The 144,179-nt window shown below is 45.9% G+C and overlaps 1 protein-coding gene across 1 annotated transcript; it reads left to right on the forward strand.

Annotated features, from left to right (window-relative positions):
- Positions 1 to 55,755: 55,755 nt before the first annotated feature.
- RNF151 (ring finger protein 151) lies at positions 55,756 to 91,685 on the forward strand. The gene is made up of 4 exons (XM_069646474.1): positions 55,756 to 56,385; positions 71,636 to 71,781; positions 85,344 to 85,440; positions 89,931 to 91,685. The coding sequence occupies exons 1-4, from the start codon at positions 55,756 to 55,758 to the stop codon at positions 90,351 to 90,353; spliced, it is 1,296 nt and encodes a 431-aa protein (XP_069502575.1). The 3' UTR covers positions 90,354 to 91,685.
- The last annotated feature ends 52,494 nt before the right edge of the window (positions 91,686 to 144,179 follow it).

Below are 144,179 nucleotides of genomic sequence, written 5' to 3' on the forward strand. Positions count from 1 at the left end.
GACTCCTGTCGTGCCTCCACCCTTGACAGACGAGCCTCAAAGGTGTCGGTGGTAGCCGGAGTGCTGGTGGCCGGGGTGGTGGTGGCCGGGGTGGTGGTAGCCGGGGTGGTGGTAGCCGGGGTGGTGGTAGCCTGGATGGTAGATGGCGCTTACGTGGGGCCCACATCCAGGGTGCTGTCCTCCTCAAAGAGGCACATGTCAGAATCTCCGAGGTCGGAGTCGTGGAGGCAGGGATCGTCACTGCTGTCGGCCTCCATATGGGGTGGGGAGGTAGTCAGGGGGCTTGGAGTGGGTGTAGTGGACACGACTGTGACACTCTCGGTGTCCACATTTGCATCTGCAACGTCCGCAGTGGTTGGTGGTGCAGGAACAGAACCCCCTCCCACTGTTTTGGGTGGCTGCTGCTGGTCTTGATGTGTGTGGCCCACACTGGCAGCAGGTGTTTTTTGCTGGGTTTCAACCCGGTCTGGCACACTGCGTGTTGGTCTGGCCTGTTTCTCTGGCTGGGGGGTGGTGGTGGCGGTGGCCCCTGTCCCATGGCGTGATGTTGATGCCCTTGCGCCCCTCTCCTGACTGGCATCTTCCTCATCGGTGCCTGGGGGTTAGAAGAGATGCAGGTCATCAGTGATGGTGTCACATGCCAGCGACATACTATTGCACTGTGATATATTCATACATTCATGCATCCATTTATTACAGGGGTGTGGCAATTGGTGTTCTGAAGGGGCATGTAGGCCATCAATGCATGGCAGGTGGCATGCCATTGATATGGGGTCTGTGTGTTGAGTTACATGGGCACGGTCATGTTATGTTGCCTGTGTGTTGGGATTGGGATTGGCACTCAGCATGCATTTGTGTGTCGCAGGGTGTGGCACGCATTATTGACTGGATATGTTGATGTGGGTCTGGGACATGCATTGGCTTGCCTAGTCTCACTTCCACGTCACTTGTGCTACGTCATGGTTGCCCCTACAGGGATGTGCAGGGTCGCTCACCTCCTTCTGGGGATGATGCAGCGCCCATCTCCATCTCTCCGAATCCCTCTATTGACTCGGGATCAATGAATGAGTTGGCAGTCTCCTCCCAGGGCCGCCCTCCTGTTGACTGCCAGGATGTTCCTCTCCCTCAAGCGGAGGTCGTCCCACCTCTTTCTGCAGTCACGCACAATGCGTGGGGTGGTCCCCACGGCCGACACCCTCTGGGCAACCTCCTGCCAGATTTGATTTTTTCTTCATCTGGGCAGCATGCTTCATGTCATTTGACTTGATTATGTCTGCATGCTGGGCCAGAGTGTCTGCCAGCATGTTGAGCTCAGCGTCAGAGAAATGCTGTTTTCGCTTCCGGGTGGGTCATCTTCTGGGTAGCCTTGGACATCCTCAGGGTTTTCTGACGCAGCACGACACGAAAAGACTGGTGGTTGGGGAGGATGGCAATGATTGTGTTTTTAAAGATGGCCGCCGGCCCATTTCCCGTTCCTGCACGATGACGTAATTTCTGGGTCCGGTTTTGCGAATCCGGTATTAGCTTGGTGGTATTACCGGACCGGTATTTAGGGGTTGCTCTGAGGCGGTGCCGGTATCGGCGGGTCCCGTGATGCCGCTATCGGGGGGTTGGAGGGCCTTTAGCGGCATGCCGGTATTACCATTACTGGCATGGGGGTTTTGTCTGCTTGCGCACTCGTAATCACCCGCTATTAGCGGGTTCATACGAGCACGGACCCGCTCTTACCGGCATGCCGGTAATGAACCCATTTTTACTGGGCTACTCGTGATGAGGCCCAGTGACCCTGTCTGCTCTGATGATAGTATAGTAGTGTGGGGGGCTAATTCAAGGGCCTGCAGCTGGGAATAACCAGGTTTCTGATATGGACACGAAGTCTAGTTGGTTGGTAGTGATGAAATCTGCAATGTCGAGAGCAGCATTGATAAGGGCGCCTTTGATGTCTGGAGTGTTTGAAGAAGGAGGATAACATTTGTCAGACTGAGTTGGATGTATTAGGTATGGTTAACCCAGTGAAATTGGCAAATGATGCTCAGAAGCACATCCATCATAAGGCACCTGCCAAAATTGCTTTAGTTGAAGAGCAAACTCAATCATCCATATTCGGGGCTCATATCTCAGTGGAGGACTCACATCAGACAGCTTATTGTGGTGACAATAAAACTAAAGGGACATTGAGTTAAGGTCACAAATTATTAAAGCACAGATGCCCCTTATACTGGATAACTCCCTAAGAAAATGTGTGTCTGGCCGGAGAAATTGTGTTATCTCTAAAGTCATTACGCGAGCAGGGCCTGCATCCTCCAAGGAAGCCCTGAGGAAAGAGGTTATGGCGTGGCTTAGGCTAAGGACTGACCCGGGGTTGCAGAATCTGCAGATTTTAAGGTTCTTCGAAGAATCAAGATCAACCAATGATGCTCAGATGTTGGCATAGACTGCATATTGGTCGGCTGTAGTCTCTGCAAACTTCCATTGTTTTTAGCAAAGTGTAACAACTTCATTAATGTGCCTACAGAAATGAAGTTGATCGTGAATTAATTCTTTTGCATAAGGGTATTACTGATATTATGGACTGCCCTTTGTTTAAGTTCTTTTTATCCTGTGCCTGTATGATTGTAGTTCTTGATGTAGATAGTTCCTGATTTGTAGGCCAGGTCTTTTTTAGGTACTTAGCCTTTCTTTCTTGTGTCTTGCCTATGCTCTAGTCTTTACATTCTTGGATCATTTTTCTTTCTGTTTTGTCTGTTTGTCTGCCACCATATGCCTGCGGGCCAATTGGTGCACAATATAAATATAATAAAGTAAAGTAAAGATGCAAGTGTAAACATTGATCAGTGGGCTTTTGAGCCAAGTAGTCAAGAGAAAGTAAAATAAATACAGAACATAGTATATGAGTTACAGCTGTAATGACACTTCGAGTCAATAATATCAGAAGAGGTATGTGAAAAAAGGGTAAAATGACAGTAGAGTATAAATAATGAACTGCCCTATATGCATACGTGGAAAAGGTGTTTGAGTTAGTCATGCACATGTGTACAGTCAAACAGCACGTGTACACTTACTTGCCACTCATTCAGCTTTGTGGTATACAAATTGTACAGCTTGTACCAGTGGAATGATGGTAGCAAACTAAGCAAAATTCTGACTTTTGACTTGCAGTAACACTTTTCCACCAGGCGCATCAACTGACTGTAGGCCCCTTAAATCACTTTATAAGTATATATTATGCATCTTTTAATTTCCAGATTAAATTCAAAAGAAATTAGGAAGGTGTTGTTGAAATGTAATTTAAATGGGGGTTGGCTAATCGTATTGAGAAAAACCCATGGATGTTCCACTACCTACTCCTCTGGGAATTTCTATACAGGTGGCCAGGGGAAGGCCATCGCTTTTGGATCCCGACCCTGGGGGTGGACAAGCGAGGGAGGATCACCTGGGTAGAGGGTCCTTAAGGATTGGGGAATGGACACCCGAGGGAGAGACATGGTATCCCGTCTTTTCCGACATTGACCTGCCCAACATCCCCTTAACCTTTATGGGCTATTGTCAGCCCGAGTCTATTATCCCCATTGACTTTCCTTTGGGTACTAAGAAGAAGAAGAGGCAACTACGAGCAATGCAGATTTCCTGTTGTAGGTACCACTCTGGTACTGTGATGAAGAAGAGCAGTCAGGTATGGCACACTAATAGGCCTGAAAAGGTCAGGCAATTGGAGATAATTTGTTTCACCTGCTACACATTGTGAATGAACAAGAGTATAAAAGCTGAAAGTCAGAAGTGTCAAGGAGAGAGAGGCACAAGGAGTACGAGTGATACAGCTGGAGCACTGTTGAGAGGGAAGAAGCCGAGACGCTGAGATGCTGCCGAGAGTTCCAGGAGTTCTGCGGAATGGAACAAACAGGACCGGGAGCCCTGTGTGAGGGAAATCAGAGAGCAGACATCGCAGAGAAGCCGAGGCGGAGGCGGAGCCAGAGTCCAGCGTCCCTGAAAATAAGCAGTCAGTGAACTGGCAAGTTGCTTTTCCCAAGCAGAAGGGAAGCCGCTCAGGGCAGTACAGTAAACTGGTAATGCTCTGGAAGGGCTTTTTGGACACTGGGTGCTCCGAAGGGCTGTTAATCCTGTATGAAGTGTAACTTAGCATTACTGAATACCAAACTTTGTGAAGAGGACAGGTGAGCCTGTGTAAAGTGAATCTTAAACTTATTGAATACCGAAATTTATGAAGAGGGCAGGTGAGCCTACATAAAGTGAAACCTACTATTAGTGAATAACGAGCTTTGTGAAAGTGCTACTGTTGAATATCGAATCATGGAGAAGAGGCTAGTGAGGCCGTACTAAGTGTAACCTACCATTTTTGAATAATGAACTTTGTGAAAGGGGCTGATGAGCCTGTATGAAGTGAAATACATTAATTCAGAATAACGAACTTTGTGAAAGGGGCTGGTGAGTCCATCTCAAGTGAAACTAAGCTAACACCAAGCTGCACGTATATGGAGTGTTGAATCAAGCTATTGAATAATGACCTTGGGGGAAACGTATGAACTGTGTGATCTGTCAACTGCGCCTAGACCAGAGAGTTTCCTAGTGTACACATTTTCAACCTCCAAATTTAAAGCATAAGGAAAGCATGTGGTTGCTGGTTGCGTGATCTGTGATAGGTGGACCGTGTGGTCTGAAACTGTGCCTAGACCAGAAGCCACTGAAAATTGCAAAGCTGCAAAGAGAGGTGAATCCTCGGAGAAGATCACAGAAGGAAAGGTCAAGTGGACCAGATATTTTGTTGTTGTGAAACAGAAGAAAAGAAGCCGATACAGGACAATTGATCTCGGGGAAGAGAATGCCAGAATTACAGTGTTGTGTGAACTTTATTGCCTTCATCTTGGGGAAGGGAATCCCAAGACTACAGTGAACTGTATTAGTCTTCACCTTGAGGACACAAACCCTAGGATACTAGTGTAGTGTGAACTTTATTGCCTTCATCTTGGGGAAGGGAGTCCCAAGACTACAGTGAGCTGTATTAGTCTTCCTCTTGGGGACGCGATCCCCAGGATACTACTGTAGTGTGAACTTTATTGCCTTCATCTTGGGGAAGGGAATCCCAAGACATCAGTGAACTTTACTTGCCTTCATCTTGGGGAAGGGAACCCCTGAATTACAGTGTTGTGTGAACCGTAATGCCTTCATCTTGGGGAAGGGAATCCCAAGACTATATGGATGTATGAACTGTATTACCTTTTTGGAACTTGGGGAAGGAAGCTGTAGAGGTAGCTCCAGAGAGCAGATATTGTTTACTTTTTGAACACTTTCTTAATGTTGACATTTCCTACACATTGGGCCTCATTCCGAGTCTGCCAGTGCGGAAATAAGTGTGCTGGTAGCCATGTACGGGCACCCTTTCTGGACGGCCAGACTACAACTCTGCTTTCCTGGGCCTATGCGCACAGTAGGTCTGACAGGGCAACGGACAATGGTGCCAGGCAACAGTGCCGGTGCTTCCATGTCCCCACTCTCATGGAGTCCTATGGGGATCCATGGGAATGGAGGCTAACATTTTCCACCGCCTGATATCCCGGGCCGCCAGGACTTTTAATGTCCCGGTGGCACCAGGATATAAGGCGGCGGAAACAGTGTTTCAGTCTGGGGGCAACCTGCCAGTAGCACCGACGGGTTACTGCCAGACTTGTAATGAGGCCCATGGTTAGCTTATAGAAGTGAGGACAGAATAGGTTTTGACACAAACAGATCCTTGTTTTGGACTTATAAGACATGAACTTTCCTTAGTTTCGTTTAGGCAGAGAAATCCCACCGTAGCATAGGGTTGGTTAGGCGTTCCACCATCTTGATCAGTAAAATAAAGGTTTTTGAACTATATCTCTTGTGTCTGTGTCATCTCTTGATTCCATGGCTGTCTCACAGTATTAATAAATACTTTTAATTAATTATTAAAAGGGAGTTTGGAGTTCATAAGTGCTGGAAATAAGAAGAGCGGCATACATATAATGGTCTACATTTAATGAATATCTTTAAAATGATCACTTTGTTTGTTAGCAATATGAGTGTACTTGGATCCATTACTTGCCCTACCTTGAAGTCAAATGAGGGCATACAATGTTTTCATTGTGCATAGTAACAAATCAAGGAGTTGGCAGTATAGGAGATCAGAGTACTAGGTGCAATAACAATTTTAATGATGATACCACCAAATAGTCAGGTTGTAACTTTCTGACAGAGCAATTATTAATTGACTGACATGGAAAATAAAGAGTGAGATGAAGTAGCTATGAAAGCTAGTCCTTGAAAATTACAGCTTGTAAACCATGTGATGTGAAAAACTGTTTTCTCTTCCATGGAAAGGCATTCATTACCTTGATCAGTCAACAAACTAAATCCATCGAAAAGTTGCTGCATAAAACGTTACAACATATCTCTTTGGGATAAGGAGTTCTTTGTTTTAAAACAATCATATTGTACATTTCAAATATTCATATTCAGTAAATAATTGACCAGGCAACACATCCACGATGTAGCAAGCAACCGTGTTGTAAGTTGGTTATTTATTCTTGATAATTGTTATGACATATTATGTGTTTGGTTGATTCAAAACCACAATTCCACATAATTATTTGCAAACAAAAGTTAAATACATTTTTAGAAAAAAGGGGGATGTGAACTTTATAAACTAATTTAAAAAATCAAATAATTCGACATGTATTACAAAGGGCAGGATATTAATGTTTTCCTTTCCGACCAACAGGTCAATCTACCCAATCTGTCAGTGTCGTGGAACACATATTCTGTCATGACCCACAGAACGCGCCCCTTCTGGACTTCCTGGTCCTTATCGCGACAGGGCTTGTATTCATTGTTTCTTCCAACGTGGCCGTATCACATGACACGCCTCGCACCAGCCTTCACGGTGGACGTTGTACGTCCCATAAATGTGCCACGCCCTCGCGGCCCCACACGTCTCAATGCTATTGCGAAGTAGCGACCAGACGTGTGCTCCGTAGCTCGCGGTATTGTACCCTTTGCTTCTTCCAGCTTACCCCATCCTAGTCCCTTTCCTTACTTTCTTGGTTCCTGGACTCGTGCGCTTGTTGCGCACCCTGTTACTTTCCCGGACTCCTGGATTCCGGCATCCCCGAACCTTGACCGCACACTGGAGTCGGAAGAGACTCGTGCAGCTTTATTCAAGACTCGATCAGTTCGCAAGAAGGCATCGACCAAGAAATCCAGCAAAGATCGAACTCAGGTGAGAAGGGGGGAACTCCTTGACAGTTTGAGACGCCACCCGACCAAACTCGATATGGACATGGAAGCGGCTGTCCAGGATTTGATGCGTGGCATGCAAGAGCTATCAACCGAGGTGCAGAATCTAAAGGCGGAAAACGCTGCTCTCAAACAATTAGTTCTATCCCGTGATTCTGCCATAAAAGAAAGTGAATTGCTGGGCGGCATAGTGGACAAATACGATGGCTCAGCAAAAACCCTTTGTGGATTTCTGGATTCATGTTTTGTCCACTTTACTTTTAAGCCCTATTACCAGGGGTGGACTGAGAACTAAAAGAGGCCCTGGAAATAATTACTGGGGACCAAAAGAGGCCCTGGAAATAATGTTCAAAGTGGCCCCATATGACACATTTTCAAGAAGCTTAATGCTTTTTCTATGAGAAAATTTGGAAATACCACACAAAAGAGGCCCAGGGTGCACAGGCCCACCGGGAAATCTCCAGAGTTCCCTTTAGGCCAGTCCACCCCTGCCTATTACTTTTCAACTGCCAGGGCTAAGGTGGGGTCCATAATTTCCCACCTTTCAGGAAATGCCTTGACCTGGGCTACGGCCCTCGTTAATTCCGGCGATACTCTTCTGGATGATTATGATGGCTTCATACAAGCCCTTAAGACCATGTTTGACTGTCCAGAGCAGGTCTATAGTGCCCAGGAACGCCTGTTAGACTTCCAGCAAGGATCCCAGGATATGCTCACCTATGTTACCCGATTCAAGCAATTAGTCAAGGAAGCTGATTGGTCCCCGGAGGCTAGTTTTACCCTTTTCAGGAGATGACTGAATGAGGAGATTAAGGATGAGTTGGCCAGAGTGGCTCGCCCAAACTCATTTCAGGCACTAATGGACCTTGCCTTGAAAATAGATTTCCGTATCCAGGAAAGGAAGGCAGAGAAGAAGAAATCCAGAGCTAATCCTCTGAAGCTGTCTTTCGAGAATACCACCAAGACGGACACAAACCCAGGCTCAGTCTCTGAACCTGAACCCATGCAGATAGGAGCCTTCTGTGGACCTATATCCCCGCAAGAAAGAATGAGAAGGATTCATACGGGGTTGTGCATGTATTGTGCCTCAGACAAACACTTGGTTAGGGAGTGTCCTCTAGTCCCTCCTCGGCGTTCGGGAAACGCCAGCTCCCGATCCTAGATGGAGCAGAGCTTCGGGAGAGAGATGTTTGCTCCACATCAATTCCATCCTTGAACTCTCCTGGAAAAAACAATTTGGTGATACTACAGGCCTTCCTGTCGCCCTCCAAGATTAAGACCTATCCCATTCTGGCCTTGGTGGACTGCGGAGCTATGGGAATCTTCATTGATCAAGACTGGGTTGTTAGTCATCATATTCCGTACGAGACACGAAGCACCATGCAGCCGGTGGAAGCAATCGACTGAAGACCCCTCTCTTCAGTACCCATAAGCTTGCAGACAAAAGAGATCCAACTTTCCATAAACCATCACCAAGAGCGGATTACATTCGACATCATTACGTCAGCCCATTACCCCATGGTATTGGGTATGCCCTGGTTACAAAAGCACAATCCGTATATCAATTGGACAGCAGGATCACTATTCCTGGGCTCAGAGTTTTGTATGTCCCACTGTCCATCCCTGGATCCCTCCTCGACACCTCCTAAAGAACCACTAAGAGACCAGAAAACACCACTCATGGTTTCCAATATCATACAAGTCCCAGAGGCCTATCAAGGATATGCTGATGTATTTTCAACTGCCATAGTCCAGGCCTTACCCCCTCACAGACCTGAAGACTGTGCCATAGATACAGATCCCTCAGCAGTGATTCCCTTCGGCAGAATGTTCATTCTTTCTGAACCTGAGAAAAAGGCCCTCCGAGAATACCTGGACACCAATCTTGAAAACGGCACCATAAGACCCTCAAAATACCCAGCAGGTGCTTCGTTGTTCTTCGTTCCCAAGAAGGACACCAAGGAACTCAGACCTTGCCTCGACTATCGTGGCTTAAATCAATGCACCCTCAAAGATCAGTACCCACTGCCCCTGATCTCGGATATCCTGGAAGCTGTGAGAGGCGCCGTAATATTCACGAAGTTGGATCTCCGGGGTGCCTACCATTTAATCCGTGTCCTGGAAGGAGATGAATGGAAAACAGCCTTTAGAACACCCTTTGGTCACTATGAATATCTAGTCATGCCCTTTGGACCAGCTAATGCCCCCGCAGTTTTTCAACGTTTTATGGATAGGGTGTTTTCTGACATGTTATTCCTCTTCGTCATTGTCTATCTGGATGACATATTGATCTTTTCCAAGGATCCTCTAAAGCATGAAGAACATGTAAAGGCAGTATTACAACAACTCCGTGAACACAAACATTTAGCCAAACCCGAACAATGCTTGTTTCACGTTACTTCTGTTCACTACCTAGGATTCATCCTTAGCCCAGAAGGAATTGGTATGGACCCTTCAAAGGTAAAAGCCATACTGGCTTGGCCCGCTCCCACATCTGTGAAACAAGTTCAATCCTTCCTGGGGCTTGCCAACTTCTACCGGAAGTTCATTTCTACCTTTTCCGAGATCGTCCAGCCGATCGTTGCTCTCTTGAAGAAAGACACCCCCTTTATCTGGTCTACACCGCAAGATAAAGCATTCCAACGATTGAAGACAGAGTTCACGCATGCCCCTATCCTGGCCCAACCCGACATAAATCGCCCATTCCTAGTGGAAACGGATGCCTCTAACTACGCCATAGGAGCGGTCTTGAAACAGGTAGTTGAGGATAAACTGGAACACCCCATTGCCTACCTCTCACGAACCCTGACTCCCAGTGAGACACACTATTCCATCCTGGAAAAGGAACTGTTAGCCATCCATCAAGCCTTCACTGAATGGCGACATCTACTTCTGGGTGCTAGATATCCAGTTCAGGTCCGCACGGACCTTCGGAATCTTCAAATTCTACAGTCGTTGGAGTGCAGGAACAGTCGTCAGGCGCGTTGGGCCTACTTCTTTGCCCAGTACCAATTCCAAATCACTCATGTTCCCGGATCACAAAACATGATTGCTGACGCCTTATCTCGATTTCCTGACTATGTAACCACTGAAGACAAGGCCTATCCTAAGAGGTTTCCCCACACGATCTTTGTAGCTCAAGCAGTCAACCTCCTGGAAGAAATCCGAGTGCAAACCCAGTCCTCTGACCTCTGGAAGGATATTTCAAGGAAGAATCCATGGAACCTAAGAGTTAAGGGAGGATATTTATTCAAGGACAATGCACTGGTCATTCCTACACAGAGATTACAACAAAGAATGATAAACCTCTGCCATGATACCCTTCACTCCGGACATCGAGGCATAACTAACACCCTCCGTCTTATACAAAGACAGTTTTGATGGCCTGGAATGAAGACCGACGTACAATAGTACATCAAAGCTTGTGCTGTCTGCAGTCAAAACAAACATGATAACAAGAGACCGGCGGGTCTTCTACTGCAACCACCGCTACCAACAAGACCATGGGAATTCATTGCTACAGACTTCATTGTGGAATTATCCCGAATATGTGATTCCAGGTATAAACGGGGTCAGCTTCAATATCTGGTTGAATGGAAAGGATATCCTCCTAGTGAAAGAACCTGGGAGCTACTTTCTAATCTCAAGGCCCCTCGACTACTCAGAAGATATCACCTTATACACCCGGGCAAACCTGGTGGAACAGGTTTTCGGACGAGGCATGCTGTCATGACCCACAGAACACGCCCCTTCTGGACTTCCTGGTCCTTATCGCAACGGGGCTTGTATTCATTGTTTCTTCCAACGTGGCCGTATCACATGACACGCCTCACACCAGCCTTCACAACGGACGTTGTACATCCCATAAATGTGCCACGCCCCCGCGGCCCCGCGCGTCTCAATGCTATTGCGAAGTAGCGACCAGACGTGTGCTCCGTAGCTCGCGGTATTGTATCCTTTGCTTCTTCCAGCTTACCCCATCCTAGTCCCTTTCCTTCCTTTCTTGGTTCCTGGACTCGTGCGCTTGTTGCGCACCCTGTTACTTTCCTGGACTCCTGGATTCCTGCATCCCGGAACCTTGAACGCACGCTGGAGTCGGAAGAGACTCGTGCAGCTTTATTCAAGACTCGATCAGTTCGCAAGAAGGCATCGATCATGAAATCCAGCAAAGATCGAACTCAGGTGAGAAGGGGGGAACTCCTTGACTTATTGCTCCATGTGGTATTTATAACCAGCATGCACATCTGTTGCTCCTTAATGATATGGCAAGACACAGCAGGGCAGCTGTGCCCACTAGATTGCCTGACTATCAAAAGCAACCCACCGATGGAATTTCTGTAGAAAAAATATTTGGTTATGGCTTTATCGAGCATTCAAAAAATAAATACAAGAACAGGAAAGGAATGATGCCTCTACAAAGACATGAATGTAAATAGTTTAATCATTGCTCTTGGATTGAGAAATTTGGCATAACAACTTCGAATTCCGTATCGCTTTTGAAGGGAAATATATAGGAGGATGAATATTGAAATGGTGTGGAAATGATTGCTTATACAACTAAGGAAAATTAATTATATAATTGGACATGTGTTCTTTTGTTTCTGATTATTTTTCTGTACTCTGACCTGGTGGACAGATGTATAGGAGACCACCCTATGATTTTGACAAGGATAACTCTGGGTGCTATAGCCAAACCAGTTCAAGGTAGCAAGCGAGCGGTCAAGGTTAAGTCTCACTCAGGAAGGTTGAGCTTAAGGTGTCTACAATGAGTCCATAAGGCAAGTAGAAAACTAGTTATAAAAATAACATTTATTATATGACCAAACACACACAATGTAAAATGACTAGAAGCAGTTAGTTACTATCACACAAACAAATATAAAACACATATATGCATCCACATGGACAGTCTAAACATTTCAGAAATACCCACAATTCCTGAAAGGAAAGGTAAGTAAATCATATACCACTGTCAGGTCCCAGGAGTCACAAAACCCTAACTTCAAAAGCACAGCCCTATGTTGAACGGGGCCTTAGGCCCAAAGGTTCAGCAAAGTTCCAAGGAAGTTTGTGAAGCGGGAAGAAACTAAGGTAGAGGTCCTGGGTACCTGGGAATTGTTCTAAGAGTTAGAAGATACTCTGTTGCTGTCTGCAAAACTGTTCCCGACTTTCAGAATACTTGCCAGAGCAAGCAATGACAACGTCAAAATATTGTAAATGTTGTAAATGTTACTAAACTTCTAAATGGGAGAGATAGGGGCCAGGTAAGTACCACTGTAGCTCACTGCCCAAACTCTAATTCTTCGTAGGACTTGGCAGGTTATAGAAAGAGGATCCAAGGTCATGGTTCCCTTCCATCAGCTCTGGTCCTCGATGCCTAGAGGTTACAGGTTCAAGCACTTCTCTGGTCAGTGACTACTGCTGGTGCCAGATCTTCCGAATGCAGAAGAACTCAATGCAGGGCACTTCTCAGCACTGGACTGGATGCAGGAAAGCTGTTACGGACAACGGGCACCGCTGCACAGTGACACAGGTAGACACAATTGTTGCAGTCAGACTTTGCCTCCTATCTCAGGACCCCTCGACGCAGGAACCAACCATAACATTTGGTAGGGACGAGTCCAGTGGCACAAGCTGTTGATTTCACAAGTTCCGAGCCTCAACACGGAATGGTGACGTCTGCATCGCGGTAGCCCAAACTCAGAGCTTGACAGCCACTCGGGGTCCCAGGGGCACTTCCGATGGCTCTTCTTCGCTGGATACCGTGATGATGTTGAGGATTATTATTCCCGCCGCCGCAAGGATTGAAGCTCCTTTGCAAGACATCTGGAGATCACTAACCAGGCAGGGCTTTCCCAGGAGAGCAGCAGAATTTGGTCAACGGGCCTTCTTCCAATGGGTCTCTGGCCTCCTCACTCGTCTGGCGGCTGAACATGGTACTTGGCTCCTTCAGGAAAATCCAGGATCTATCTGGGCTATTGCTGTAGGACTCCTCTTCTTATCCAAAGTCAGTTGAGTGCTCTGACTCGGCCCTCAAATGGCAATATCTGCCACACTCATGCACACCAGCGGTGCAAACATGCACACCAGACATTCAGGCACCAGTGTGTGGATTGGGACCAGACAGTTCCAGCCCACTTCCTGGGAACACACACATGGCTTTGCACTAGCCCGTGAAAACCAAGGCTTTCTCGAGCAAGTGCATGACCTTAAAGGGAATTTCCTGACCTGGCAGGGCATGAAGAAGGTCACAGAACAAGATGGCCAAAGGAACAAAAACCTTGTGGCACGGCCATGTTGGGACACTAGACACAGTTAGAAGTCAAACGCGGTAAACGCGGTAGGGCTAGAGAAATATATTGCAAAAATAGTAAAAATGCAACTGCTGCCATCAGCTTGTCTTTTATGCACATCAAAGCTAACCAATAATCCTCTGGGTGTTAGCCTAGTGTCATATAAAAATAACCCCATTGCACTGCATTGTAAGATGCATTGCAAAATGATACAAAGGTACCCAAACAAACAACTTGTGTCCAACTAAGGGCAACACAGTTTCCCAGTACTTACAGCCTTAAGAACTAGTCAGTTTCCCCATGACAAATAGGCAAAAGTGAGTAGAGTGAAGCTGAGGGCTTCACTTCACTGGAAAAAGTCAGGTCAGATTAAAAATAAAAGCAAAGAGTTTGGGGCTCCATAGAAATGGAGGGAAAGTTGCCTAAAGGAGAAATCTTTCTTAACCCTTTCCCCCCAGACCTGAGACAGGGGGAACTAATCCACCCCTGGATGGGTAGTCTATTTCAGTCGGTTATACCTGTTGGACAGCCCATCAACAATGTTTTTTTGGGTTCTGGCCTATGCTCAGGAGTGAAGTGAAAGTCTTGAAGACTCATGGACCACCTGATCCACCTTGGATTTTCTCCCTTAATGTCTATCAGCCACTTCAAGGGTTTAGGGTGAGCATACACTGTGAAGTGTGTCCCATGGAGGTAGGACCTCAGCCTCCTAAGGCACCAAACAAGGGAAAACATGTATTTTCCACGTTGGGCCACCTGAGCTCTCTAGCCCGAAACTGATAGCTGATAAAAAAAACACAGGTTGTTTCATGCCTTTGTCATCATGCTGAGACAATTGTCCTACTAGCCCAGTGTCATAGGCATCTGCCTGCACTGTGAAAGGTATTTCCAATGGTATCAGGTAATAATATCCCCAACAAAAATATAGCCGTAAATATGGCCGTTTGGTTCGCCATAGGCAATATTTTTATTGGGGATATTATGTAGGAGCGGGGGTTGCTGGGGTGTCCCCCGCACATTGAAAAGTGATGCGGGGGTTGCGGGGGTGTCCCCCGCAGGGTCCATTGTGAATTTCGCCGCAAAAATATGGCGATAATTTTGTATGCCGATATTTTTGTGGCGAAATGATCACATGGAACCTTTCCAATCTGCCAGGTTTTGGCAGTGGGAGTCACCCAGTTCTGCACCACTTGTACTTCACTGGTAAAAGGCTGAGGTTTGCCATCCACATCACCGATTTCTTTATGTGCAAGGTCCAGTTCAATCTATTCTGGCACTTGGTTGCTTTCCTAGACAGGTGGGCCTGATGAAGGTCTTGAAACACCATCTCCTGAGATTTTCCAAGCTCTTTCCAAGTGGGATAAGACAGTGCTATATCATCCAAATATATACTGCAGGTATCCTTTCTCCCATGCAGAACAAGGTCAGGTCTCCTTTATCTGCAGGTTGTTTCAGTTGCTCATAACTGAACCCATGACAAATAGAGGGCTCCATCACCCAAGGCCCTAATATTGTGCTGATATCAAACAAAGTGTTAGTACCAATTTGTTGTTTGTCTGACACCACAAAGCACCAATGTTTTGTCAGTCCTCCAATTCCATTGGCACAGTCTGGCTCATGCCAATCTGTTGAGCCTGGAATTATGGGAAACAAGGAGGAGACTTGCCTCAGCAACATTTTTCCTTCACCTTGCTGTTGTAGGGTCAGTTAAATGGACATTGGACTACCCTCAATTAAGCTATGAGAAGGACTGTTCTGACACAGGGCAACGGAAGATACAGATTTCTCTGCCACCTCGCTGTCATGAACCGTCGTCTACGTCCTTTCTGGACCTCCAGGTCCCTGACTCGCAGGGGATTGCATGCAGTTATCCTTCCAACATGGCCGCCCGGAACAGAATGCTCCGGATCAGTCTATGCGTTCCACGCTGCTCATCCTACAAAAGAGACACGCCCCGCGGCTCTGCGCGTCTCAACCGTACCGCTACCTGTAGTCGGTCATGCTTAGCCAGAGTTTGATCGGGGCTCTCGCTTGATTCCTTGTTCCCAGTCCCTTGAATTCCCTCCTGTTCCCTTTCCTCCCCAATCTCCAGGAAAACGTTCCGCGCTCGATTCACGGTCCTCCGTGCCTCCGAGCGTACCTTAATTACTTCCTGGAATTACCCTGGACTTTTGGAACTCTCTTGGAAACTGAACCGCTACTCTCACGCTGGACGCTGAAGATCGGCGTTCGGGTCTATACAAATCCCGGACCGTAAAGAAGAAGAAATCCCAGAAGGTTGCAAGTACACAACAGCAACAGGTGAGAAGGGGAGAGACTTGTGACAGATTTAGACGCCATAAAAACGATACAGATTCAGAGATGGAAGCCGCCGTTTAAGACATTATGTGAGGCATGCAGGAATTAACAACGGAGGTACAGAACCTCAAGGCAGAGAATGCAGCATTAAAGCAGCTAGTTCTATCACGTGATTCTGCAATCAAAGAAAATGTAATATTGGGTGGGATAGTGGACAAGTATGACGGTTCTTCCAAGACTCTCCGCGCCTTCCTTGATTCGTGTTTGGTTCACTTCACTTTCAAGCCCTACTACTTCTCCACTCCTAGAGCAAAGGTGGGTTTTATGATCTCACACCTAACTGGAAATGCATTGACTTGGGCAACCCCCCTAGTCAATACAAGCGACGCTCTCCTGGATGACTATGATGGCTTTGTGAGAGCCCTTAAGGAAATGTTTGATCGCCCAGAGCAGGTGTATAGTGCTCAAGAGAGACTACTCGAGTATCAACAAGGGTCCCAGGATATGCTCACCTATGTTACTCGTTTCAAACAACTTGTGAAAGAAGCAGACTGGTCTCCAGAAGCTAGTTTTATACTCTTCCGAAGGGGGCTGAACGAAGAAATAAAAGATGAGCTTGCTGGGGTGGTCCGCCCAAGCTCCTTCCAGGCTCTTATGGATCTATCCTTACAGATAGATTTCCGAATCCAAGAAAGAAGAGCAGAGAAGATGAAGTCTAAGGCAAGTATCCAAAAGACCATCACAGAAAATGCCCCTAGAGCAGAGTCTACTGTTCCTTCTACCCCGGACCCAGAACCTATGCAACTAGGAGCCTTTCGTGGACCCATTACCCCTCAGGAAAGGATGCGACGAATCCATACTGATCTATGCATGTATTGCGCCTCCGATAAACATCTTGTGAGAGAATGTCCCATTGCTCCTCCACGGCGTTCAGGAAATGCCAGCTCCCGATCCTAGATGGAGCACAGTGTCGGGAGAGAGATGTTTGCTCCACATCAATTCCATCCTTGAACTCTCCTGGACAAAATAACCTTGTGGTTCTTCAGGCCCTACTATCGCCTTCCAAGACAGAATCCTACTCCATCCTGGCATTAGTTGACTGCGGAGCTACGGGCGTATTTCTAGATTAAGATTGGGTCACTGCTCATAACATTCCACATGAAAGCCGAGTTACAATGCAACCAGTAGAGGCAATTGATGGAAGGCCTCTTTCCTCAGGACCCATTACCCTTCAGACTAAAGAGATTCTACTTTCTATTAATCACCATCAAGAGAGAATCAAATTTGACCTCATTAAATCAGCCCATTATCCGATGGTTCTTGGAATGCCCTGGCTGCAGAGGCACAAACCTTACATCAACTGAGCAGCCGGCTCACTGTTTCTTGGATCTGAATATTGTATGGCTCACTACCTATCCCTGGATACCTTACCAAAGCCTTCTAGAGACTTTCAAGAGAACCAACAAAGTCCAGTCACCGTTTCTAACATCATCCAGATTCCCAGGGCCTACCAAGCCTTTTCTGATGTTTTTTCGACCGCGATAGTCCAAGCTCTCCCTCCTCACAGGCCAGAGGATTGTGCCATCGATACCGAACCCACAGCTGTGATTCCTTTCTGCAGAATATTTATATTATCTGAACCTGAAAAGAAGGCTCTCAGAGAATACCTGGGTACTAACCTGGAAAATGGCACCATACACCCGTCCAAATCTCCAGCGGGTGCTTCATTGTTCTTCGTTCCAAAGAAAGATACCAAAGAACTCAGACCATGTCTGGACTACCGTGGTCTAAATCAGTGCACTCTCAAGGACCGTTATCCTCTACCCCTCATCTCGGATATCCTGTCAGAGGTGCAGTAATCTTCACAAAAGTAGACCTAAGGGGTGCTTACCATCTCATTCGTATAAAGGAAGGTGACGAATGGAAACAGCCTTTAGAACTCCCTTCAGCCATTTCGAATATCTGGTCATGCCCTTTGGACTTGCTAATGCCCCAGCAGTTTTTCAATGTTTCATGGATAGGGTGTTCTCGGACATGCTGTTCCTCTTCGTTATCGTCTACCTGGATGACATCTTGATCTACTCCAAGGACCTTCTAAGGCATGAAGAGCATGTTAAGGCAGTCTTACAACGATTACGTAAACCCAAACTCCTAGCTAAACCCGAGAAATGCCTATTTCACGTCACTTCTGTTCATTACCTAGGATTTGTCCTTAGTCCAGAAGGAATTGGAATGGATCCTTCAAAGGTAAAGGCCATACTATCTTGGCCGGCTCCCACAACCGTGAAACAGATTCAATCTTTCCTGGGACTTGCCATTTTTTACCGAAAGTTCATACCGTCCTTCTCTGAAATTGTTCAACCGATCATTGCTCTCTTGAAGAAAGATGCTCCATTTCTCTGGTCTACAGATCAAGACAAGGCATTCCAATGATTAAAGACAGAGTTTACTCAAGCCGATATTAACCGGCCATTCCTAGTGGAGACGGATGCATCCAATTACGCCATAGGAGCAGTACTAAAACAGGAATTTGAGGACAAATTGGAGCACCCCATTGCTTACCTTTCACGAACCCTGACGCCCAGTGAGACTCATTATTCCGTCTTGGAAAAGGAACTGCTAGCCATCCGCCAAGCCTTCACAGAATGGCGACATCTACTCCTGGGAGCTAGGCATCCAGTCCAGGTCTGTACGGACCATCAAAATCTTCAAGTTCTACAATCTTTGGAGTGTAGGAACAGTCGTCAGGCCCGTTGGGCCTTCTTCTTTGCCCAGTACCAGTTCCACATCCATCATGTCTGGATCACAAAACATAATTGCCGATGCCCTTTCCAGATGTCCTGACTATGAAAACTCTGAGGATCGGACCTTTCCAAAGATGTTTCCTCACACGATCTTTGTTGCCCAAGCACTCACCCTCATGGAGAATATCCAAGGCCAAACTCGACTTTCAGACCTCTGGAAGGAGCACAAGAGAAATAACAGATGGAATCTCACAGCTAAGGACGAGTATATATTCAAAGATAATCGCTTAGTCATTCCCACTCCTGGACTGAGACAAAGGATCACAAGTCTATGACATGATACCTTACATTCGGGACATTGTGGATAACCAACACTCTCCATCTAGTACATAGACAGTTTTGGTGGCCAAAGATGAAGGATGATATTAGGATCCATGTCCAAACATGCGCAGTTTGCAATCAGAACAAACACGATAATAAGAAACCAGCCGGACTCCTACTCCAACCAGCAATACCAACAAGACCCTGGGAATTCATCGCCACTGATTTTATCGTGGAATTACCACCCTCTAGAGGCTAAACAACAATCATGGTCACTATTGATTTATTTACTCATATGGCTCATTTTACACCTTTATCCAAACTACCTTCCTCATCAGACCTTGACGGAATTTTCCTGGAACACATATTACGACTTCATGGGTTGCCTTCCAAGATCATTTCAGACCGAGGACCTCAGTACATATCTCAGTTTTGGAAGTAAGTATGTCGTATTATGGGAATCCAACATGCCTTATCCTCTGGCTACCATCCACAAACCAATGGAGCCACGGAGCGTGTGAACCAGATTCTCGAACAATATCTACGATGTTTTGCCACCAAAGTTCAGGACGATTGGTCACTCCTAATACCTATGGCTGAATTTGCCTATAACAATCAGATCATTCAGCTATCAAGACCAGTCCCTTCTTCTGTAGCCAAGGATTCCATCCATCTGTTCTATCCTCCGTACTCCCACATCCTACTCCGGACCTGCAGTAGACTCCTGGATCGAAAACCTCATCACAGTACATAAGGAGGTTAAGGAATACCTAGAACGGGCCCGAGAAGATGTCAAACGTTATGCTGACTCTAAAAGAAGACCTGGACCTTCCTATTCAGTAGGAGATAAGGTTTGGTTATCCTCGAAGCTCCTTCCTCGACACCTGCGCCCCAATAAACTGGCTCCCAGATACTACGGTCCCTTTTCCATACAAGAAATCATCAACCCAGTGGCCTTTCGACTTCGGTACCTGAATCTTGGAAAAGAATCCATCCAGTCTTTCACACTTCTCTGTTAAAAACATACATTCAGTCATCCCGAACAGCTCCTAGATCTACCCCTGTTATTGTAAATGATCAACTGGGATACAAGGTTTCCAGGATTTGTGACTCAAGATATCGACGTGGTCAACTACAATATCTGGTTGAGTGGAAAGGGTACCCTTTCAGTGAGCGTACCTGGGAACCCGTGTCAAACACGAATGCTCCCAGATTGGTTTGACGATTTCATCTGATCCATCCGGGCAAACCCGGAGGAGCTGGTTTCCAGAGGAGGCATACTGTCATGAACCGTCGTCTACATCCTTTCTGGACCTCCTGGTCCCTGACTCGCAGGGGATTGCATGCAGTTATCCTTCCAACATGGCCTCCCGGAACAGAATGCTCCAGACCAGTCTATGCGTTTCACGCTGCTCATCCTACAAAAGAGACACGCCCCCCGCGGATCTGCGCGTCTCAACGCTACCGCTACCTGTAGTCGGACGTGCTTAGCCGGAGTTCGATCGGGGCTCTCGCTTGATTCCTTGTTCCCAGTCCCTTGAATTCCCTCCTGTTCCCTTTCCTCCCCAATCTCCTGGAAAACCTTCCGTGCTCGATTCACGATCCTCCGTGCCTCCGAGCGTACCTTAATTACTTCCTGGAATTACCCTGGACTTTTGGAACGCTCCTGGAAACTGAACCGCTACTCTCACGCTGGACGCCGAAGATCAGCGTTCGGGTCTATACAAATCCCGGACCGTAAAGAAGAAGAAATCCCAGAAGGTCGCAAGTACACAACAGAAACAGGTGAGAAGGGGAGAGACTGGTGACACTCGCTCTACTTCAGAGCAGGGCACCACTTTCGTCCCTAAGGACAAAATCCTTCCCACTATTCAGTGGTATCTCTATGGGAGCCCTCCTGGGTCTACCACAGCCCGCTGAGCAGTTTACCTTGTCAAGTTCAACAACTTGACAAGGCCCAGACCACTCACTTGTGACCAGGGTTTTTTAACAGAGGTTTGACATAAGAAGGTCCCACTGCCTTCTTTGAGGCTCACTGAGGGCTCCAATCAAACTTAGGAGGGATGTACAAAGTTTCCCATTCTGACCATTTTCCTGTGGTGGACCATTGAGGGATACTTCACAGGTCACTTCACCTTCCTTTCACTGGGTCTGACCCACTGAGTACATTAGAGGAGGTACCTCTGTTACTGAAACTCGATAAGGTGTCAATGACTGACTTGGCAGTCATTCTCTGTGGGTTGGCACTATGAAACATGGTGTTGTGATTAGCAACCACCAATTTGTCACTGTCCTGTCGCCTAAGGCTGTGCACCAACTTTAGGAACTAACCAAGTTAGACCTTATGTCTGTCAGTGATGGACCCACTCCTAAAAGTGAATCCTGGAGATTTGGATTTCCTGTCTCACTTCTGTCAGGCTGCTGAGAGACAGTGAACACCTTACAGTGGTTTTCTTCTGGGACCCCCATCATGGGCTAGCAAGAATGCAAGTAAGACCACTCTTGTGGTATCCTGGCACTAGGATGAACCATAAGGGGAATGCCCTGCATCAACTGTAAAAGGAAAGGCCCTACATCCTGAGAAACCACCAACTTCACATGTTTTACTCTGGTGGGCTCTGTGGGCTTCCTTCCAGTAACCCACCTTCCTTTTGGAACCTTTACTTCTCTGGAGGTTCCCCCTACCACTGGAAGCAGACTGTTCTCAAAAGGCCATAATAAGATTGTTTTCTTTTCTGGTGGCCCACATTCCTCTCTCCCCTAGGAACTCCCTCCACTACATGCAAGCTTTGGTAGCTCAGGAGTCCTATAGGATCCAAGATTTCCTGGCAGTTCCTCCTCCAAACCTGGTCCAGAGACTTGACCAACTACCTCAACCGAAGTTGAGGGTAGGGCTGGGGGGAATATTTTCTTTCCCTCTGCCTCTTGTTCTGACTCCTTTGGCTATGGGTTTCCCTTAGACTTGACTATGGCAGCCTGTTTCTGAGACCTAGGGCTCTGGGAGTCTGGGGAGTGTCTATCAGGACCTAAGTTCTGAAGACGGATCTCTTCCAGAACTCTTCTAGGAACTTTTCGCCTAACATTTACAGTTACCCTGAACATCTCACTACTCACAGCTCTGTTACTGGAACATTGAGAGAGGGCCTCACAGTCAACTGAGTATGTCCCAAAGGATCTCTGGCAGGAACCTGTGGGTTTACCACAAGGGAAATTACTCCAGGGGGACTGGGCCCAGTGTTCCTAACAGTAGAGGTACTTACACCGGCTACTGGAACACCTGCTACTTGAACACTATCCTTAGTGGACAAATGGCTATGGGACAGGACTGGAATGGAAGCAGATGCTTCAGCACTACTAGGTTCCAAGGAATCAAGACTGCCTTCAAATCCTTCACCTGTGGGGAAGTAATCTCTAAGGGAAGGACATCCCTGCAAACTCCTCTTCCTCATCCTGAGGAAAGACCAGGCGTGCAGAGTGGATCCCCAAGATCTTACCCTTACATTAAGGATCCCCCTTCATATGGTGACTGGCTCCACAAGTAAAACAAGATCCACTGGACCTTGTCACATAGGGAGGCTTAGAGAAACCACATGTATGCTTGGGACGATTAGTCCCACTATCCTTACCCGACTTTCATGACTTCCCCTTTTTAAAACTTTTGTGGGCCTTTTGAGATGAAGAGTTACCCCCACCCTCTTTCTTCTTCTGCTTCTTTCCCCATGCTGCTTACTAGACGTAGGCTTGTCCTTATGGGGCACTTTATGAGAAACTCATAAGTCAGCAGCCATGGCTAACTTCTTAGGATCTATCTCCTTAGAATCAGCCAAATGCTGCTTAAGCTTTGGGGGACAAGAGGCTAAATTATGCTCAAGCATGACCAAGTGAATGATCCCTCAAAGGTGGTTACCCAATATCCCTCTACCCAGCCACACAAGCTTCTCAAGGAATCCTGCAATAAAAGTTACATAAGTCATTTGATCATTTTTCTTGTACTGTCTAAACCTCTTCAGGTATTGGGCAGTAGTCTTTCCAAACTTTAAGATAAGAGTCTCTCTTTAATTTTGCAGAATCTTTTCTAACAGTCTTTGACATTTACATAAAGGTAGTTCAGCCAGAATGAGGTAGTCGACTGATCAACCATGCCATCTTGTCAGCATTACAAACTTATTGCATTTCACAGGCATACCCAAATGTTATAAGCCAATCTATAATATCATTCTTCTCATCACACTGACTGCGCAGATCTGTGGGGAACCTTGGATGTGAAGAGGACCCAGAAAAATGTCCAGACCCTCTGGAATATTCTGTTGGGGCCTGCAGCCTGGCAAGCTTCAACCCCCTCAAACTCAAGCTTCTTCAAGTTGAACTCAAGCTCTTTCTCCTTCAGCCTGAGCTTCTCATTCTTCAGCTCAAAAACGGCCCCAGCCTCTCATGTGGTCACAGATACATTCTCGGAAGAGTCATCCTCCTTCCTTTCTACAATGGCAGTGGTGGGCAATGCATTACTGCTGCTGGGCACTGCCCCAGCATCACTACTAGTACCATTCGTAAAAAGAGGAACGCCCTTATTCATTTCAAAATCTAGCATTTTAGTTATTAGTTCAGCTTTAGTGCCATAGGCTGAGAGGCCTCTGTCACCACATTGCTTTTTCAATTGCTCAACCTTGTAAGTGGTAAAAGCAGTAAAGGTGATTGTTTCCATGATGTAGAATACAGTAGTGACTTTGTCAATACCAGACAATCTACCCTTAAAAATACACAAGAAGTAGAAAAACCTAACTTTGATAAAGTAAACTACATGTCCCAGAATCCTATAGGGACTGAGATGAAGAAGAGGGCTGAAGAAGCATGTGGATGTAGATGACATGCGATTAGACTGAACAGCCTTTGCAAGGGTCAGGCAATTGATATTAATGGCTTACACCTGAAACCAGTTGCCCCACCTTTCAGCATAAAAGGCTGCAGCAGGAGAGGAAAGGAGGAATGAACAGGAGCTGGAAGGCTGGCAGTAGTAGCAGTGGTAGAAGAGCACAAGGCTGGTTCATGAGGAAGTGTGATCACAGACAGGATGCCAGAGTGTGGATACAGCAGATTTCAAGTTCTGAGCAGGTTGTTAGTGCGTCCCCCAGCAGCTTTGCTGGATTTTTGGTGTTTGCTTTTTTCTCCTGCTAAGTGTGAGACTCTTTTCCTCCCACTCCTAGACATGATTTGAGGTATATCTTTGACTTTTAGTGTGCTTATGGGCTATGGGGTTTTTTTTTTACTCCATAGGGTATCATCTGTTTTTGTGTATGTGTTACACAGCACCCTCAGTGCAGTAACACAGGGGTGTCATAGTGACCCCCAAACATAGACTCCATACCCTGGGACTGACTACTGTCTCCCAAGGCATGTAAAGTCACCATTGACTTTACTAGTCCAAAATTGTGAACAGAACCAGTACAAACCATCATATTGTGGAAGTACTGGAAGGGGTTAATTCGATTGCCCCTGGGTCTGCTTTCAAGGGGGCACTGTCCAGTCCCCCTTGTCGAGTTTCTGGCTGCTGGCAGTAGTTACTACGCAACATATTCCACCGGAATATTTCCTATGGGATTTTCCCATTGATTTTAAACGCACCACTTTTTGGTGCAATGTTAAAGATACCGCTGATTTATTTATTTAATATTAAATCCCCGGTTGGGTCTTTTTGCCAGAACTCTTTTCTAAAATGGCGTTCGTGTCTGTCTCTGTAACTCCAACCAAGGTCGGGCCCTTTGTTCCACTTTTTGGCGGGCTTCTCCACAGAAGCCCTCCAACTGGTGCCACTCTATCTGGGTTCCACAGGATGTGTGGGTGGGGGAATTGGCACCCTGGACTGCGTTGCCTTAGCAACCCAAGTCGCACTCTGTTCTGATTGGCCCAGTGGTGAGCCGCCCGGCTCACCACCTAGCATGTTTGAGTGACCGCTAGGCTGTTGAATGGGGGTTTTTCTGCATAAAAGCAGGGCTTTTGGGACTGGAACTTCAGAAGTCACCACAGGACCTAAGAAATCCGAAGAGGGGAGAAGCTGAGCCATCTGCAACGACGACACCACCGGTGGAGCCCTGCTGCAACGACCTCACCACTTTCCCGACGACAAGAGAAGATCTTCTGCTGAAAGAGTCTTCTTCCTCTGAGCTGGTGTGATCAACCAGTTCGCCATTTCGCCTTCCAGGATGTCTCTTGGTCGAACCGCCCGTGGCAAGCACCCCGGCGGCCGGATAGCCAAGCTGCACCACTGTGACCACGAATACCAGGAACTCACCTTTTCACCGACGAACTCTGCGGCTGGTTTCTTCCCTGGGTAGTGCAACGATTCCAAGTTTCCTCCTCAACAAGATCCTCTCTTCCCCTGGTCAAAACCATGAACTGCACCCGCTGCCAGGAACAACTGCCACCGCTGGAGCTTCCTCACTCTTTAAGGTACTGTGTTCTACCTGGCCTCCCTTTCTTCGGTTTGCCCAAGGTGACCCTTAAATCCTTGGCTTTCCAACTGGGTTGGCCCCCAGACCTTCGAACTTTGTCTTTTGAACCACCCCAACCTCTTTTGAACATTTCTACAAAGACTTGAATGCATTGCTAAACCGTGTGATCTTGGGCACATTTCGCTTTGCTCCATTCAAAGTGGCCCTGGCCTATGAACTTTGGCTCTACATAATGCCGTGCCTTCAGTAACTTGATTTTGTCTCTTAAAAGTGTTGGGAACTGTTTTATTTTTATGACCTGCCTTTTTCTCTCCCTTTAACCTAATTATTGGAGTGCCCTCTGAGTTGCGCGCTCACCTCTGTTTTGACAAAAAGTGGTGTCTTAACTAAGACTTGTCTAGTAATTGCTAAGGGAGGTGTAAATATGTTTCTGATTGTGTTGGAACTTGCTTTTGATTAATAGTGCTAGTGTATTTTCTAAAGTGTGTGTTAAATAAATAATTATATACTTTTGATAAAAAGCTCTGGTCAGTGTTTGCTTGTTCTACTGTGTTTTTGGACCTATTGTGTATCCTCTGTATACTGCCTAACTCTTCTTGAGAGAAGTCTGACTGCTCAGCCACAGCTAACAGGTAAATCTGGGTGGTACAGACTGCTACCAATTGGGTTTACTGCTTACTCCTGTAGTCTTAGTCTTCTTGCAGTGGTCCCCAAGGGAACTGCACAGGATTCTGCCTAACACAGGTCCTGTGTTCTCAAACCCTGCACTACTGTGGCTGCACAGAGAAAGACGTGCTGAGAGTGGAGGTTTTCCCACATGCACCTAGTGGCTGTTATTGCCGAGCCGTGAGAGGGACAGAGGAGTGAAGGAGACTCCCAATTGGCATGGCCGGACCTGACACACCCGTGCTGCAGAAGGTTGTGGGTCCAAATTGTGCTCAAAACCGTTGTAGAAGTGTAAGAAGTCGAGAAGGTCAAGCAGCCTGCAACCGCAGTGTTCCTGGGGCCGGTGAGTGAAGCTCAGCGTTCAGATTCACTCAGAAAACCTTGCCAGTAACTGTTACCAGCTGGATGTCGTTGTGAAAAGGATTGCTAACAAAAGAAATGTATCATGCGCACTAATAGTGAAAGCCGTAGTGTTCGTGTAAGAAGAAAAGCATCTCATTTTACATTGTTGAACTATTACTGTTGCCAGAGTGGTTGCGTTTCCCTTATAAACGAGGGAACGCCTGCTAAAACATTCCAAAATCCCTAACGTTGACTTTCACAATTGTTACAAGTACATACAGCTTCAATGGAAGGTCGCGGTTGGCCAATTGTGATTCCTGACAGGGGTTAGAAAGCATCTCTGTGATATTACGTGGCAATACATTCACTTGCAGACTTTTAAGGTTGAATATCTACTTTAAAAAGTGGTTGCAAATGCCTAAATCTGTTTTTCCTTTGAAGACTGAACCCTGCAGTATTAAGAACAATTATTCTGTAAAGCCAGATGTTGTTGTACTAACGAGAAGAACACGCATTACCCAAGCCAAGAGGAAAACCCTTTTTATAATGAAGCAAGTCCTGTTGAGATCTATCCATCTGATCTGCGAAGTTGTTAAAAGGCCAGTGTCTTCTGATACAAGTGTCACATTGTTACCCAAAGTTGGAAGTATGACAATACGGCTTCAGGGTAACTACTGGAACTACGAAGGTGTGAATAAAGCCGGGGAAGGGAGCTGGGTGCTTGTAAAGAAGATTGAGCAAATAATATATAATGCTAAGGCTGCTGAAGTTGAAATTCAGTCTTCAGGCAGAGGCAAGTTATACTTGTGGCAGTAAGGCAGACAGAGAGGCGAAGAGGCTGCTCTTTCTTGGAGCATAGAGTTCAAGAAGAGTGCCTTGCCTACGGTGTCCAGCCAAAGGATCGAAAATAAAGGATCGAATGCCCTTTTGTTCGAATACAAAAGGACCGAAAAAAAGGGTTGAATGTTTTTTTATTTATTTATTTACATATTGTTTAAGTGTAGTATGCATAAAAGATTTTTATAAAAAGAAAACAGGGAATTGGGGGTGAAGCCCCCCATTAAAAATAAAAAAAAGAATTAGACACTTTTTTCGGTCCTTTTGGAGTCGAAAAAAAGGCATTCAAGCCTTTTGTTTTCCATCCTTTGACCTACAACCCTTGCCTACCTGTAGAGGTTAAAGTGTCTTGTCTTTATATGCCTAATAATCTTGAAGTATAAAGTTGAAGCAGAAATACAAGGAGAAGTTGGTAAGCTATTCTTTGAACCGTGGAAAAACAATCTTGGGAAGAGTATATCCAGGATTACCATTGGTGCTAATTTCTTGGCCGGAATTGGAAGGGGATCTTTTCAACTGAAATCTGAAGACCTGTTACCAGTAGATTTATGTTTGATTAATTTCTTTTACTTGAAATTTACAAGAACTGGTTTAAGACTTTTCCTTCCCTTTTATCCTGTTGAAGAACCTCTAAGAACTGGTTCAAGACTTTCCTTTTCATTTCAATATTTGGGAAGTTGACTTGGACAACTCTGGGGAAGGAATTTACCCCGGGCAGGTGAAGGTCATTCAAAATACAGGTTATTTGTTTTTCACTCTTTTATGTTGTTTATGATTTCCTTTGAATATTTTGTTGTTTAGTGTGAGGGCCAGTTTGTTTATGTTAGGAGTTATTCCTATAGCCTTTAGATTAGGCAGGGAATTCCCTGATAGAGTAGGACTAGCAAGGATTTATTTGAAACATTTTTCTTTAATAAAATGTTTAATTTTGAGAAAAACACAAGCCGTTGTCCGCCTCGCATCACTGACCCCTCACAGTAGCAAAGGTAAAGCAAACATGATGAGTGTTATTACGTGTATAGACTGGCCTACACTGGTGGCTCCAATCTAGCCATATATTATTACTGTGCATGGCATTTCGTACTGTGCATTAATGGGAAAGAAAACATGATTCATTACGTGGCTTTACAGGCCAACATTGGTGGCGCCAGTCTGTATATACCTTCTTACTGGAGATGGCATTTTATTACTGGGCATCAAGGGTAAAGAAAAAATGGTAAGTGTTATTAAGTGGCTGGACTGGCCTATATTGATATAGCAAGCCTAGATATACATTCTTTTGAACACCTTTATTTAAATCGGTTGCAACATGGAGAATCATTACATGCATAAAGCATCTGGTAGTAATATAGTATGACATTTGGCGGAAAAAGTGCAACCCTCACCACTCCACACCCACACTCCCCAACTCCCCCTAAAACCGCACAAAGCCATAGTTGTAGTGGAGAGTTTGAGGCACTTGTAAAAACAGTCTCGACATCTGTGATTTATCAGTTAGCGCCAGAAAGTCGGAATCATAGTCTAATATAGGGGACCAGATGTCAGAGAACTTATGTAGTCTGCTCTCCTTGGCACCGTATTTTTTTCTGCCACTAGGATGTCTCAAATTCTGATCCACCACAGGGCTGCTATCAGGCCCTCGGGAGATTTCCAGGCGCGTGCTATTGTAATCTTAGCAGCTAGCAGGAGTTGGGTAGTCAGTTTAGCTGTCTTCCCAGATCTGGGATATACTCCCGGACTCGGCATGCCCAGTAGTAGTACCTCAGGCCGAAATGGGAGCCTAACATGGGTGATGTTAATGGAGGTAATTATTTTTTCCCAAAAGATACCCACGAGGAGGCAGTCCCACCACATGTGGAAGTATGTGCCTTGTGCTCCACAGCTATGCCAGCATGTCGGGTCCAGGGCATTTTGCATATGGTGTAAGCGTGTGGGGGGAAGATACCAACGGAGTAAAAGCTTGAGGACACACTCCCTGTTCTTCACACACGAAGAGGAAGAGGAAGAGCAGCTCCTCATCCAGATGTCTAACCACATTTGGTCATCTATCGGTTGTCCAAGGTCCCTCTCCCACTGGGACATGTATTTGGGTGGGGAGGCAAGCAGGTCATCTTGTAAAAGTTTATACATTTTAGATATATTACCTCCCCAGGGACCCTTCCTGTACAGTGAGTTTGATCATCCCAGGGTTACGTGTAGCCCCTAGCTTAACAAAAGGATGCATGATCCAATGACGAAGTTGAGCATATGTAAATCTTTCCGATTTAGACAGTTGAAACTCCTTTTTACAGTTTTCGAATATACAGGGCTGGCCATTGTCAAACAACTGCGACACAGCAATCAGACCCCCCGAATCTAGTGCCCAAAGTGTCCCGGCTGTAAGCCCGGAGTAAAGGAGGGGTTATGGAAAACAGGGGTGAGAGGGCCTATACCCTTTGGGATCCCTTTAAAACGTAAAGCCCAATCCCACGTTTTATGGTTATTTTCGTAGAAGAGAGCAGCAACGGCCAAGACTTGGGTGCTGAGTGAGGGATGTGTGGTAGAGAATGGAGTGGAAGAGGGACCCTGGACTGCTCAATGTAAACCCAATTCGGTTTGGCGGGAGAGGGTTGCCAAAAAGAGAGTTGTTTTAGCCGAGCCGCTGTGTAGTATTTACGTACCCCACCAGATAATCGAAACACCTTCCGTTACAGACTGGAGAGGGGACTTTGGTATTTCCACTGGTAAGGCTGTGCAGAATTATAGGAACTGTGGAAGGAGATTCATTTTACAGGCCGTAATTCACCCCATTAGTGGGATTTCTTGGGATTACCAACTTTCCAGATCGGCTTCTAATTCTCTAAAGAGGGAAAGAAAATTGGCTGTGTAAAGCTTTTCCATGGAGGCTGCGATATGAATCCCAAAGTATTGTATAGACTTTTTATGCCATTTAATTGGTCAAATCGGTTGTAAAGAGAGAATGTCATTAGTGGTTAGTCCTACCTCTAAGGTGGCTGATTTCGCATAGTTAATTTTAAAACCAGCCCTTTGTCCAAAAGATTGTAATTCCAAGAGAGATTCTTGTATGGAAATCCGAGCGTTGGTCAGGGTAAGTAGCACGTCATCAGCGTAGAGGGATATCTTATGCTGCCTAGGGCCAATTGCTACACCCTCAATGGAGGGTTTGTTCCATATCCTCTGGGCTAGGGGCTCCATTATGAGAGTGAATAGTAACAGGGAAAAGGGGCAACCTTGCCTGATACCGCAGGGGAGTGGGATAGGCACCAAGTGTCCGTGAATGACCCGCGAAAAAGGTCTTGGTGGCGCTATAGTTGGCTAAGACCATTTTGCAAAACATGGGCCCGAACCGGAATGCCTCAAGAGTAGCTTGCTTGAAGGCTCAATCAACCTTATCAAATCCCTTAGTTTCATCTAAGGCTAAAAGCGCCAGCTTGCACTTCCGTAGATTGGCTACATCTACCAGGTCCAAGGCCCGACAGATACTATCTCTTCTCGTTCTTCCCAGAATATATCCCATTTGATCTGGGCCAATGATTTGGGGAAGAATTCGGGACAATCAATTGGCCAGGACTTTGAAATAGATGTTTGCATGTATGTTGAGCAATGAGATCGGCCTATATCCGGCACAATCTCTATGGTCTTTTCCTGGTTTTAACAGTAAGATTGTCAAGGAGATTTGCATGGAAGGGATTGTAGAGGCGGTTTGTCGAAAAGAGTTAAACAGAGCTGTGAGCCGGGACACAAGTTGGGCACAGAAGATTTTATAGAATTTGACAGTGAATTTGACCCCATCAGGGTCAGGGGCTCTGGACTTCAATGATTTAATTGCATGGTCTACCTCTCCCAAGGTTATTGGGGCTTCCAGAGCTTCGCACTCTGTTCCAGAAAGGTGTGGGAGGGAGGCTTCTGTATTGGTTCAGTTCGGCCAGGTTTCGGGGTGGAGCTGACATGGTTTCGGTCAGATGGGAGACCGCTAACTGGAGTTTTAAATCTTCTGCGTATTGTACCTTACCTAGTGGGTCACGCAGGCCTGCTATGAAGTTGTGCTACTTAGAATTCGCCAGTTTCCTGACCAAACATTTGTTAGCTTTGTTACCCTTGGTGTAGTATCCCTGTTTTGTGGTTAAAAGAGGTTGGGCTGTTTCGTCAGCATATAAGGCTTCCAGTTTGTTACGGGCCAACTGTAGGGACTGATGATTCTTATGGGACCATCCCTTTTTGAGTTTCTCTTCTGCCGTAGCCAGTTCCCCCTGTAATTGAGACCGCCTTTCCCATTTGCACTTTCGATAACCTGCTGCATGCGCTATAAATTCCCCCCTAATGACTGCTTTCATAGCCTCCCAAGTGGTTGCCAGTGATGTAAGGTTGGCCAGGTTCTCTAAGAAGTAGTTTTGCGTTGCTTTTGCTATTGCATCTCTCAGTGCCATATCATTTAGAATTGGGTCATATAGGCAACTTAAAGGTCTGTGGGGGACGGGGGGTGCTGGGCCACATATCTTCGGACTTTCAGGCATGGGGTGGTCAGACAAGATCTTGGGCTCAATAGTCACCTGGTCTACAGATGACATTAGCTGCAGGGTAGCCAAGTGGTGGTCAATCCAGGAGGAGGTGCGAGCAATGTACATAAGAAAAGAAGGAAAAGTCCCTGACGCTAGGTTGCAGCCCTCTTCACATATCCACCACCCAGAGGGACCTGAAGAAGTGGAGTAAGCCCAGGGCGATCTTGAAGTCTCTCGATGAGGGCGCATGAGATTTGTCCAGCGAGGGGTCAGGGACTCCAGTGAAATCCCCTACATTGAAATCCCCCTCAATTATTACTTGGCCTTCCACAAAGGAGAGGAGGACGTCTTCCAGGTCTAGTAAAAATGTTTCCTGTCCATTATTGGGAGCATATAACGAGATTATCGTGTAGAGTTGTCCATATAGCAAACCTTTGACCCCTGAATAGCGACCCTCCTGGTCAAACAGGGTGTCCAGTTCCTTGAACGCAGTTTTCTTTGAGAAGAGAATAGCTGCCCCCCCTTTTTTCGATCCGCTGGAGGCATGAAATTGTTTCAGGAAGATTCTGTTTCAAAGACGAGCCACATCCGGAGGGACCAAGTGGGTTTGCTGTACATATATCATTGAGCCCTCAAGTCTCTCAAGTGCAGCAGCCTTGATTTGCGTTTCATCAGTGAATTTAAGCCCTTAACATTAAGCGTAATGAAGTTGAGTTTCTGGTGGGGCCGAGGCACCGGCTGGGGATTCAAGTCAGCCCAGGAGGAGGGAGAAGTTAACAGGGTCCCATGCACCATGTGAATGTATATGAGCTCGAACTCCCTGCGGCAACCGGGTTTTGTAGTAATAAAACCAAACAAACAATAACTGTAAAATCAACCAAGAACTGGGCAAGAAGCCTCAAAGGCCTTCGAGTGTCATCACACTCCTAGCTGGGCATGGGTCGTGTGAAGCCCGGAAACTGGAACATTTTGCATACCTTTGGAGGCAGATAAATTGTGTGCTGGTGGAAGAAGATCTCCCTCTGCGGGCCACAGAAGATGATTCAAGAGTGTTGCAGTGGCCCTGCAGGTTTCTGCCATTTAACCACTGTCCCCATGTGTTACGTCTCGGCTTAGAGGGGCCAGATCTCAGCGGCAAGCGGATTTTGGCTGGAGAGACGCCATTCTTCTCCTGGGGGGGTCCACCTAGGATCTCTTCTGCCTCTTCCAGAGAGCTGATGCTGCGTTCCGTACCTTCAAAGGTGAATTGCAGGGACGAGGGAAACAGCCACTGGTACCTAATCTTCTGATCTTGCAAAAATAATGTCACTGGTTTCAGTGACTGCCTTTTACGGAACAGTTGAGGTGTCTAGATCTTTAAAGATTTGGAGAGAGGCTCCTTGAAATGTCAAGTCCCCTTGTGTGCAACCTGCCGCTAGGATTTCCTGCTTAACAGTAAAGAAATGAACCTGCGTGATTACATCTGGAGGGGCATCTGGCGCTGGGCCCCTGCGAATGCGCAACATGTGGGTGCGATCCAAAAGGAGCATTGACTTGTCGAGATGCAGCAGGAGCATTTGAAATAGATCCCACGTGTAGTTAGCCAGTGCATGATCCGAGACTGAAGAGGGCAGCCCTTTAACACGCAAGTTGTTTCTACGGGTCCTATTCTCCATGTCTTGTTGCTTGTGTTCCATCGCTTCGCTCTTCCCCTCCAGAAGCTGGATCCGGTGTTGCAACTCTGCTATTGTCGTGTAGTAGCCCATTGACTGATCTTCGACCTCCCCCAGCCTCTGCTCGGTCTCCAGTACCCTTTGATCCAGAGGGCCCATCTTTGTCAAAATTTCAGTCATCCAGTTACGGAATTCCATCTTTATGTCTGTCATAGAGGCTTGAATATCATATTTAATGGCCAAATAGGCTGATGGGCATTCTGAGGACTGAGCGTGAGCCTTCTTCCCTTTATCTGGTGGTTGCAACATGGCTGCTATGTCAGTATTTTTCTGAGGTTTATGAGGTTTGGACATGGCTGTTGGATTATCAGTCCTCGAGAGTAACTGATTGACCCGGAGTGTAGATTCCATCCACTTGGAAGCATTTAGGTATCCCCAGCTTCTGCGTGAGTGGCTTGAAGCACTTCAAGGCTTTAATGCCTTAGAGCCTGCACTCCCTCAATAGAGATCACCTCAATACAGGGGACCGTGCAAAGTTAACGTGCACCGGAGAGCTCCCCAGGACTGTAAACATCCTGCACCAGCTGACAGCTGAACCCACGTGCAATAAAGAGGGGCCGGGAGCTTATCTCTGCATTTCACTGCCGCGCAGTACCTCCCTTCTCCACCATACCTCTTGCAGCTGTTGCATGCGTGCGGTGATGCTCCTGGATACCCGTCTCCTCCTAGGCTACTGCCTGACATCTGTGGCGGGGATTGTGCTGCTCCAGGCCGCTGCTGGTTTGAGCCTCATGCGGTGGCTGTTGCTGGCCAAGGTCTCCCTAGCTCTTGGTGGACCTCCGGGGCTCTGTCCTCTTCTCCGCCGGTTACTGGAGACCTCCGTGGAGCCAGAGAGGGATCACACTGCAGGGGGCTGGCTCCGTGATCAGACGGCACCATCTTGAGGACCTCTGCCACGGCCGTGACGCAGCTCAGCTTTTAATATATCGCTCCACAGGGCAGGAGCGAACGCTGCTTCGGGTCCTGGAGAGCACCCAGCATTCACCCCTGGAGTCCCACTGCGATGGGGAGTCTTTATGCCTCTCAGCCATCAACCAATATATCGGGCTTGGGCTTCACACGGAGGCCATCAAGGAAGCGTCTACATGGCCAGCGCTGCTGACCACGCCCCTTCATTCTTATTGTAACATGGGAATTTTTTACTGGCTGGAAAAGCCAATAGGAGTACATTCTTCTGGTTAATACTGGCATATATCGGTGCAGCCTGCATGGACATGCATGGGCAAAGTGTGGTGACTTGATCCTGGTGTCATGAGCCTGGCCTGATGTCATGGCATGGAATGTTGTGTGACTGGAGTGTTCAGGTCTGGGGGTTTCTAAGGTGGACAGGTGGTCCAGGCTGTTTTAGGAAGAGCTGACTAAAACGTGTGGGGGAAACAGTGTTTGCTGTACTTACCATCTAACTGGGTGTTGTGTCATATGTAACTATTCCTCATGCTTGGAGGACCAGGGGCAATACAGCAGCACGATTATTGCACTTACCTGAAGCTTGTATCTTACCTGTGGCGAGGACATTACTACCTTTTGGCGACGAGTTGGCTTCAAGGACTCCTGGGGGGAGCAGCAGGAGCAGAGATTGCCCCTCTGTGGTGGTCACCCCGCACCCAGAACGGAAACGGTAAAAGCAGTAAACACATTACTTTAAATACTTTTTCCACGGAGAACCCCCCTGAATACCCCTTGGTTGGTTCTGGCTCTCTCGACTTAGCTCAGTCGTTCACGCACATTCAAAGGAAACATTTACGCCCCTTTGTTTAAAAAAAAGAAATCCCCAGCTGTCACTGATGCCAACATCAAGCCATTTACCCACTTCTCTAGTCTAGAATGGATTTGAAAAGATAACTGCAGAAGAATCTTCTCAGGTGACAGTCTCATATTTTGGAGCTGCTATCAATAGAATTCATTCCATCAAGCAAGGTTTCATACTGGGTCTTGCTCTCCTCGTTTAGGATCTGATATGACACTTGAAGCTCATCTGTCAGCAGGAGTATCAGGGATTGGGGCCTGCAGCCCTTGACTTACCTGATTGGCTCCACTATGTGTTCAACATTTCTTACAGAGGCTTTAGGGTCTTCCTCGGCAACAAAACATGTCTAGAAGTGTGATATGTGAAAATGCACCTCAGTCTGGTTGATTCAGTTGCCCAAGGACTGCCAACTGCCCCATCACACATTTATCTAAGATTTTCCCCAATATGGCTAATCCGTAGGTTATGCTGGAAACATGGTTGTGGATTGGGTGAGGTTTGCCTGTTCCATCTTCTGGTCGGCTGGATACTTCTGGTCAGATCCTCTGCCATCTCTGGTCCCAGAACGATCAGTCTTTTTTGGGTGGCAAAGGAGTTCCTCCGGATGATTGACATCTGAACTGGGCCCACTGCTACTGGAGATTGAAGTCTCTTCACTATTGCAGACTGCTTTCAGAGCCCGCATGTGCATGGGTTCTGAGGGACCAGGAAACCTGTGGAAGGGAAATGGGTATTTTTACCACAATATTGCTTGTGCATAAATTGGAACCTTGGAAGTTTAATCCACTGAGCCAGTATTGGCGCAGGCGATGGTGGAGGAAGAAAATAAAGTAACACATTGGAGGGCTCTTGGTACAAAGGGAGGAGTTAATAAGGCAAACAGTGGGAACCTCTTTCGTGGTTCCACCTTCTGCTATTTTCATGTTGAGTGGCCTCTAGCCTGGTCACTCATGCCACTTCAAAAACCACCTGTCATGAAGCACTGAGGGGATTCTCAGAGGATGAGACACCAATACCAATTGGTAGACATGGGGTATCCACCAAAGGTTTATTATAATGAAAGAGAAGGACTTAAGAAAACATAATTGTGTACTTGTTAGACATTTCCTAATGTCCCTCATACTTCCAACCCTTAAGGATCTCTCCCTTCAGGCTCTATGCTGGGAACCTGTCTTTTGTGGCTCAAGGGCAGTTCTGAATTATGTCAGAATAGCATTCTTTTGGGACAAGGACAAAAGGAAAATACTTTTCCAGAAATTGTCCATGAAGCAAGTTCTGTTCTCCAAATAAAGCTGTTCGGGTAACGCAAAGTCTCTTGCGTAGAAACAAACCAAAATTTAGATAAGGTTTTTCTCTAATAAACAAAAGAGTCTTTTCAAAGTCACTCTGGGTATTTTACTGGGGTCACTGCAGTCTCTGGGTTTTGTTCAAACTTACGAAGACAAAGGGATTCCTTATTCATTCTTTCCTCGCTGGTGGTCAGGAATTTCTTGCAATACCATTAATGGGCCTTCAGGACCGTTGGACCAGCATTGGGTAATAGTTTGAACATATCACAAGCCCTTGGACCACCGCAGATGGAATTGTGTTGATCTGGGCATTCCAGGACCGAATAAGGCAGGGTTGGAGGGTTTGGGCACTGCTGTCTGGTCGTTGGTAAACTATTTTCACCCAGGATTCTACATATGTGGGTCCTCTATACCACCCTGAATGTCCGCCTTGCCACCTAGACCTAGCTCTGTGCCTAAGGAAACTATCTGAACCTTCCTTCAGATCACTGATTCATCCCTGGCTCTTCAAACACCTCCATGTTGCTTGTCATGAAATTGACCTCGTCCCATTACATTTAGGCTTGAGGTGTGAATGTTCTTTCTAGCTTCTTGACAACTCTTGTCTTTTTTTGTTGACACCTCCTGAAGTCTTAATCCCACCTCCTGTTCCTTGGCTCCCCCTTTAACCACCAACTTCTCCTCAGTTAGTACTCCCTTCTCCTGATCAGCTGCTTCTGCTTTTACCACCACCTCTTCCTCAAGCCTTACTCCCTCCTCCTGCTCCTATTTTCATCACTTACTACCTCCTCTGTTCCACCAACCTCTCCTTCCTCCAACTATCACAAAATGTGCTCCTACTCTTTCTCCAAAGTCCTATATCACTGTGCGTTTGGGGCTCCTTGTATACACCACTTTATCCTCACCCCTCCCCCACCCCCAGCGGGGCTGTGCTGGGCGTTCTGCAAGGGGTTGCACCTGTGTGTGATTTGATTAACTGGTGCAGGATTAACTGCTTTTAAATATGAATTTTAAGACAGGTGTCTCTATTCGAGGAGTGGAGGGTTTGAGCATGCTCCAGAGGTCTGCTTAAGAAATGGTATTTCAGCATTTGGTTTAAACAGAGCAACAATTGTACATCAATGAACCTTTCCTCAAAACTGGAAGCCCTTCACCTAAAGCAACTAGCCTAAGGATTGACAGACTTGGCAGCTGACATGTGGGTGGGGAATATTTGCAATGAGGATTTCAAAATGGCAGCCTTGCTGTTATATCTTGCCAACCCACTATTAATCCCAGCCTAAGAAAGCATGGACAAATCTTGATCCAGGTAACTTTAATGCAGCCATGAAGAGGTCATGGCCACCCACGGCTTCATGGTTCATGAAAGTCCAAGAGAATTGACTGTTCTCGATAAAATCAAGGTCTTTTTTGCATTGTCCAAGCTGGTAACCTGATGCCCTTCTAATCGTTATACAAATACCAAGTGCCAGATGGCACCAACTGCATTGACTGACCTAAGGAACCAAGCCTGAAAGTGAAGATTGTCTCAATGAAAAACTGTAACACTACATAGCAGAGATACTTACATCAAACAAACCCCACTATGCTATGGGTATAGAGCATGCTTCTTGCTCATAAAAGAATGGGTTCAGTCTCTTCAAAGAAATCAGAAACTCAATCACCAGTAGCAACACTGATACACTTTTGAAAGTGCTTTTTGACTCCATCAATGCCCATTTTATTAACAAAGTCAAACAAATTCTCAGAGAACCAGCCACTTTCAGGTAACAATTTACAGATCGTTCAACCACCCAAACGTGACACTGTTAGACCTTTCTTGGCAAGCACCGTCTCAGCCACACTTCAATTTTCACTGAAAACAAGGCATGGTACCTAGAATTTTTATAACTTTAACCAACTCTTCCTATAGATTGTGCAGCAAATGCAAAGGGCATGCAAACTACCACCCTGTAACTAACATGCCATACCCAGCTAACCTTCAGATTCTTGTCTAGTACCAACTCCTCGAGCATATTGAAACAAGCAACACCCTGCTCCAAGCTCAGGTAGGGTGTTGGGATGCATGCTCAGGTCCCCTGCCCACTCCATCCCCCAGCAGTTCAGACTGAAAGCAGTACGCTAAGAGTGCACCCACCTAATGGCATGAGGTGGTTTGGGAGGGGGAGATGTATAATATGGACAATAGGATATAGACACTTGTAGAAAGTGTTGAGTTGTAGACAGTAGACATCCCATGCGGCGAAAGTATACCGAACCGCCACCATTTTCGAAGTTGGGACCAGCAAGGCCAGGATCCAGTGCTAGAGAATAATAGATGTAAGGCATAGCTCTCAACTCACACGCTTTTGGCGGGTGTCACCCGCCTTGAAAAGGGCAGACTCACCCGCCAAGCCTCCTGCACGTCCATTCATTCCAATGGGCGTTTCACCCACCAAAAACAAAATCGGGTGATTTCACCCGCCTATAAGACAAACATGGTTGAGAGCTATGTGTAAGCCTCAGCAAGAATACTCACCTCCATTCCTTCTCCCATCCCGGCGATAGCCTAGAAGGTCATTCTATCAATTAAGACAAAGCCCTTTCTTGTCTCACACTGCAGGCCCATGTAATCTGAAAGGAATGTGCACAGCGAAGCACGGGTAGGGTTGCGCCTGTTTTTGAAGGTCGATCTCACGAGAGGCAGGGCAGAGGCCTGGAGCTGCCAAAACATGTATCCCAGATTTAGATCACCAATGTCCCCAAACACCCAGCCATTCTATTTGAACTACCAGAGGACCACTATCCAAACTCCTAAGTCCCTCAACTGTCGATTGATTAGTGTGTTTGTAAAGGGCTGTGCAGGGAGGGGACAGACCCCAAGGGGGGAGCACAAACAGAATGCCCTGTGATTTGTACTGCGAGTTGTGTGGGGTGAAGATAACGCATTTAAGCCAACGGCAGGGAGGCATGGTGGGGGCGCCAGAGTGTCGAAGATCAAACAAAGCTCCTTGCACTTCTGAGAACTATCTTGATCTCGAGAGTATCCACTGAGCTCATGCCTAATTACCAGGTGCACATCACAAGGTCGAAACGTAAAAAGAACATTATTTTCATCTAATGAACCAATTATGTTGCTAGGGTGTGAACTTAACGAGGGCAAAGACCACGTGGAAGAAGATTGTCACCAGCAACTGCAGCCAATCATCTTTTGGTCAACAAGGGTCCGACATTATGAATACAGAGGTCCCACCAATGACAATGATGAGATGATACCATATACTGTTTGAGTCATGAGTGAGGTTGTTGTTCCTTAAAATGCTTTGGCCCTCATTATGACCCTGGCGCTAAGTGTTTAACGGCGCCGTAAAATATTGCGAATGTATGTATGAATGAGTAAGCCTGATGGAGTAGATTGAATGAAGTGTGAGCCACTACAGACAATTGTCAAATAATTTTTTATGTATTGGTCTGTTTATCACAACTGAATATTGTGTACGAAAATAAATATATTTTTGGGAAATGTGTTGAATTGCTGCCTGCCATCCTCCTGTTCTCGATCCATTGTTTTGCTTATATGCATTGTTTACCTGGGGGATCAAGACCATACTAGGTACCCTTTATATTTTTTGATTGTTGTTAAACAGTTGTATGATGGTCATTAAAACAGAAGGTTGAGTTTTCACCTTTGGCATTGACAGGTGCGCAGGCGGACCGACAAACTGAATTGTCTAGGATCAAGCAAATATATGAGGTTCTTCCACTGCGGTATGAAATTGAAGGTAGCTAAGCAGTTTACATTTGTGCTGTAATAAACACAGCTTTTAGTCTACACTTAAGTGCTACTAACTAGCACCCCTGTTGGTTATTTTTGGACCCAATAAACAGAATTCGTGATTTTGGACTGCAGTGTCAGATCTATTGAAAATTGAAGAATATCATGGAACATACTGCTGTGCTTGCACGACATGTGGATTATAATTGGAATGTCTTATCTAAACTGATGTTCCACATTTTATTGAGTAAAAAGTGTTGTTCCCTGAAGAATGTCCTCATTTAGTGTACAGAGACAAGAAACATGTTGGATTGGATATATAAGTAGTTAATTGGAGTGTGTGAAAAGAGTCACATGCATACGAATCGGGACCAACTCAGAAGCATGTTTTACTGAGGTTGAAAAGTATATCTCACAGTGCTGTGTTACTGTTGTTTTCGAATAACTACACTGGGGTGTTTAGTTTATGTTTGGTGTGTGTCTGGTTTTACGTAACACTGTCAAAAATGTGCAATGTTCATATAACAGAAATTGTTTTTGTAGGTCACATAAGGAAATACCTTTGTAAGTAGCACATATACTGAGAAATGCAGGAATGGGAATTGATGTAATTGGTGTACATTTTCATTAATTTTCCCAAACGTATTTTTTTATTTTGAATGTATTTAGTACTATACAGTACAACATATAGTCAACTTTAAATACTATTCACCACATCTCTTTAAAAATAAAACAAAGAAATGTTCCTTCACATTCAAGATCATATCAAAAATTAATAATCCTTAAAATTGTCTCAATAAAAATCCATAATTTCGTCAAATAAAAGATACATGCATCATTATTTCCAGACATGAAACTTTCCCACATGTCATTCCCAATGTGTTGTTCATATTTGCCCCAGGCCAGCATATCCCTGCTCCTAATTTCTATGAGAGCTTTACAATCCAGCATTAGGTGTTTGGCAGTCTCAATAAAATTGTCACTGCACAATCGACACATTCTTGCCCCCTCAAGATCCCAGAACGTGCTTTCCAAATTTCATGGTTCTGTACAGCATTCCATGTAATTCTTATGCATGTATTTTCCAAGCGTTGTATTTACTACTGCAGGGGTATAGACGAATTACACATCATATGCAGGATCAAGAAAAATGGTAAGAAATTCTTTATAAAAAATCTGTGTTGAATAAAATAATGTTGAACCATTTTGGAGTCTGGGTCAAGGGGAAGAATCCGGGTATCCCGCTCATATAAACACCGTCATTGACATGTGATCATGGACTCTTCCAATTATTAAATAAATAACCTCAGTAGTCCTCATGAAAGCAAACTCAGCAGGTTGAATCCATATATCCCCAATGCCTGATGGACGCTTCCTCACTCCTAAAGTCTTTTTCATAGGCCCATGTCTGTTTTGAATGCCCTATATTACAATATTATAAACCTCAATAATTCTCAATGTGTTTACCGCTGAATGATGAAAAGCACAACCAGGCATGCCTGACAGGTGACTAACTCTGCTGGGCTAACATGCGATCTTAAATTTCCGCACTTCACTTGAACTTGACTCATTTGATCAACTTCAGAAGGAATAAGAGCTGGGCCCTTCTTCCCCCTGATTCCAACCTGAGACCAGGAGGTTAGACACAGATCTCTGCAGTGGTTGCATCATTTTACTCAAGTATCCTATTGCATTGTGCTGTCCTACTCGGATAACATTCACAGATGCAGTCCATTTCCTCTTGATAACCCCTCCACTCATCCTCATTCGAAAACCCCCTTTCTCCCGATCGTTCTATCCTTTCCTGAAACCTTTTACATTATTTTGGTTGTTTTTCCTCTAGAATCAGCCGAACCTCTACCAAACGTCCTTGAACATGTTTGCCTCTTAAAGGCAATTTTAGGGCAGGATCTATAAAACTGTACATGAACCGTAGAAACCTACTTGAATCTAACTAGGAGGTTTTTGGGGGTCCACGATTCAATTTCAAGAATGGTCACCCAGGCGCACTCACAAGGAAGCTGTTAACACAATGAAACCATGTAAAAGAACCTCTTTTGGCAAATATACTCTCCAAAATGAGATTGTGACAATAGAAAATGAACATTTATGCACTCTGAAGAACCATTACAAGGAGCTTACACAATTTATTGGTAATTCAAGCACTAACAGGTTGTGCACAGTAGGTAATCCCATTTTTTTTCCAAAACGGCAATCCCGTTCTCACCTGTCCATCCAGGCAAGTGGAGCAGTAAATGATGCACATCAAATCAGACTAAATCCCAGCCAATAGCACAGGAGACCTCCCACTGATGCAAATGTTTTATAAATATCAGTCACAGCATCCTCATTGAAAGACTATAGGAATTTGAGTAGGCCCAAAGAGTACATTAGATCACTCCCTCGCTGACCGAACAGAGACCACCTTCTACCCCCATTTAATCGAACACATACACACCAACATGTCAGGAGACCTACTTGCATCCAGCTTCTTCCCCTTCCTTGTTATTATTTCCATGGCACCGCCCTTGAAATTTAGCAGGGGACATGACCTCACAAGGTGCAACCACGCCCATATACAAATTGCCTTCCAGCTACAAAGGGGTCACTCACTGCTAAGATCAGCTGACCACGTGTAGAGAAACCCCTCAACGTTCTCACCAGAAAAAATACAACCCAATAAGGAAAAAGGCCCAGCACACCTCTTGCAAGGAGAACAAGCTTTATTCTCATAAAAACAAGTACGTAATGGCATAAGCAGCCAGTGGAGTAACTTTGCTGACAATGTTAGGGGGGACATGAGAAGTGAAAGAAAAGGGCAGGTTGGAGGAAGGACGGATGGTGGCTCTGAGAACACTAAACTACTATACCACAAGAGTCCATTGCCAACGCTCTTATAACTTTCATAAGACTGATGGCATATCTTTAAAATTAAATTCTAAAGACACTCCAGTCTTCTGAAACATATAACACTACAGTTGGTCTTTAGAATTTACTGCCTTGACAACAGTGAAAAAGCCTCTACCTAAAGAGGGCCTGCAAGCATGCACAAGGGGGCTGATGTTTGATTATTGCCACCAGGGCACCGACTCAAACAAACATATAGCCATAATGAAAAATGGATGCCTGCAAGATTTTAAAACTTCACATTAGGTTGCTTATTCTGATTTCAGTAATAACTTGCAACAGTCTGACCCATTAAAATTCAGGTATGTTTCCTGTGTTTAAATGACCTCAAGCAGTAGCGTACCGAGCGGGAGGTCAGACCGGGACATTTGTCAGTGGGGTGCCACTCCCGTTCGGCACCTGAAAGAGGGTGCCCAACAGAAAAGGTGTCCGACTGGTAGAGCAATGTGTGCCAAGCAATTCCTGCTCAGCACGCTTATGTCCTGGCAACAGGACACCTTACCCTTTCAGAACGGTACAGGTGTCCCACTGCCAGGACACTGTTCCAAGAGCTCCAGTAAGCAGAAGGTCCTCACGTTGCTCTGTGTCAACAGACCATTACACTGTGAGCCATTAGGCACTGATGGGAGGGAGGGGGCGACTATTAGCAGGGACTTTTGTCCCTTTAGAAATGTGAATGGGGGAGGGAGTGATCAGAAGTGAGAAGGATGAATAATGTTGCATGTTTTATGAAATAATTACTATGGCTTTAAAACTCAAGGGGGATTTGGTAGGCTTGTGTTAATCTGCATGATGCTATTGTGACTTTGCATTCAAGATGGGGAGAATAAAACTAAAGCCATACTTTCATTCCTGAACATATTTCTCTAACAATGTATATAGTGTAGAATTAGTTTACTGTGAAATGACAGCTTATTATGTAATGTGGTTTGCTTCCTAGGCATTGCCAGAAATAACTGTTTAAGCACATGAAATGTAAAGCAAAACTTTAATAAATATCTGTATCAACTAAACCTGGTAAGATGTGCACAGTTGCTTAAATCGGTTTCACCATTTAACCAAAGTGTGTGATCCTGGGCAATTCATTTAATCACATGGGGGGTCATTCCGAGTTGGGCGGTAAGAGTTTCTGCGCACCGTTAAGGATGCCGGTGCTGGTAAACCCTTAACGCCCTATTCCGAGGTCCCTTAGCGGGTCCCAGCAGGAACGGCTAGTCTGACCACCCGTTCTCTGCGGGTCCCGTTAAGCGACCTTGGAGCTAATAACAGGCCCGCAATTTGCAGTACTGTTATTAGAGCCTTCCCCATTCCCATTGAGCCCTATTAGGGAAAACATTGCACCCTCTATCTGTGGCCTAATGTGCACCTGGTAATGCAGACATGGGCGCGGAAGCTACATTCAAGGTCACACTATCTTACAAACCCCAGCTCGATCCCAGGCGTGCCTGCACCATTCCAGTTCTTCCCACCCAGACTTAAATTTGTTACTTTCCCTCCCAGGCACCTCGCAGCACAAATCACAGGGGCCTAGGGCCTTCTGCTATGATCTTTTGGATAGATTAACAATCTAACAGCTTTATGGTTGGTGTTCTGGGACTGACTTGTACTCTGGAATATTGGGGTCTTGGGACAAGGGCATCTGGACACTATAACTCAGAATTTGGGCTGAGGTAGATCAGAGGCTCGTGCCCTCCTTCTCGTGGGATAGCTGCTTATACAGAGCTCCCAGCCCCCTCATGGCCTTGTAGGGCGCATTCCTTGTGAGTTACATGGGCTGTTAGAATGAGACAATGGAACTCATTATGGGGTTGCCGGTAAAACCTGCCAGAGGCGGCTGGTTACCGGCAACACTGTAACACCCTTACTGCCACCGGATATCCCGGTGCCACTGGGATATTACAAGTGGTGGCGATAACGGTTATTCCCCATTTCCATGGAGTCCAACAGAACTCCATGAAAATGGGAACACTGAAGTACCGGCACCGTTGCTAACGGTGCCGGTGCTTCAGTGAGGGACATGCCGGTAGGTGCCTGTGAAGACGGCAGGTCAAGCCTGCTGTTAAGATGGATTTCTGGACTCTGTCCTGGAGGTTAAGAAGGCCAGCCTAGTTTCTTGGAACAGGGTAACCTCTGGACGAGCCAGACCAATCAGGGTAGCGATCGCGGCGGTCAAGACTAGGGGCCTCATTACGACCCAGGCGGAGGACCCTGGTGCTACTAGCACCATGGTCCATGCCGGTGTCCGCCATGGCGTAATGGGGAATTACCACCCCATTCCGAGGTTGGCAGGGCGGTAATTCCCCATGCTGCCATGGCCCTTCCCCATTCCCATTTTTGCCCCATAGGGCTCAATGGGAATGGTAAAGCCAGCCGTTAAGGTCGGGCACCGCAAAGGGACCTCGTAATTAGGCGCTAATAGGTTAACGGCGCTGCAGCCTTTTTCGGCGCCGTTAACCCATTAGCGCCTGGGTCGTAATGAGGCCCTAGGTCTCAAGAGGGGTGAGGGTGACTGAAAGCCCGCAATGAGCACACAAAGCAAGGACACTTACAAATTACTCCAAGCAGGTGTTATATTAAAAATATAAACACATTTATTACAAGGCCTTTGTAACATTGACCGTAGCGAGAAATCACAATAAAACTCAAGTAAACCAACACATACCAAACCAATACAAAATATATACAAATACAAACGAGTCTAACGAGTTAGACGCACAAAATGTGTAGACCACCTAGATGGGGAGGAAAACAGGCAGTGCGAATAATAATTAGACCCAGTCCGCCTTCAGAGGCACCTAACTAAAAGGAGGTCCAAGCCCTACGAAGAGTGGAGCCTTGTGCTCAAAAGTACCTGCACACGCTGGTGCCAACGGGCAAAATGGGGAGTCTCTTCGAGGGAATCAGGCAGTTTAGTTCGGTGAACAAATGAAGATGAACAGAGCTCCGTGACTCAAGCGCAGCCTCCACTGCGGGCAGAAGCAGAGCGCGAGTACGGAAAGGCGTGCTGTTAGACACAGCGTGGAAAAGCTATGGGCTCCTGCAGGAGGGCGACCAGTTCCTAGCGATGCTACTCACCGGTCCCCGATGCAAGCAGACCCAGGCTTCTCCGCGTCAGTTTCAGTGCTGGCAGGTTCAGAAACGAGCAGGGGACGTCTCGCCGTCGGGTAGATTCCTCAGCAGCAGAAGTTGAGTTGGGGACGTCCCAAATGCAGTGAACCCGCACAGTTTGTTACCACAGCAGGGCAACGGAGCGGCCGTGTGTATTTCAGCCAAATGTACACTACTCACTTCAGACCTGGGAATGCCAAGTGTACGAATCGTGTGAGAGTGACAAGGACTCGTAATACAACACAACCTGACGGCGGTTACAGAGTGTCACGTCTTCCGCACAACCAAGTGCACCCCCTACAGGTACACGTCTACACCCACCTTCAGCCTCCATTCATCCCATCACCCGACACACACACCCAGGCACACGAACATCTTTACGTTCTCTCGCCCCTAGTAGAGCACGTTATGACATACCTGGCGTGTATCGCCCCTCCCGTCATTGGCAACTAAATTGGAGAATCCCGCTTGGTCACAACACCCGACGCCTTCCACGGAGACATGCGCGTCACGGATCACGTGACGTTCCATCACGCATCAGCGCTTCCGTGTTATGCATCACATGACTTCTGCTATTGGTTAAATGCGTTCAGAAACATGGAAGCGTTGCTTCACAGCTGTTTTCCTCCAGGTTTGTGTGACGCTTTATTTTTCATTGTGAATTTGGATTTCCCTCACGACCACGTTTCGTCTTACGGACTGTCTTTGCCTACGCCCTGAATCTGCTTTGGAACTTTGAACATTTGTTGCCAGACCACGGAATCGTCTCACGGACTGTCTTTGCCTACGCCCCGAATCTGCTTTGGAACCTTGAACATTTGTTGCCAGACCACGGAATTGTCTTTTGTATACTCTACGGATTACGTTTTGTTTTGGAACTCTGGCCATCGGCCCTACGCTAGGTGTTTACCTGTCTGTGCCCCTGACATCAAGCTATCCCGGTGGCTCACTTGGGCCAAACCCCCACTAGGAGAAGCTAGCCCGTATCATTGCCCGGGGTCCAGTCCTTCTCCCATCTCTGGGTGACCCTTCAGTGCTCATAGGTAAGCAGTGCTTAGATACCTATTCCTGTATTCTTGTGTTATTACATTTCTGCCCTGTACATAAACATTTTTGCCTTACAGCATTCAAGGGGTTCTTCTGGCTGTTCCCGAATCCAGGCCCGACAGACTACCACACCTGTGGCCTCAAAGATTGCACAGGTAGTGTTTCTGGTATTGCCTGTGTGGTACTTGGGGACGGAGGTATTCATACTCTGCACGACCAGCAAGTCCGTAACACAGAGCAAGACTCCTGGGTAGGCTGTTCAGTCTGCTGGATGGCCTAGAGACACTTCCGAAGGCTTACGTGCAGGAGATGGTGAAGGTGCCGAGAATAGTTGTTCCCACTATTCCAAGGGTCAAAGTACCAGTACAGGCCTTCTCGTTCGATCAGAGGTAGAAAGGGTTTCACCAAGCGACAGCAGTGCAGAGGAGCAGTCCTTCAGCGGGTCACCACCGATTCCTCGGTTCAGCCTCGTGGTTGCAGGATACTTGGCTCCTGTATTCCTTCATTTGTGAGAACTCAGGAGATCGACCTGGTAGTGGTGTTTCCAGCCCCCTCTTATCCACGCTTCCCTTCGCGCCAAAACGGAGGGGACCCAATGGGAGATCTGCTCACAAAACACTCACATCATACGTGGACCTATCACGGACCACGGAGGTCCCAGGCATTCACACCACCCTAGACTCTCTGGCACCCAGGATGTGTATTGGGACCAGACATCCCAGCCCACATCCTGGAGGCACACACAAGGCCTGTAGAAGCCCGCGAAAGCATCTGTGTTTCGCGGGAAAGTACATGCCCAAATAAGGAAGGCCCCGGGTCGGCGCAGCCTGGGGAAGGTGAAGGGGACAAGACGGTCAGCGGACAGGACAACGAGCCTCGTGGTCTGGCCATTTTGGGAGCCAAGCCACCATTTTGGGCTAAACGCGAGAAACGCGCTTAAACGCCAAAAGGAGCTCAAAAACACAAAGAAACGATCGCTGCCACTAGTCCCGTCCGTGATTCACTTGCACCGTTCGTTAACAATCCCAAGAGAGTATCTAGGGCCTGTAGTAGACTAGAGATCCAAGAGAGCAGTAACTTAGCTTACAGTGCCCTCTTGTGTCACGTTGCGCGAAAGCTGCAACATGATAAAAGAACTACGGAAAACAACGTTTCCCGGTACTGACTGTCTTAAGGGCATGTCAGTTTCCCCGTAAGAATGGAGCGAAAGCCCAGAGGAGTGCGGCAGAAGGCTGCACTTCTCTGGCAAAGTCTAGATCCTGGTGAAAACAACAGCAAAAAGTTTAGGGGTTGCCACATGGAAGGAAAATTACCCACAATTACGAAATCCTTCCTAACACCTGCCAGGGTATCCGTGGCCCCTACCGGCAGTCTCAGAGTATGACGGTCTGGAAAGGGTGCCGGTACGTTGCTACCGGCATGCTTATTTCCAGACCATCATACTCAGAATGAGGCCCAATGAGAGGTTTATTAAACCCTGTGGATTTGTACTTACTCACTGCTGCCTAGGCTGCAACCAGCTCCTCCGTTCTCACATGCATTTCTATGTTATGCGCTTCGGCCTACTGCCCTGGCTGCAGCGCAATGCCAGGCCTCAATTTCAAGATGACTGCTGATCTCCTAAGATGGTCTTCCATTTCATAGTACAATATACTCCCAGTTAAATAATTATCTACTACAGCGCAGCTTCTATTGACACCCCCCTCCATTCTGCAATGTTCCCGAGCCCCTAGACCGCACTTTTAGGCCTCTGCCGCATTCAGAACCTCTTGGGGACCTGTGATGATCGTCCCCACTTAACCAACTGTAAGAGGATTCAATTCAACACTACAGCTAAGTCAATGCCTAGTCTGGGATACTGAATGGAAACCCTTATTGATATATCTTTATGTCCAGTTCATGCGTTCTGGATGACTACCCCTATATAACCCCCCTCTCTTGGAATCCCCCTGACCCCACTGAGCCAAGAAGTAGTTCTGTTTTGCAAGTTAAAAGGTTTATTGGAGAATTGAAACAATATATATATATATATATATATATATATATATATATATATATATATATATATATATATATATCACACTTTATGATAAATTAATACTTGGATATCACACTTAATCTGAGCAGTAATCAATAATGGATAGTCTGGCACTAGCACACTTGTGAATAGGAACAGAAGAATAAGGTGGTAGAGAATGCTTTATATAAGTTCAGATGGATGTAATGTTGAATGAAAATGCAATACAGAAAATACTCAATATGATTTCAACAAAACAATGTAATCACTTTTCTCTGGCAATCCTCTCCCCCCTTTATGCAATGCAAGGAAATGGAAGGAAAGCACACAGTTCTCAGAAATGCAATCAAATGTAATTCAGTTCACCCCAGCAAGCTTAGACTACAGAAGTTTGAAACACAGGCCCAAAATGCTTTTATATGTGATAGCGATATATTGGAAAATGTGCTAAAATGATTCTAATTCCCTCTGGAGGTTCAGGTTGAGGATTAGTTGGTTTAAATTAGTTCAGGCTTAATTTAGCAATGTTCTAGGAATGATTGGCAGGTTAAACGAATTTTTGGCAAATGAAAGCAAGGAAGCTGCTGTTTTCACACGTGGAGAAATTTGCAAATCGCGGCAAATTCGCGAGTACATTTTTCGCGATTCCGGCAAAAGTATAGGGAGTAGGAATGCGGTTATAGGTTCGTTGAAAAGCCAAGATTCGCAGCTTTCAGAGGAAAGTTACTGCAAGTCTCTAAGACAAACGGTCACGGAGATATGAGCGATAAGGTAAAGGTCGTTTTTCAGATTTGAAATTTTAAAAGTTCAAAGTGACAAGTTACAGCTAGTAACTAGAAATGACAGGTGACAGCTTTGCAAATGACAGGTGACAGTTAGGAGACAGTTCTGGTTAGATAAAAATAGATTGAATTATATTATTTTAACTAAGAGATTGGTTCTGCACAGTTCTGCTAGGTACTCACAATATATTTTTTAAATAAATGGGCCTCGCCACGGATCTGGTCAGGTTTTCTTCACTCGCCACGGACGGTCTCTGCGCACAGCGTCTGGGTCAGCTCTCTGGATCTGCGAACAGCGGTCTGGGTCAGCTCTGCTCTGCCTCTGGTTCTGGATACTGCTCTGCTTTCTCTGGGTACAGCACTGCTTCTGGATCTTTCTGCACAGCTTTCTCGGGACCCAGCGCTGATCTGCACGGCTCCTGGATGCTGAGGCCCACTGAGAAGAGTTCTCAGTTTGTGGGTTTAGGCCCTTGCTTTGAGTTCTGAATCAAGTTCTTTGGAGTTTTAAAGTCTAAGTGTTGAATCTAGTATCTTCTGGATGTGGTGTGGTCCGGCAGAGCGCGTTGCAGCAAATGGAATTGAATGTCCCTATCTGTCCTGACTGTCTGCTTTTATGTGTTTTGAAAGTGGGTGTGTGTGCAGCATCACTAGCCAGCCCCTCTCTCAACTGCCCATTGGCCCAATTCTCCCCTCTCCCATGATTGGGGAAGGAACTGTGAGTCAGAGTGATGCTGTAGGTTTTATGGGTCAGAGAATCCTCCCCTGGTCAGTTTGCCCACAAAATCTATATTTGATCAAAATGCACACTTCCTAGATACACAGTGGTTTGAAATTACATGCACCCATCATGCATTTACTGATGGTAGCCCCTGTTCAAACTCTGCTCTTCCTGGGGGCTTGCATTCAGAAATGGCAATATTTTGTCCTTTTTAGTGGTTTTGCAACATCAGATTTTTCTCCACATTTGTACACATGTACACGGCCTGTCCATACATACTCCAGTAAATTAACATGTCTCTAGCTTAAACACAGAGTCTGTAGTATACATAAATAGCAGGGTGTTTCCCCAGAACATCACACAAATTGGAGTTTGGGCTTGAATTGAAGGTACATTTTTTAAATTAAGGCTCTCAAAGTTATACATTTCTGTCATTTGATTACAAAGAGTTATCAGTGTTTCTGTAAAATATATATTTTGCTTTCAATTCAGTTCTCAGAGTGTTGGAGTCCGCCTCCAAGACTTGGGTGGGTCAGTCACATGTGTCTTCTGGCAGGCAGGCCTTTGTTGACAGGAAACAGTCAAAATCAACATATCCTATTCAATTGCAAGAGCCTATTGTGTGGTCTCCAGGAGGCTCCCAGCCAGTCTGCCTTCTATCAATCAAGAGGTCATGTGAGATTCTAACTCCTGGTGTGAATCTCTGGAGGTGAGAGGGTTTCCCAGGCTTCAGGCCTCTGGGAACAGCAGGTGGCTAATTTTTAATTAAAATGCAGCCTTTGAAGTCAACTGAGTCAAATCCCTTTGTCAGCAACTGCACTCAGTTCTCCTGTCAGAGTTTAGACCGCTAGCGCCGCCTTGAGGATTTTGTTGGTACTGCATGCAATTTTGGGATCTTTCTTGGATTAATGCATTCTAAACAGGAATGGTTCTTACATGGCAGTAAATAATCCTTGCTTAACATTGTTTTGATGGGGCTCCTTACAGTAAGATGGTTATGTGGAACCCCACAAAAGGGTTGAATCTTTAAAGTGGTCCAATGAGTCACAATTTCAGCAACTTTTTGACATCAGTAACAGTGGATTTTGTTAACAAAGATCTTTCTTTACACTGGTGGGTGGCAAGTTAGGTAACCATTTTGGTGTGCGCACAAACTGCGTGGTTCTCCTGGATTCTGGCGCACTTGTGGGCTTTTTGGCCATCTTGGATTTTCTAAGCCCACAGCACCAAATGTTGCAGCATGATAGCTCAAACGTGGGTCAGGACACCCAACACAACACACGCAAGGTATATAATTTATGTCAACTCTCGAACAGGCTCACCACAAGCAAAAGAAATATTCCAATATGACCTGCCAAAGCAATAAGCATTGTAATGATTCCATGACCAAAAGAGATGGGAGCAAGCCGACCCAAATGGTAAAGTAGCCTCTGCTAGAGCTGAAGTCACAAATCAAACCTCTGGCTAGGAAATACCTCTTCAACCTGTGATCCATCAGGTGAATCATAAGTTACATTACTTTTGACAGACCAGTGCTGAGAGGAAAGTGTCGCAAGGGGGATAGGGGGGAATGGCGTCATGGGGGTCAAGGGAGGAAGAGGGGTGCTTTTTAGAAGGTATTAAGTGAAATGGTCTTTTTCATTTTTCTGATTTAGAAAGACTGCTCTGCTAATGCTCAGAGAAGGCGGGTTTCTGGTAAATCCTTGTTGAGGGAAGGGGCTGGGGAGAAGGAGTGTGTCTGCATGTGTGTGTTTGTGTGCATTTGTATGTGGGGCGGGGAAAAGGTGTGTAGAAGGAGTGTGTCTGCATTTGTGTGTTTGTGTGCATTTGTATGTGGGGCGGGAAAAGGTGTGTAGCTGAGTGAGTATTTATATGTGAGGTGGGGTTGGGGGAGGGCAGAGGTTGAATGGGGGTTTGGGGGTGAAACCCCAGATTTCAATGGGCAGGGGGAGGAATTGATGTATTTTGATTAGTAAAGGCCGCCCAAAATCGGCTGAAAATGTTTTTCTTTTTTTTATTGTGAAAAAGACACATGACATGATCCAAACGAAAATCATACTATACCGACCTAAAAGGATGCTAAGATCCTGCAACGGTCTTAATGATGGTGCCAAATTACAAAAGGAAGTGTGAAAGAGTCATCTCAATAGCAGTCTTAACGACTATACAGTGCAACTCAATGCCCAAAGGAATCTACGCATTAAGGGGCTGATTAATGGAATTTCGTGCAGAAATTGCGCAAGGGCCGCATGCCAAGAAGGACACTGCGCGAGCCTGTGCACAGAAAGAAAAATGCATGCAACGCGCATTCATGGAATTGTCTGCGCAAAGTAAACATATTTGCAAGTCACGGCTGGAATTCCCCCGACATGCCCAGGAAACTGCCAGATTTGCTACCTTTGAGCCCTCCCGTGGGCACGAATACACGCACCCTTCAAGCAAGGTTGCGTGGGGTCCCCCGTAACTGTATCCGGCACCCCGACAACATGCGTATGAACATTTGTAACTCTGCAATAACTTGGGAAATGTGCGTGCGAACCCACATAAAACATTCCTGTACCCTGCTACACAGCTTACGTGCACCCTTACATTACATCGGAATCCCAATTGAGTACATGCATCCCGAAATCTGACATGCAATCCCACCTGCGAGCTGAAAATCATATGCGCAAGTGTACTTAGGTCAGCCTTTGGGTGGCAAATCCTATGAAGGACTTGCATGGGCATTTCCCAGCCAACACGTTGCGCAATCGATTTCATTAATGCGTCTCTTGCCGCGCAATAGTGGGCGTGCCAGGGACTGCCTGCAGGCTGTCCCTCGGAATGCCCACTTCTTCGCAAGTTAGTCCCCATTTTTGGTGTTCTGCCCCCCTTCCCAGCCCTCTGCGCAGGCCACGCCCGCCCTTTTCTCAGAGTCTTGCGCAAGGCCGACAGCTCGCACAGGCGTGCCAGGCCAGCTCAAAATCCACGCAAGTCCAGGGAAAGTGCTGCACATTCGATTCCATGAATCTACAACAGAGTTGCGTGCACAGATTGGGTGCAAGTAGCCTATTTTCTGTGCAATATATTCCATGAATCGGCCCCTAAAGTACCACCTCAACGCCTGGAAAGTGCTTAAAAATAGGCTCTTCGAGACCTTTAGAAAACCTACTACTCAATCAGATCTCAATGAGGGCCCATGAAGGCAGCAAAGCCACAAGTGGCCCCAGAGATTGTCTTGATTAGCCCTCCTGCGGCCCTTCTTATGGTTCTGATGTGACTATTTACAAGACATCAAGAGGTAACTTTAAGTCTTGTACCCTAACCAGCAGCCTCTTCCTCTACACTGGCACCCTGTATTGACCCCGTATGTCTAGCTGCCACCATCCGTGTCACACTACTCTATATTTGAGGTGTCGCAAGAATCGACTCACCCTCCTTGACCTTCTCCCCACACTTGTACCAACATGCTGACTTCCTCCTGTGACAAGGTCACTGGTGTGACCACCTTGCTAAGGGGATGGGGGCCTCTGGGTGCCAGTGAGAGCCACTAGATCCGTGATGACACTTGGAGGTGGAAAATGGGGAAGTCCTCAGAGCTCCACCACCCCTTCATGGAGGAGACCCCATGTGTTAATTGAGACCAGTGATAAAACTAACACCTACCAAATATACCCTACTTACCCTATCCCTCTAGAGCGAGGGTCACAGGGGTCTCCAACCCATCGATCATGAGCCACTGGTAGCTCGCCAGAGGCTTCCCAGTTGCTCGCTCAGAACCTATAGTAAAAGGATGTGAAGCAAGCAAGTGCTGTGGCCAATCAACAGTGACGCGTCTACAACAAACACAAGAAGTGCTGTGATTTGCCACGGCATGTCACATCCAAAAAACACACCCCCTGTTCGCTTACACAAAAGCTTAGAGCCGCTAAAAGCCTCTTTGATTGTAGAAGGAAACTTGAAACCTTCCCTTTTTAACTAATTTCTCACAGGCGGCGCAATATGTTCCTGAACAGCGCTTAGATGTTCATGGCCGTAGCCACTCTATAAATACACATAGATTGACAGACCGAGAGAGGCTCCGCTGACTATAACGTACTCCTTCCATTAGAGTTTGTGCAGTGGTTTTATCCAGGAATCTTCATGTACATACTCTTTTGCTGGATATAGAACGAAGCGTTTTTTCCCCATCTTGGTCACTTTTTTCCCTGTTGTCCCAGGTCCAGCAGTGGAAAGGCTGAGGGACCTGGAAGGGTTTTTTACTTTCGCTGAAAGGGGAGGTCTGCGTAGCACTGAGAATGGGAGAATCTTCCCGCCCGGAAACCTGACTTTTAAGAAGATTCTAGCCTTCCTCCTCCTGCTCCTCCTTCGAAATAGGGACACGCTCTGTGAATATCGACGTGTGTGGGGTCTCCTCCCCCATGCTAGCCTCTCAGCAAGGTCACAGGAGGGGATTTGGCATATCTTCAGCTCCGGTCTGCGGCACAACTGCTGCTACTCTGTAATATAATTATTGGTCAAACTAGTTAGATATGTAACTACAATATAAACCTGCAGCGCCCAAAGGAGGACCCACGATGAATTCACTGTTTAGCTGAGCATATATTGGTGCCATTGAGTGCATGTGATAACTCCATCTGTGAGGGAGGAAGGCCACAGACTGCCTCATTGATTTGCCTACATGAAAAGAAGGTGACTATGAACATGGGTTTAAAACTTTGAGAAGTCTCAAGATTTATGTGCGAATCAAGCTTGTACCAGCCAGAAATGTGGGCTGAGAGATAATTCCGCATTGCACAGGCGGTAAACCCTCTGAGCTGGATTATCACATTACCCTCCAAAAGCAGCGTGCACCCAACCAATCACACAGGTGGAAATCTTTGGCATCAAGGCTCCAGTGTCCTTTAAAAATACATACAATGGGACAATCTTCCCGCCCGGAAACCTCACTTTTAAGAAGATACCTTTGACACTTTGGAAATGAGAGCAAGAAGCAATTTCAGCCGAAATGTTAAAAATTCTACTTTGGACCTTTTTGAAATGAAAATGAAGAAGAATTTAAGATCAATCAAATTTAAGGACATGAAAAATCAAAATCTTCGAAAACATCAGCACAAAATTGTAAAAGAACTATCGGATGACAGAACGATTAAAATCAAGCCGGCGGACAAGGGAGGTGTGATAGTCATAATGAACTCGAACCTATACAAACAGGGCTGTCTATCCCTACTGGAAGACTTATACACCTATATGACTCTTGACCATGACCCAACTAAAGAAACTCAATTAATGATCGAAGAGGTAGTGAAGAAAGCTGCAGAGGAAGGTTGGATAACAGACAAGACTAAAGAATTTCTAATTAATAAAAATCCAATCCTACCAGTATTCTACGGGCTACCAAAGGTCCATAAAAATCTCACAAATACTCCATTTAGGCCAATTGTAGCGGCCACAGAGAGTGTCTATGAAGCTCTTTCAAGATACTTGGACAGATTACTCCAACCTATTGTCCAATCAACTTCCACTTATCTAAGAGATAATACTAATTTCCTGAACATTCTGAGCACAATCGACCAAATTGAAGAAGATTGGATTCTGTTCACATTGGACGTACAATCACTTTACAATTCTATACCACATGAGGAAGGGTTGGAAGCTCTTGAATGGTTACTACTAAGAACATTTCCCATCAAACAAAATATTTGCTATTGAACTGGCAAAAATTATACTTTGCAATAATTCAATATTATTTACAGACATCCGGTACTTCTATGGGGTCAGCAATGGACCCAGCCTATGCTAACACCTTTATGTTTCATTTTGAAACACAGCACATATTAGAGAACCCCACATGGTCAAAGCAATTCGCCATGTGGAGGCATTATATAGATGACATTTTTGCAATTTGGAAAGGTACTAAACAAGAGCTAGAAGGTTTTTTAGAATATCTGAACCATTGTAACAATCATATCAGGTTCACTCTAGAAATAGGAAATAGGAACCCCTGCGGTGAATTTTCTAGATGTGAAGATTTATCCAGAGTATGGGAAATTACAAACAACCATCTTCAGGAAACCCACGGATGTTAACAACAGCTTATTTTTCACAAGTCATCATCCACATCACTTAAAAAAGAACCTACCACTAAGTCAGCTTCAAAGGATCAAACAAATTATATCTAAGGAGGAGATATACAAGGAAGCGGAGAATGAGCAAATTTCACGATTTGAAGAGAGAAGATTCCCACAATCGATCCTAGCACAGGCCAAAGAACAATTTCAATTGAAGAAAAGAACCGAACTTCTTATTCAACAGCAAAAACAAGACAAGGACAATCCTCCATTAATCTACTTATCCCAATACTCCACAAACAGCGCACAAATCAAAAGGATACAGCAGAAAAATTGGAAAGTCACAAGGTTGGACCCGCAACTTTGTACTCTCTTTCCAAAACCACCACTAATGGCATACAACAGAGGGAAAAATCTACGGGACTCACTAGTGAAAGCAAAAAGAATAAGTACAGTGGAACAACGATTTCTGTCAAAGCCTAAGAAGAGAACATTCCCATATCTAAATTGTAATCAATGCAATAATGTACAGAAAGGCTCACTTATTAGACTGTCAGACTTCCTGGTCCTTGTCACGGCGGGGCTTGCATTCATTGTTTCTCCCAACGTGGCTGTATCACGTAACACGCCTCGCACCAGCCTTCACGGCGGACGTAGTACGTTCCATAAATATGCCACGCCCCCGCAGCCCCGCGCGTCTCAAAGCTATTGCGAAGTAGCGACCAGACGTATGCTCCGTAGCTCGCTGTATTGTTTCCCTTGCTTCTTCCACTCTAACCCAATTCTAGTCTCTTTCCTTCCTTTCTTGATTCCTGTACTCGTGTGCTAGTTGCGCACCCTGTTATTTCCTGGATTCCTGGATCCCTGCATCCTGGTACTTGAACGCATGCTGGAGTCGGAAGAGACTCGTGCAGCCTTATTCAAGACTCGAGCAGTACGCAAGAAGGCATCGATCAAGAAATCCAGCAAAGATCGAACTCAGATGAGAAGGGGGGAACTCCTTGACATAGACATCCATACACAGGTCAGAAAATCAATCTACAACACTATGCTACATGTGAAAGTAAATGTGTGATATATGGGTTGATCTGCCCATGTGGCAAATACTATGTTGGCCAAACAATAAGGAGAGTGAAAGATCGCATTTCAGAGCATAAATCCAATATTAGGACTGGAAATATGAAATCGCCAGTCACGAGACATTTCAGAGATCAACACCATACAATCTCGCAACTAAAGTTTGTGATTTTGGAGTCAATAACACGACCAGCAAGATGAGGTAATTTACAACAGATATTATCTCGCAGAGAGGAATGAATGAAGAATTCTCCTTGAGTGTATTTCTATAAAAAGGAGAGATAGGAATCTACATCACTGTACCAAAGCAGATTATGTTAACAAATATGTATAAACTGTGCCAAGACAACATGGAAATAAATTTAATATCAGCAAAGTATTATAAATTGAACAGATGTTAGACATCAACAATTGTGTTAATCACATCACAGCACAAATGTAAATGATGCTGTCAAATGATGGAAAAATAATCTATGTTTAATTTTGCACAAAATAACATGAGGTGAGCTACTACTCAGTGACTGCTCAATGGCATCAGCCTTCCGTACCAATCACTTATTTGCGACACAAATTCATCACATGAAGAGATACTGTAAGTATAGATAGTCCACGGGTCGGACTTCATACTATATAAACAGCGATCATACAATACATGTTTGTCCAGCAAGGAACACACTGGCCAGTTAATCTATGGTAATTCGGAATAGGGAGCTTTAGAATTACAATTCCCACAAACCCAATACCTCACGGGATCAGGCTTTAGAAGTACAAACCCTCATGTAAAACTGCAACCTTAGTTCCACTACGTGTTTATTAACATCATTTCCATTCTAAAAATATCTTTTTAGACTAAACACAAGCAATGGGTCACAGAATGGGAACTCCAATTCCCACAATTCCATGATACCATGTGACTGATGTCACATGATTATAAATGGATACGTTGCTGAGCAACCGTTTTCATTTAGTGAAATCAGGAAGAGAGAGAAAAACACTCACGGTCAGCACGTCTACACGCATAGGTAACAGTTATGTTTTATTTTTTTTGAGCTATATCATAACGGATTGAACACATTTTTAAGACAGCACCCTAACACATATCTTCACTGATTTAAACAGAAGCCTCGCAGCCAACACAGATAAGCATGCACGTCGATCGCGACTTGCTGTGAACCCCTGAATGGCGAGCCTTTTCGCCATCTTTTTGCCATTTTTATAAGTTGTACTAAAACTTGCATGGAATTATGGACTTATCAACACCTAAATATTACAACATAGTGTAATAAAGTCTCTTATTAGTCACAAGAGACACACAGACCTGCTGTGGAGACTGATGTTGATCCAGGTATGCTTTATTGGTACAGTATATACAGTTCCAGTTACTCTCAAGTATATACAGTAGTATGGGTGACAGGACATGGACAGGTGTAGGTAGATACAGTATACATGAAGGAGAAGACCCACCGGCCATCCACTCACTCCAGCTCAGGCCCCCAACTGACTCACTCAGAACATTCATACACTGATGCACTCAACATTCTCCTGAGCTGCATCATACATCACATTCTATTGGCAATCACTCCAGGCCAGTGACAATATACAAGACTATATATAACATCTCCCTTTCATACCAGATTCAACCACAACATAACATCTCCCTTTCATACCGGAAGTACCCACGCGTGACATCTCCCTTTCATATCAGATTCATACACACAAACATCATCCTTTCATACAGGATGTAGAAAAAGTCAGCCAAACACACATCACCCGCCCACTCAGAAATCTAAACACAACCACGATCTCACACAGATAAACTACATGTAACAGATGGGGTGCTCCTGGCAGCACCGGAAGTCTTCAACTTAAAACTATTACTATAAGAAACAATGGTGAATGCTTAACAGTAACTAATGCAAAAGTGTGCACTATATATATACAGAATGTACATTTGCTGGCAATAAAAAAAAATTCTCTTTTTTTTTTAGGCACAACCCTTGTTCAGTCAGTTGGCCAAACTCTTTATGGTGCAACCCTTATTCAGTCAGCTGCCCAAACTCTTTCATGACGCAACCCTTATGCAGTCGGTTGGCCACTTAAGCATCTCACATTAGAGCGTACGCATATAACATATACCTCAAAAAAGAGTATACATACCGCCACATTTTTCTTTGTGGCTCTGGTGGAAATTTAAAATTCTCACCTGGCTTCAAATATCTCCAAAACTATTTCATTAGTACACATTAACAGTAATACCCATTAATTAGTACACCTTAACAGCACTACCCTGCACCGCGACCATGAACTACAACACGTGTGTCATGGCCGGGATGGAACACATAACAGTGGGCCACAACATCACACAAACTGAGCAAGACAATGGCCCAAAGTCAATTGCAGGGTATCCAATGTAACTAATGTTTTGTTCAACAACTCTCCAAAGGGTAAATCAGACCCTTAACACCATAACCATAACATACATTATTCAGTATATAAACATTTCTTGATGATGGTGGAAATTTCAGAAAATAAAAAAAAAATGTTATTACTTTGTTCTTAAAAAAAAAATTAAATTCGTTTTTCATTTATATTGATAAGTGTTGCAAAAGTCCATGGTGGCTTTTCCTCATTCATTAAGAAAAAAAATCAAAATAAAGAAAAAATGTAAATTGTCACGTTTGCATTATTGCCAAACATAATTCAATCCAAAATAATGATGCCAAGAGAAGGGGTTTCTCGTAGCTTATTTCACAAGTATGCTGCTTGCTCACGTTGTTCCATTGATGTATATAATAATAAAGAAAATGTCTTGCAAAATGTTCCTTTCAGTGTCCCAACTAAAGCTTCCTTAAAGTACGCACACGGCAGCAAGTGTTTTCTCCATCAATCCATTTAACATGAAGAAACGAAACTGACACGTATCACTTCCTTTCATTGTTCGTTCCTCATTCCATGGATCACCATCACCCACTGAATGTTAACACACGTCATCATTCAATAGAAGGGCTGGAGGAGAACAGACCTCGCTGGGCCTCTGATGTACTGTATAACACGGAGCATTTTTGGAAATTCAGGCAGGATCTTTGATAAAATCAAACTCCAAACTTTATCCATGTTCATTCCACATGGGAGACATTGTTTAATACACAAAAAAAACTTGGCACAACAAAAATGTCTTTCATTACGGGTTGCACACTGCCTTTATGTATTCATTTTCACAGTTAATATTCTGAGTGCATGGAGCTCTGGCGCCACCCGGTTGTTTGCAGAATGTACAGGGTGGTCAATGAAACTGTAAAATGCTCCCATGAAGTTATTGCATTTCATTGACACACACACTGCCCCCAGCTCCTACGCTGAGAGTTATCTTTTTACTTATTAATTTGAACGGGGCTCAAAAAGTTCAGGGAAGACCTGATGGAATGTTCAGTTGTGATGTCACAATGGACCAAGATAGTGAGTGATTAGTCCCGGAAAGTCAGAGTAGCCATTGAGAGAATGGAGACTGCTAATGCTGTGTGTGTGTTGCTGGGCAACAGCTAGCAGCTTTTCGAAATGATGCAGGGTTCTGCTCAGGGCAGCAGTGAGGGTTTTACACAAAAAAAATGCCAATAAAAGGAAAGCGTACCTTTCATTTTGTCCGTTTTACACATAAAATGCCAAATGAAAGGAAAGTGTAAGTTTCACTTCGTCCTCCCCCCTCCTCTGACCTGATAGATGGACAGCTCCTGCTGTCTGAAGCACTTTTGGAGTAGGGCGTCTGGGGAAATGTTTTTGGTTGCTGGGGACCTCCCTCCCAGAGTCCAGTGGCACATTATACATTTTCAACCCTGGAGCTGGCAGGATGTTTATTTTTGAGTCTATGGGGGAACGGTGGGTCACTCTTAGGCTGCTTCCCCCCCACAGCTCTCCTTACTGTACATTTTTGTAGCTGCAGCTCCTCAGTTGCACTCTGTCCTTTTAAGTTGTATTTGTCCATATTCCTGGGTTCTTTAACTCTCGTCGCCAATGTAATAAAGTCTCTTATTAGTCACAAGAGACACAGAGACCAGCTGTGGAGACTGATGTTGTTCCAGGTATGCTTTATTGGTACAATATGTACAGTTCCAGTTACTCTCAGGTATTTACAGTAGTCTGGATGACAGGACAAGGACAGGGATAGGTAGTACAGTACACATGAAGGAGAAGACCCACCGGCCATCCACTCACTCCAGCTCAGGCCCCCAACTCTCTCACTCAGAACATTCATACACTGATGCACTCAACATTCTCCTGGCTGCATCATACATCACATTCTATTGGCAATCACTGCAGGCCAGTGACAAAGTACAAGACTATACATAACATCTCCCTTTCTTACCAGATTCAACCACAACATAACATCTCCCTTTCTTACCAGATTCAACCACAACATAACATCTCCCTTTCTTACCAGATTCAACCACAACATAACACATAGATACCTTTTTAGGTAATCGTTTTTCAAGCCTACAAGCCGTCACACATCTGAGATCCTTTTGGATATTTGAATTACAACAACGCGCAGGTATGGGTGGTGCTCATGTGACATACAATCATTACAACAACTATTTGACTTAAAACATCACTAACACATATATCAATACTACTTGCAGAGTATCATCAAAGAATGAACAATTACGCTATGAGATGACGTTTCCATCATTTCACAACGGAATGATCACTTCAACACACAAAGAAAGACATGTGGGACAAATGTCACTTGAAAGACAATGTTCTTTTTGAAACAAAGATGTATTGAAAATATAATTTGTTGAACTGTTTGGAATTCATTTGTGCTTCTGAAGAAGAGAGAAAAACTCTCGAAATGCTTAGAACTCTTAATAGAATGGATTAATTGGACTTTTTGATTTGGAATTTGATTTGGAAATGTTACTGTTAATTTCCATGCTTAATATGATTATCGAGTGAATGGAACTCATGTAAATACAAATATTCTTTTTCTGTTGAAATCAGATAGATACAATTGCTAAATATTTTGAATGAATTGGTGAGACTGAATTTTTTTGAACAAGTTTATTGAACAATCTTTCTTTGAACAGTTGCGACAGTCAAAAATACCTACTTCTAAACCAGAATAGTGATAAACAGTTGAAATTGGTTCAATATTGTTTGGAAAATTACTTTTCCACTACCAAATGGTGTGCAGGGAACGGGAGTTCCTATCACCAATAGGAACTCTGTTTTGTTCATAGTTTTGTTGACTTTTTGATACCAGAGTCATTTGTTTTCTCCCCGGCACCCTTTAAGATTTGAATGAGATTTTACGAGCCATACGAGCTCTAAATCATCAAAATTTATATTGACTAACTTTTACATAAGAAAGGGTGTGCCCTTTCTCTTTTGTGGTTTTCTTACAGACATACAATGGAGCATATATGTGGACACATGTTTATTTATTTGCATTTATAAAGCGCACTGGCAGCCCAGGGGCATCTCACGCATGCACATGACATGTCTGAAAACAAAGCACTAACACTATGCACCCATGCCCTGCTTAAAGGAAACGGAGCACTTGTGGAATTAATGTCCCAGATTGTCAGCCTGTTTGCTTCTGCTCTATATATTGCAATCCTGAGTCCGTGTCCAGGGCATCACGCGCAGCCTCGGCCACAGAGTAACACGACGCTATGGTGAAAATGACGTCAGGAGACGTTTGTGCTACCTTTAATAATAATGGTTTGCGTCAAAGACTCCACATCTGCTACAGAGTAACACAAAGCTGTGGTGGAAATGATAATGATTTTGTATGTATATAGCGCTTACGCCTAAGCGCTGTACATATAACATATTTACATACATTTCATCCCAACCGAAGTTGGTACTCATTTGTTTTGTATTGTGCTTGTCACTTATGTAGCACCTTTTACCTTTATTATAGTCTCAAAGCGCTGTTAGTGGGAACACCCCTGGAGGACCAAAGTCCAGAGTGTTGGAGGTCATGGAGTAAGATTAGAATGCGTGGGTGCATTTGGCAAATAAGGCTTAGCAGGGTTGACCAGGCTCCGGTAGAGAGCAACCCATGAGGTCAGGCATGTGAATGGGTGCTGAAAGGAGTCCGGAGAGGAATGAGTGGTAGGGACGCGTTACGTTCAGCGTGCCCGAATTTGTCATAGGTCTGCACTGCATTCCAATGTCAGAGGTGTTGAGGCGTACTCTGGTGTAGTTAGGCGGAGACTTATGTGAACAGCACAACCAGATTTTGGTATAGTCCTTGCTGTAGTCGAGTGACGACAGCCGTGCCTGCGGCCAATGTCCACCAGGTTGGTGCTTTATACATACCCAGCAGAATTAGGTGGTGAATGGTTGTGCGCCTGGTCAGGAGGATGGCTTCTTCTGTCGATTTATCGGAGGGGTAAAAGGCTGGGTTGGCCTTGACGGGATTTTAACGTGCAACCGGCAGATGACACACAGATCGCAGCAGCGAGCGCCGAACCCACTGAGCTATCTTACTAGCTAATGACATAACGAACCCTTTTGCTACATTGTAACAATAATGCATTGTGCCAATGACATCACACGTACACTCTGCTACATTTTAAGAAAGAGCTCCTGTGAAACTAACAACGGGGCGGTCTGTGCTTTGTAACGCTGTGGCCTTTTGTTGTTGACGCCCTGCTGGTCCACTCCCTCCCTGTTCGTGAACAGTCTGTGCCGCTTTGTAGCATTGTGCCTAATGCTCGTGAGAACTGTCCAGTTCTGCACGAGGCAGCCTGAAAGCTCCCCTGGACCCTTCTTTTTCACTCACACATTTGGGGGCGAGTGGGAGGTTGTTACTGAGTCACACTTTACCTGTGCGCTCAGTGACCCAAATCACACGCCTGGGCCTTTGCCCGCCTCGTGCCTCTCTGACTATTATTATAAAGATCAAACAAATGCATAGCGACATGAACCCTCCATTACACACTCGACATGACGGATCTAACAATGGAGGCGCATGCAGCGCACAGGAAGCGGGGCAGTGATTGGCTGGGGTCTGGGTGACGGGCATGGCGCATGGCTTCCATTCAGCGGCCTGCGGTGCCTCTGGATCACGGCCTGCGCCCACCCGGTCACTCGCAGCTTGAACCAAGAAGAGAAGGATGGTAAGCCCCGTCCCAGCGGCCCCTGGGTGTGTGCTGTGTACCCGGACCTGTGCCCAGCGGGTGTTTGGGAGTATTTGGCTTGAGGATTGTTCATGGGTGCGCTGTTTGAAATGTCGGCACCGCCAAAAAGCGGTCTGACTGCCAAAGAGTGCAAAGCAACTCGGTGGGCTCAGTGCCTGCTGCAGCGATATGTTTAGTCCCAAGTCCAGCCGCAACTTGTATCCTTCCGAGTTTGATACACTCGGTAATATGGAATTATGAGCTAGCAGAGCTTGCAATGAGCAGGTATTCTGCACCTGTCACCAGCAAAGTGGCCCCACGGCACCAGAGCGAGTCGCAAACATGTGGCGTCGCGTGCCTGCACCAGCCAGCAATGGAGCAGACTGCGACCAGCGGATAAAAGGAAGGAGCGTGGTTATAAAAGGCAAAGGGGAAGGGGGGGGGGAATGCAAAGACATATGGGACGGCATAATGCTCCTGGGGGTGGGGAGATGGGCGTGTGGTAGTTGGGGTGCGGTAATTGTGGTGCATGAGTCGTCCTGTTCGTAGATCAGAAAGAGGCGGCTAAACACTGCTCGCAGGCTCGAGCAGGATTCATGAGAGCCCTGCCTACTAGTGGAGTGGCCCCAGAGAGAGCTGGCGAATGCTCGTGTGAGGCGCTCAAGAGGCGCTCACGCCTGCCTTGAAGTATGGAGGGAGACCTTTCATCGCCTCCAGCGGCAACGTGTACATTCTAACGAAACGTTTATCGAATTTGAAATAAAAAAAACATGTTTGGAGTGGATTCACCGGCCCAACCCCCTCACCCCCCACCCCCTCGCCCCTTCTTTACCTATTCCTTACCACCAACCCCTTTTCGCCCCCCCACCTCCCCCCTCCCCCCCTCCCCGAAATGAACGTTTTAGTTATAATACACACTTTGAAATGCCTGGCGTTGCAATTGCAGGTGATGAAAGGACGTCGTCCCCACAATATTGAGGGTACGAAAGAAGAACCCTTTAACTGAAAGAAGATTGCAATTGTGGGGCAAGTATTTTCACCGATTCGCCCATCCTTGAACTCATTTGTCCATCCCTACATGATTATTCAATAAACCATTAATCGGAATCATACTTAGAATTTCATAAAATCTCCCATTTTCGTATGCCCTTAAAAGTTCATTCATTCATCAGTCTTAAGAATCATTTTCATTCACGTCTCCAGCACCGAACTCTTACACATCCATCAGTCCTTATGATCATTCCATCACACATGCGCCCTGCCCCACTCTCAGTCATCTGTCTTCACACTGGCAGTCACTCACCCACCCCTCCTGCCCTCTCTCGCCATCTTCTGTTTGCGTGGCTCTTGTCTTATACCCCCAGCTGCCTAACTGCACCTATACAACAGGCAAACATTTTGACTTTGTCGATGCTTGTCTAATGTTTAATGTCATTTCAGGGGGTGCTATGGGCATTATAGAAATGTAAGGCATAATTCAGCTAATTGTAATTTTCTTTATTTTTTTATTTTTATTTATTTATTAATAATGTGTTACAGTTTATATTTAAACTTTACACATATTGATAAATTACAAAATAAAATAAAAACAGTAGGCTAAACAAAAAACTCACGCATATTTCTACGTATCAACCTAATTCAAATTTGATTTAAACTTAATATTCCTAGCCAAATTAGAGATTAATATAGCTTTCTGCTTACACAGTAATTAATATCCTCCACAAAGATCACTATCATAATATCAATTACATTCAGATAAAAATGTTCAGCAGTCTTACTGTTTCCAGCCAGACATTAAAGGTAGCAATTTGCATCTGCTGACTTTGAGTGTTAATAAGGCGTTGCCAAAATGCAGATTCCCGTATAAATACAATGTCATGCACAAGTTTACTATAACATACTGAATAGATATCAGTCATATTTGCACAATTAGTTAATGAATGGTTTGCGGTTTCTTTGAGTCCTCTGTCCTTGCATAGGCCACGATATCTCTCTGTGTAAGATAAACAGGCATATACACTTCTGTTAGTCAATAACGGCCAATTGTCCATCCTTAACAAAAGTACAAATCGCCTAAGTCTCTTTATTTTTTTATGTAATGCATATGGCTAAAACAATAAAGCCTTTTGCATACAAATCATCACACCAATTCCAACACAATAAAAAAATAATTAAAATCTTTTCACAAATCATCAGCAGCACTCCGACCCTGAACCATTCAAAGCCTCAACCGACCAGTGTCACGTTAGATAACAAGAGAATAGGTAGTACCAACCCAGGTCCACACCTGAAGAAAAGGCTCAGACACACCGATCACTCCATACAATACTCTCTATGATACAGCTGGATCCGCGCAGCACCACCAAAGCGAGACGGCCCATAAGGAACCAGCAACAACCCCACCCACAGGGATACGGCTCAAACGGAACCCGAAGTACCTGAATCAGGATACAGACCCCACTAACCCAACCCTCAATTTTCTGCATACTCAACCCACACAAAAGTCACACAACCATTTCTCTCCCAGCAATCCGCACGCACTTTACCACACCGCATCAACAACACATAAACAGCACCTACAGCACAGGAGGTCTCGCCCGATCCGATACTTGCACCAAAGCCCAGCACTAGGTGTATACCGAGGTGAAGCTGCCAACAGCACAGCACTCCTCCCTCTCTCCTACTCCCCTCCTCCTGACTAAGCTTACCCACCCCTGGTGCGCTGTATAAGTACCTTTAACACAACATAAAATAACATTAAAATTTAATTATTAAAATCCTCATCCAACAATACAACACAACAAATTCAAGTTATCATTCGCTAGGCGGTGCATGTACACGTTGCATTATTGCGTTTTGGCAGTGTGCACTAACAGCATACCTTGTATTCGCTCCCAGACATGCATTGCAGCTGCAGTCATCACCAGCGACCGTGCCGCCACAATCATAGACTAAATCTGACCTGTTACAATGCTGCCTGGCCGTGTACAGAAGCGCGCAAAGCCCGTGATGCAAAGATCAGATACCCTCTCGCATGCTGTCAAAATGTGCCTACTAGTTTCTATGTGTTTGGCATACAAACAACACAATCTTTTTTCTCGTGGGATTTTCTATAGGCACCGGTGTGGTCTTATACCGGCAGGATATTTAGGGCCTGATTCACAAAACATTTTCCTATGGCATTGCGCCATTATAAAACACTTCCATGAATCAGGCCCAAAATCGCAGATACATACTAAAGCGGCTCAGTGTGTAAAGAGAATGCCTTAATCAGGTAACTACACGGCTTATGGTATTTACAGCATTGTTTAACATACTCCTCATTATGCCGCTTGTTCTCTAATATACCAATAGATTTCACACGCCCCACGCCTCTACCAGGGGCAGACGAATATTCTCCACATTGTTCAAGATGTGCTTTAGGACACATACAGTAATTAATGTACGTGTCCTTTGAACATAGAACTTGTATCAGGAATATCCACTGGGACACTAGCTTGATTTATTTTCAGAAGTAACTTACTGCAGGTAATTTCCTAGTAGTATATAGAGAGGTGGTACCTAGTTCCATTCACAGTGCAGCCACAGGAGCGGTCATAGGTGAGCTCAGAAGTGACCCAAGTATTTTTCCTTCTAGTTCATCTATCTAACCAGTCCAAGTGATTTCCAGGAACAGTTTCTAACCCGTATGGTATGTATGGTACAATAGCTTTGGTGTATACTTCCAAAGGTCCCGCTACTGGCTATCCACCAACCCGCTTGATAAATCCCCTCAACACCAGCCATCGATACATAGCTTTAACATAATAATAATAATAATTTATTTTAAAAAATGGAACAATTTATTTTATTTTGAACTATATACAAAGCGCTATTCATTACATAAACATATACATTCAATACATTCATATACATAAAACAATATATTAATTTCTTCCTCCACCCCCAGTTCTCAGAGTTCCCATTAGTATCCTATTAGCTGATATAAAGTAAGAAATCTGCCCTAAATCTTTTCAAACAGTGTAATCTCTTTTTCTCTGCGGTAGAGAACTCTTTCAATCTCTGCTAGTTTAGGCATCTCTGATAGCCACAATGCAATGTCAACAGACTCTGCTGACTTCCACCCTTTAAAACTAGTTTTTTTGCCTATCATTGCGCTTCTGAAAATCCCTTTTTTTTGATTTGTAGTTAGTTCTTCTAACATCAAATCACTACCCATTATCAGAGATTTGAATAATAATAATGTATCATGTATATAGCGCTATGTACCCTCAGGCATCTGAGCCTTATTAGCCGTGGTGAGTAGTGCGCATTTACAGACCTCAGAAAGACATGGCGAGTGGTGCGCATTTACAGACCTCAGAAAGACATGGTGAGTGATGCGCATTTACAGAACTCAGAAAGATTAGTTTGGCGCTGCCGGGATTCGAACCTGCACCCGCAGGTTCTGCACAGATGTCAAAGCAAGCTCGCTGTGCTATCTGACCAGTTACATAGACATAGTATTGTGAGGGTGTAGGAGCACTATAAAAGGGTAGCCCAAGGTAGACATAGGTATTAACCTGCTCCAGCTTTGTATCCTTCATATACCAGCAATTCCTAGTAGTATGTCGACCTTTGCTCCGTATATGCATAACCTTGGTCTTTGCAAGATTGATCTTCAAACGTTTCTCGTCCACAAACTGGGCAAGGTTGTCAATGGCTCTTTGAAGACCAGGAGGGGTGCGGTCAAGTAGAACCGTGTCGTCCGCAAAAGTGATCCAGGGTACCCCTCTAATTGTACTGTCACAGTGGGTTTCAGGAGACGTTTTGACCAATCAGAGAAGAGGGAGATCCTCATGTTTCAGATAGACCCCTGCAGGACCGGCTTCACAGTAGCGCAGGCTGAATAGGCACGTGGGAAGGAGAGAGAGAGACGAATGCCAGCAATACATGCAGGCACTGAGGGCCCAAGGGCCATTGGTTGCCACTGGTGTATTAGAAATGTTAAAGATGTGGGAAGTATACGTTGCAAAATGTAGCTCAGTGGGTTTATGCATCTGCTGTAAAAAAAAAAACGAATTCTTACCTACATGCCACATGCTCGAGTTTTGGCGGGTACTCGCAGCATTTCATTGTTACAATGCTAACACTTTAGAATGGGTGAGTTGGGTAATGTTATTTACAGCGCCCCAAAGCAACAGAAGTAAGCGCTATAAAAACACATGACGATTAATGTGTCCTTACTAGGGCATCAGTAGAGAACGCTATTCAAGACAATGGTTGAAGAGTTACTTAATTGACGTCTCTTGAAATGTAATGTGTTTATTTCCTCAACTGTTGCCCCATCCCATGTTTTTCTCTCCGCCAATGGAGTCCCTCACAAACCCCTCTTTCCATCTACAACAATGCCACGGGGTTCTGCTGTCGCTCGTCATACCTGGCAATGCATGAGCAGGGCCGAGAGAGACCCTGCCCACCACACGGGGTTTTCCAGTCCAGGGAGTTTCCAGAAAGGTGGCAGGTCGAGCCCCGAGTGCATGTGACTCGCCGCGGCCAGCTGAGTGCAGCACACGTGCTCTGGCGCTGCTGTGGGCACAGCTGACCAGCCGCCGCTTAACAGGCCGAGTGCCAGCGTAGAGTGGCAAATGCAGTGGCCTGTGCCACGGGGGTGTCCAAACAGTGGCAAGAGAGGGCGGTAGAGGGGCGCATGGGGAGACACAGGAGGCAAGATGACAGGCCTCTGCCTAAACTTAAGAGTGACCCCTCATTTGGGAAAGAGAGTGCTAGAAATGCGTGCCGCACCTATCACGTCCATGCTTGCGCTGGTGGGGTCCTGAGGGAGGTAGCGGCTGAGGAGTGCGTCTGAAGTGTTTCCTAGATAGTAGTGGGTGGGGGATGGAGAAGCGGAGGCGCCTCTCCACTAAGGTGCAGCTACACGCGCGTAGGGCAGATCAGTTGAGTGCGGGGCGTGCACCCAACAGTCGCTCCTTAGCAATGATGGATGAGCATGGGCGGTCGTTAAGGGGTGGAGGGGGGGCAGATAGTCCAGGTCTTCTGATTGTAGCTGCTCCAGACAGAAGCTCAGGGGTATAACCAAAAGGCTAGCTAGCCCCGTCTCCCAACATCTAGTCCGGCCCTAGCAACACCCCCGGAGGGGAGAGTGTTGGAAGTGGAGGACTGTGCCCGTGTGCCCCCCACAGTTGAGGGCAAAGCAGGAGAAGAGAAAAGGTTTATCTGAGAGGCCACACCATGCAGTGGGGTTGAGGTGCTCCTAACACAGTGGCCAAGGGGGAAGAAGTAGAGTGAATGGGTAGAGGTGAGGCAAGTGGGTCGAACCCACCAGCTGCAAGGACATATCCTCGACTCCCTGCTATCGGGAGGATAGCTCAGTGGCAACGCGCTGGCCTGGGAAGCAAAATGACACAGAGCGACACAGGTTCGATCCGCGGGTCTGCACTTAGAAATCTCTGGGTGTTAAGTGTGTTATAAATAACCTATCATATCATTATTTCAGACCCAATAGCCCCCCATTCTTGCAGGGGACTCCTAAAGAGCAAGTGGTGCTCGCAGAGTTAACGCACTGTGTGTCTTTTGGCCTTTCTGCAGAGTGGCGGTTACGATGTCGACCTTTTCACGGTGCCCCCAGACCACGAGCTGCTGTGCCCCATCTGCCACGGCGTCCTGCGGTGCCCGGTCATGATCTCCTGCAACCACATCTTCTGCAAGAAGTGCATCCTGCAGTGGCTGAAGAGGTAGGTGGCCGCGGCGGTGGGGCGCTGATCCGCCACTCTTCAGCTGTCTTGTGGCCTCATTCCTGCAGCTCTGCATTAGAAGAAACAAGCATTGTCAAAGCCAACGGTTCTGGTTGTCGTGCATGCATGGGATAGAGATTTGATAGGCACTGCCAAAATGGTACGAGGATAAGATAAGAGGGCAACAGCTGCAAAATGATGCCAGTCCCTGGGCACATGGTGCCAATTCCTAGGAAATGGCTAACACCTTTACACAGTCCAAAAGTGTTGGCTTTGTCAATGTTTGTTTCTGACAGGACTTTAGTGAAAGGAACACATTTGAGGACACACATATTGTTTCTTAATCACGTCTTTGAAGACTTACTTGGTTAAGACTTTTTTTAATTACACCATGAGCTAATTTACAGTGGAAGACTGCTAAAAAAATAACAAATAACACTGGAAGGCTCATTACAGTACAGTTTCATGTTACTGCATGATAGAGTTAGCCTCTGAATTGGGGTGAAAGATTCATTGGCCAAAAGAAGTTCATTGGCCAGCCATGAGCCCCACTCATGACCGGCTTTCAAAACTGTCATCAAGCCCCTCCCACCCCCAATTTGTAGACTGGCTCCACCCCTGCACATCCCATCTCCCTCCCACCTTTACTCCAATGCAATACTTTTTGCTTATAGGGGTTACCTCAGCACACCTAATAGCCAAAAATATGTAAAAATAAAACTGCCCCGGCGCGGTTTTCTACCAGGGGTCTCTTACAACTTTGACTTCGACTCAACAATGAACACATCACAGGCACCGCTGAAGCCCTCATCCTCACTCGTTCAACTACTGCAACCCTCTCCCTGTTGGATCAATTGAAGAGCCCTTTCTGCCCTCCATCCTGGGGGGAAAGGCTGCAGGCACACCGATAGGCAGCACTTAGCAAGGGGAATGTCAACCCTAAGCAATCTACTGCACCACCAGCGACCCACATACTCACCCAGCCCGCCCTCCACCCTTGGACAGCATCGCCCCTTCTGAGCCAGAGCTGAGCTCACCACTCCATGGGCAAATGCTGCCTACACCACTGGGAACATAACGACTCACGGGGCTCTCTCCGCACCATTGGGACAACGTCTCCACAGGCATTTGCCTACTCGCACTCGCGACCCCAGAGGCATCCAAGACAATCCCAACAGTTTCATCTGCCAGCAAGGTCTTAAGATACGTAGTGGTGAGATCCTGGATGGTGTGCTGGTGTTGCCGGAATAGTGACTCTGTGGAGGTTTCCTCGTGAATGGAAACTCCTTCCGCTCACCCTAGCACCTCCATAGGAGTCACTACTCCCCGACCCTCACTTCACACTGCTCAGCCACCCAGGATTCTAGGAGCAGCCTGATACCTCATCAAACACCTCACTGGACCCCCAATTCCCTGACTGACCTTGTGCCCCTTAACTGCCGCTAGCAGCCTCCTCATCCACCCTCGGTAACCTCTGGCCCGATACAATGAAAATATAAGACAACTTAAAGCACCCACTCTTTGGAAGCATTCTACCTGAAAAGCAGGAGTGTCAAACATGAGGCCTGTATTTATTTATTTATTCAAATTTGTAGAGCGCGCAGCAGCACAAGGGCATCGTGGCGCTTGTTACAGACAGAAAGCTTAGTTACTTACATAGTACAGATGAGAACCAGTTAAGTTACATAGATACATTTTAGCATAAAATGTTTTGTACTGGTGGGGAAAACATAATGCGGTTTAGATAAACAGTGTCATTTAAATTTATTTACGGAAGGCAAGGAGAGAGTTTTCCGCTCTTATCTCTGGGGGTAGGGTGTTCCATAGCTTGGCAGCTATGCATGGAAAGCCCGGCCCCCCGGCTTTAGCTGTGTTTATGCGTGGGATGTGAAGTAGGTTGGCGTAGTATGACCTAGTAGGACGTGCTGATGTGGATTTGGTTATGGTTTCTGCCAGGTAGGGGGTGCTGTGAGGTTAAGACCAGGCCCCTGAAGCCCCTTGCTAAGACCCTCCACACACATTGCATGTTACAGAATCATGCACTCTTACCAGAGGAGCTCAACGATACGGCTCCCCGGCTGCAGAGGCTTCCGTTTCAGTAACATGAGAGAAAGGAAGAGACGCCAGTGGCTCAGAGCATCCGGGGTGCCAGAATGGGTGATTAAAGCAGGGTAAGCAGCACAACGACGAGCGAGAATGTAGCAACAAAATAAACATATTGTAGTAAAGTCACCTTCCCATTATACAACGGTTTCCTTTTAAGCACAATCCAAATGGTATCTCTGTCTTCACACACTCCGCAAAAACCTGGCACCACATATATAAAAATAGCAATTATTCTGCTCTTAACAAGATAGATATAAATACGATATAAAACATCACTGATCCCTGGGATGTGTAAGGAGATATCTATTGGGCAATAATGCAGGTTATTCCCGTCCGTCCCACACCAATCAAAGCACCACACCAATATAACTTTTTCTATAATTCAACCTAGCCTTGTCTGTGAACCATACAACACCACTTCCTTTCCTCTCCTTCCCCCAGAAGCTCACTGTCTCCAGAGCCCTGGTTCTCTCTAGGCTGGACTATTGTAAAAGCCTCCACAATAATCTGCCTTCCTCTACTCTACGCCCTCTTCAACTTATCCAGAACAGGACTGCAAGACTTATCCTTGGCCTCAAGCCCAGGGATCGTATCTCTCCAGGACTGAAATCCCTGCACTGGCTCTCAGTGGCTGCGAGGATTAAGTTCAAAACCCTCTGCATTGTCCACAAGGCTTTCTGGGGCCTGGGGCCGCATTACCTTCAACTCTCTCTTCCCAAAAATCTTCCTTCTCGAGCTCTTCGCTCATCTGCCTCCAACTCCCTCAGGGTCAGTCGCTTCTCCAAGCAACGAGTTGGTGGTAGATCTCTCTCTTCAGCAGGGGCCTCCCTCTGGAACAGCCTTCCTGCCTTTCTGAAACTTGAGGAGAACCGTCTCCAGTTCCAGAAGCACCTCAGAACCCTCCTGTTTGCATCTGCTTTCTCTCCTTCTCTCCCCTGCTGAACTCCTTGTTGAAACTGCACTGGTTTACCTGGCCACCCCTTTCTGTTCTTGGGCCCAGGCCCTGCCAGCTGCACACCTGCACTGCCTCCCTGACAACCCCATGGACTGTTTTCTGCATCCCTACAGTCCCCCTACCAGCACTTATGTCTGCACTTACCCCGCACTTGCCACCAGCTGGCCGTTTTTATTATCTATTTATTCTACTATCCTTGTACTGCACTTTCCCCTCTGCCCTTCCCCACGCACTTTCACTCTCCCTCCTTCCCTGCACTTGCGCAATTTGAATGACACCTGGCCTAGTAAGATCGTTGTCTGTCCTCCCTTGTTCCCCCTCCCTTGCCTTGTTGCGCCTTGAAACACTTGTGTATAGGCGTGTTATAAATGCCATATCATATCATATCATATCATATCTCTATAAGCCCTCACACCTGTACAATAGATTAGCCTAGAACCGAGCTGCTGGGTAGAAAGAATATACATTTATTATTAATTAAAATGTCAAATTAAATTGGCACAAGACACACCATCTCACTATGTGGCCAAAATGCTCTTCTTCCCTAACATTTACTTTTCACCCAAATTGAAACACTAGTTGGTTTAGGATAACATGGATCACAAACCCTTATTATTTTTTTTTAAGTTAAGCAATTTTTATTAAGCTTTGTGAAGGATAAATACTGAATATAATAATCAACAGTTAACCATTATAAGGCTTGCCAATCAATAATCCAAGATAAAAAATGTTTGTTGAGTTAACAATTAAAAGGCACAACGTAGTGTATCAAGGTTACAATAAATTCAGAAATCCACTAAAAGTTAATTTGCAAAACTCTAACATCAGAATTCATTGAAGCAATAGATGAGACATATAAACATAACAGGACTAAAGGAACACAAAAGAAGAACAAAACAGACAGGACAATACAAGACACAAGAGGAGAAGGAAGAGCAAATGAAACTAAAACACAAGCACCACATTAAAAATTATCTACTGAGGAGGCATTCAAATATTTGATCAGTGGACTCCACTTTTGATTATATTCATGTACATCAATTAGAGAAGTGACACAACCCTTTTCTATTCTGTTAATCTAGCATATACAATTCACCAAATAACATATAAGTGATCAAAACATTTCCAGTTAGAAGATATTAAATTAAAACCAATGAAGACTAGTAGGTGAAGTAACAGGGTAGAGGAAATGTTACTTAAATCAGAGTAAGCATGTGATCCGACAATTAGACTGTCAAGATTCAGTTGAGCTGTAAAATGAAAAAAATGTTGCAGTATTATCCAAATTCTTTCCAAGTAGAAAATAGGGTTTAGAATCAGCAGTACATTGATTACAAGACCAGCATAAGGTTGCCAAGTTGGAAGCAAATCTAGAAATACGTTTAGGAGTAAGGTAGGCTCTTCTTAAAATACAAAAGGCAGTCTGAGTTAGATTTGTGGCTTTAGATATTTTAAATACTTTTTAATCATGCCCTTTTCCATATGGCAGCAGAGAAAGATCATTAGTCCATCCATTTTTGATGTGTTGATTAGTAATTGAGATGTTGGAATCAGAATTCATTGCCTCGTACTTTTCTATCAGTGATCTTCCTTTCAGCTGATAGTCGAAATGTGGAGATGTGGGATTGTTCAGATTGGATCGATAGGGTGTTGTTGATGGCCATAAAACAAATAATGAAGGTGTGGAAATCTAGAAAAAAGCCACATTGTGAGAACTGGGTGTCGGATATGCAGACACTTTCTTGGTATGAAAAGACTCAGGCTATTCGACAATATCGAGAAACTGAGTATGAGGAAAGATGGGGGTCATTTGGTGATTTTTTTGGATAAGGTGTAGGTTTTTGTTTATTCTTTAATGATTTTGATGTTGGGGGTTGTAGGGATGTATGTTTCGTTTTGTTGTAGTTTTTTATGTTGTCATGTCTAGCTATGGGATGTGGGGGTGGAAATGCTTTTTGATTTCTTTTTGAAATGCTGTTAATTTAGTAGTTATATACATTCTGTTGAAATGGTGTATATGAAATTATCTTTATCTTGTTGCCATTCTGATGTTACTCAGCTGTACTGTTTTTTGTTTGTTGTATAATTATTAAAGTTGAAAATAAAATGTATAAATCATTGCACCCTTAGTGGAGATACTTACAAGAAGATTCTGAAATTGCATGCAGGGGGTCTGTTAAGATTTGGAAATGACAATGTCATTACTTTAGCAACTTCTGTGTACACAGCCGAGTCTGAATCATCCAGGTTGAAGAAACAGGCTAGAGTATGAAAGGGGATTATAGTATTGCAAGACAATACATGATGAATACAAGAGATACCCTTACTATAACATCTGCTAATTGTTTTTCATCCACTTTGAAAGGCAGGCTCTTGTTAAACGGATCACAAACTCTTTAACCCCACAACATGCACAGTCAAAATACTTTGCAGGAGGTTTACTTTTAATAACATTTAGCACCTTGAAACATGGCAAGAGCATAAGCTTGGCCCTTTACTTAATAGGAAGTTTCATTTAAATAATATGCAACACTTTTCTATTTGCAAAAACAATTTCACACATGCAGTGTTTTGTATTTTTAATTTGCCTGTACACTAGGAAATGCTAGCAGTGTGGAGCACAACAGCCATTTAAAACAAAACACTTTTTATATATAGAATCCTTCTTCCTTCACTAGAGTGCAATGAAGAATCTCTCTTCTATCAGGAGTCACTTTCTCACTTTCTCACTCTCTGTAGAGTGTGCTTTTCAAATCAGGACCTTAATTTTGCAAGACACTTTTCTGCCACATCACAAAAACCATATATTCTGTTTACATTCAGCACCCCTATGCTTTAAGGCAGGGTCTGTGAAATGGTGAACAGTTGTGAATTTAATTTACTATGCCGGCATTTTTGAGGTTGGCTATCAGAAATAGGAGTACTTAATTACTTCACAGACCATATTTTTAGTCAAAATGGAAGCAATGTTGTTGAGTTTGAATTTCAATAAAATCACCTTGTGTTAGTTGGCTATATTTATATATATAATTTATTATTTAGTACAACTACTAAAGGATCTACTTTGTCGGCCCACCCAATCAATAATTGTAAAACTATAAAAAAAAGCAGATATCCACAAGACATGGTTTGGTTGGAGAAATTTAGTTACATAAAATACCTCTGGGTTTCATCTCATAGGGAAAAGTCCTAAAGGTTTGTGGATACTCAGTGCAAGCATCTGGACTGGGTTAGAGGCCTCTCCAGGCTCAGTCAAGAATGTCCAAGAACTCCCCTTTTGATTTGGCCTCTTCTTGTATTGATCCCAGCCATAGCTTGGTCCTTCGCAGGCCTCCTCCTGCAATTCTGGTCAGCAGTTTCAAATCAGATGATGTCAGGCAACACTCCTTGATTCCGATTGTGTAACATCTTATAAACCCATAATAACAACCCAATTATTAAAATGAGGATGTGCTAGCTTATTGGCTCTTAATTAGCACTGACCCATTACTCTCCAGCCCCTTTTCTTTTGATTGGTCCCTTCATTTATCCACCCAAATTCAGGGAAGGATCAGTCCAAACCCTTGAATTTCCATATCCACACATTTTAGTTTTGCACTTAAAAAACTACAAAATTACACCTTTCTCCAATTTCGAAAATAAACCTAACAATGCATACACATATTTGACTTCTTCTTATGATGGAGGGATTTTCCTGATTTATTAAAAAATGATAACAGTTATCAACCTGACATTTCCTATACAGATATCTAATTTAATAAGCTATCGTCTGCCCAAATCTCTGCTTTGAGACATTTCCTGGGAAGCCATCATCACGTTCATTTCAGCTTTGCCTGCAATGAATCCATTAACATTCTTTTTGCCAGGGCTAATGGATCATCTGTTTATAATCTCTGAGAGCAGAAAGAAAATCTCCACTTCATGGGTCATTTTCTGTAGCCCATCCCTTGTCAGTTAGGTCCTGGGCTACACCATAAATCAAATTTAAATACATGCATTTTTACGAGTTCAACCCATTAAATAAATGTTCTGTTTTTCACAGGGATCACTTGTTGACCTCAGAAAAACCCTTAGTCTGACACATACTGCACCCATGTTCTTGGCTCTGTGAAACTCAAGGGAACTTCCTTCAGATAAAGAGCAGATGTAGGGCTTGACCTTTAGGTTTGCAGTGACGGAAGGTGATGAAAATGTCTTATGGGCTCACCCAGTGTTTCTGTAGGAACACCTGTGGGCTAATCACAGCTCTTCATTCAGTTCCTATACACAGAAAAATAATGAGGCTTTTACAGTCTATTTTTTTCTACATGGGACTTGTAGCAATGCCTTCAAATCCAAAATATATTTTGTTTTTCTTCTTCATTCTCGCAGTTTCTTTTAAAACAGTTTTGACAAGCCACCCTCTTCTTTAATATATGCATACAATGTACTTCTGTAGTGTAGTTTCATTTTTCATGTTTTTTGTTTCAACTGCAGAAGTGCCTACATTTCCATGGTCTCTTTCTTTTGCGAAAAGCACAGCTTGGGTCCTCAGTCACTTATATTCAAAAGTAGGCCTTTAGATTTGGGCTTTAGCAATCACATGCAGGGCCCATTGGGTACTCTTTATTTTCAATGAAATTTGCATTTTGATGTGTGGAAGTTACAAGTGAAATATTGCCCTTTTGTCTGTCAGCCCCCCCCCCACCCACGTGTTTTTCAATGACCAAAAGGATTTCTACACTCTTAGGTCCAACGTGGCTAGAGGCAGTTATGCAGCTCATTTGATCCTATGGCTAACTGTAAACCCCACAGATATTCTATTGTCAGAAAGCCATGCATGAAACCTGTTCAATATTTAAAACAAATATGAATCTTCCAACACTATTGAGCTACCAGTGCAACTTCCCTCAGGAATCTACCTCAATGTCAGTGTGCAGTGGATTACTGCACCCCTGCGTCAAAGAAACTGCATGAAAAATGCATAATATAAAGTTACCTCACAAAATTAAATCAAAGCCACCATCTGAGATACCGCTCCCCCAAACCCTTTGATATTTTAAACTGCTGGATTCTTTTGGCATGTTATTTAGCAAATGGTATTTTCCCCCAGTGTGGTAGTAGCAGTTGCAACAGATGCCGCAGCTGTGATGGTGTGGCAGAAATATATATTTATGTAGTCTGCATCAGGGGGAGCTGGTGACATTTTTGATCAGAGGGGTATGTACATTTCCCATGAACATGCAGGAGTGATCAAGCCTATACATGCATGTGAGGGGGTATGTGTGTAAGTCCTTGTATGGGTGAGAGCGCCGTGTGAAGGGTGCATATGGGTGTGAACACGTATGTAGTTGAGAGTGCAATGTGAATATTCTGAGTGCGTGTAGGAATGAGTGAGAAAGAATCTGTATGGGTGCGTGGCCACGTGCCTGAATGGGTATGAACACGTGTGTGCATGAGAGGCTGGGGCAGCATTGGTGCAGCAGCATGGATGTTTTCTTACAGTTGCATATTTTTTTTAGCTCAAATCCAACTTGATGAATGTTAGTATGTGTAGGAGGGAATGGGGTGGATGGAGAGGACATTACTTTGGGGCAGGCAGCATGGATGGACGTGTTCTTACTGTGGCATGGAACTCTTTACTGCTGTTAAGGGCAAAGCCAACTCCTTCTGCTTTGAGCATACCTCCGTCCAACCCCTCACTCCCCCCACCTACTAACCTCCTCATTGCCTGCCCACTGGGCATAATAAAGCACTTTTTCTCCAATCTTCACTTCTTACTTAAATCGCTGCCAGCTTATGTCCCTGCCATCATAAATGATGACCGTAACCTCCCCAATAAGGAAATGGCCCAACAACTCCACTTTAACTCCGCTCGGGAACAGTTCACTACTTCCAGCAAACACCCAAGGCAATTCTCTCAGTCTCCTATCCCTGTCTTCCACATTGTTCTCCTCTGGTCACACAACTGACCCCTTGACCTCATACTGTTATGATGTTACTTAATGCATAATTATGAGATGGCTTGGAACTCTATGAGAGCTTGTGGAATGTTTGCCTATGCGCTTCGCTCAAGGATTCCAATGCTGTCAGTTGAACCTGGGTGATGGGACCCGGTGGTCTTTCTCTGCTTAAGATCTCATGTAACTTAAAATAAAGATCTTACATGTAACCTAAGAAGTCTATGAAGCCGCTTCATAACACATACCAATCTGAATTACTTCACACTCTCTACCACCCACCCCCCAATTCTCCCTTCCCTCATATATCCCTCAGGTTAAATTCAAGCCTGACTCAAGGGCACCTACCTTGACCATGTCAGAATCTCGCTCTCTATCTCTCTCTCCCCACTTGCTCACTCCACTGAACTTGACTAAATTCAACTCTGTACAGTGTACCCCCTTCACTGGTCATTATCCTGCCTGCTCCATACCCTCTTTCTGCCAGCACCTTCAACATGGATGAACCCCCCCCAGACCCTCTATTCCAGCTGCTGAGAAAAAGAATGCATCGCTGGCTACATAATTGACACAAAGACTGATACCCCACTCTTCTCACTGCCTACAATGACTCTCTACTCATTCTGACTGCAGCCCTTGACAAAGTCAAATGCTCCTATTGCCCTAATCTTCTTTCCTCTCTCTGCTCGCACCATTGCAAACTATCCACGATCTTCCAGGCCACAATGTCCCCACCGCCTCTATGACACTCTGTGCCCTCCTCTTTCTCTGACTCCTGCTTTGTCTCCTACTTCAGTGAAACATCAAAATATTGGACACTGTGTCCACGTTGCTATCTCTCCACACGCTCCCTCATTCTTCCTCACCATTATTCCCCACCCTCTCCTCTCTATATCACTTCATCTTCGCCTCCATTACTGAATATTTACATATCCATGACTCCTGCACCCCAGTTGACTCCTTTGCACTATAAATATTTAGGGAAATTGAACCTGCCACCTCCACTCAACTCTCCACCTAATTCATCCTATCTCATTCAACTGGTATCTTCCCAGCCTTTTAGAACACATCCACAGTCATACCTCTCCCAAAGAAGCCAACTGTTCACTCCAACAACAACCATTCTACAAAGTGGTCTCTCTCTCCTTTCCTGCCACTTGAGAGGGGTGTCTTCAAAGGCATTGTCAACTATCTGAGCTACATGCACTTTCTGACCCCCTTTAATCTGGATTCTGGTTCAAACACTCCACCTGCACTTATCCACGTCACCAATTCTCTTGCCACTGCCCTCCACTTGCGCCATCCACCCGTTCCCATTCTCCTAGGCCTTTTGCTGCCTTTGACACTGTGGATTATCATGCCCTCCTGGGCTTCAGGGACCCATACTTGACTGGGCGCCCTCCTATCTCTCTGAACACTCCTTCTCCATCTCTTCGGACTCCAGTAGCTCTTCCCAAAATCCCTTTCCTGAGGGTGTCTGTCAAGGATCTGTCCTGGACCCACTTCTCTTTTCCCTATGTACACCCACTTTTGGCATACTCATTTCAACCTTTGACTTTCACTATCACCTTTGTGCTGATGAAACTCAAATATTCACCCCTGCAGGCTCTGAGTGCATAACCAACTCGCTAATCACAATCTTCCACTGAAGGGCTCTACGCTGTCGCATGCCAAAGTCGTCAAAGACAGAAGTCCTCTTTCTCCCTGCCTCGGTTGGCAAGCCAACTCTCCCCTCTTCAATCTCATTCCCCGTCTGAGCTCCTCACCCCCCTCACTCCTGGCTCGCAACCTTGGTGTTCTGTTTCACAGCGATCTGGAACTCTATACCAATTCATCACAGCAACTGCAAACTGCAGCCAGACTCAACCTTTTAAATATTAGAAAACCTGCCCACACCTCACGTGCCATTCAACCCTTTCATCTACTGTTTTGGTCCCCTCGAAAATGTCTAAAACGTTGTGACACGCACGATTTTCAACCTACTCACATTCTCCCCTACCTTTCCTGACTGTTACAACACTGAATGGTTCTCCATGCAAAATCGCGGTCTCTTTAAATTTCTGCTACACTTCTGTAAATCCATTTATGATCTTGCCGCCCACTACCTCGCTGAATGTATCCCACCGTACTTCCCCTCTCAAACTCTCCGCTCCATGACTCTTCACAACCTATCAGTCCACCGCCCCATGTGCCTCCTACTGCTTTTTCTCTTTTTCCATACTTGCCCCACTTTACTGGAATGCTTTCCCCTTAACCGTCAAAGCCATATTTTAGTGTAACTCTTCAACCGGGCTCAAACTCCACCAACTGGCAATGGAAGGAGCCCCCTCAAACTCTTGCAACCCAAATCCAAACTAATTGCCCAGTCCACCTGTCCTGCATTCTGTCCACAGACTACGTCATTTATAAATATATAACACTGGCCTCTGGCTTTCAATGTTAGACATGCTGTAATGTCCTCCAGTGCCTGACCCTGTTTTCTATTCCTATGCTTATCCCTTGCCACCTGGCGTATGCCAGTCAATCCGACAATGCTCTTAAGTATAGGTATCTTATCCTAAGATTATTCGTAAATAAATACAAATACAAAAATCCTAATGGGCAAACTACCTCCCAAGGCACTGTTAATGATGTTTCATCGATTGAGAACTGTGCCACTGAGCATTCCTGTCCACAGAATTTCATAATGATAATGATGTGTTATTTATGTAGCACCTTAATCCAAAGCGATTTACATAGCACATATATTTACATACAATATCACCCAATCGAAGTTGGTACTCATTTATCGACCTCAGAAGGATGAGTTGGCCATGCCGGGATTCGAACCTGCAAATCATGCTCAGGTCACAGCAGCGAGCACTCAACCCGCTGAGCTATCTTACAAGCATAAGAATCTATCTCTGTTTCTCCCCACTTTATCTGTTGGAACCGGAATGTTTCTAGTGAATCTTAGAATGTTGGATGGATTCTGGATTCGGTCGCTAACTAGCTCTAGCGTGAGGGACCTGCCTCAAAGGAAGACCTGGTCCTTTGGGCCCTGCAGGGGTCACTTGCTTGAAGGATACAGTGAATTGTGCTGTAGAACTTTGACAAAGCTCTGGGTGGAATGAAACCCGTATGTTGGTGCCTCGATGAGATAATGCCACCCCAATTATTCATAATGAAAGCCTGGCATGATGCTGGAACCTGGAACATGAAAGTAAAATTAAACAACACCATGTTGGCACTTAAACTACAAGTGCACATGATATTTGTATGTGGGTGGAAGTTGTTGGAAGTCACCTCTCTCCTTATTCCTCCCCACTTGTATTTGGCAAGCAGTGTGTGGTCTCCATACAAGGGAGATAAAAAGGATACATTTCATGAGCATTACTTAATTGAAAACATCTTTGGGCGTTTTAAATGAGCAATACTTCCAATCCATATCCTAAGGCCCATCCAAATGAAGGGGTTCTTGCCTTCGCATTTACAGGCTAAGCTCAATGCAATTATTGCATTTTGTGATCGGCAATGAGTAACTGGCACTCTTGGTAATTGAAGGGATTGCATGAGAATGCAGAGCAGCATTCCAGGAGTGGCAATACAGCAAAAATGCAGCTTCGGTGGTAAATTCCAGAACAGACACATGGCAATAATGTCATTAACTCCTGGAATTACATTCCTACTGTGTTAGTTTTCCTCGAAAATACATTCCCTTTACTGTGCACCACCATTTCAGACCTCAGTATCTCATTTTTGTAGCTTTTAATTGTTTTATTAGTAATGATGACTTGGTATAAAGATAATAGCAAGTAGGCATTAAAATATCAAAGGAGCAACTACTGTCACCCTGTGGCATTGATAGGGCAATTAAGAGTGGTCAGCATATGTTTCGGACAAAGTTTATGTCTGTCTAATTGGCCTTCTTCAGGATATGCGTGTTTGCAAACTTCACAGAGTTTAAGAAGCTTCCAAATGTTGTTCGATGCTGTCCTCATGGGCATTGTGAGTGGTTTTGCAGGGTGGGGAGAGAGGGAGGCAGCACATATGCTAACTCCAATGTTCCTGCTACAGGCACAGAACAATAGGTCAACAAATGATACTTGCTGTCATTGCAGTGTTCTTCTTTTGTCAGTAAACAAGATATATTACGTTCCCTTGTACAAATGTCCCGTGTGTATTTCCAAAAAAGCCTGCCCTGCACAATGAAGACTTGGTTTGGGCTCTTCATGTGTTCAGTATTACTGCTCCTGCTTAATCCCAAAAATACATCCTTCACAATACACATCTTGAATAATAGGTAGGGTACAGTTTGGCCCCTTCGCTTCCCAGACGCCTCACACCTCAATAGCATATCCCTGTGTAATCTCTATTAATACAAGGTGGTCTCGTCCAGATTCCAGTAGGGGATCATAGCCCTCCCCTTCTACTGTTTAGGAAAATATTCTGCTAAATTCTTGACACCACTGTAACAATTTACCTCATGAAGTCCTGAATGTTAACCACGTGGCACACGTTAGCTCTCAGCTACATGTAATGTTGGTCCTTATCCATGTCTCACCACCCTGCCTTCCATCCAGGCACCACACCTGCCCCTGCTGCAGGCATGAAGTCCGAGGGAAGTTACTGGTCCTCGTGCACCGGCTCAACAAACGAATTAACCGCCTGGAAATCAAGGTAAGGAGATACCGCTTCCCTTTGCCTCTGGGTCAGACATTTTCGGGACAGTGGGACATTTGAGCGAATGGTGGAACGCTAACTCTTCTGTCTGGTTCCCCGAAGCATCAGCTTGCAGGCCAACCACCATTATTTGAGCAGGGCCTAATAGAGGCAAGCATTCATTCCACCTGTTAATTCTCAAATATTTGTAATCGCTTATTGGGTTACTACAAGGCCACCCACTGGAACGCTTAGACACTAGGAGTGAGATCAGTGCAGTGAGATAAGGCTACTTATTGACATACGAGGCGTAAATGTTAAAATAAGCTCTTCTTGAGAGACGTGAAAAGAGTGAGTTGCTGGTCTCCTGTGGAGGTTGAGAACACCCCATCATTCCCCGTTTGTGAGATGGAAAATGGACCACCTTTTCAGAATGGACAAAATGAGAATCACTTGTCAGCATTTTTATCTTTCTGAGAAATTAAACGAGAAGGGAATACCCCTAGCCAGAGTTTCAACATTCTAACATAGATAACATAAGGGTCAATTGGCCGTCTTTCGTCCTTCACAGATGTATTCATTGTCGGCCAATGGTGAGCCTTCCACCCTTCAAAGTGGGAATAATGGAAACGGGCTGTCCACCGTTTGAAGTATCCTAAATGATAAGCGCTCCTGAGCCAGCAAATCACCAAGCGAAATAGCTTGCGATAACTGAGTGAGTTGAGCCTTTTGACAGAGAATTTGGCCCGACTAGACATTACCTTGAGTGAGGGACTAGCCATTAGCTTGAGTGAGGGACTAGCCATTAGCTTGAGTGAGGGATAGCCATTAGCTTGAGTGAGTGTTAAGGCGGTGGGGTTGTCACACAGCCCTTCCATCTGTGCAGGAAGCTACATTAACACTCAGGGCGGGCTGTTCAGCCAATCAGGTTGCTTGGATCACCAGCCAAATCCTAGGGTCCAGGGCTGCATTCCAAAGAGCCAGTTGGCTCCCCTGTCTTGCTTCACCCCCACAGCCGTCACCTGGAATTGTTGCTGTCACGCAGTGGCTGTGATGGAAATGGAAAAGGGACTTGGTCTTTTTGCCCTTTTCCACAGTACCCATCTTGTCTGTAGGATTTCTGGAATAAAAAATATCTGAGGCTAGCTGCAAAAATCCATTAGTGACAAAAAACCGGTTAGCACCCCAGGCATTATCACGAGGTGCCAATGGCAATAATGCATTGGTAGACCGCACTGGGTGGTAACAGCCCGCCACCCTGAATGAAGGAACATGTGTCGCTCGTAAGCACAACCCGTTCCTTCTTACTGCCCAAGAAAAGTGAAGGCTGCCACTAACACACAGTCAGTGCTTGCAGTTAGTCATCTTTTTTGAGGTCTTCCTACCCTCGACTTGGTGTCTCAGGGTTTCCCTAAATAGGCCGGTGAACATCCATTCTCACTAGCACACAGAGTCACCATTGAGCTCATTTAGACAAACCAGATTGCTCTTAATGCAGCTAATGATATCTTTATTGACCCCATTCCAGAAATTCTGCCTTAATCAGCATCAGAACAGCTAACATTGTAAATATACTGTATTTTCTTTTACCACAATAAGACAATAGGCATACTTTATATTTTATGTTATATGGCATTTGTATAGCGCCTACTGCCATTGGTATGACCTAGAAGCGCTGTGAGGATGAACGCCCTTAGGAAGACCATAGTCAGAGATGTTAGAGCTGAAGAAAGGATTTCTAAAATGGGTGTGTGTATTTTTAGCCAGCACAAAAGTGGATAGGGAGTGTGAAGGCCCCAAGCAGAAGCCCATAGTTATCAGGTGACAGAATGGGTGCCATGACAAATTGTCAAGGGAGTAGGAGAGTCGGCTCAGATTATGTGAATGGCTAGTCTGAATTTTGCGTGGGGCTCAGCTGTATTCTGTTGGAGGTGGTGATGCGTGCTTGCAGGCGGTATACTGTTAAGTTCCGTTGTTATGGCATGTTTGACGTTCTAGTGAAGAAAGACTGCCATATACTTGGAAATGGTCTTGCAGAGCTTATCATAAAGGCCTGAGATGCCTTCAATTGAGGGGTGCTATGTCCCTCCTTCTTGACACCTCAGGTGCCCCAGCATTCCCATCAGACGGTGAGTAATTGTTCACCAAGGAGGTGGGCTAAGTCTGCTAGGATGTCGAAGGAAAGTCAGGTTTTGAGAGCCTTCCTGAAGGTGACATGATCTTCTATTTGACAGATGGTTAATGGGATTGAGTTACAGAGGGTGGGTGCTTGGCCTGAGAAAGAGGAGCCCCCTATTCCTGTTGATTTTGTCACTGGGATGACAAGGAGAAGTGCTGAGCCTGATCTGTGGTTTCTGTTAGGCCTGTAGCATGTAAGTTTATGCTGCAGGTGTTCCGGTCTTATGTTATGGAATGCTCGGTGGGTGATGCACATTGCCTTGAAGGTGGATCGTCGCCTGATCGGAAGCCAGCGAAGGACACAGACGACGGGTAAGATGTTTTCTCTAGGGCCTAGGACTAGAAGGAGCCTTGCAGCTCTGTTTTGTACCCACTGGAGTTTTCTTAGCTGTCAAGGGGAGTCCCTAGGTATAGGGTGTTAGCATAGTCTAAGCGTGAAAGGATGATAGCAACGATCGTAGAGACTCTGTGTGAGAAGGTCAGGTAGGGAAAAAGGTTGCAGAGAATGAAAATGTGTAGGTATCAGCTTTTTGTCGCAGAGTTAATACGATGTGATAGGGTCAGGACTGCGTGCATAATGCATCCCAGATTTTGTACTGTGTTGGAGGTGGTGGGCGGCGGATCTAGAGAGAGCGGCCACGGGGTGGGTTGAGGCAAGTGGGAGGCCTTCTCACAGAGCATGATCTCAGTTTTGCCTGGGTTGCATAGGAGGTGGTTGGCCGTAATCCAGTGCTTGATTTCTGAGAGACATGTTGCGAGATCGGGGGAGGTGGAGGTTCCCTTTGTATCCCATTGGGATTTTGAAGATGATTTCGGTGTCGTCTGCTTAATTATAGCATGAAAGACCATGGGAATTAATGAGTGCGGGAAGGTGGCTTAGGTAGAGGTTAAAGATCAGTGAGGAGAGAGAGGCACCCTACAGCACTCATTGGGCGACTGGACGGGGAGTCGAAGAGAAAGGAGACAAGTGTACAATTTGGGATCGGTTGGAGAGGAAGGAGGGTATCCACTTCAGTGCTGTGTCCCTGATGCTAAGAGAGTGAAGTCTGTCTGTAAGGGTGGAGTGGTCAATGGTGTCGAAGGCTGCCAAGAGGTCGAGTAGGATTAGGGCAGCGCAGCCTTCTGAGTCTGAGTGTCTTTTAAGATCATCCCAAATGGAGACTAGGCAGGATTATGTTCCTCGTAGGGGCCTGAAGCCGGATTGGGCGGAGTTGAGGATCTGGTTGGATTCTGTTAAATGGCAGTTTTGAGTGCTCGGTCAGTTAGTTTAGCTATAAATCGGTTGTTCGAGATGGGTCTGTAATTGGACGCAACAAGGGGGTCTAGTGAGGGCTTTTTGAGCAGGGGCTTGATGTAAGCGGTTTTGAATTCTACTTGGAATGTGCCAGAAATGAGAGATGTGTTTACGATGGATCTCGCGAAGTCACTGGCGCAGGTAGATGTCAGGATTTCTTTTAGTAAATCAGGGGGTTTCCAGGGGATCCTGAGGTGTGGCTATGTGTTAGTAGCTTGAGAAATTCAGTGTGGGCGAGTGGAGAGAAAGATGAGAAGAGCGGGAGGATGGAAGGCGGTGCTGATGTCCCGATTGAGGTCACGGGGAAGGGGGGGCTGAGCGATGGTATTTTAGTGACAATCGAGTTGTTTCTAAGGCATGTTGTTCAGGTGGTCTGAGAGGGAGTAACAGAGGGTTTGGGTCTCGATGGGAGTGGAGGAGGTGCATGCTGGGGCATTGAATTCAGAGATAAACTTGTGGAGTTCCCTTGTGGGGTTAGGAGCATTGGTGATTATATTCCATGAATAGGATTTTTTGGCCTTGCATATAAATCTAAGCAAGAGTCCTTGTTACTTAAGAGAGGCCCCTGCAATCTGCTCCACTCCAAATGTTTTGAACTAGGACTCCTATGATACCTCAACATTGACTTTGCTCACTGGGGCTGATGGGCGTTGTAGTCCAAAACGCAACTAGAGCCAAAGGTTGCAGACCCCTGGCTTACGATATTCATCTGCAATATATTACTCAAGGTGAGCTTAGGGGCAGACATTTTCCAGCAAAAATGATGACCCCCTCCCTCTATCTTCATGCCTTACAAATAGATGGGATTGGTCCTCCTTAATTGTCACACCTGATGGAACTGGAATTCATTGTTTGCGTTTTTTGGGACTTCACTTTGAATATTTGTTCCAAGTCTGCCATAATCAATGCATTCACTTGCTCTCACATTTTAAAAAAATGTTGGTGGTTTTTAGAAAATTTACAAACAACATGATTTTCATTTTGTGAATCTTGCCCCGTCGGTGTTTACAAAGTTGACCGTTTCTACCCCCTGCAGTGCCAGTATGAGCAGCACGGCTGCTCCCTGAGGTTCCCAGTGGCCCGGCTGGATGAGCACTCATCATCGTGCGGCTTTGCATTGCTGAAGTGCCCCAACGAGGACTGCCCTGAGGAGATCTTGCGCATGCACATGGAGGCCCACCTAGCCAGATGCCGGCACTGGAAGCAGCTGTGCCACATGGGCTGCGGCACACCGCTGACCGTCTACAACCGCGAGCAGCACAACTGCTATATGGAGCTGAAGGAGGAATGGGAGCGCAAAACCCAGGAGACCAGGAGGATGGTCGCCAGGCTGAAGCAGAAGTCCAGGAGAATACAGAGCATGTCAGCCCAAATACGCCAGCAGATCCTGCTCATCTGTGAAAGTCTGGACATTCCGGAAGGCACCACTGAGAGTAGCGCGACCGAAGGCTCCGTGTAGGCCAGATCTAGAGATCTGAGCAGTCAGGTTACACGATATGGGGTGAGAAAGAACAGCCCTGGAAGGGATAGAGCCTTCTAAGACAAAGGGACACCAATGGGACAACCAAGAAGGAAAAAAAAGAGGACAGAGATAATAGATTTGATGGCACCACTAAAGGAGAACGCTCATTCCAAATTCCAGTCTGGAGCTTATGGAATCTACCCTGCAACGAGTGTGCCTTGCATCCTTAGTAGATCTTTCAAGGATGGAGTATCATATGACAACATATCCACATAGCATGTTTTCACTCATGGAATTTTTCATTTACAACCTAATGTTTTTTCTGCACAATGTCATCTGGGTTTCCTTCAACGAAACTAAGTGAGTTAGAGAACCATAAAACAAATGGTTTGTTAAGGGACAGTGGGCCTGATTCATGGATGGTTTTCCTATGGGATTGCACCATTATAATACGCTTCTGTGAATCGGGCCCAATGACTGTATTTACATAGGCCTTGCGTGTGTGGACAGCAAAGACACACAGACTCTCTGTATTACTATTAAAAGGCTGCTTTATTTTGAGGCATGTTTGTTTTATAGTTTACATCATTATTGGATCCACTGCCTTACATTTCGTTCCTTTTCATCCCCCTCCTCTAAACAAATACTTCCCCCTCTCCCATGTTTCCCAGCTGGTGCGCTCTCTTTAATCAACTCAAGCCTCCCAACTCCTCTGAATACATTCCACCAGGGCTGCCATTCCTCACAATGACCCTGCCTCGGTAAAGGTTATTTTGCCCTCCGGCGCCCCAAAAAGGTCCTAGTGCCTTAGAGGGAGTGATGGGATGCTGGGTATCCTTTTCAAGATCTGGCAGAAAGAGTCTTGGGCTGACTCCAGTTGGTGACTTCATGCATCCCGAGGTGGGTGCCACCGGCAGCCGCGTCAACCTCATATCACCATATCTTGCCTCTCCACACTCTCCAAAGACCCTGCAGCATGGATCAAGTGCCTCCCCTGCTGCAGCCCCCCTCTGGGCAGACATAAAGCAAGGGCACTCAGACGTATCATTTGATTCGAGGGCCTGTTATTTTGGAGCACGTTCCTTTTACAGTTCACACTGTTCTTCCCTCCATCGCCTTACACGCGAAACTGCCTTTTCAGGGTATGAGAACATTAGCTTCTATGGATGCCTTCCTGTCACAGACTCCTCATCTCTTGAAGCACCCCAACTGGCGACTAGTCATCTAGAATCTTTGATAGCCATCAGGAGGCCCAGCACAACTCAGTGTTGATTCTGCCCCTCGCCAATGGCGCATTCATTGGTGAATGCATATACACCCTTTTAGCTCAGTCCCCTTTTTCCGGAAGTCAGGAGCCTAGTTTTTATTTCTTTCAGAACAGCCAAATGCCTGTCCTAGACGCCATCAACGCTAATGTAGGTGCCAGGCCCATGCACAGGAGCTGAAACATTGCACACTGTGCCCAACAAGGCAGTGTCACAGTGGGTCACCAAGTTCTTCATGTCCTTGAGTAAATATGGTTAGGGCATGGGCTGCTTGACACAGAGACATATTTCTTCGCCTAGAGAACCCAAGGGGACTCCAGTTTCCGAACGTTGTTTGGTGAAGAAGAAGCAGAGATCCCGATCCCATAAGAGCTCTCCTTTTTTCCCTCCACAGCTCCTCTTCTTCTGTCTGTTCCCACCACAGTTCTAGGGCTTCTGCTTACTGTTGTCTTGAGGAATCCTCACCACTGACCAGGAAGGCAAAAGGCCAGCATTCTCCACTGCAATTCCTTCTCCCGAGGAGCGGGAAGCTTTTACGGCTACCATGCTTAAGGCTGTAAAGCAGACCTCGCCTTCGTTGTTTATTGAATCACCATCCCAGTCAGTTGCTCCTTTGTTGGACCGTGGAGGCTAATATCAGTCTTGCCTCTGCAGACCTCTGGGTTCATTCCCAAGCTCCACCTAGTGGCTCCTAGTCTCTGAGCCATTTCTGTGGCTTATGACAGAAGCATTTTCGGCACTGGCTCCATTGGCGACAGCTCTATTGGCACCAATGGAAACCTTGGCTTTTCCCTCAGGCCCATCATCATGTATCTCCCTCTGGTGAGCCAAGAGCCCATTTTTTCCCCCGCTGACTGGATCATCTCGCTAGCAAGGTTTGATTCCTACATTGTGGAGGGGGGTAAGACAATGGACATGTCTCACAGAAGCCTTCCTCCTGACCTCCTGTTTCAAGGACAAACGCGAAAAAGAATTGCCCTGCACCCGGAGACAGTCACGTTTTGTCGAACCACATTACACCAGAGAGTGTGGTTGTTTTGGGCTTTATTGCAGTGCCAAACCCACATCACTCCCCATCGCACCCCGTGATAGGGAATCAAAGAAAATTGAAGGGCACGGCAGAAAAGGCCTTGCATCTTGGATTATTCATTTGAGGACCATCAACGCTTCTTCCACCATAGTGAGATACTACCACTTGCTGTGGGATGCAACAAGTGTAGCAGAACCACATTTACCCCCTGACCCTGCCGTTCCCCTTTCGGCAACACCTGGTGCGTGCGAAGGGCAGCAATACATGTGCTCAGGATTGAGCTAGAGTCAGCCAACTGTCTGGCATGTTCCTCGGGAACAGAGGCAATGGTGCAGCACTGTTCTTGGATAAGGACATCTGGATTCACTCAGGACATCTACTCCAGTCTTGATGGCACACGCCTATCTGATAGCAAAGCAGATGAAACATCAAAGTTTCCATTGTGATAGCAGAGCCTGTAGGGCTGCCCATGTCCTCTGCTGCTTCTTGGTAAATGTCTTCTGCCTCAAGGGGTTGATACTGGTTCAGAGGCAGATCTTTACTGAACAGGGTCAGCAGTAGTTGCAGCCGCAGCTTTAAGGGGAACAATCTCAGGTGTTGGAAAGCATCCTGCTTCCATGCCCTCCACCACTGCCCTCATAATCCTCCTGGATGTCTCCTTAAGCCACCCTTCACCTGGCTATTGGGCTGGCTCCACCTTCTACCAGAAACTAATAGTGTTTCTTTGGCTCTGCTTTTTTGGTTTAAGGGGTGTGCCTGTTTAGCAGTCAATAGTTTCCAGTTTGTTATGCCTTGTAATGGCGCAAACGTTATTGTGGTTTGTTAGTCATGAAATTAGGTTTATTGGGACATTTGAGACTAAACTTGACATACAGCCAACACCCTTTGACTTTACCAATGCTTGTTTCATTGCTTGAAAAACAGAGTAATGTCAATTTCGGATATATCATGACTGAACACCAGTGTTCCCAGGGTACGCAGGTCATCTAAATAAGGAATCCGCCACTGGTACAGCTTGTCTTAAGCCAGGGGTCAGTTTCACCATATGGATATCAGCGATGGCATTCTGTGACTTCATCGGCTACCTATGGCTGTTCTAAGCAATCATGGGTGCTTGACAAGCCTTTTATATGACTAAGGACATGGGTGACATTACACTTTCTTTCTGTGTTGTTGGCTGGTAAAAAGACAGCATTTGGAATATATACATGTTTTCACGCAAAAGGGATATATCTATATTGGATGCAGTTTACCTTATGAGGAGATAGAAACGAAGCCTTATTTTTCAAGAAGCCACGATGGGAAGGCCATGTCGTCAGGAAAAGCTTTCTTGTAAGGTTTACATTCCCTTTGACGCTGTATAATGCTGTAAATGCAATTCAATATCGTTAGTTTGACTTTTTTTAGACACATTTTGGATGGACTCCTTTTCAGTTGAGCAACGTTTATTGAGAAATGATGCTCCTATAAGAAGAGCATTAGAACTCAATGGACTTTCAGAAACATCATCTTGCTATAAAACAGTGCAAAGCTCACAGTCAAGACGGTGTAATTGTAAATGTTGATCTGCGATTTCTTTAACATTTTCTAAAAACATGTCTATGTACACCATTGCCACAAGCCTTAAAAGGATTTTCAATAAAGTTTTCAAAGATACGCCCTCTCTCTCTCTCTCTCTCTCTCTCTCTCTCTCTCTCTCTCTCTTCTCTCTCTCTCTCTCTCTCTCTCTCTCTCTCTCTCTCTCTCTCTCTCTCTCTCTCTCTCTCTCTCTCTCTCTCTCTCTCTCTCTCTCTCTCTCTCTCTCTCTCTCTCTCTCTCTCTCTCTCTCTCTCTCTCTCTCTCTCTCTCTTCTCTCTCTCTCTCTCTCTCTCTCTCTCTCTCTCTCTCTCTCTCTCTCTCTCTCTCTCTCTCTCTCTCTCTCTCTCTCTCTCTCTCTCTCTCTCTCTCTCTCTTTCCCCCCCCCCCTCTCTCTCGCTGGAGTTGGTTGCATGGGCTTTCCCTGCTGATGGGATATTTCATTGTGAGCCCCAGGTAGCACAGACAACACACTTGCCACGTCAGAAGGAGGTGTGACTCGTATTGGTTCACAGGAGGGGTTGGATGAACGCCTAAAAGGAGACAACTCTTCTGTGGACCAGAGCTACTTCTTCCCTTCTGCTCACCTCGGATTCCCCACTTCCACTTGGGGCGCGGCAAAGCAATTGTTATGTTATGTGAATATGCTCTGTTAAATGACCACTGTAGTAATGTCAGAGCACCTAGGCTTTTCAGTGGAGTGATGTACTGTGCGCCAGACGAAAGAAAAGGAGTGAGGGTGCTTACAGTTTGGGGTCTGTACAAAACAAAAAGCAAATTAATAAATAATCTTGAAGAGTTTAGCACCCCCATCTCAAGTTCAGTTCCTTGTTATACAAAACACAGTTCCGGGGTTATAGCCACCTGCGGGTCTAGTTAGCACCCCAGCACGCTTCCTTTGCCACTCCACCAATGGTTTCTTGGTTCAAAGGTCATCTTCTGGGCTCCACCCCTGCACTCTTGCGGTGCAGACTTCACGTAACCCTACCAGGCAAGAACCACAGACTTCCCCCTTGCCTTGGAGATACCCACAATATTTACTAGTAGGAATCCCCACACCTTTATTGGGTGCTTTTCAGACTAAAGTTATTTTCACCCACCAGCCAAGGGTCACCTTCCTGTTCTTAAGTCCATCACATGGTGAGTTGTTCTCCTTCTTGTGCAGCACGATATAGCCCCCAGGAGGCTTTGCAATCTGCCTCTCCTTTTGTCCTCTGGCTCCAGCCCACAGTTTGCTTCCAATGAGCTTCAAAGGCTGAGTTGCCTGACTGAGCAGATGGATCTCCTCCTCCACTCTTGCTTTCACTCTTCTCGTACTAGCTCACTAGATCTTCCTCGTACCTCCCATACCATCTGTCTCTTTCTGCCTGCTTTTATAATACTTTCTAGGTGTTAATCCGTCCTATGAGGCCCGGAATTGAATGGCTTATTTCACCAACATGCCCTGTGTTCTACTAATTTCGCTAATTGATCTCACGTGTTCTGACTCTCCTCTGTTATTGCATTCAATGACTGTGTCATGATCACGGACAAGGACTTAAAAACGGTGGCTGACATCTTGAAGTCAGGCATGTCCGCCATGGCATCTGCATGGCCCCACAATACATCTTCCTGCCTTCCTTTGACTCCTGAGTCTGGGCGTTCTCCCAGTGTATTGTGGTTCACTGTATACCCGGCTTCTCATCTGCCCAGGATCTACGATCTGTGTTGCAGTTTCATTGAGAGTGGCGCCACAAGTCGTCTGCCTGCTTCACAGTAGTGATGAAGCGGATACCAGCCCACAAACAGCTTGCAGGGCTTGCTGTCAGCACCTATTGAGCTCATTGCAGTCCGGTTTCCGAAACCGTCAATCTTTGTGTTTGGTACCCTCACTCTAATCTCCTACAAAGCAGGCTGGGGCAGACGGTCTGGTGAAACCACCATATACCACCTCCAGGCGCTGCTTGTATCTATGGGATTTATAAAGTGTAAACCGCACTGGGAAGCAACGCAGTGCTGTACCTAGGGGATGCACCAATGGGGTTACAGGTTGGATGTTGGGGTAGAAGAGGCAGCTGGAATGGGTAGGGAGAAATGGGGTGGGGGGTGCACTAATGCTAGTGGTGCTCATTTACAGAGGAACAAACACATGCGGTTCAGTGCAGAACCAGGCAACCAAGTTATACCTTTTCTTATGAGAATGTCTGGGTAGAATGGAATGCATGCACCGTGTTTGGCCTAGCAAGATGAGGCAACACCCAGGAGAGGGTTCTGGAGAAGAGTAACCTCTGAAAAACAGTCAGAGTCAAACGTATTTGTACAGGGACGATGAGAGGATTCAGTTCCTTGTTTTAACTTCAAGGAACACCTTGGTACCACAAATGGTGCAATCATAGAATAGCGGATAGCTGGAACAGTCTGGGCACAAAATATAGACATTTTAAGGTGTGATCTTTTCCTCCCCAGAAACACTACGAGGCTGATTCATGGAATTTATACCGTGGTGCAAAGTGTATTTTTGCAGTGTACTGTGCAAAAAATGCCATGAATCAGGCTTTTAGCCTAGTGTTACTGCTAATGAAAAGGCATTGTTAGTTGTAATTGGTTGTTTATAATGCGCTTCATACCCAGAGGTTTCTAAGCACGTAGTCGGGGATTATACCTGTGTTGCTCTGCTCTGCATCGTCTTGCTTCTAAGACGAGCGCATTGCCCTTGAGCTATCCTCCCAAGACATATTTTGCACTGTTGTTCCATGTTTCCAGTGAGTGTATGCATTTCAAGGTGCAGGTCTTCAGGGGAGAACACTAGTCTGCAGATCCTTTTTTTGTATTGCTTCCGATGGAGCTAGATTGTGGTTAGCTAAAGATAATGGCATTTCATGTCTGGATAAAGGTCATGCGGCTTTGGCCAATCTGGTGACAGAAACTCTAATGGAGCATCCATTTTGTCAGCTTATTGCATAAATGACAACGCTCCACACTTAGCGTAGTTTGTGAAAAAGGCAATAAGAAATACAAACTGAATGGAGAAGGAAGCTATCAAAGCCACTGTCGAAAGATCACTGCAGGACCTTCATTCAACATTCAAGGCAAAATGCTGTTACCTTTTTAGACAGAGGAAGGTAAGCTATGAGCTGATCAGATAGCACAGTGAGCTAAGCGCTCGCCACTGATGTCCGTATGCAGCCTGCTGTGGCGGGTTCGAATCCTGGCCGCATAAACTCAGCCTTTCATCCTTCCAACGTCGATAAAATGAGCACCACTCTGTGGGATAATAAAGTCTCCTGTTATTTGAGCACTCCAAGACCTATGGGTGTGCAGCGCAATATAAGAAATACATTATTATTATTATTAGTTATGTTCATCCCTGGGGAGTGTCTAAGACTGAGGGGATCAGCCAAGGACCAAACACTCCTTATAAGGGTGTTAGCAAAAGATACGTGTTTGGCCAAACCACAGGCATGGTTAGAGTAACGATATCCACAGGCGGATAAGTCGCTGTAAAAAAGCATGGGGGATCAACAACAACACGTGGTCGGTGTGAACTAAACCTTCCTGATCTTGGTTTGGAGTAACTCGCAGTTGTTCAAGGATTGGAGCACATGGCACCCGTCCTGGCAGCTGCTGGCTTGCATTGGCCCTCCTGGGTAGTCGTCACTGGCAAGGCATTCTTTTCGTAGCCGCCTGTCCCTGGTTGATGTTCAGGCTGTCATCATCACAGCTCCCCAACAAGGGCTAATGCAGACGCTGAGGCTGCGCAGCCTTCGTGGCTTAGCATCTGTAGCAGTGCCCTCTGGACTCTACACCAATCTGCTTTATAGTCATTGGTCAGTGCGCTGGGTCACCAGCTTGTGGAATAGCGCTCATGGCTCTCCTCTATAGGTCTCTCTTGGCATACTGGTTTTGCCACCTGCCTCTTAACACTCTTTTAGCATTCGGCCATGGGGCCTCATCCAATCCAGTTCTCTGCCTGCACCTCTCTGTCCCCATCCGTTTCCATCCATTGCTTGTTTCTGGTCTTGTTTCTGCGTAAGAAGATATATTTGGGCACTAACTTGTTTGTTTTCTAGCTTCAAAATAGCATAAGACGAATGTTATTTTGTTAGTTCATTGTTAATGTGTGCAGAACGTTGCTGGTGAGTATCAACATTTAAAACATGTTTGAGTTCCACAGCATGTACCAATATGCACAGCACACTTTAGGCCACAACCACCATTTATGCCACGCCCTCTCGCTTTGTCACCCCGCTTAAAGTACCGTTTGTAGCGGATCTATGTGATCACTGCGACCACATGTAATTGCGACGGCCGAAAATACCGACTTAAAAAAAAATGTAATCCCCCGCTCCCCCATATTTCTATCCTATCCCATTACCCCCCACAAATATATGTGGAGTAAAGGGGGTGTTTAAAAAAAAAAAAGTTGGCATTTTCGGCCGTCGCAATTCCCAGGTCGACATTTTTGTACCATTCCTTTGTAGCCAATCACATGAAGGTGTGGGTACGGTGGATTAGCTGGCACTTCAGAAAAACCCGGAGAAGAGCCTGGAAACCCAAAGCCTAGAGACTAGGCAGGTCGGCACATATGTAAACACTGAGCACATTACTACACATAGCTCTCAACTCACACGCTTTTGGCGGGTGTCACCCGCCTTCTAAACAGCTGACTCACCCACCAAGCCTCCTGCATGCCCATTCATTTCAATGGGCCTCTCACCCGCCAAAAATACAATCGGGTGTTTTCACCCGCCTTTGTGACACAAATGGTTGAGAGCTATGACTACACACAAAATAAAGAGGGATCACTCCCGCCACTAAATGTCTGAACTCCAACACACACATGCACATTTAACACCCACCTCCTAGTCCAAGGTTTCCATTTCACGCATGTGGAAGACAAATCTCCACACGCACACACACACGCCACAGTCAAACAGTAAACCACCTTCTTCAAACTCACAGAGCTCCTCTAACCCCCACACACACAGTGGTGAAGTGAAACTTCCTCAGTCTCAGTTTCATAAATGTGGAGGTGGCCCTGGAGGTGGGATATGGCTGAGTTACGGCTCCAAGGTAGTGGGAAACAAGCACCCACAATCTCAAATGCTTTTAGGTCCAGAAATAGGGCATTTTGTACTCCACCTCCCATAAAGCACCCTTTCCAAGGATAGAAAACACTGACTGGATTCTGGTCAGCAAAAAAAATAAAATACAATTGGAAAAAGAGAGTGAGACGGGTAGTATTTAACACCCAAAAGACACTGGGCCTCATTACAAATCAGTCGGTCAGGAAATAATGGTGGCGATAAACCCGCCGCCACCGTTGTTTCCGGACCGCCTGATCCCGACTCCTGCAGGCAGGAGGTGATGTTCCCGCCAGGTTTGACCTGGCGGGTTTAACACCGCCCGCCTGCAGGCGGACGAGGAAACACCGGCAGCATTACAAGATGCTGCCGGTGTTTCCATGATCCCCATTCCCATTGAGTACTATAGGACCCATTGGGAATGGGGATTAACACCATTCCGCCTCCTTGATTCCCGGGAAACCAGGGTTGTAATGCCCCGGTAATTCCGGGAATCACAGAGGCGGAATGGTAATACGAGTACGGCGGTAACCAGGCTGTTTTACTGCCTCGGTTACCGCCGGACTCGTAATGAGGCCCACTGTCAGCATAGCCTGCCCTTGGGTTGGAGTAATGCGACTCCAGTTCCTGAATTCCGGAATCTGTCCCAGGATTTTGTATTGCCCCACAAGCAAACATCCAGGCACATGCCAAAGGGCAGAGAGACCCAGGAGGATCAGCTGGAAGGCTGCAGAGTCCAGGTAAACCAAAGAAGCAGGAACACCAAGTAAAGCACAGCATCCAACCAGCACCTCCTGCAGAGCCACCAACTTGGTTCCAACTGCATCCAAGATGGCCACCAGCCCCTTTAAGCCCTATAATAGCATAGAGATAGAGAACAGGCTGGTTTCCAAGTCTTCTAATGGGAGTAAATGAGACAGGAAGAGAGCAATAAGAGAGAATAAGCTCCATGGACCAGCAGCCCAATAGACAATCAAATTTCAATGACTCAGCAGGTTTTAGAAAAGGGCCAATCAGGAAAGAGGCAGCCCGGGGTTGGGACTATAAAAGGTGAGGGAAATCATAGGAGAGTGCGCTGGGGCAGCTGTTAGTGTTGATGCCACTTCCAGGTGGATCCAGATGAGTGTACTGAATGGGGAGGCATTGAGAAAAACCGGGGTGGCTGACAGCCTGCCTGTGGGACACGTATTGATCCTACAGGAGGATTACTCAGGGTTTGGAGGTGGGACATTGGCCTAGAAAAAGGTTCTGCTTAAAAAGAACTGTAGACAATTGAAAGGGTATTGAAGATAGATCTTCTTCGGATTGGGAATGGCACATTTGAGATTTTTGAATCCAACAGGTATGCAGTTTTGGAGCATGAGGAGTTGAGAGTCCTCAAATGGGGGAGTGGTGCCAGAAGTGAAGGATGCATAGGGAAAAGCAGTGGGCGACTCAATTTGCAGTTGTAGAGTTACAGAGTTGGAAGAACGAGACCTAGGTTCTCCTGGACAAAATTATTTGTGGTGGTTGTGGAAAGTTCAGCGGAAGATATGAATTTCAAACCCTAGTGTCTGATTGAAATAGCAGAATCTGTCCAGCTGCAGGTTAGCAATCCTTGGTACGTATGTAATGTTGGAGGTGGTAGACTGTTGATTTCCTTTAAAACTGTGGATCAAAATGCTCAACCACTACAGTGTCAGAAAGTAATGCTCCTGCTAGATTAAATCATGTATCCATTCTGTACACATTTCTCATGAGCAACACATCTAAACATTATCTGAGGCAAATTTACAAAACCCAAGGACATAATCAATATCTATTTCAAAAATACAAAACACAAACTACAAAGATAATATTTTCATCATTATACAAAGTGCAAACACGACATTAACGACGTGAAAGTGCATTTCTTATTACATTGAGTAATACATACCAAACACATCTTCAGGAATGTATCTACACATTCTCCATCTGCTAACAGCAGCGACTATAAATGTATGTGCAGAAAAACGAAAGAACTAATATTATCTTGTTTCATTTTTCTCAACAAATAGTAACATATCCCCTATTTTTAAGTGGACCTCAAATGGGTACTAATCATGAATCCATTGTTAATTCATAAGCTTTTCAAAAAGTAAAATCATTATTATTAATTCATGGACTTTTCAAAGGTCGCTGTTTAACCACATTTTGGCGTAAGAAAATGTAAACCGCCTTCTTCAAGACCTCTCCGATTTAATAGTAATGGAAGACATTATTCTTTTCCAGTCCTCCATCAAACAAAATCACAAAACTCTTTACCTGTTGTCCCAAAAAAATCAAGAAGGTGTATATATATATATATATCATTCTTTATAACTATTTTTCCCATTCTTTTCTTTTAATGCCTCATTTTTTACACTCACCCTATGATGTCTTGGAGAGACAAAATATCCAGTTGTATATCAAACTGAATGTCTCTATGATAGTCTACATGATTTATTTCATTATTTTCAAAGATTTTGTTCTATCGGAAACAAAAAACAAATGAGTTTTCATATACCAATGTGATATATGATATGATATGATATGGCATTTGTAACGCGCCTATACACAGGTGTTTCAAGGCGCGACGAGGCAGGGAGGGGAGGAACAAGGGGAGACAGACAACGATCCTACTAGGCCAGGTGTCATTCAGATCGCGCAAGTGCAGGGGTGGGGGAGGGGGAAAAGTGCAAGGGGAAGGGGAGGGGGGGAAGTGCAGTACAAGGTAAGTGGCGTAAAGTAATAAATAAATAGGGCCAGCTGGTGGCAAGTGCAAGGTAAGTGCAGAACAAGTGCTGGAAAAGGGGGGGGCTGTAGGGATACAGAGACAGTCCCGCAGTGCAGAGGGGTTCCAGGGCATCAGTGCAAGTGGAGAGTGGCTGGGCTCAGGACCGAGGCCGTTAAGAGTTGTCCAGTTGCAGAATCAGTGCAGTTTCAGTGAAGAATATTAGCTGTTCAGCAGGGGAGAGGGAGAGAGAAAGCAGAAGCAAAGAGGAAGGTTTTGAGGTGCTTCCGGAACCGGAGATGGTTCTCCTCAAGTTTCAGGGAGGCAGGAAGGCTGTTCCAGAGGGAGGCCCCTGCCGCGGAGAGAGATCTACCCCCAGCTCGTTGCTTCGAGAAGCGGCTGACCCTGAGGGAGTTGGAGGCGGATGAGCGAAGGGCTCGGGAAGGAAGATATTTGGGAAGAGAGAGTTGAAGGTATTTAGGACCCAGGCCCCAGAAGGCCTTGTGGACAATGCAGAGGGTTTTGAACTTTATCCTCGCAGCCACTGGGAGCCAGTGTAGAGATTTCAGTCCTGGAGAGATACGGTCCCTGGGCTTGAGGCCAAGGACAAGTCTCGCAGTTCTGTTCTGGATGAGTTGCAGAGGACGGAGAGTGGAGGCAGGCAGATTAAGATAGAGGCTGTTACAGTAATCCAGCTTCGAGAGAACCAGGGCTTGGGAGACAGTGAGCTTCTGGGGGAAGGAGAGGAAGGGAAGAATACCTCTGAGGAGGTGCAGCTGGTAGTGTGACTTCTTAGCGACGTCAGAAATATGAGGAGAGAAGGAGAGTGTGGAGTCGAAGATGACCCCAAGGTTTTTTGCATTGCAGGTAGGAGCAGGGAGGGGGCCAAGGGAGGCAGGCCAGAGAGCTGCAGGGAAGGAGGGAGTGGGTGTACCGATGAGTAGAATCTCAGTCTTACTGGCATTAAGGCAGAGGTCATTGGCGGCACACCATTCCTGGATAGCAGACAGACAGTCAGAGATGAGGGAAGGAGAGGGGGAGGCTGAGGGTAGCCTGAAAATGAGCTGGGTATCGTCCGCATAGCACTGGAAATTAGGGCAGAGAGCGGCGATGCGGTGGGCAAGGAGTGCCAGATACTGGTTGAACAGCCAGGGAGAGAGATTAGATCCCTGGGGGACACCACAGGTGGAGAAAAAGATGTCGGAGAGGAAGGACCCCAGTTGGACCTGGGAGGGTCGATTTGAAAGGAAAGAGGTCAGCCACACCAGAGCCTGACCAGTGATACCCAGGTTTTCACGGAGACGGTTGAGCAGGATGGCATGGTTGACAGTGTCAAAGGCAGAGGAGAGATCGAGCATAATGAGAACACACGGAGTGTTGGAATCGAGGTTCAAGAGCAGGTCTTCACAGATGTTCAGGAGAGCAGTTTCCGTGCTTCTGGCAGCTCTGAAACCAGATTGAAGGTCATGAAGACTACCAACAGATTCAGCATGGAGGTTAAGCTGGGAGATGGCCAGTTTCTCCAGGAGCTTGCCCGGGAAGGGAGTGATGGAGATAGGGCGATAGTTAGCCGGGCAGGAGGGGTCGGAAGAGGGTTTCTTGAGAAGAGGGTGCACAAGGGAGTGCTTGAGGGGGGAAGGGAAGACTCCAGAGGCGAAGGAGTGGTTGCAAAAGTCAGCCAGGGCAGGAGCCAGGGAGTCGATGTGGTCCTTGATAGTTTTGGAGGAACAGGGGTGAACCTGTTTAGACGAGACTTTCATAGATCGGACTTGTCTGGAAACCTCGTCAGCAGAGAAAAGTGGAAAGGCAGAGAAAGAGGGAGGAGGGGTGACTGCAGAAGGGCCAGAGGAAGAGCCGGGAAGGGAGGGAGGGAGGTGAAAGGAGGAGAGCGAGGACAGGATGTCCTGAGTTTTAGAGATGAAGTGATGTTATTATCATGGCTGTACTAATTAAGATGACTTCCTTCATATAAAATAGCTGTTTGCCTTTTAGTAAGTCATCTCATCTTTTCTTTAGTCATGTTCATCTTAAACTTGAATAATGTTGGGATGCATGTCCAACTCCCCTACCCCCCCCCCCCCCCAAAACTTTAGGTTGAGGAAAATGTACTAAGAACACAAAGAAACAAAGAGGCCTGGCTGTAAGTGCCAGGGGGTAAGCAATAGGCTACATAGAGATAGTGAGCGGGGTAAGTGTATAGTGGATTATATGTCTTGAGAAGGCCCATGGGAGGGGGGTGAACTTGTGAAGCTATATAATATAATAGTAAGTGATATGAATGAACAAATACCATTGGCAGCCCCGTCTTGCGGCAGAAAACTCTGAAGCACCCCTATATTAGGATCGAGGCCTAGGATGGTCCAGGACACGGTAAAGACAGTGGCGCATCCTGGCACCCAGTACAAATGCATTTTCCCATCCCTGTTCCCAGACCAGGAATTAGACGAGATGGCCTTCAAGCCATATAGATAAAACTGTCCATTATCTCATGTTGCAGGCCTGTGTAATCAGAAAATAATGTGAATAACCAAGCTCGGGTAGGGCTGCACCTGTCCCTGAAGGATGATCTCCTGGGAGCCAGGGAAGAGGTCTTGAGCTGCCAAAGTAGCCCAACCCAGATTTTAGGGCACTAGCGACTCCCCAGGATAATGGTCACTCTATTTTAACTGCCATATGCCCACAAGCACGGCACAACATCCATCGCAATTTGACTGATTAGTGTGGTCCTGGAGAAGCCCAGGAGAAGGCCCGGGGAGTGGGTGGCTGCCGAGGGGAGAGCATAGACCAGGATAGCCTATGATTTGTACCCCGAGGTGCACTGGGTGGTGCCAACAAATTTAGGCCTGTGCTGGGGTAGCATGGCAGGGGCTGGGATCAGAAAAAGCACCTCACATTTGACACAGCCAATTCGACCTCGAGAGTATCCACTGTGCTAATGTCCAAATACTAGGTGCACACACGGGAGGTGCCCATGGGGAGAGAAACATTCGTACATGGGTCACCAGTCATGTTTATAGAATCCAAGGTGGCAAGGTCAAAGACCACATGGTAGGGGACTGGCACAGAGTAACTGCAACCAATCATCCGACATCCCATAGGGAGCGGATTATATGTATGTAGGGCATAGCCAATGAGGTTGGGAAATGTGTACCAAATATTGTCTACATCACGTGTGACGACATTGCACGTTATAATGTGCTGTTTCCCCCCAAATAACCAGTGTGCTCCATGGCAGTCAGGATTAAATGTCTCTACTGACTTGCTTTTTCCTTTCTGTATGAGAAATAAAACTTTGTTGTCCTTGCAAAAGATGCACCAAGCTTCTTTCCTTAGAGGATTGTTTTTTATTTGTCTGGTTGTTGGTAGTCTGCCCTACAAATCTGGTGACCCCGACGCGATCCCAGACACTTCCGCAGGGACGAAGGATTCCTGGAAGCACATCTGGATGGGCCATGCCCACCTGCAGCGACCAGTCCCTTGTGCACAACTTGGAGTGGTCTATAGTAGCCATGTTGCCAGAATTCCTGTCTGTTCTTTGGAGCGGGGTGCTGCTCCCGGATTGATGTGCGAGATGCTATTCTCTGAGACAATCGTTCACACCCCACCCAGATGATGTCACTGATGCAATAGCCCTGCAAGTAATGTAACCCCTGAATCAGCTGTAATTATGAAAGAGACACATGACGTCACAGTGGAGGCCAACACACATAGGCGCATTAAACATGAAGCACATGCATCCAAGCATGAAGATACATGAACGATAGATCAAACTGCACTTAGACACGAATAACACGCTTACAATCACTAGGATAGAAACCATATACTCTCTCTCCCTCCTATGCTGAAACGCAAGTTGCACAAGAATACATACAAATGCTTGCTTAGCACCAAACGCAACTGAAATGGGAAGCCATGTAAACCAAGATGGAGGACACAGTCACATTAGGTGAATGAGAAATATTGAGAAGCGATAACACGGATTACCATGAAAAGATTGAAAAAAAGAAATAACGAATGGGAGAAATTATCGAATTTCGCCCATATGAAATGACAAAATATGTGAACGTTTCGACCGTTTGTCCCATTCCATTGTTTTTAGTTTGATATGCGTTTATAACATAACGTGTTTAAACCTAAAAATATATGGGTTTACGATGGCACAATATGAGTATAGGAATCGCGTTGGGTATGGCCGAAATGCGGTTTGTTTTGTCAAAGAAGGGTCAGCAAAGCATGTTAACATTGCGATCAATAACTTGTTTGTTTGAAGTATTTTCGGGATTTGAATTTCCACATAATGTTAATAAGCAGATCGTTAATCTAATTAAGTAGAAAGAGTTAAAACACACATGACATTTGAACATGTTTCGGTAAGGCGATAGTTTTGTTTTGCTGGAGTTATCTAAAACGTGAGCGTGAAGGATAAACAGTGCTTAATTCTGCAAAATGAGGATCGTGTGTTAAAAACAATAAATACAAGAAATATGCTGAAACATATCAGCTATATTATTACAAATTTGGAAAAAGACAGAGTACATATTAATTCGGACAGATTAGGCATGCAGGTATGTGTAAATGTACTCACTGGTTTTTTCGGAGATCATGTTTCTTTGATTCACTTAAAGGAATGGTTCGGTGAGAAATATTATTGTCCCTATTGTTTGGCCATGTGTTTTTAACCATAAGTCGATCGATCGTACAAACATTTCCTATGCACCTTACCCGAGTTTTTATCTCTTGAACACAAGCAAAATCAGGCAGCAGAGCGCCGCCATTTTGTGATAATCTTATCACTTGCCGTATCGCCCTGGGTGACCTGCGTTTGCGGCACTAAATCATATCCCCCGCCCCTGAGCCTGACATCACTAGACGCGTACCGCCCATTTCACAATGCCAAAGCACGTCTCGTGTCAACATTCTCTGCGCCTCAGCTAATGACGTGTCGCCATGGAAACGGCAGGAAGCCTCTTCCCTCGATAAGTATAAACAGACCGTTTCACAACACAACAGCAGCTTTTCTTTTCCATTCCTCTCACTGTATTTCTTTGAGTATTCTGTGACTCGTTTCTGTGCTCTGGTCAGCTACCTTCGTTGCTTGTAGCCTGTGTGAACAGATACCAGTACCACCGCTATACATTATTTTCGTTTGTCTACCACACAATGGCAACAATAATGCCCTACCTGTACGAGCCCGAGTATTCCGAGGAGGAATTACTGGAAAGAGAAAGCTGCGTAAACGATGGGGCTTTGGATGACAGTTGGGCGGACGTCTCAACAGATGAAGAGCCTGGACCTAGTTGCATGGACGGTGTTTCCACCTGGTGTACCTGCAATCGGTGCGCGCTAATGCCAACCGAGGAGGAGAACTGCTGCTGCCGAGAAAACTCTCGATGCTTGTCCTACATATCGCAAAGCGATCCACAGCCGCAATCCGTTACCGAGCTGCCAGACTTCATGGCAGCCTGCCTCACACGGTCAGTGTTGAGGATTTTGATGGTGCTTATGCACGAACTTCGCGCAACAGTACGCCCTCGTAATCCAAGTAACGAGAGTAAGTATGGTCTGGTTGTGATGTCAGTTAGGCCACTACTATTTCATGGTTGTCCCCTATATTCTCGAAACTTCAATATATCATTGTCATATCAGTTTAGTCTTGCAATTCTCTAGTAATAGTCGCATAAAAGTCGTTCAATATTGTGCAGTGTCTAGTTAGCATTTGTCCTGGTAAAAATGCCAATGGATATAAGAATTGTCATTGACAACTAAGGTTTAATACACTTATCTTGTTCATTTAAAAACAGTTTGTATCTTTCTCTTTCACAGGTGGTACCGGCTGGTGGCCTATCGTTCGTACACATGGTAGCTTCATGAGAGGCTTGGACACCGCGTTCGACGAGTAATACCCGCCTGTGTCGTTGGTGCCATTAGACAAACTTTCCCCAGTGACAGTGATCAGTACAGGGGATTTTCCCTCGCTGAGCTGCAACCAGACCTTTACAATGTTTAGTATTTTTGTGCCATCAAAATAAGAAATCAAATAAAACACAACATATTTTTTATCAATGGTTGTTTCATTTTTTAAGTGAATCAAGTGTGCCTCCATTCCGCAGTGTTCCGGTGCCTTGTCTGCACGCCCCCAGCCAATCCATCCCCTCCACTATCAAAGACAGTTTGCACCAGTGGATGTTCGCTTCCATGGGGTGCTGTCACGGGCGCAAAAGGCCAAGGTGCCAAACACCGTGTACACTTCAAAAGGTATCTTACGCCCAGGGGCCATTGTTCACATGGCCTCCTCAGACCCTGTGTCTCCAGACAGGCTCCCCTTCAAGGAGGCTGCGCCCCTGCAATACAAATAATACCACGACATATACACGTCATTCATTCACAAAACACCCCTTTTTGTTATTCTTTATAAACCACTTGATATTTACCATGAGAACATCTTTGAGCACTGTAAGTCAACTCGTGAACGTGCTGCTCTGTGACCGCTTCGAGTGAACTCGTCAGTGTGATACCTGTGAACATCTCCCTGTTCTCCTGCCACTAATTACTCTGCTGGCTGAATCTAACTGTGTTGTTCAAGGTAAGGGCATGTATCCTAATCATATCTCCTTGGTTTATAAATTTATATCTATTTCGAAGTAACATACTCAGTAGTGCTATGTTAATTTGTCTCACTGCTATTGACTTGAGTTTCTTTTGTTATGTTATCGATATATCAATTTTTATCAATGTCAATTGGCATCGTATTGCATCCTTCGCGGACCGTGTCTATAGTACAAACATGTTTCCTTTTCATGCACGATAGAACATTCAAGGGACGAGTAACATGTTCTGATTTTCAACACATCAATGAATCGTTTGTGAAATTTATTCCATAATACAGCCGCACACGCTGCACTGCTTTTGCTGTGCTGCCCAAAAGAAAGCGTGCAATGAACAATGTATGGTCCAATTCATTCTTTCTCACATGTTTATGCAATAAAAAAAATTCTAATAATGTTGACCTTTATTTTGCAGAATTTACAACAATGCCTGCATGTTCTATTTTCGGTTGCCCTTCGAAGACCCATGACAAATACGAAGGCATTACAATGCATGTATTCCCTAAGTCAGTTCATCGAATAAGAGAATGGGTCAGATATTGCGGATATCCACCGGAAGAGCTTGAAAGTAGAGTCAAACAAGTCTTGGAGGACAAGAGGGGTCATCAATACTGCATCTGTAGCCTGCACTTTAACCCGGATATGTACGACACATCCTTGTACACAAAGAGGAATCAACTGAGAACAACTCGAAAATTGCTCCCAAACGCTATTCCGACTAATTTCGTTCACATGCCGCCACAGGTGAGACACGCTTCCGGATGTAGTTTTACGCCTGTATTTTCGGTGAAAATGTCACTTATAATACTTTCGATATTTATGTGATTGAAAAGCTGTTTAAATAATGACTATTTTGCTAAACATCAGCCCTTGTTTTTTAGAACCCACATAGAAAATTGTTTTATGGGGACAGATAACTATGCTATATTATGCATTTATATAAGCATAATTTTCTCGTATTCAGTCTCCTTACATGCCACTTTTTAATGTTGGAATTTCTAAATCGAATAATACTTTCCCTTTACAACTCCATGACTATCCACTGAATATGAAGCAACAAGATTCAACATCCATGTCTTGCCTGGAGTCATCAACCACTTCGAGCGTGTATCAGGTAATCTTACCTAGTTATTCTGTTCCAGACTGGTTTTATGCACAAATTCTAGATAATGTGATCATATTTTCAGAACGTATCATTGCTTTACACAATGTTTATCGTGGTTTGATATTGATATGTACCTTTGTCTTCTTTCCAAATTGTGTGTCCATTTTCCAATATTTTCATCCTTACTAATGCAAGTACTGTGTTTCAGGGAGATGCTGAAGCGTCCACTACAATTACAACATCCCTCGTAGTTGATCCGGTGCCAGTAGTATGTGTCTTCACAGTTCAATTAAACGAGATATTCTGATCATCTTTACATATCGTGCAATTGTTTTACACAATGTTGCATTCCTACTTTACTATTGATATGTACCTTTGTCGTCTTTCCAAATTGTGTGTCCAGTTTCCAATATTTTCTTCCTTCCTAATGCAAGTACTGTGTTTCAGGGAGATGCTGAAGCGTCCACTACAATTACAACATCCCTCGTAGTTGATCCGGTGCCAGTAGTATGTGTCTTCACAGTTCAATTGGACGAGATATTCTGATCATCTTTACATATCGTGCAATTGTTTTACACAATGTTGCATTCCTACTTTACTATTGATATGTACCTTTGTCGTCTTTCCAAATTGTGTGTCCAGTTTCCAATATTTTCTTCCTTCCTAATGCAAGTACTGTGTTTCAGGGAGATGCTGCAGCGTGCTCTACAATGACATTATCCCTTGTAGTTGTTCCGGAACCAGACCTTGCAGTTGATCCGGAGCCAGAGGTATGCGTACTGACAGTACCATCTAATGAAAGAAAGTCGGTCTAATTATATGTGTAATGCAAATGACTTATTTTAAATGGATACTATTTTTTGTAGGGATGTATGCAAGATCTGTATATTAAACCGGAGGCACGTGGATCTGAGTCGGTGCGCCAGCTTGCTGATGTTGATGTTAGAGTAAAGAAGGTTTCAAAGAAAAGAAATAAAAATAAGGTTAGTTATAAACACTTTATATTGTTGACAATTGTTTTGTGCTGAGGCCTTCATTATATGCTTTTTTTAATGTGAATTGTACAACACTGTATGTTGGATTTACACAGAACATCCCTTTTCCTATCTGTCCTGTAGTTGCCCGATGGAGTACGGACTATGCAGACACAGACAGCGATAGAAATGACAGATGCTGCTTGCCAAACTGTTTTCACCATGGAGGAACTATTAATTGAGGTGCAACGTGTTCACACTCGAGATGCCTATGTACAATGGCCAGAAAATAAATTTAATATGACCGGTGAATCCAGCAAAGTTTTTTTGGACCATTGCTACAATGCGCCTGCTCCGCAGATGAAGGTGAAATTGAATTTATAGAAGATAGTTTTACATTACTCGATGATCACTTGACACAGTCGACACCCACAAAAAAAATGCCCCCCCAAAAAACAGTCCATATTGATATTTTCTCCTATCCATGGTCAAGTAGCAGATGTTGAAATGACAGAGACCGAAGCATCAACACCGACGAACCAGACAAAGATATCGACTATAGTATGTCCAGTTTGGCTGATTTGTCCGCAACGGTTCAGTCCAAAACAACAGTGTTGCTGGATGACAGTCTAATAAAAGAGGCCAAATACATAGTATTCGACAGCAGCTTGATGGAGATTATAACGATGCTGAAATGTGTGCATTCAGTGCGAGGGTGTCACGTCCCCGGTCCTGCCCTCCTCCCGTCACTCACCAGGCACCATTAGTTCCCATACCCACCACCCACACCAACGGGGAAGACACGGCAGGCGGGATGTCCGAGGGGGCAGATCCTCCTCTTTCCGCCCATTTCCGTGCTGGCGCTTGCCATGGCGTCTCGTACATGCCCGACGGCTCCGGCGTCGGCGGCTCCAGTTTCCACGCACGGGGGAACCTGATTGCGTCTCGCTCAGACGATCACGTGACTGGTCACGGGATCGCCTGTAGCCGACGCTGGCGTCCACATCGGACGAACACCAATCACTGATGGCGTCCGTCCATCACGTGACGCCTCTGTGCGGTCACATGCCCTGTCACGTGATCTACCTTTCATTCAAATAGAGCTGAGAGGAAACACTCAGTGCTTCACAGCTGTTTCCACCAGAGACCTGTTCGGCATTACCCTCGTTCTTCTTGTAACTCTTTGGAACTCGACCACGGACCGCTACTTGGACTTGTCTTGGATTGCCCTTCTTGTTTCGACGCATCTTCTGGACCCTTGGAACTCTTGACCACCCTTTTTCTGGCCCTGGAATTGCTCTGGATTACCCTTCTGTTTTGGCGAACTTTTACCCACGCTCCTGGCGATCACGTTTTGTCTCCTGAGTCATTTGGGGTTCACCACCTGGACCTTGGATGGACTTGCTATCTGGTCACGCTCTGGCTATCGGTGTGAGTTGGAGGAAGTACTGTACATCCCAGCCTGCTGTCGGTCTTCCCTCGTTGTCTGTTCAGGCTTACTACCTGTCCTATCATCCCCAGGCACTCAGGGGTCCTTCCGGTGTTCCGGGTATCCGATTGACGACGCCACTCATCACCTGTGGCCTCAAAGATTGCTAGGGCAGTATTCTTTACCTGCTCGAGCGGTACTTGGGGACGGAGGTAGTTTATAGCTGCACGACCATCAAGGCGGATCACCAGGATCAGAACAGACTGTGAAGCCGATTGGTCGTCCAGCTATGGACACCTCAGCCGGGGACCCCGTGACGGCTCTAATGCAGGCAGTGACAGCACTCAGGGTAGACATGGCTACCGCTACTGCAACCCTACGCGCTGATATGACCGCCGCCACCACCGCATTACACCACCGCCTCGACACGGTACTAAGTACACGCCATCCCTTACCTGCAGAAGCCGAATTCGACGAACCTATTCCTCCCCAAAACCCTCCTCCTATCATACCCCCTTCCTTCCCGGCCGCTCCTGTGGTGATCCAAAACCCTTTCCCCTTGGCTACTCCCGAGCGATACCAGGGCGACCCAAAGAAATACCGTACTTTCATCAATCACTGTAAGCTCCATTTCATGTGTCGCCCTCAGGCTTTCCCCGATTCCGTATCAAAAGCAGCCTTTCTTCTCTCCCATCTATCAGGGGTAGCCGCCACATGGGCCAATCCATTGCTGGAAAACAACCACCCTGCGTTGTACGATTTTGAATTGCTGACCCAAGAGATGGCAAAAGTATTTGACACCAGGCACAAAGCGCAGTCTAGGGACATGGAATTCCTAGATCTCACACAGGGTCGCTCAACCCTCATAGAGTACATCATCCGGTTCAATCAGCTGTCTGCGGAGACCTCCTGGCCAGAAAATAAAAAGGCTGTGGTATATTACCGGGGTTTATCTGGGGCCATGAAAGATGCCTTGTCCGTGGTGCCTACGCTTCCCGTAGCATATGCTGATTTGGTGGACTTAACATTGCAAGTCGATGCCAGACGATCGGAGCGACGCGGAGAAGGTTCATCCTCGTTTCCACTCCCATCCACGGCCGTTGCCACCCCCGAACCCATGCAGATAGGCGGGATCCGCAGCCCTATCTCTCACGTTGAACGAGAGCGCAGGAGAACGGACAATGCCTGTTTTTACTGCGGTCTTAACGGCCATTTCATAAAAGAGTGCCCTCGCCGTCCAAAAAACAGAAACCCGGGTTTTCAGAAGGCTCGCCCCTAAGATCAGAGGTGGGTGCGAGTACTATCCGGAATACCTCTGAACCTACCTTTGGTCCTGTACGACCCATTATAGTACAGGCCTTTCTGAACCATGCTACTGGTTCTCACGCCGTGTCAATAGTGATAGACTCAGGTGCTACAGGCTGCTTCATCGACATAGCCTTGGCCGGTTCATTGAACCTGCCTTTGGTCACGAAAGAGTGTCCCGAACCGGTCCAGGCGGTGGATGGTACGTCTCTTGCCTCTGGCCCGATCCGGCAACAGACCGCTCCCTTAGAGCTGGTTGTTCAGGAAAACCACAAAGAGACGATATCATTCGATCTCATCTCTACCCCTCAGTTCGGAGTAATATTAGGCATTCCTTGGCTAAGACTGCACAATCCCCTCATCAACTGGGGGACGGGTCAGGTTTCATTCGAATCCGAAACATGTCAACACTACTGCCTCCTGGCAACACCTCAATTCTCTAGTCCAGCGGGCATCCTGGGAAGCGTCACGTCCATAGCTATAGGGGACAATACAGACCATCATGATACGCACACAGTAGGGGCTGTCACGGGTGGGATACCTGCTGTTTACCGCGATTTCCAGGCGGTATTCGATAAGGGTTCAGCAGAAGGCCTACCCCCGCATCGACCTTACGACTGTCCTATCGACCTGATACCTGGCGCATCTATCCCGAAGGGTCGTATCTACTCCCTTACTCAGGTGGAAGAGCGGACCTTGCAGGAGTATGTCCAACAGGCTTTACGGCTGGGACATATTCGTCCATCGACTTCTCCGGCTGCAAGCCCTATATTCTTCGTTCCAAAGAAGGAAGGGGACCTCCGTCCCTGTGTCGATTATAGGCGCTTGAACGCCGTCACAGTAAAGAACCGCTACCCCATACCTCTGATCACTCCCTTGCTGGACAAGCTCACCCATGCCACAATATACACCAAACTAGACCTTCGCGGGGCGTACAACCTTATACGCATGCGTGACGGTGATGAATGGAAAACGGCCTTCTGCTCACGACAAGGCCTATTTGAGTATACTGTAATGCCTTTTGGCCTGTGTAACGCCCCGGCTACCTTCCAACACTTTATGGACGATGTTTTTAGCGACATCTTGAATACCTATGTGATTGTTTACCTAGATGACATTCTGGTGTTCTCCACTTCCCTTGATGAACACATAAAACATGTCAGAGAAGTACTGTCGCGACTACAAAGCAACGCCCTTTACGCCAAACCCGAGAAATGTACGTTCCATGCATATCAAATCGAATTCCTGGGGTTCCATATCACGCCCAAGGGACTCTCTATGAATCAATCCAAGGTACGGGCGATTGACGAATGGCCCACTCTGACCAATCTCAAGCAGCTGCAGTCGTTCCTAGGATTCGCGAACTTCTACCGGAGATTCATATCAGGGTTTTCTTCGGTTGCGGCTCCACTTACGGCACTCACTAGCCCTTCTGTCCCCTATGTATGGTCCACTACGCAGCAATCTGCTTTTGACGTACTGAAAACCCTGTTCACCTCCGCTCCGGTATTACAACACCCTGATCCCGACCTTCCGTATATTCTGGAAGCAGATGCCTCGTCCTATGCATTAGGTGCGGTGTTGTCCCAGACCTGTCCTACCACCAACCGTTTGCATCCGGTAGCATTCCACTCCCGCAAGTTCACGACTACCGAACTACACTACACGGTTACAGAAAAGGAACTACTGGCTATTAAGGATGCACTACAGGTCTGGAGACACCACCTTCTAGGTGCCAAACATCAAACCACGGTGTTCTCCGACCATAAAAATCTCCAGGACCTTGCTTCCTTGAAGTGCACCAACAGTCGCCAGGTTAGGTGGCATCTGTTCTTTGCCGCCTATGATTTTGTGGTCAAACACAGGCCCGGTGTTGGGCACGGTAAAGCCAATGCCCTGTCCCGTTCACCTGGGGGGGAGACCCTTCCCTTTTTCCCGGACACTCTGTTGGGAAAGAATCACGTTATCTGTCTATGCACACCAACACCCTCCTTGTTGTCCACTATCCGCCAATGGGCCTCTCGGTATCCGCAATCATTGGCGGAATGGGACCTAGTCATGCAAGATGGGTTACCTTTCGTTCAGGGGGGTAAACTCCTTCTACCCACAAGTGAAACCCGGAACCAAGCGTTGACCTGGTCCCACGACGCTGCCGTCAACGGTCACCCCGGACAGCTCCGCACCTTGGATCTCCTTAAGCGTTGGTGCTGGTGGCCTACGATGAAGCGTGACGTACGGGACTATGTCAACACCTGTGCGGTGTGTGCCCAGGGCAAATCGCGCAGGGGTCGGCCTTTGGGTCTGCTCCTTCCTCTCCCAATCCCTCCACGACCTTGGCATACGATCTCCATGGATCTGGTCACTGATCTCCCCCGCACTCATGGGTTTGACACTATTTGGGTCATAGTCGACTCGTATACCAAGTTTGCCCGTTTTATACCCTGTAAGGGAATTCCCTCAGCCCCTGTCTTGGCCAAACATTTCTTCAAACATGTATTCTGCCTTTTCGGATTGCCCCAGGTGTTGGTCTCTGACCGTGGTTCCCAGTTCACCTCCCGCTTTTGGCGGGCCCTAACGGCTCTGTTGGGCATAGATGCCCGGTTTTCCTCTTCGTATCACCCGGAGAGTGACGGTCAGACCGAAAGGGTCAACCAAACGATGGAACAGTATCTACGCTGCCTCACACTTCAATACCAGGACACATGGCTCAATCTGCTACAAACTGCGGAGTTTGCCTACAACAATGCTCTGCACTCGGCTACCGGTTACTCACCTTTCTTTTCACTCTACGGTCAGCATCCTCGTGCCCTCCCCATTCCAGACTATTCCTCTTCCGACACCCCGGCCGCATCGGCTTGTGCCCGAGACATTGTATCTGTGCACGCTCAGACCTTGGTCCACTTACGTGAGGCGCAGGCTTCTATGAAGGCGGCTGCTGACAAAAAGAGGGCTGTTCCGCCCGTTTACGGGGTGGGGGACAGGGTTTGGTTGTCCACTCGTCATCTACATATCCCTGGCTGCCGCAAGCTGTTGCCTCGTTTTGTGGGCCCTTATGAAGTAGTCAAGGTTCTGAACCCGGTGGTGTTGCGCCTGGCGGTTCCCCCCGCCTGGCGGATCCACCCGGTATTCCACGTTTCTCTCCTTAAGCCTTGCCCTGGCCCTACCCGCTTGGTTTCTCCTCCTGCTCCCGTCTCTGTCTCTTCTCCCGATGTGTTTGAGGTCTGGGCTATTTTGGGTTCTCGCATTCATCGGGGTGTCCTGCAGTACTTGGTGGACTGGTTGGGTTATGGCCCAGAGGATCGTTCGTGGGTGGCTTCCCGGGATGTTCATGCCCCCCGTTTGTTGGCCCGGTTTCACCATGATAATCCCGCGAGCCCACGCGTTCGTGGGCCTTTGGGGGGGGCTCTGTCACGTCCCCGGTCCTGCCCTCCTCCCGTCACTCACCAGGCACCATTCGTTCCCATACCCACCACCCACACCAACGGGGAAGACACGGCAGGCGGGATGTCTGAGGGGGCAGATCCTCCTCTTTCCGCCCATTTCCGTGCTGGCGCTTGCCATGGCGTCTCGTACATGCCCGACGGCTCCGGCGTCGGCGGCTCCAGTTTCCACGCACGGGGGAACCTGATCGCGTCTCGCTCAGACGATCACGTGACTGGTCACGGGATCGCCTGTAGCCGACGCTGGCGTCCACATCAGACGAACACCAATCACTGATGGCGTCCGTCCATCACGTGACGCCTCTGTGCGGTCACGTGCCCTGTCACGTGATCTACCTTTCATTCAAATAGAGCTGAGAGGAAACACTCAGTGCTTCACAGCTGTTTCCACCAGAGACCTGTTCGGCATTACCCTCGTTCTTCTTGTAACTCTTTGGAACTCGACCACGGACCGCTACTTGGACTTGTCTTGGATTGCCCTTCTTGTTTCGACGCATCTTCTGGACCCTTGGAACTCTTGACCACCCTTTTTCTGGCCCTGGAATTGCTCTGGATTACCCTTCTGTTTTGGCGAACTTTTACCCACGCTCCTGGCGATCACGTTTTGTCTCCTGAGTCATTTGGGGTTCACCACCTGGACCTTGGATGGACTTGCTATCTGGTCACGCTCTGGCTATCGGTGTGAGTTGGAGGAAGTACTGTACATCCCAGCCTGCTGTCGGTCTTCCCTCGTTGTCTGTTCAGGCTTACTACCTGTCCTATCATCCCCAGGCACTCAGGGGTCCTTCCGGTGTTCCGGGTATCCGATTGACGACGCCACTCATCACCTGTGGCCTCAAAGATTGCTAGGGCAGTATTCTTTACCTGCTCGAGCGGTACTTGGGGACGGAGGTAGTTTATAGCTGCACGACCATCAAGGCGGATCACCAGGATCAGAACAGAGGGGAAGTATGTGGGAGGCCATGGGTGAGCGTGACTCGTCTAACACAAGGCAGTAACCTCAAAATACATGCCACCTGTAAAAAGTTACATAAAACATTTTCATGGTCCGCTCAACCGATGCTGGGGAAACTGCCAGCTGGCAATCTACTGTGTGCAGCAGCAGCTTTACTTTTCAGTGGCTCTAGTTTCACAAAGTTATCCAGTTTCTTTCAGTTTGTGCGACTCCATTTCATTTCTAAAACGCAATACTACAAATACCAACGTGATTATCTATTCCCTGCCATTAGTGAAGCTTGGAAAATTGAACAATTGGCTATTCAAAATACATGCCCCGACAAACGGTTCAGGCTAGCCGGCGATGGACAGTGTGACAGCCCCGGATTTTCTGCTAAGTACTGCACCTACCATTTTCAGGACATGGAAAGTAAGAAAATTGTGAGTTTGGTGGTCGTGCAGGTGTCCCAATGTAAATCCTCAGTGGCCATGGAGAAACTTGGTTTTATAAAATCAATGGAAGATCTACAATCGAGGGGAATGCAAATCGACCTCCTAGCCACGGACAGACACGTTTCAATAGCCAAGACAATGAGGGAGCAGTATCCAAATATTAAACATCAATTTGATGTATGGCATGTTGCCAAATCAATAAATAAAAAAATCTCGGCGGCAGGGAAAAAAAAGGTTTGGAAAGTATTTCACAGGGGTCCCAGTCTTTCAGCAACCATCTTTGGTGGAGCTCCAAAACATGTGATGGGTCTGTGGAAATTCTACTGGAAAAATGGTGGTCACTGTTCCAACGTTCACCACTGGACAGAAAACCAACATTTCCACCAATGTGAACATGGCCCTTTGTCCCCGGAGCAGGCATGGAAGAAGAAGTGGTTGATCCCATCTTCACCTCCACACAAAGCCCTTGAGAAGATTGTGTTTGATAAAACTCTATCAAGAGATCTGAAGGGACTCACAGAATTCTGTCACACAGGGGATTTGGAGGTGTTCCACCATATGTGCCTAAAGTACAGGCCAAAGAGATTGCATTTCAGCATCCAAGGGATGAAATCTAGGACTTTACTAGCGGTATTAGCACATAACGGGAATGAAGGCCGGGAACAATCTAGGACTGCAGGAAACTTAGGGATGCTTCGCTACACTACGGCCTTTACGAAAAGAAGCAAAAAATGGGTTGTCAAACTAGTATATGAGAAAATGGAATTCGATTTTGTGAAAGATCTTATTGTTAATGTCGTCGAGATGCATACTCATGGAATTGCGCACAAATCTGTTCAGAGCACACATACATTGCCACAAAACATTGCCAACGTGCCATGTCCACCCAAAGCAGAGCCTGTTAAATCGTTCAAAACCCGGTTCAAATGATTACCATCTGTTTTTATTTTTGCAAAAAACGTTTTTATAACCTGTACAAATAAAGCATGCAATTTGACTTTTGAAGTCTATCCCGTTAGTCCTTTTCTTAAAAAAATATTACAATTATTACGATTGCTTCCGCATTTCACAGTTTAGTCGAGCTACTGTGGGACCTTCATTTTTTGTGTTAATGACCAATGGATAACAGTGTGTAAGAATCTTTGGGTTTTGGCAGTTGCCTTGCCATAAAGTTCCGCAAAAAGCTGAATATCTGCTCGTTCTACAAAAGGGATTAGACCTAGGCCACAAAACATTCTAGGCACGCAAGAAGTACTGACTGTGAAAACATGTCATGAGGTAGGAGGCCATGAGATAAGCAGAGGTGGGCCTATTACTAGACACATTTGGACTCCGTTTTTGTGTTACATCGACTATAATTTGGGAATAAGGGGCATTCTCTCATTGGCAAGTTTCCCCTACAGCTCAGCAGCATCATGAACAACGAGCAGTGACAGCCCCCAATTTCCTGTGCCGTGCTTCAAAATTCATATTCTCATGGATGCGTTGACACGGGATGTTGCAAAGTAAGAATGTATGTTCATTTTGAGTGAAGGTCACCAGCTTTGAATTTTTGCTTGGGGCTGGGAGTCCCAGGCGTCCCACGCACAGTATAAGGTTCTATTGTTATTTGACCTTGAGAGGCAGGGACCATTCCGAAAGGGATTGAATGGAAGGGGGGTTTAATAACGTTTGATATGATAAGGTAGCCCATTCCGAAACTGGACCTAGTTACATATAATCGTTGACATGAACGGAGGAGTCTGCATTATGGTCTGCATTGCGCCAAGAGAATGGAAATGCTGAATATAATGTAAGTTTCTCTTTAGACGATTTCCTACCAGAACTAGTCGAAATACGAATAGCTGACTGTTATTGCTGGGTCACATTGTACTTGTTCGTTCTGTGTGGCATATTGCAATGAAGTGCTAGTACAACCTTTGTGTGCTGGGCTATCTACTGGGCACATGGGCAGGCCAGCATTGAGACGCATGTAGACCACCACTCGTTTCTCCCTGGTTCTACGCTAATAAATCATTACATTTTTTGTGCACCTCGAAATCTTGCCCCAGTTTACGCATTACGTTTAGACCTCAACATACTCCATTGCACTATCCTCTGAAACAAATAGCGGAGTACTTTGATATTCCATTTTGTATTCTCTCGGTTCACATTGTGTCACCTCTGCGCTAATAAAGAAAATGATTAACTGTAATAAAGATCGGCTACTGAGACACATTTCTACTTTTATCTTTTGCAAACAAGTACATCGTGCCATTCTGCGATTGTCATCTATTCCAGACCCCGAATGATGGATTCTTCAACCGCCAGCTGCAGCTACATGTCAATCACTGGATCTACTTACCCGTCTTTTGGGATGACAGACACGGTCCAATATGCCCGTATGTGGTACCAGCGATTAGGAGCAACATAACAACCTTTACGGTGGTCTAGTGCCAAGTTCATGCACCAGCTTTGCAATTCACCATGCGACCAAAGTGCTTCATTTAGACAAAACAAACACCCTGTGTACCCAAAAGGAACAGCGCGTTACTCACGATAAACATTTGCGGATTTGCGGAACGAGAGCAAAGAAAAAAAGTTCAATTTTCATTGATTATGTCAGACGCCGAATGTTATCGAAACATTTAATGTGAAATAAATATACTTTACCAATTGTACAGTCTTGTTGTTTCCTTTTAAAGTACAGTTTCATAGTCCTAATTGTGACGCGCAGTGCTGTGAGTCGATGTGTGTTGTTTTCTGGGTTCTGCATCTAGTCGCATAGGTGACGACTGGGCGTGTTTTGGCTACGCTGCCCAGTAACATCACGGAGAGAGGCGGAGAATATCAATGATTTGGTGATGTCAGGCTCAGGGGGGGGATATGATTTAGTGCTGCAAAAGCAGGTCACCCAGGGCGATGCAGCAAGATTATCACAAAATGGCCGCGCCATGCTGCCTGATTTCGCTTGTGTTCAAGAGACAAAAACTCGGGTACGGTGCATAGGAAATGTTTGTACGATCGATCGACTTATGGTTAAAAACACATGGCCGAACCATAGGGACAATAATATTTCTGACCGAACCATTCCTTTAACTTACACGTATTAAGGTTCCTTGCATCTGATTTGCTTTCTGTTATTTCGGATTTGTATTTCCTTGTTTCTTTTAAAAACGATTGTTGTAGTCGTTCGCAGTGCACTTCCTGAATTGCCGTCTTTGCAGGATTTCTCACAAGATAACTGAATGAGGAAATTGTTGAGTGGAAACAAATGTAAGCTAAGTGACTGTATGTTATGCAATTCGTTGTTTGATGGTGAAACTCGCTTTGTGAGGGAAATAATTAAAAATAGTTTGATAATTGTTTAAACAAAATGTACATTTCAAAATGATGTGCTTCTTGATTTTCGCCAACTGACATTTTCGATTCAGTGTTTTATATGGATACCCCATAACACAGCAGAGAGACTTTGTTTGCTGAGTCGGCAGAAGGACTCAGGCCAAACACCACAGTTAGCAAGTGCATAAGATCTCCGAGGTTAGAGGTGAAGGACAGGGTCGGACCAGCGTTGGAAAAATACAGATACAAGGCAGATCCCAAACGGTGGACATGACTTTATCTAAATCCAGGGCCTCCAACCAGTAGATTAGGAGCCACTGGTAACTCGCCTGAGGTTTCCCAGTAGCTCCTTGCATCAAACACCAAAATTATCAATGTGCTTATTTTGCTGTCTGAAGTCCCTGGGCATCTTCCCTTCTCCCTCTCCTCTTCCTGCAAAGCAAACCGTGAAAAGCTCTGTGCTCTGAGAGAGGATGGGATTCAAGGGGTTAGCGAGATGAGGGGCAGCATCTGGGCTTGAAGGGCTTGCTGCAGTGTCCCAACAAAGAGTTAACTATCAATAACAAAAGTGAATGGGAAATTGTCACCAAGAGGTGCATATAATGGCTAATTAGAAAGGGAAGGGGCGCATGCATCTGCATGCTATGTGAAACAAAGGTGGAGTGTGATTGTTTCAGTCTCACTGTGTTTCTTTAGATTTATTCCAGTTTGCATTAATTTGCATCCTGATAATTGTAGGCTTTCAATCAGAATGGGGAAAATAAATCTATAGCTGTAATCGGTGCTCCAGATACGATTTGGAAGTGGGAGTATTTTACTGGCAATTTTTTAATGTTGGGAATAAAATGATTTTTTAGGGAGTAAAAATGTAAGTCCATTTCCCAATGAGAGTATTTTATAAGTGAGCAAAAATGTTTTAACTGAAAATTTGAAATGTTTTTGTAATCTTTATTTATTTGCACCCAGTTATTCATGCACATTAAAAGACACATGTTAAAATAGTAGTTTCTTCCAGTGGAACTACGTGCACTAATGGTCCAAACACATCCATTCTGGCAAGGTCTCTTCAGCCTTTCAATAGTTGGTTCAAATGGTGCAATTTATAAGCACTGTTTTTGTTAAAAATAGGGCAAAACATCATGAAATGTGCATGTAATTCTCTAACACATGGAAAAATCCAATAGATGCCTTGTCACCAACAGTACACGGGATATGCAAGCACTATGCCGGCACTGCCACTGTAAAACTCATGTTGATGCCATTTCAAACAATATGTCAGAATTGTCATTTTAAACCATTTAAAAACCTTTTCTTAACGCTGAAACCCTCGATTGAGAGAGCTGTATGTGCAAGCCAGGCATGGCCCAATGGTCCTGCACCAGAATGACCTGCATTATTCCTGCAGGGAGAAGCAGCGATCCTATGAGATGTTCTCTGTGATACTGCCTCCTTCAATAAAGGCAGGTTGGTGGCAAGTCGCCACCCATTATGACTAAGTCGCCTCTCATTACAACCATACCTTCTTTGCTCAAAATGTTGATATAACAATTCATACATATTCTGGTTGGGTTGTTATATGATTCGTGCACATTTTAATTCAATGATGCACTTTTTTTCCCTCATGTTCATTTTTTACATTTTGCAAATTATTTTAACACAGAAACGTTTAAGGTTAGTAGGCGTTGACTTACTTTTTCTTGGCTCAATTCTGTGACCTGGCATGCATGCAATTTGCATGATTTGGGGAAATGCGTAACTAGCAGTGGATTATTTTTTCACAAAGCAGAATGTGATATATGCTCAATGGTTTTAAAACTTTATAACACATTGATTGAAACACTCCTATGGTTGTACACTCAGCTGCAAAAGAAACAAATACACTACCTTTGTTGAAATCCTGAAGCCAGCGGCACCATCCAACGAAAGGCAAAATATGCACCATTTCCAGCATAAAAAAACAATGTGCATCTTTAATCTACAATGCTCAAGTTACAGTGGAGAAAACAAGAGAAACGTTGACAGGCATTTTGGAATAATACACACACATTACAAACATAATTTTACCAAAGGCAGCTGTCTGCGATCCTAAAAAGTAGGTCAACTAAAGGCTGCAATGAAAATGCTGTTACAGAAGCATCCTTCAAAGTTGCTAATTATTTTTTGAAAAACAAATGCACTCTTAAATATGGTGCAATTGTGATGGGTGCAGTGACTCCCATGGCTGAGAATGTTATAAGAGATTTTAAAAACTGCTCTGAATGTATGTCTGCCAGGTCCGATGTGCAGTTAGGTGCAAACGCTATGGCCAGGAGGGTATCTGCACTATCAACCATACGTGATTGCCTATCCCTGCAAATCTGCCCTTTTCAGACATGAAATCAAAACTTTGATCCCGTCTAACAACACCCGAGTGATGTTACTGTTTCAAGCCACACGCCAGATTACTGCGCACTGGCGGATAGCATGCAGTGCAGCCTTCACATTGAATGTGTCAATTGGTTTCCTACATTCTGATATGCTTGACAATCTTTTAAGGAGAAAGCTTATAATAATGAAATAAAGATGTTTTTGAAGTTTTTAATATCATGGTAAATACATATGATGTTCCTTTTTTATATAAAGAGCAAATATACTGCCCCAATAAATCTTTTTGTAAATTCTCATACTCATGGACAGCATCATCCTGTAGCTCTCGCCAGTAGCTCCCGCTTATTGGCAATTTATTACAAGTAGCTCGTGCTAACGTAAAGGTTGGAGACCCCTGATCTAAATAAACAAGGGAACAAATGTTGTAGGAAGGGCAGGTTCTCATCAGCTCACACCTGACACTGAGGAGAAGGTAGCTCAAACAAGTCTCCAGCGGCCAGGAAAGTTATAACGCCCATAATAAAACCAGCTAAAGCTTGTATACATTAGTGAACAGGATAATTCAAAATACGGTCTCCTCACACGTGACTTGCAGCTGGCAGAGAAGACCTATTCATTAGAGCCAGACAAGAGCAGACAAAGACCTTCGCTCCCATGCATCTCTTTGGATGAAAGATATAATACAGTACCAAGTCGAAAGCCAAATGTCCTGGCTCAGGGCCTAGTGAATCAGGGAATGGTAACTTTGGCGAGACACGCAGCACCTTGGGGCCGTTCTCATCACCTTCAATTGTTGCTCATGTGTTGGTAACTGTCCAACCTGCCAAGGCTGAGAAGCCACCCCTGACCAATCCCAGTCCACCTTCCACGTCCACCTTAACAGTGTTGCAGCAGCCATTCCTGATTTGCCCCAATGACACGTTCCCCATGTATCCTTTTCATATGAGGTCCTAGGTGGAGTTACTCAGTATCGCCAGATCAATTCGGAGTATAATCCCATATAGATAATATATGCTATCATATTACTCACCCAATCATATCCTCCCTAGGGTTGATCAATGTATCATATGTTTATGATGTCATACTTAGGTAAAAACCCTGTGGCAAGCCTGTGTCCGGACGGGAAAGAACTGGAGATCACCTGATGTCCATGATTATCCGTATTTTATTTGGGTATTATTAATAAAACAGTATGAAGCATCCAGCATTGGACTCAGGACACAGGAACCAGGCGCTTTATTCTTCAGTTCCAGATAAAGGCTTAGATGGGAGCACAGGGAGTATACATCTCAGCTCACAGTGCCATGCGGAAGTCCCTGCTACCTTCACTCTCAGAACTCCCACACACTCGCACTCCACATTCCAAAAGGCATTCCATGTGCAGCACCCAGCAGACACCATGCAGGCTACTATACACCTCCTTCCCTAAAGGAAACAAGAACCAACCCACCACTCAACCAATCCGACCACACAGAACCAGACCAAAGGCCAACCATGTATAACAGAATGACACACACTGCAAAATGAACAACACTCCCATTTGCCCTGGCTTGCCACACCAGGACCTTGGGTCTGCCACACCCAAGCACTACCTTCACGCAAGGGTAAACCGCTGCACAATGCAACACACTATACCTACACTCATAACCATCTATACACAACATAACCTCATTACCCAATTACCCTGTCCTCACAAGCTTAACATGGAAGCCCTGTTCTTTAGATGTGTTATTTCACCCTCCTGTATCAGCCATTTTTTGCTTATATATCGCTCTCCTGGACCTACAGGACACTTTGGGAAATCTCGCCTTGATTTAGTGGTGGATATGTGTCTGCAATATACTAATCTAGTAGTGTTAGGTGACCTCAATCTCCGCTTCAATCTCCCTAGATCGAGTGAGTTGAGTTTTTTCTTTGATAGTTTATCTGATCTCGAATTACACCAACTGGCCCAAGGCCCTACCCACATTCATGGTAATACTCTTGACTTGGCTTTCTCGAAAGACTCATTGCTGTGCACTGGGATTATAGTACCAGTGGTATGGTCTGACCACCATTTAGTAACTTGTGCATTCAAGTCTGTTAGCCCCCCCATTAAGCTTCTACCTCCAAAAATCCCTCTACGCTCATGACGCACGGTTGACACGAAAGTACTCAGCGCCCAAATAATTACTAACTGTGCCCCTCTAAGGTCGCCATCGCTGAGGTCACTTTCTCAATCGGTTCTGGATGCTCCAGACATCTGTGCACCATTGAAATTAGTTCAGGGTCATAGGCTACCATCTCAACCCTGGTTCTCGGAACAACTTAAAGCCGCCCGTCTGAAGTTAAGGCAGACAGAATGCAAATGGCGCAAAAACTACAATCTCGATCTGAGAGAATCAGATAAGTCCTGTCTTTCAACCTATTTGGCTGATATTAAAACTGCCAAAGTCACTTTCTTCTCCCATAAGATCGAAACAGCGCTGTGTCAACCTGAAACACTTTTTTCTATTGTGAAATCATTAGCCTCATCTGAAACCCTTACTTCCAGGGTTAAACCATCTCAAAAACTGTGTGATGATCTTTCTCTCTTCTTCATTAATAAAATAGAAGTCATCCGCACCAATATTGCTAAATCTTTGGCTACACCGACCTCTAACGTCACCATGGTGCCGCCCGCTCTCCCCACCGAATCCCTCGCCAACTGGTCGACCTTCCCTCTCTTTACTGAGGCGGAAGTCTTAGCAGCCATTCAAAGAATTAACTCTTCCTCCCCTGCGGATGCTATCCCTATTGAAGTCATGAAGAAGATCGCTCCTGATCTCTTGGTAGAACTTACATCGGCAATAAATAATTCTTGCCAATCAGGATTTGTCCCCCGAGTAGAAATCTGCAAGGGCTCTTCCCCTTCTTAAAAAACCTTCACTCAACCCTATGCTCCCTGCTAATTTTCACCCTATCTCCTTGCTCCCCTTTCTCTCCAAACTGCTGGAATCACTAATTACCCCTCTACTATCTTCTTTTTTGGAATCCTTAAAGGTCTTTAATCCTGCCAGGCAGGGTTCAGACCAGGTAGAGTCACTGAAAGTTTGCTTGTGTCCGTGCAGGATGATATGTCCAGATTGGTTGACTCAGGAGGGGTTGGGGCACTGATTTCGTTAGACCTCTCAGCTGAGTTCAGTACTGTCGACCACCCCATCCTGTTGTCACGCCTGGCACAGATCGGAATATGTGGCCAGGTTCTCGCTTGGTTCACCTCTTTCTTATCTGACCGCACCCAGACTCTTGCCATGACTCCCTCAAGGTTCGTCTCTGTCCTCCGATCTTTTTTAACATTTACATCTGGGCACTGGTATGCCTCATCCGCACCCGCGGCCTCAACTGTTACTCGTATGCCGACGACACCCAAATCTTGATCCGATTAGATCAGGATCAAGTAGAGGTGTCATTGTGCCTTCATGACTGTTTGAGTGCCATTGGCGATTGGATGGCCATAATTGGCTCAAGCTCAACGGTGACAAGACCGAGGTGCTGGTGGTGGGCTGTCCCCCGGATCCCTCATTGTGGGCCACTGCCTTCTGGCCCACCTCTCTGGGCCCTCTCCCCAGCCCAGTTAGCAAGGTAAAAAACCTAGTTGTTATTCTCTCTGCTTCCCTCTCCATGTCAAATCAAGTTACGGCTGTGTGCCAAGCAGGCCACTACCAATTTAGGGTCTTGAGGAAGGTTCTACCTATGATACCTGAACCTCTGCATCCCCCGGTAGTCGCAGCATTAGTTCTTTCCCGCTTGGATTACTGTAACTCGCTGTATCTGTCGCAGCCTATTGGCCTGATACAGCGGTTACAGCACATACAGAATCTGGCAGCCAGGCTGGCTACCGGCATCTCGTATGGAGCTCACATCACTCCGGTGCTGCGCTCACTGCATTGCCTGCCGGTTAGCCAGCATGTCCACTTCAAGGCCGTGTGTATAGTCCACCGGGCTATTCACGGTCAAGGGGCTGAGGTTTTGCAGTCCAAATTCTCTCACTATCTCCCAGAGCAGGACCTACGCTCTTCCACCACGGATCTTCTTGTTGTTCCAAGATATCACCGTACTAGGGTTGGTGGCAGGGCCTTTTCCATAGCTGCGGCTAACCTCTGGAATGGTCTCCCGTCTGTAATGAGGAAAATTTCCAACCACTTAGGTTTTAGAAAAGAGCTTAAGACCACCCTCTTCTAGCTCTCTATTTTGTGGTTCCTTCCTGACTGTTCAGTCTTCCCTCTTCAGCATCATGATGCCTTCAGGCGGCCGTGCAGTATATAAATGAAGATAAAATAACATAACCTCCTTTTGACTTGGCCTGCCACACCAGGTCCTCATGTCCGCCACCCCTGAGCACAAGCCAGCTCCACAACTCAGAGCAACAACACAACACAACACAGCACACTGACATCCTGTCATACCATCCCTAACTACTACCTGTCCTGAGAAACCACTCATCAAGTCACCACCAGAACAAGAACAACACCTCATGAAACTACCACAAGAACCCAACCAACACCACCTGCACATCTCCCAAGAAACAAATAAACAGAAGGAAAATATAGCAATGCCACTCACAAAACAGAGAACACACTAAAACACAGATACCACTGCAAGGAGGCAGCAGCATCAGAATCCATGCAAACACAGGGGACCAAACCTATGCACACGGGCAATCCCACATGTCACCTAAACACAAGATGGTCAAACTCATGGTCAGGCAACTATCACAATAGGAAAATCTAAGAATAAACAACTGCGAGCTAGCTTAACTCCACAACCTACATCTGCCGCCCATGCTAGCACCACCGCTAAAACATGTCAAAACTACATGCACAAAGTGCTATGTTGTACTACCCAAACGACATACAACCTACTGGCAAAAAACATCATTACTCTTGACACTAGAGTGCAACTAAAGGCAACAACTGCACAACTGTGCAAAACTTCCTACAACCAACCAACCTGCACAACAGTGCTAATACGCTCTATAATACCACAAAAATGCCCTACTAACGACCAAATTGCACAACATTGCTAGGACGCCCTACAACTCCACTTACACTCCAGTCAATTTTCCCTACGACAACATACTCCAAAAACCAACTTGCACAGCACTCCACCACAACATATACTCATACCCGGTGCACAAAACTCCAACCTAACCCAGGTTACAACTTCTACCTAATAAGTGGTTTGCTAGACCACTCACTAAGCAAGTGCATACTGTGCAAGTGTAACTTCCAAATCCTGCTACGACACCTACACTAGCCAGGTGTAAAGAGTTTAAACGAAGCTTCAGCACAACATCCACTACACCCACACCACAACATCCACCCCCAAACTTCACTACAACATGCACAACAAACACTCCTGACTACCGCTACCACGTGACAACTCAGTCCCAAAAACACGCACACATGTATGTCTATTTGCAAATGCGATATGACACTGGAAAGAGATTTTGATCAGGCACCCCACCCCAAGTGTCACCCCCGATAAAATCCCTTAAACCTCACTGTAAACACATGTTAAGGTTGGATGAACATACATGTTGAGGATGTCGCTAAAACGATTGTTGTACAGACTGCACCCCAAACATTCCTACATGGTGTACTACACACCCCACAATGTTCTTACATGGTGTATACTGTTACACCCAAAACATGTGCAAGGATTACAAATCTCCTACTAACTCCTAATAATGAGATAACATTTCTGTACATTTCTTCAACTACATTTCACATTATTATAATCACTTTTTGTAATGCCCCTTTCATTCACACAAGCATCAACTCATCCTTGTAATACCCCTTTCATCCACCCTGCAACTTCAGAGGCTCCACTTCATAAAATTAGCACATTGTGACACTGCAAAACATTATCACGTTGCAAAACCTGATGTTTCCCCCAAGTCTACAGCACAATGAAAATCTCCACCCCCCCCAGCAAAACCAACAACCATGAATACGTCACTTTAAGAACCGCAGCAACATGAATTACATTTTTATAAGCCCCCGTATAATCAGCATAGCATCCTTTCCCCAAACCGAAGATAAACTTCTTTAGATCCCTGGCCCTCCCAAATCACACCGGGACACTATGGCGCTGGACTCTGTGCTTGCGTTCCAGCCAAGCGGCTGAGGTGAAACGCAGAGGCACCACTTGGCGAGCGCCTCCTTGGGACACAGGTGAGAGCCCCAAAACGGCTCTGGAAGCCCATCCAACTCTTTGCCTCCTCACTGCCAGGTAACAGGGATTGGACTGCACATCCCTCAATCCACCTGCCACTCCGATCGCAATGGCCCTCAATATTACCACGACTTCCGCAGCCTTACAGGGGTCACAGCCAAAGCCTCCACTTCCCAGGCTGCTTTTGAATTTATTTGCACTTGTATTCAACCAGGTCTTCTGTCCAGCACTTTCTCCAATGCCTTGATACAGTCTTCCATCATCAGGACAGGCGCTGCTCATCCAGCAGCGTTTCAGCTCTTCAGCTCCCCATCTGTTATCTGCCGGACCTTTGCTGTCCATCAAGGCACCTTCTTGTTACTTCAACAGTCCTCCTCTCATCATGGCTCCACTTCATCTAGGGCCCGACTTTAAACATCCCTGTTGCCAAAATTAAGCATCCGGCATCGAACTCAGGACACAGGAACCAGGCAGGAGACAGTGAGTATCAAACAGGAAAGATGCTTTATTCTTCAGTTCCAGATAAAGGCTTAGATGTGAGCACAGGGAGTGTACATCTTCTCAGCTCACAGTCCCATGCTGCAGTCCCTCCAACCGACACTCTCAGAACTCCCACACACTCACACTCCACATTCCATCAGGCATTCCATATGCTGCACCAAGCAGACACCATGTAGGATACTACACAGTATTTTTGCCACATTATTAGTCTCTTCCTTTTTGTGGTATGGGACGCTCCCTGCCTGTCCGCTGCATACCAAAGGGGGGGGGGGGCGTCTTAACCAACCTCAACAAATGGTAGCAGAGGACGGTTCGCCAATGCCATCTGTGACTATGCCACCTTTTTTCCTGCCGCGAGCCTGAAGGACTGCATCGCACTCTGTGAGGACCGGATTGCCAGTAATGCGTGAAAACACAGATGGTCATCAGGAGCCTCCTTGGAGAAATTCCTGCCTGCTCCCCCTGGGACACCCTGCAGACCAGAAGGCGGAGTGGCAGATTGTGGGAAGAGGTGGCTCTGAGGGTGTCAGCTGACCAAAGGATGTAAGTATGAGAATAGTAATCTGGCAAATTTAGGGGGGAGGGAGGATTGTGTATATTGTATGAAAAAGGAGATAACTTGTAGCTAGGGTGTTGCCAGAGTTACAGAAGCAGAAGGTGGCACCTTATGACATACTATAGAAAAAAATCAAAATTAATAAAAAAAGAGGAGTTAATGTGTGACCGAGTGAGGCGCAGAAGAAGGGGCACATCCCCCATGGCCTGACAGGGTAGTTCTGAAAGGTGTTAACTGTGCCATATGGTTGTGGCAAGACGACGGCTGCGGGGAATTATTGTGTTGTTTTACGAGTGCACTCATATATTGTAATGTGTATGGGGGTTATTGTTATTGATAAATTGTAATTGCACGTCAGAGGATCGGTAGATAGAGGTTTGAACCCTTATGGTCTTTTAATTGAGGTGACACATCGTATGATGGAGGGGATGCAGAATAACTCTTACACCAAATAACAAGACCGACTCAGGAAGTTGGCAAAATGTCTCTCTCAACTGTTTTATTTTCAATTGTCTAAAACAGGGAGTTAAGACAGACATCAACGGACGTCGCACAGCATAGTCTTAACGCATTTCATAAAAAAGCATTCTTATATAGCAAAACCTTGTCATAAGTGACGTCATACTACGTGGCAAACAAGAAAAACCTACGAGGGATTGTGGTTGGCTTAAGGGGAACATCTAAGTATACTTTCTATATAGGGACGGGTTGTGATTGGGTCTCTACAGTTAGGTGAACAACTTATGCCCACCCTTAGTGCAAGTCTTCTTCAACAATTGTTAAGTGCACAAAATCCTATGGGTTCTTAAACTATAAGGGCATTCGTTATGTGTCACTCTACAATTGGTTGGCACGCTTGTATCCTTCTGGAACATTTGATTCACTAGCAACATGTAAGCTGGTACCCTAGGTGCTGGTGGGTGGACTTGACCGTGTCTCCCCACCCAATTAGCCCCATATCTTTCATCACTCATGTCTTCTGCCATTCAGATCATATTTGAACTCAGTCTTGTAGTAGCTTCTCTTTTCTGGTAATATAAGGGAGTATAGGCACATCCTTATCGTAGCTCAGGTCTGCATATCCACTCCTATTCTCATCCTCATCTTACGTGACAGGAGACCGTGAATCGCCCGTTATCGTATTAACTTGTCTTGAATAAAGAAACTTGACACCCATGGTGTTCTCTCTTGGCAACTTAACAAGGGATGCCTCAGCGTCTCACATGTACTGTTCTTCAAGGACTGATAACCAGTTTTGGCTGCTTCAACATTTGACACCAGGCCAAACAGTCTTCTTGGTTTTGCTTTGAGCTGCAGCTAATTCTTTTCTGGGACACGTATAGCTTATCCATCCTTCTTTCTCCACGGGTTGAGCTTACTAACATTTTGCCATCGAAGATCCAGATTCTATATAATGGCGGCACCGCCTGCAGTCTATTCACTACTTATAGCCAGCCTTATGAGTCTACTTGCATTTCTGCATCTGTACAGTTATAAAACGGCTTGCATTTTCTTCAGTTCTTCTTCACACGTGCAATCTTCAATCCGTATATAAAAGTCTTCTCAATTCTTTACTTCATCATCAGAATCTATAAGGTCTATGCATTCTCTTCTTCAGCCACTCTTCTCAGCGTGTCATGCTCATTTCTTGTGACGTCACCAGCTTCTCTTTCCCTAATTTTCATATTACTTCAGGGATCTCCTCCAGGAGATTGTCAGCTCTCCGAAGATACATCAGATAGGGTTTTCTTAATGTATACCATGTCTCGAAGACTCTTCTTGGAATAGTCACAGTAACTGGTGTTGTGCATGCCGCAACTTCTAGTTTCCAGCATACAGGTAGCATGGAGGTGGGACTTCCTGTAGAGGCATTTGGCTGCTCCTCTACACTCCCCACTCTGGTTGATTCATCAACCACACCTTCACCGGTCTCCACATCTAGACATCCTCTTTTGAAGAAATGCTTCTTTGGGGTCCAGATCTTCACTACTCTCTTCAGGGATCCTGCTGATTTTATATATTCATCAACAATCCAGGTCATTTAGCTGCACTGGCCCATCGGCCTACTTACTTCTTGTGATTTCTTGGATACAGGAACTTTGTTCCCTTGGATGCTACGATGCTGGATTTTATGGATTCTTTGATTTCTTCAACAGTCAACTCTTTGGGTCCAAATCCTGATTCGACATCGATCATGATCTTCATTCCTTGCCATTTTTGCAGTCTTCTTGCACTGTGTAATTATTATCCTGATCACACAGAATCCAAACATTATAATCACTAATACTGCTCCAAGAAAACTGAAGATGTTTGTCATCCATTGTGGAACACATGAAAAGATTGATACAAACCAACTGTCATCTGCAATATCTTCTGTCTCATCTTCCATCTTATCATGCAGTTTCGTCAGCAACGTTATGTCTTCTGTCAAGGTCCCATTCTCGTCATCATGAGAAGGTATGAGTAGCAAGGACATATCTATTCTGGAGAGTCATCAGCCTTACGGCTCTCAATTCTTTCGTGATAGCGTTGCATCCCTTTATGGCAGTATTGATCGTCAGTAGGAGCTCCAAGCGAGTGATTTGCAACCATTTCGCTTTGGCCATCGTCTGGATCCCTGGCATAAAGATAGTCGTGAAGATTGCTGAAGTCTGGCAGAACAACCTGTGCTCATACGGAATTGTATTGAAAGCTTCTATTGATTTTGCTGAAAAGTAATTCTCCCTCCTTGTCCGGTTGAGGAATTCAAGTGATCTTCTCAAATGGGCATCTGCTTTTGGATACTCTCCAATGTTCAGGTCACTTTTAGGAATCACTAAAGCTGGAACATGTATGAGTACTTAGGAACACGTCCCTACCCAGTCCTTGGGCAGCTTCATGTAGGCTTTGGACCCACAAGCCCAATATCAATCCATCAGGATTGCTGTCCCTGCTCCCATTCTGATGACGCCAACTGTAGTCTTGCAGCCTTTATTTCTTTGCACATCATTTTTCCCCTTTCTCTGAAAGCATAATGTCACATTTATCAATGGAACCATCATCATTGGGCCTGATTCATCTTCTACCCATGTCAACAGCCTGGCGTGGTTAGTCCATGATTGTAAACAAGCATCGTTCACTCTCTGTACTTCTGGGAAGTATTCTGACTTCAATAGATGAGCTGTGCAGGACATCAGGCCTCCTTGTCATCCTTTCGTAGATTTCACTTGTCCATAAACTAAGACTTGTGTTCATTCCCAACATCCAGGCCATCCTGCTACTTCTGATTTTTTAGGGCAATTCAGTCTCTTCATCTCTGCAGCTACTACCTCTTTGTGTCCTTTCTCAGGATATGTAAGCATCTTGCTTTTCCATGCAGGTTCCTTTTCCATCTGTGTAGTCCTGATATAATCATCCTGGAATGGAAATGACAATTCGATCTCCATTGCAAAGTGTCCCAACTTCCTTAAAATTGGCCTCTTGTCATGCATGCCGCAAGATGAACGAGACATCTGGCATCATACTCTGGGATTTCTCTAGACATGAACATTTGTGTTGCATCCATGGCATAAGGTATGAGAGCGCAGACATAGCAACTCTCCTTAGATGTTTTCTCTCCAACCTTTTTCATGTGCTATACCACATGTTATTACCCAAGTATGCTGTACTGTCTAGATATGTGTTTATCCCTTCATTATCTTCCTGTGCATTTCTCTTGCTTCTCACTACTACCAAATCAGTGCTAATATAACAATCATTAAGTATATCAAGAAGAGTTCTCTCTCTGGGGAGAACCATGAGTCTCTACCTTAGTGGAAGTAAATAAATCAAGAGCAGTACTTGTAATAGGAGGAATCATAGTAGTCCCTGTCTCAACAGGAGTGTTAGGGCCCGATTCTCATCTTGGCGCTGTGGGCGTGCTAAATAGCACAACTCACTGCGCCATTTCTTGACGCCCAGGTGTTAAGACGGATTTCTGAACTCTGTCCTGGTGGCGCAGAAGTTCAGAAGGCCAACCTAATTACTTGGAACAGGGTAACCTCTGGACGAGCCAGACCAATCAAGGTAGCGATAGCGGCGGTCAAGACTAGGTCTCAAGAGCGGTGAGGGTGACTGAAAGCCCGCAATGAGCACACAAAGCAAGAGCGCTTACAAACTACTCCAAACAGTTGTTATATCAAAAATATATACACATTTATTTTAAGGCCTTTAAAACAACGACCGTAGCGAAAAAATCACAATATCACAATATTAAGCCAACACATACCATATCAACACAATATATATACAAATACAACAGTCGCTAGCGTTATAAGCACGAAATGTGTAGTCCACCTGCAAGGGAAGGAAAACAGGCAGTGCGATAACGCTTTAGACTCAGTTCGCCTTCAGAGGCACCTAACTAGATGGAAGTCCGAGCCCTGCGAAGAGTGGAGCCTTGTGCTCAAAGTACCTGCCACGCCGGTGCCAACGGGCAAAAGGAGAAGCTCTTCGGAGGAAGTCAGGCAGTTCGGGTTAGTGCACAACAGAAGGAGAACAGGTTCCGCAACTCAAGCGCAGCCTCCACAGCGAGCAGAAGCAGAGCGCGAGTACGGACAAAAGGGTGCTGTTTTTACACAGCGGGGAAAAGCAATGGGCTACTGCAGGAGGGCGACCAGATCCTAGCTAAACTACTCACCGGTCCCCGAAGCAAGCAGACCCAGGCTTCTCCACGTTAGTTTCAGCAGCTGGCAGGTTCAGAAGAGCAGGGAACGCCTCGTAGTCGTGTAGAGCAAAAAGACGTCCCAATCGACGAAACCAGCACAGTTTGTTGCCGCAGCAGGACAACGGAGCGGCCGTGTGTATTCGAGCCAAATGTACACTCCTCCCTTCAGACTTGGGAACGCCAAGTGTACGAAGCGTGGGAGAGTGACAAGGACTCGAAATACAACACAACCTGGCGGCGGTTACAGAGCAGGACTCCCTTGTAAGCTGGTCAGTCAACTGGATGGCCCAGAGACACTTCCGAAGGCTTACTTGGCAGGAGTTGATGAAGTCGCCGGGAATAGCTGTTCCTGCTATTCCAAAGGTCGAAGCACCAGTACAGGCCTTCTGGTTCGATCAAGGGAGGAAAGGGTTTCACAGGACGACAGCAGTGCAAAGGAGGAGTCCTTCAGCGGGTCACCAGCGATTCCTCGGTCCAGCCTCTTGGTTGCAGGATACTTGGCTCCTGTATTCCTTCGTTCGTGAGAACTCAGGAGATCGACATGGTAGTGATGTTTCCAGCCCCCTCTTATCCACGGTTCCCTTCGCGCCAAAACGGAGGGGAGCCAATGGGAGATCCGCTCATCAACACACATACCATACGTGGACCAATCACGGACCACGGTGGTCCCAGGCATTCACACCACCCTAGACTCTCTGGCACCCAGGATGACTATTGGGACCAGACATCCCAGCCCACACCCTGGAGGCACACAAACGACATGTAGAAGCCCGCGAAAGCAACCACGTTTCGCGGGAAAGTACATGCCCAAATAAGGAAGGCCCCGGGTCGCTCGACCTGGGGAAGGTGAAGGGAGCAAGACGGTCAGTGGACAAGACAAAGGAGCCTCGTGGTCTGGCCATTTTGGGAGCCAGGCCACCATTTTGGGTTCAGTGCGAAAAACGTGCTCAGAACGCCAAAAGGAGCTCAAAATAAACAAAACGATCGCTGCCACCATTCGAGTCCCTGAATGACTTGCACCGATCAAATACCATCCTAAAAGAGTATCTAGGGCCTGTAGAAGGCTAGAGACCCAAGAGAGCTGTAACTTAGCTTACAGTGCCCTCTTGTGTCATGTTGCACTAAAGCCGCAACACGAGAAAAGAAACTACGGGAAACAGCGTTCCCCGGTACTGACTGTCTTAAGGGCATGTCAGTTTCCCCATAAGAAAAGAGCGAAAGCCCAGAGGAGTGCGGCAGAAGGCTGCACTTCTCTGGCAAAGTCAAGAACAAGGTGAAAAACAACAGCAAAAAGTTTAGGGGTTGCCACATGGAAGGAAAATTACCTACAATTACGAAATCTTTCCTAACACTCGCCCCTCCCAGACTATGGACAGGGGGAACTAATCCACCCCTGGATGAGTCTCTTGTTCAGGTCGGTTAAACATTCTGGACAACCCATCAGCATTGCTATGTTGGACACCTGGCCTATGCTCAATAGTGAAGTCGAAGCCTTGTAGACTTATGGACCACCTAAGCAACTTTGGATTCTCCCCCTTCATGTTCATTAGCCACTTTAACGGCTTATGGTCAGTCTGCACAGTGAAGTGGGTCCCATAGAGGTAGGGCCTCAGCTTCCTTAGGGCCCACACAACAGAGAAACATTCTTTCTCTACCGTGGACCATCTGAGCTCTCTGTCCTTAAGCTGGCGACTAATAAAACCGATAGGGTGTTCCTTACCCTTCTCATCTACTTGTGATAGTACAGCTCCTATCCCAGTGTCAGAGGCATCCGTCTGCACGATAAAAGGTCTTTGATAATCAGGGGCCCTGAGGACAGGGGCCTGGCACAAGGAGTCTTTCAAGCCATTGAAGGCCTTCTCACACTCGTCGGTCCAAGTTACCTTCTTGGGTTTCTTCGGAGTTGTGAGGGCAGTCAGAGGAGCAGCTATGGTGCCATAGTCTGCCACAAAATTGCGGTAATACCACGTGAGTCCTAAGAAGGCTCTCACTTGGGTTTGCGTAGTGGGGGTAGGCCAGTCTTGTACTGCTTGTACCTTACTGGGTAGAGGCTGTCTCCTCCCTCCACCTACTTCATGTCCAAGGTAAACCACTGAGCCTTGTCCATTTTGGTGAGGGGCCACTCGGACACCCTCAAAAGAGCTTTCTGAAGGACTGCTTTTGAACAGGTCGGGGAGAGGTTCAGACTCCTCTTTCTCAACCTCTGAAGCCAATAGCAGTGCTGCGATTTCGCCGCTTGGGACGAAAGCCTTCAGCCTATTCATGTGAAGCACTTTTGGAGCCTGTCCAGGCCTTCCAAGGTCCACTGAATAGTTAACCTCACCCAGGGGCTCCACCACTGGGTAAGGGCCTGACCATTTGTCCTGTAAAGCTCGAGGCCTTATGGGATTCATGATCAGGACTTGCTGACCAAGTGTAAAGTTGATGAGGGAAGCTTTCTGGTCGTACCAATGTTTCACCAGCGCTTGCCCTGCCTTCAATTTATCACTAGCCAAGCCCATCAGAAGTACCATCCGTTTTCTGAGCCCTAGCACATAATCAACTACGTTGGTAGTAACAGGGGGAGTGGGCATCTCCCATCCCTCCTTGACGATGGCTAAGGGTCCCCGTACGGGATGACCGAACAGAAGTTCGAAGGGGCTGTAGCCAACACCCTCCTGTGGTACCTCTCGGTAGGCAAACAGTAAGCATGAAACAAGAAGATCCCATTTTCTTCTCTGAGGCTCCTCCAGAGCCCCAATCATGCTCTTTAACGTCCTGTTGAAACGCCCCCCCAGACCATTGGTCTGGGGGTGGTATGCAGAAGAGAACCTGTAGATGACCCCACATTCTTTCCACATAGCCTGCCTATACTTCGACATAAAGTTGCTGCCATGATCCGACACAACTTCTTTAGGGAAGCCAACCCTAGTAAATATGCCGAGTAAAGCTTCTGCAACTGACTTGGCAGTTACAGTTTTCAATGGGATGGCCTCAGGATACCTGGTTGCATGGTCGACCAGCACCAGGATAAACCTATTGCCCGAGGATGTTTGCGGGTCAAGGGGACCAACCATGTCGATCCCTACCCTTTCAAATGGTACCCCCACAACTGGGAGCGGTACCAACGGAGCTTGGATTGTCGCGCCAACCTTGCCAGACAACTGGCAGGAGGCACAACTCCTGCAGTGACTTTCTACTTGCACCCCCATCTTGGGCCAGTAGAAGTGCATGGATAACCTTTGCTTGGTCCTCCTCATACCAAGGTGACCAGCAAGGGGAACTTCATGCGCCAACTGCAGGAGGAAGGGCCTAACAGCAAGGGGAACCACCAACCTCCTATGGTCTCCTTCTGTAGACTCTGTGGGCTCACTATACAGGAGTCCACCTTCCCAATAAATCCTATGCTTCCCAGGAGGTTCACCCTCAAGCTGGGAGCAGGCCTGTCTCCTTAGGCCTTCCAGAGATGGGCACTCACGTTGGCCTTTACTGAATTCGTCCCTATCAGGACCTCCTTCAACTAACAAGTCTTTTAGTTCAGGATGATCGTTGGGGTCGAATACTTCAGGCATCGCCACCTCCTCGTCAGGCCCGGGCGATTGACCAACTTCCTCCACCGCAGTGGTAGGCGAGCTCGGGGGAATATTCTCTTTCCCTCGTCTTGACTTGTCGACTCCTTTCGCCTTGGGTTTCCCCTTTGGCTGGGGCGGCGTATTGGACTTGGCCAATGCTGCCCGTGCTTGAGACCGTGTGTAGGGTCTTTCGGCAGTGTCTCCTACGAGCCCTAAAGCTCTGAGCTCATTACCCAACAAGACCTTTCCCGGGACGTTTCTCTGAATGCTCACTGGAATCCTGACTGCTGTACCATTTAAAGTAAGATTTACAGGTATTACGGGAAACATACGGAGGGGGCCGTCAGTCAACTTAGTGGGCATCAGAGTAGCTCTGGCAACTTCCTCTGAGTCTACCAAGGTAGAATCCACTACAGTGCGACTGCACCCACTATCCCTAAGAGCTGGAGTATCCACTCCATTGATCAGCACACTGTCTTTAAAGTAGTGCTTGGTATTATCCGGAATCCTAGCATAAGCCTCTGCGACTTTAGGCTCCCAGGAACCCAGGGACACTAAAACTACCTCAGCCTCTATTCCGCGGGGAAATGAGTCTGAGGAGAAGGATGCTCCTGTAATCTCTTCTTCCTCGTAGGAGGAGAAGGCCAGATTAGCGGAGTGGACCCCCAAAGGTCTAACCTTACAACGGGGATCCCCCTTCACGTGGTCAGTTGCTCCACAAGAAAAACAAGCCCCAGTCGGTCTGTTTACGTAGGGAGGCTTATTGTAACCAGAGTTCTGTTTCGGAGGCTGCCCTCCACTACCCTGTGAGTTCTCTTGTGTCTTACCCTTGTTTTTCTTTTTGTGGCCCTTATGGGAAGAAGATTTAGCAGATTCCCCACCCTCCATATCTTTGGACTTTTTCCCTTCCTCCTGCTTACCAGGATGAGTTTTGTCCTTATGGGACACTCGATGTGACACCCATAAGTCTGCTGCAATGGCCAGCTTCTTAGGATCTATCTCCTTCGAATCGTCCAAATGCTGCTTAAGCTCCGGGGAAGAAGAAGCAAAAATATGTTCCAGCATGACAAGATTTATCATGCCTTCGAAGGTAGAAACCTTATAACCTTCGACCCAGCCAGTTAAGTTTTTCAAAGATTCAGCGACATAAGATACCCAAGTACCACCTTCCTTTTTCTTATACTGTCGAAAACGCTTTAAATATTGGGCCGGAGTCTTCCCAAACTTTAAAATGAGAGTTTGCTTTAACATTGCGAAATTAGCTCGCTCAGCCTTCGACATTTCCATGATGGCACTACAGCCAGAATGGGGCAGTCTACTGAGCAACCACGCAATCTTATCAGCATTGTCAACTTCTTGAACTTCGCATGCATACTCAAACGCATTCAGCCAGTCCATAATGTCATTCCTTTCTTCATACACACTGAGCAGATCTTTCGGAAACCGTGGATGAGAGGAAGCCCCAGACCCATGTCCAGGACCCTTGGACCCATTTGCAACCTGAAGCTTGGCCAGTTCCAACTGGTGATCCCTGTCTTTCTGTTTTTCTGCCTGTTCGATTTTTAGTTTGGCTATGCTGAATTCAAGCTCCTGCTGCCTAAACCGCAGCTCTTGCTTCTTGAATTCAAGCATAGCCTCCCCATCAACACTGGCAGAGGAAACATTAGACATCTCGTCCTCCCTGTCCTCGTGGTCGCGATGGATCAGTGCAGCGGCAGAACCGTCGGTTCTACCAGTGAGAGCAGCCCCACCACCTTCCGCACTGTCCTCAGAAGTTATAGCGTCAAGCTGCGCTTCTTGCCACGCCACGATTCTTTGGATCATTTCCAATTTAGTGCCTTGAGAGGAAACACCTCTCTCCGCACACATCTTCTTCAATGTTTCTGATTTGGAAGCATTTAAAGTTAACAAGGTATTTGTTTCCATACTGTTTGATAGGACTATGGCCTTTTTAAAGTTATACTACAACAATTCACTACGTGTACTGGTTGGAATAACCTGAAATGCCTTAGTTCGTGCGCAACACTGGATACCTTCAGTCGTATCCCACCGCTGTACACCAATTTTGTTAAGACGGATTTCTGAACTCTGTCCTGGTGGCGCAGAAGTTCAGAAGGCCAACCTAATTACTTGGAACAGGGTAACCTCTGGACGAGCCAGAACAATCAAGGTAGCGATCGCGGCGGTCAAGACTAGGTCTCAAGAGGGGTGAGGGTGACTGAAAGCCCGCAATGAGCACACAAAGCAAGAGCGCTTACAAACTACTCCAAACAGTTGTTATATCAAAAATATATACACATTTATTTTAAGGCCTTTAAAACAACGACCGTAGCGAAAAAATCACAATATCACAATATTAAGCCAACACATACCATATCAACACAATATATATACAAATACAACAGTCGCTAGCGTTATAAGCACGAAATGTGTAGTCCACCTGCAAGGGAAGGAAAACAGGCAGTGCGATAACGCTTTAGACTCAGTTCGCCTTCAGAGGCACCTAACTAGATGGAAGTCCGAGCCCTGTGAAGAGTGGAGCCTTGTGCTCAAAGTACCTGCCACGCCGGTGCCAACGGGCAAAAGGAGAAGCTCTTCGGAGGAAGTCAGGCAGTTCGGGTTAGTGCACAACAGAAGGAGAACAGGTTCCGCAACTCAAGCGCAGCCTCCACAGCGAGCAGAAGCAGAGCGCGAGTACGGACAAAAGGGTGCTGTTTTTACACAGCGGGGAAAAGCAATGGACTACTGCAGGAGGGCCACCAGATCCTAGCTAAACTACTCACCGGTCCCTGAAGCAAGCAGACCCAGGCTTCTCCACGTTAGTTTCAGCAGCTGGCAGGTTCAGAAGAGCAGGGAACGCCTCGTAGTCGTGTAGAGCAAAAAGACGTCCCAATCGACGAAACCAGCACAGTTTGTTGCCGCAGCAGGACAACGGAGCGGCCGTGTGTATTCGAGCCAAATGTACACTCCTCCCTTCAGACTTGGGAACGCCAAGTGTACGAAGCATGGGAGAGTGACAAGGACTCGAAATACAACACAACCTGGCGGCGGTTACAGAGCAGGACTCCCTTGTAAGCTGGTCAGTCAACTGGATGGCCCAGAGACACTTCCGAAGGCTTACTTGGCAGGAGTTGATGAAGTCGCCGGGAATAGCTGTTCCTGCTATTCCAAAGGTCGAAGCACCAGTACAGGCCTTCTGGTTCGATCAAGGGAGGAAAGGGTTTCACAGGACGACAGCAGTGCAAAGGAGGAGTCCTTCAGCGGGTCACCAGCGATTCCTCGGTCCAGCCTCTTGGTTGCAGGATACTTGGCTCCTGTATTCCTTCGTTCGTGAGAACTCAGGAGATCGACATGGTAGTGGTGTTTCCAGCCCCCTCTTATCCACGGTTCCCTTCGCGCCAAAACGGAGGGGAGCCAATGGGAGATCCGCTCATCAACACACATACCATACGTGGACCAATCACGGACCACGGTGGTCCCAGGCATTCACACCACCCTAGACTCTCTGGCACCCAGGATGTGTATTGGGACCAGACATCCCAGCCCACACCCTGGAGGCACACAAACGACATGTAGAAGCCCGCGAAAGCAACCACGTTTCGCGGGAAAGTACATGCCCAAATAAGGAAGGCCCCGGGTCGCTCGACCTGGGGAAGGTGAAGGGAGCAAGACGGTCAGTGGACAAGACAAAGGAGCCTCGTGGTCTGGCCATTTTGGGAGCCAGGCCACCATTTTGGGTTCAGTGCGAAAAACGTGCTCAGAACGCCAAAAGGAGCTCAAAATAAACAAAACGATCGCTGCCACCATTCGAGTCCCTGAATGACTTGCACCGATCAAATACCATCCTAAAAGAGTATCTAGGGCCTGTAGAAGGCTAGAGACCCAAGAGAGCTGTAACTTAGCTTACAGTGCCCTCTTGTGTCATGTTGCACTAAAGCCGCAACACGAGAAAAGAAACTACGGGAAACAGCGTTCCCCGGTACTGACTGTCTTAAGGGCATGTCAGTTTCCCCATAAGAAAAGAGCGAAAGCCCAGAGGAGTGCGGCAGAAGGCTGCACTTCTCTGGCAAAGTCAAGAACAAGGTGAAAAACAACAGCAAAAAGTTTAGGGGTTGCCACATGGAAGGAAAATTACCTACAATTACGAAATCTTTCCTAACACCAGGCACCACTGATATTTTCATGTGGGCCTGGGCACCTTCGCACAGTGCTTTTGCTGTAATCTGCCTGTTTCTAATGGAAACAGGCAGATTGCAGAATCTCGGCAGCATTTTCGTTAAATAATGAGCGAGAGCAGAGAGAGAGCAGTCGTCTGCAGTCTTTCTACGCTGTCTACGCTGTGAGAAGTGTTTTAAGGCTGTCATTTTCCGCGGAGCGGTGAGCGGAGCGAGAGCAGAGGGAGAGCAGTCGTCTGCAGTCTGCTGCAGACAATGGAGACAGTAAAACAGACAGTAACATCTCAGACTCAGCCTGTTCAGTCCACAAACACCATTACACCAAACACCATTACAATGGAATCCTCCTCGGAGTTATCCCTCCGAATTTTACGGAGTTCCCTGAAGTCAACCAACAATAAGAAAACAAAACCCAAAACTACGCCGACTATCAAAATACCGAAAGGACAGCGTTTACCGCCAAAAGCAACGATAGTCGTACCACCGACCACTAAAACTACAACAAACACGGGGAATATCATCTTTTTTCCGATAGGGGCCACAGGAAACAACGATCAAG

The sequence above is a fragment of the Ambystoma mexicanum genome, chromosome 2q, assembly GCF_040938575.1.
Source record: "Ambystoma mexicanum isolate Mex_15411 chromosome 2q, UKY_AmexF1_1, whole genome shotgun sequence".
Lineage (NCBI taxonomy): Eukaryota > Metazoa > Chordata > Amphibia > Caudata > Ambystomatidae > Ambystoma > Ambystoma mexicanum.

What these genes read in the sequence shown, in the direction of transcription:
- RNF151 (XM_069646474.1), top strand. Translation starts at nt 55,756, where the DNA reads ATGAGAGCAAGAAGCAATTTCAGCCGAAATGTTAAAAATTCTACTTTG. An exon ending in GGATTCTGTTCACATTGGAC is followed by an intron (nt 56,386 to 71,635) that starts GTACAATCACTT and finishes GCCTTTCTGCAG; the next exon opens with AGTGGCGGTTACGATGTCGA. An exon ending in TTAACCGCCTGGAAATCAAG is followed by an intron (nt 85,441 to 89,930) that starts GTAAGGAGATAC and finishes TACCCCCTGCAG; the next exon opens with TGCCAGTATGAGCAGCACGG.